General features: G+C 40.9%; 1 protein-coding gene and 1 pseudogene across 1 annotated transcript; one reads left to right on the forward strand and one right to left on the reverse strand.

Annotated features, from left to right (window-relative positions):
* Positions 1-1,612: 1,612 nt before the first annotated feature.
* Positions 1,613-104,289, reverse strand: CUL5 (cullin 5). The gene is made up of 19 exons (XM_003253093.4): positions 103,602-104,289; positions 78,375-78,484; positions 64,624-64,723; positions 60,165-60,341; positions 57,380-57,521; positions 55,367-55,512; positions 55,204-55,284; positions 40,201-40,294; positions 37,928-38,058; positions 36,894-37,001; positions 32,113-32,177; positions 21,585-21,717; positions 20,622-20,753; positions 15,539-15,662; positions 15,057-15,232; positions 14,351-14,512; positions 12,283-12,401; positions 11,510-11,633; positions 1,613-5,193 (listed from the first exon to the last, which is right to left on the reverse strand). Exons 1-19 carry the CDS (start codon positions 103,623-103,625, stop codon positions 4,999-5,001), a joined length of 2,343 nt encoding a protein of 780 aa, XP_003253141.1. The 5' UTR covers positions 103,626-104,289; the 3' UTR covers positions 1,613-4,998.
* Positions 60,048-60,214, forward strand: LOC115830586 (annotated as a pseudogene).
* Positions 104,290-140,070: the final 35,781 nt, after the last annotated feature.

The raw sequence follows: 140,070 nt of genomic DNA on the forward strand, positions 1-140,070 counted from the left end.
TTTAGAGTCGTTATGAAGTCAAATGTGTTCCTCCATCCAGCTGTCCAAAACATTTATTGACTACTACAGTAGGAACAAGAAATGATCCCTCAATGTAAAGGAGCTCTATTAACATTTATTTATTTATGAATCAATGAATGAATGAGAGTCTGGCCCTGTTGCCCAGGCTGGAGCGCAATGGTGTGATCTTGGCTCGCTGCAACCTCCACCTCCCAGGCTCAAGTGATTCTCATGCCTCAGCCTCCTGAGTAGCTGGGATTACAGGTATGTACTTTTAGTAGAGATGGGGTATTGCCATGTTGGCCAGGCTGTTCTTGAACTCCTGACGTCAAGTGATCTGCCCGCCTCAGCTTCTCAAAGTGCTGGGATTACAGGTGTGAGCCACCGCGCCCAGCCTGAAATTTCTTTTAAATTTAGTTCCTCTGTGTAATTAAGTCCCTGTATGCAATTCAAGTTTCTTATAGTCAGAGTTTTTTTGATTAAATTGTTCACTTGATCAGTAACTAATCGCTATTATCTGTCGTTTCACAACCTTATTGCTAAACTATTTCTAGCTTAAAAATAAGTATTTCAGGCCAGACGCGGGGGCTCACGCCTGTAATCCCAGCACTTTGGGAGGCCGAGGCAGGTAGATCGTGAGGTCAGGAGATCGAGACCATCCTGGCCAACATCGTGTAACCCTGTCTCCACTAAAACTGCAAAAAATTAGCCGGGTGTGGTGGCGGGCGCCTGCAGTCCCAGCTACTTGGGAGGCTGAGGCAGAAGAATGGCATGAACCCGGGAGACGGAGCTTACAGTGAGCCGAGATCGCGCCACTGCACTCCAGCCTGGGTGACAAAGTGAGACTCCGTCTCAAAAAAAAAATAAAAATAAAAATAAGTATTTCACAAATTTTCAAATATATCCAAAATGTGAAATGATATGTTTTACATTTTTTACTTTTTTTTTTTTTTTTTTTTTGTTTTGAGACAGAGTCTCATTCTGTCGTCCAGGCTGGAGTGCAGTGGCACAGTCTTGGCTCACTGCAACCTCCGCCTCCCGGGTTCAAGCGATTCTCCTGCCTTACCCTTCCGAGTAGCTGGGACTACAGGTGCGCGCTACTACACCCGGCTAATTTTTGTATTTTTAGTAGAGACGGGGTTTCACTATGTTTGCCAGGCTGGTCTCGAACTCCTGTCTTCAGGTGATCCACCCACCTTGGCCTCCCAAAGTACTGGGATTATAGGCGTGAGCCACTAAGCCCAGCCCATTTTTTACTTTTATCTGCTATAAAATTTGAATTTTGTTATGACATAGCCTATCTTAGTTGATGAATATGTTAATCACTTTCGGGTTGGAATTTTTTTTTTTTTTTTTTTTTTTTTTTTACCTCTTCCAGGCATATAGCCATATGCTATCATCAGTGGAAAAGCTACATTCCTGACTGCTCTCATTTTGAATTAGAATTTGAAGTCTAATATAAATAAGTGGGTTACTTTTCATATTTCTGATTCCTAAGGCTGGCTGAGAATTATTAATTTACCTCGAAATTTAAAAATATACCTACTATAAAAATTTTAATTAAACTCTTTGTAACTATTTTATAGTAGAACATCAACATTTTCTGGATAGGTAAAAGCTTTTATATTACATTTTTATTTTGCAAGAAAATAAATTATACAACTTAAAAAATAAAATCCAAAAATTAAGCAGTTCATCAAAATATTTCAGCCTACTGCATACAGAAACTGCTACCACTTAAAACTGTACAGCATTATCATCTCAGTATGTAGTGGCACACATTCAAAATCGTATAGACCATATGAGGATAGATTACAACTTAGGAACTAAAATAAATTTGTTCAACACTCCAGACAACATATAGTGTAGATGACAGGAAAGCTCTCATGTAATGTTTATTTCACAAACATGACCTTGGAAGAATTCATAAGACAGCATCCCAGTCACTTACATGAGAATAGAAAAACCAGCTTGAGTTTAAGATAGCAAATCTTTCTGTAAAACTAGCAAATCTTTCACCTAGACTGAAGTTTTAAAACTTGCCCTTTGAGCAGTGCTAGAGACATCTTACTGCAAATAATGCAAAATACTTTTTAACTACTCAGGTCATATTTTCTATTAAATTTAATAAAAAGTAAAAGAAAGAAAGCTAACATTTCATTTTTGGAAGGTTTAACATTTATGCACAAAATAAGAGCAAGAGAGTTAAACAAAAAAGTTGACAGAACTCAGGGACCCCTCCAATAACTGTAAAAATTGGAAGACTTCAGAATTTATTTCAAGATCCTCATTTAATCATTGGAATAGTAATATTCTAATATTTATCTCACTGTGACCATCAGCATTTTTCTGTATTTTTACTTCCTGAACTCTGTCTTATGTCTACTTACTCCGGCAACGAGATGGCAACACAAGTTAACATTTTCCAGATGGGATGTCTCCATCTTTAAACTAGAAGATGGGTATTCAGAGGTTAAGATAGCCTCTGAAGTGTCTTATTGCCATACCACTAATTTTTAAAAATTGATTTTTTTTTTTTTTTTGGACGGGGAGGCTGGATTTTCTTTTCCCTTAACTGCAGGTTTTATCCCTGCTCGGCACCAATTTTAAGTGCACATTGGAGAGAAGGGACCTGAATAAAGGATGCCAACTGTGATTCCAGACCTTTACAAACTGCTGGTAAGATATTTTTTTCATTTTTTTTAAAATTAGCAAATCTGTTGTTAAATTACTTAAAGAAAATTTAACAATGGCATAGGCACCTTGTCAACTAAATGGTTTTCATAAACACCAAAAAGTAGTTAAAACTTTTGTATACATAACCAAAAAAAAAAAAAAAAAACAAAAAACTGTACGTTTACAGTATTTGCTGCTGTTCATTCCCCAAAATACAATTAGGACATAATTGGCTATTAAAAATTTATAAAATTTAATAAAAAACTTTGCTATGAATGTAGTGTTACCCACTTTTGCATTAAATTCGCCTTCATAAATCAAAACATCATGACTCTCATTCTTAAATTGAATGACCCAAAATCAGAAGTTCCAAAAAAGTTCTAAGAGCAATTATGGTTTAAAACAACAAACTTAAATTTTTAAAATGGACGGCAATTTTTCCTGTTTCCTCCTTTGGCATTCTTGTACTGGGACAAGCAAATATGCCAATGCTGAATTATCTGTTAAACATAAGGGCCACAATTACTACAAAATTATTTCTTCTAAATCCCAGATATACCCATTATGAACAGTCACCTAATTAGAGAAAACTGTATGTACTAATTTTAGTTTAATTCTTCACAATATGCTCAGTCTAATAATTGACATTTGCTACCTTAAAGTGTAAAATTTTACACAAAATTCCAATTTCCTATGAGTTTCAGAACAGGCATTTGACTATACTCAGCAAAACTCTACATGTTTTAAATTTGCTTTCCTTCCATTCAGCAGGCAGTTCACAAAGCCTCTTCGGATGGGGTCAGATCCTATGAAATGCTCTTGAAAGCACTCCACTGTAACATAATACTGTATGCCTTTCTGTACTCCATTTCCTACTATCTTCAAAAACCATACTTTAAAAATATTACTTAACATCAAACAAGATATAAAATAATTTGCAAGAAAATTTGAAACGTGCACCACAATGAATAAAAACCCACGTTGAGCCATTCTTTCCCCAAGGGGAATAAATCTTCTCTTTTAAGTTGTTCACGTCCTCAAGTCCTAAAATTTCCACTACTCTGGGTATTCAGTTGCCAGCAACTAGTCAAGTTGCTACTTTGGATAGACTGAAAGGAACATGGTAAATGTTGCCTTCTGACGATTTAAAAAATGTTTATTTTTAAAATATATAAATATATATGTACATATATTTGGCAAGTTTACTGCTTGTATTAAGAGTGCAACAATTTTGCTTCTGTTTTTCAGGTCTTACGTTGTGGTTTTTCTCTTACCCCTAGGTGACAGATTCAAACCTGTGGCTACAAATCCCTAATCATGAGACCTTAAAATACCAAAATACTTCTATGCTACAGATTAAGAGATCAGTTACATAACTATATCAGAGCAGGAGATTTCTGTGTTGTTTTTAATAAATTCAGATATGGCATAATAAATATTAGGTATATAAATATTAAGTGTGTTGGTAAACACACAATATGTTTAGTAAACACACTTAATATGTTTGTTCTGCTATTTTGGCTCTGCAATCATAATGACCTACCTATCTCCATAAATTTTTTAAATGACTGAAGCAACAATTAATATAAGCTTCACTTTTCAAAACAAGCTCTCCAGCCATATTAAAAAAAAAAACAACTCCTTATCATTTAACAACAACTAAAATAGCAGTCTCCTGCTTAAAGAAAACCAACATTTGAAAGTTGAAAATATTTAATACCATTTTTAGGTAACCATTAAAATCCAGTTATTATACTGAGCAATGTTTGAACAATTTGATACTATTAAATACTTAACTTCTCACCTACATCTGCCGTTTCCCCATGTTGCATTGACCAGCTCACTCTTTTCATCAAAAGAAACCAAGAGTGCTATTTCTAGTTTTAATTGCATTTTTTAAAAACAAAAGATAACAGCATTTTTCAGTGCATGAATATCTGAAGATCCTTCCTTGTGCAAGTACATTTTTTAAGAGAGGAAAAAAGAGAAAAAAGCAACAAGAACCCCGCCCTCACCCTTCCCAACTGTATTTCTCCTGGTGGGTACAAATCAAATTCACTTTTAAAAGTTGATAATGGGCTCTTCATGAATGCAAGTTTCTCCACAAAACAGCATGCTGTTAAAGAGTGTGCAACATGAAGGGAATGCCATCATGCTAACTAATGTGATTGGCAAAATATAGTTGTTTTTGTAAGGTAAGGCAGAGATTTTAATATTTATGTAATCAAAGTCCAAATAAACCTTTCTCCAGCACAAACTTTACAACTTTCTGCCCAAGCACTCCAAAATTTGGGTTCTAAATATTGTCCATGATATTCAAAATTATGCCATATATATGAAAGTGTTGATATCAGATTCATCTCTTCTGATGTATTTGTGCTCTATTAGCCACTCTATTTGCTCTTTTATCATTTTCTTTTGTGGCAAGAACATGTTTTTCAAAATTTCTACTAATTCAGTCTGCAGCTGAGCATTACTAATTTTCTTTCTCATTTTCATTATTTGTATGATAGCTTCCTAAAAGAAAAAATAAAAATAAAAGTGCATTAATATATGAAATTATTTTAAGTACAACAAACTGAAAAATGACTTTTTATGCATATTCATCTTCTATCCAACATCTACCCAAATGAATAATAATCACTAGGGGATTAATGTTGAGACTAGTATCTTTTACTTAACAAATAAAAACATCTTTTGTTTTCTCATGCCCCATAAAAGAAAATCTGCTTATTGGGGTGGGGAGATAGGGAAGGGATAGCATTAGGAGAAATACCTCATGTAGATGACGGGTTGATGGGTGCAGCAAACGACCATGACACATGTATACCCATGTAACAAACCTGCACATTCTGCATATGTATCCCAGAACTTAAAGTATATATCTAAAAAATATCTGACTATAGAGATTTTGAAAAATACAGAAAAACGAAATTACCTCTGCGTCTCTGCTGAAAGAAAACTACACTTAATGTTTTAATATTATTTCCTTCAATTTCTTTTTTCCCATGCCATTCACATTCTTAAAAGTTATCTTACCTGTGAAAACAATGTGTATATAACCTGGTGTCATGTTAAACATTAATTAAAATATAACAAACCCCTTACACCGAATTTTTCCCTTGTATTCAGTTATTTCTTTGTATAGCAGTACAGGTCAGGTGGGGTCTGTTTTAAAAGTCATTAAGTAGTACTCTTTATATATTTACCAGATTGATTATTTATATTTGCTACAAATATTATCTTCAGTTTATATTGACTCAATTAAATGTTTTTTTTTTTTTTTTTTTTTTTTTTTTTTGAGACAGGGTCTCGCTCTGTCGCCCAGGCTGGAGTGCAGTGGCGCAATCTCGGCTCACTGCAAGCTCCGCCTCCCGGGTTCACGCCATTCTCCTGCCTCAGCCTCTCCGAGTAGCTGAGACTACAGGCGCCCGCCACCACGCCCGGCTAATTTTTTGTATTTTTTAGTAGAAATGGGGTTTCACCGTGGTCTCGATCTCCTGACCTCGTGATCCACCCGCCTTGGCCTCCCAAAGTGCTGGGATTACAAGCGTGAGCCACCACGCCCGGCCAATTAAATGTTTTTAAGGTGTTTTTTTTTTTCCTTCTTCTCTTTAAATACAGAGACAAGGTTTTGCTATGTTGGCCAGGTTGGTCTTGAACCCTCAGACTCAAATACTCCCCTGCCCCCATCTCCCAAAGTGCCAGGATTACAGGTGTAAGCCACGATGCCCAGTCGTTTTTAAGTTTCTAAAGAAATAAGTATTTTTCATCTAGGTCATTTTATCACAATTTTTCATGATGATTTCCTTAATTACTGTTAAGTTTACAGTAAAAGTTATTAGAAAATCATTAAATATTCTTTCCTCTTTTACCTCTTCCAGTACAAGCTCTCTCTTTACCCAACGAAAGGCATGTATATGCCGGGTGTGGTGGCTCATGTGTGTAATCTTAGCACTTTGGGAAGGTGATGTGGTGGATTGCTTGAGTCCAGGAGTTTCAGAACAGCCTGGGCAACATGGCGAAACCCCATCTCTATAAAAAATACAAAAATTAGCCGGGCATGGTGGTGTGTGTCTGTGGTCCCAGCTATTCAGGATGCTGAAGAAAGAGGATTGCTTGAGCCTGGGAGGTGGAGGTTGCAGTAAGCTGAGATCGCACCACTGCACCACAGCCTGAGACCCCGTCTCCAAAACGAAAGGCATATATCTATCTTAGCACAGATTAGAGTTTGTTGTAAAAGAAATGTCAAAATAGAAAAAGTAACAGTTGCTTTTAACATTTAAAAATATAATTTTGCTGCAAATAAATGGACTTGGGAGTCAGGCACTATTCAGTAAGAGAAAAACTCCTTCAACTTCCCCTGTATAGATATGATAACCAGCCGGGGAGGGTGGCTCATGCCTGTAATCACAGCAATTTGGGAGGTTGAGGTGGGCGGATCATTTGAGTTGTGGAGTTTGAGACCAGCCTAGGCAAAATGGCAAAACCCCATCTCTACAAAATATACAAAAACAAATTAGCTGGGTATAGTGGCATGCGCCTGTGGTCCCAGCTACTCAGGGGGCTGAGGCAGGAGGACCACTTGAGCCTGAAAGGCAGAGGTTGCAGTGAGCTGAGATTGCGCCACTGCACTCCAGCCTGGGTGACAGAGTGAGACCCTGTCTCAAAAGAATAGAAAAATAGGCCGGGCATGGTGGCTCATGCCTGTAATCCCAGCACTTTAGGAGGCCAAGGGGAGCGGATTACAAAGTCAGGAGTACGAGACCAGCCTGGCCAACATGGTGAAACCCATCTCTACTAAAAATACAAAAAAACACAAAAAATAGCTCGGCGTGGTGGAGAGCACCTCTAATCCCAGCTGCTCAGGAGTCTGAGGCAGGAGAATCATTTGAACCTGGGAGGCTGAGGTTGTAGTGAGCCAAGATCGTGCCATTGCACCCCAGCCTGGGCAACCGGGTGAGACCCCATCTCAAAAAACAAAACAAAACAAAAATAAATAAAAGATATGATGACACCAGAAGGTCAAGTGAATTCCTCTCACCCTTGATGGTATTCAGATACCAGGCTCCTGATCATCATAAATTGGGGTTTATGTCAGGGGTTCAGAGAGGAAGAAGGAAGAAGGAAAGTCTATTCCTTCAGGCACTTGAAGATTACAGGAACCCAGAGGAAAAGCAGAGGCATTTGTAAACATCCCAGTTTCTCCTCAGATGGAGGTAAAGGTGGTAGTTAGAGAACCTAAGAGGAAAAGAGAGCAGAGGGACACTGGCCCTGGTCCCTATTTGATATGCTGGAGGTCACTTAAAGAGTAGCATAGTATGATGGAAATAATCTGCACTTCTGACTCTCCCTCAGTTCCCAAGTGTGACAGCAAGAGTTTCGAGCTAATGGACCTGCCACAGGGCCTTTAATGACAGGGCAAGGTGATCCTGCCATTATTCTGCAAAGAACAATGACAGTGTGCCATGTAGGCCAAGGAGCCACACAGAAGATGTAGTGGAGTCTCAGAGGCTTCAAGAGCTCAGTAAGAGCAGGGGAAAGAGAGCAGGGAAGAGGCCATGGGGCCCTTTGCAACTAGAAAAAGAATGAACCACAAATTCATCTGCTAGAGATAACAGCAGCAGTTACCAACAGAAAGCCAAATTCCCAAAGATGATAAACTACTTCATAGCTGCCAAAAGCAAGAATCCAGGACACTGTCATAACTGCATAGATATGACACTCCCTTCACTGTCATTACCAGTCAAGCAAATCCCTCTCACCCTCAATATATCCAGATGCCACCTATGCAAATAGCAATCAATGGGGATGAGTGGAGTAGGATCGGGAGGAAATAAAGTCTGAGCATTACCTAAAGACAGCTTAGATTATTGGATTGTACATATTTATGGGTCACATTAAGACAAAACAAAAGGACTTCAATTTCTCTGCACATCTTATAGTACGACTACACCCGCTTATACATTTCAACTCTTTTTTTTTTTTTTTAGATGGAGTCTTGCTCTGTTGCCAGGCTGGAGTGCAGTGGCACAATCTCCGCTCACTGCAACCTCCGCCTCCCGGGTTCAAGCGATTCCCCTGCCTCAGCCTCCTGGGTAGCTGGGACTACAGGCATGCACCACCACACCTGGCTAGTTTTTTGTATTTTAGTAGAGATGGGGTTTCACCATGTTGGCCAGGATGGTCTCGATCTCCTGGGCTTGTGATCCACCCGCCTCGGCCTCCCGAAGTGTTGGGATTACAGGCATGAGCCACCGCGCCTGGCCACATTTCAACTCTTTACTCCAGGAGTTTATCCTGGCATAGCTATGAATATCTTCTTACTTTTCCTCCAAACAGAAAAATTTCCCAACACCACTTAGTGAATAATTCATTTTCTTTCCATAGGTCATAGAAATTATTTCCTTTATTGTATAAATTCTTCTATACTTACAGAGTAAGGTTTTTTGGTTGTTTTCGTTTGCTTTTTTTGAGATGGGAGTCTCACTCTATTGCCCAAGCTGGAGTGCAGTGGCGCAATCTAGGCTCACTGCAACCTCTGCCTCCCAGGTTCAGGCAATTCTCCTGCCTCAGCACCCCCAAGTAGCTGGGATTACAGGCGTGTGCCACCACAGCTGGCTAGTTTTTGTATTTTTAGTAGAGACAGGGCTTCAACATGTTGGCTAGGCTGGTCTTGAACTCCTGATCTCAGGCAATCTGCCCGCCTCGGCCTCCCAAAGTGCTGGGATTACAGGTGTGAGCCACCGCGCCGGGCCTAAAGTTATTTTCTTCAATTAATCTTCTTGCCATACTGTTTTATTACTACAGATTTTAAAAATATTTTAGTATTTGGCAGGGCAAGTTCCACCACTACCACCTTTTTCTTATTTTTTTAAGTTTCTCAATCATTCTTATCTATTTATTCTGATAAAAAACTGAGAATCAATTTGTAAAATTCCAAAAATATCCCTAGTTGAATTTTCATATGAAATTTTAAAATTCTGAACTTGATATTAATATCAGAAAAACCAATCTTTTATGTTATTCAGCCTAGCTGCCAGGTGCGGTGGCATGTGCCTGTAGTCCCAGCTACTGGGAAGGCTGAAGGAGGATCGCTTGAGTCCATTAAAAAAAAAAAAAAGATTTTTTTTTTTGGTTTAAGTTATTCAGCCTTATAATGAAAGAATATAGTTTTTCATGTTGAGCAAAAAAAGTCAGACATAAAAGTACACACTGTCTGGTTCCATTTATATGAAGACCTAGAACTGGCAGAACTAAGTGATGGTAATAAGAATCAGCTGGGGTAGGCGGAGAGCCTGCCTGGAAACATGGGGAGATGACTGGTGTGACACAAATGTTCTGTATCTTAATTGGGTTATGTTCACACAGGTATATATATTTATTACAACTCACTGAAAATTATACTTTGAAAGATACATTCCATTGTGTCTAAATTACAACTAAAAATTTTCGCAACAAAAAAAGAGCTCAACCTTTCTATTTTTCAACTCTCCTTCTGAATCTCCCAGTAAAGGGCCACTCTTTTCATACAGCTCCTACACAGTACTTTTTAAAAAATGTGTATGTATTTTTCTTATTTTATTTTCCTTTTATTTATTGCTACATAGAAATGCAATTGGTTTTTATTCATTCATCTTTTCTCTGCTACATTATCCTATTACATGATCTATAGGTAATATATATTTTTAATCTTTTCGTCTTGTTTCATATTTTAAAAAGTACAATGAGCTGGGCACGGTGGCTCACACTTGTAATCCCAGCACTTTGGGAGGCCGAGGAAGGCATATTGCTTGGGCCCAGGAGTTCGAGACCAGCCTGGGCAACATGGCAAAACCCTGCCTCCACTAAAAATACAAAAATTAGCTGAGTGTGGTGGTGCATGCCTGTGGTCCCAGCTAATCCGGAGGCAGAGGTGGGAGCATCCTTTGAGCCCAGGGAGTTGAGGCTGCAGTGAGTTAAGATGGTGCCACTGCACTCTAGCCTGGGCAACAGAGTGAGACCCTGTCTCAAAAAGAAAAAAAAAGTACACTAGCCAGAAGTTTCAAACAGTATTAAATGAAAATGGTAAAAGTTGAAAAATTTGGTTTTAAAAGGACTACTTCTAAAGTTAAAACAATCATGCCTAGGTGTTACCTATTATATTCAGAAGGTCTTAATCCTAGTTTTAAACTATTTTTAAAAGAAGAAATGAATATTAGAGAACTTTTTTGGTTCTAAATAAGTTTCCTAATTTCACATTACAATGGAATGTGAAACTGGAATTCATATTTCAACTGGAATGGACATTTAAAAAAAAAAAAAATATATATATATATATATATATATATTTTTTTTTTTTTTTTTTGAGACGGAGTCTTGCTCTGTCGCCCAGGCTAGAGTGCAGTGGCGCAATCTCGGCTCACTGCAAGGTCCGCCTCCCGGGTTCACGCCATTCTCCTGCCTTAGCCTCTCCGAGTAGCTGGGACTACAGGCGCCCGCCACCACACCCGGCTAATTTTTTTTGTATTTTTAGTCGAGACGGGGTTTCACCCTGGTCTCAATCTCCTGACCTCGTGATCCGCCCGCCTCGGCCTCCCAAAGTGCTGGGATTACAAGCGTGAGCCACCGCGCCTGGCCTTAATATATTTTTAAAAAATTGATTGAAACAAGATCTCACTTTGTTGCCCAAGCAATCCTCCTGCCTCAGCCTCCCAAAGTGTTGGGATTGTGTGTGAGCCACTGCACTCAGCCCCTACATGCTTTTAAATTCAAAAAAGATTTCAAAATTAAAAAAAAAAACAAAAAAACTAAGGTTTTTTTAAACTTCAGACATTCTGTCAACATTACAAACCTGGGTTCTTAGTATTCGTAGTTGAACTATTCCTTCATTCTCTTCTTCTCTCATCCTTTCTGTAGTGAGCTGCAAACGTCCAATCAAGTTGATTTTACCCCTTTTCTGAACCTTTGCATTTTTTCTACAAAAAGAATTGAATCAAATATGTTATGATGAAAAACACTTTAAAAATCCTATTATCATAACAATGTCTGAGAGAAAAGATTTAAAAATATGCTAAAATATCAGAACTGTTTAAAGGTTAAATGACAAATAACCTACATATTGCTTTAAAACAAACTCTATGTATTTTCCTTAAACATGATAACTAACCTGTTAATAAAATGAGTGATTACATTCTCTGTAAAAACAAAGTTAATATTTTATATTGCCATGAAAGTGACTAGCTAATTGAAGATATATGGGTTATGATTCAGTGTTATTGCCTAACTGGGTCTTAACAAAAAAAACAAAAACAAAAACAAAACAAAACAAAAAACGCAAAAAACACTTTCTCTGAATAAAGTTGCTTTAGAGCACAAAAGGATATCAACCTGAAAGATGAAATGCAATACAGTATAATGTCAGAGACCAAAAATGTATCAATGAAAAATATAGAAAAGAAGTAAACATCTGATTAATATTTTCCATAAACAACTAAATGATGTAAGTTTAGAGTAATGACAGTACATAATGTTTTAAATATAATGTAAGGAAAACAATTATTTTGCAAAAAACAGTGCTAAAATTCAAACAAGGTGTTTTTATTTTAGATCAACTAACGAGCTTACATTAAACTGAACTCCTGGTTCACTGAGAAGAGGGTACCTTCTGTAAAGTCTTTGGGTGAGTTGACTTGAGGTTCATACAATAAAACTTGCCGTTTGAGTTTTGGGAAAGCTACTAAAGACTATGAAGAATAAGGAGAAAACAATTAGCATCTATAAACAGTATGGAATACTAAGATCAATTCTCCCACATAATCAACATAGGCAAGAAAAAGATTACAAACACAAACTTAAAATGTTTGGTACTTCCATGAATATAACATTTGAATGCATAATGAGGAAAGAGAGGAGGTGAAAAGAGTTGGTTATGAGAAAGCAATAAATGCTCTCTTTACAATAAGACAAGAAACCGGGATTGGTCACACAGGACCATAGTAAACACCATCTGCCAGTTATATACCAGCTATTTCCTCCATAGGTAATAATTAATTTTAGAACTTCAGGCCAAGGGCAGTGGCTCACGCCTGTAATTCCAGCACTTTGGGAAGCTGAGGCAGGCAGATTACTTGAGCTCAGGAGTCTGAAACCAGCCTGGGCAACACGGCAAAACCCTGTCTCTACTGAAAATACAAAAATTAGCCAGCGTGGGGCGTGCACCTGTAGTCCCAGCTACTTGGGGGGCTCAGGTGGGAGGATCGCTTGAACCTGGGAGGTAGAGGTTGCAGTGAGCTGAGATTGTGCCACTGAACTCCAACATGGAGGACAGAGCAAGACTCTGTCTCAAAAAACAAACAAAAAAAACTGGAACTTTTAAGAAGTCTATGGAGTAGGAATAAAATGTAGTTGTGAGCAGGGGGCTAATGAGTACAATCTACAAGTCCTCAAACAGACCAAAGTTTTCTTTTAGATTTTTGGTTATCATAAAATCTTTGAACACATTCTCAGTATAAAAATTAAGTATGTATCTGAGGCACGGTGGCTCAGGCCTGTAATCCCAGCACTTTGGGAGGCCAAGGTGGGCAAATTACCTGAGGTCAGGAGTTTGAGATTAGCCTGACCAACATGGTGAAACCCCGTCTCCACAAAAATAAAAAATTAGCTGAGTGTGGTGGCACATGCCTGTAATTCCAGCTACTTGGGAGGCTGAGGTAGGAGAATCGCTTAAACCCTGGAGGCGGAGGTTGCAGTGAGCTGAGATTGCGCCATTGCACTCCAGCCTGAGTGACAAGAGAGTCTCAAAAAAAAAAAAAAAAGTACATAGCTGGTCACATTCCTCACAGGTAACACTTAAATACCAACTCAATCTTTCTCTTTTTAAAAAAAAATTTTTTTGAGATGGGTCTCACTATGTTGCCCAGGCTGGAGTGCAGCAGTGTGATTGTGGCTCACTGCATCCTCCTGGGCTCAAGCAATCTTCCCACCTCAGCCTTCCAAGTAGCTGGGGATACAGCCACCAAGCTGGCTAATTTGTCTTTTTTTTTTTTTTTTTCTTAAGAGATGGGATTGCACTATGTTGCCTAGCTAGTCTCAAACTCCTGAGTTCAAGCAATCCTCTCCTTCCACCTTGGCCTCTCAAAGTGCTGGGATTACAGCCATGAGCCACTGCTCCTGGCCTCTCCTTTTTTTTGAAGCACTTTTCTCTGCCTTGGTAACTTGCCTATTTGCAATTTACTTTTTCCATAAATATCTCGTGTGTGTGTGTGTGTGTATAAAATTTTTTTTTTTTTCAGACGGAGTCTCACTCTGTCACCTGGGCTGGAGTGTAGTGGCACAATCTTGGCTCACTGCAACCTCCACCTCCTGAATTCAAGTGATTCTCCTGCCTCAGCCTCCCAAGTAGCTGGGATTACAGGCACCCACCACCACGCCCAGCTAATTTTTGTATTTTTAGTAGAGACGGGATTTCACTATGTTGGCTAGGCTGGTCTCGAACTCCTGACCTCAAGTGATCTGCCCACCTCGGCCTCCCAAAGTGCTGGGATTACAGGCGTGATCCACTGTGCCCGGCCTCTATTTTTCTTGATAAGACATTTTGAAACTGTTATGAATTTACTAATATATTACAAGCCAATCATGTATTTCCTGCTACATGAGAAGATACAGTCTTAAAAACAAAAAAACATAAACCAACCCATAAAGTCCTTCTAAGTTCAGCATCAGGGAGTTCAGTTGCAAGCTTAAGATTTTCAAAGCTGATTTTCTCTCTGGGTCTTTGGTTCCATGCAAACAACACAGCAAGCTGAAACGTGGTTACCTCCAAATCATATTGACCGACTTCATTCTTAAATGTTATCTATAATAGATTTTTAATAAATAAGAATCTCATGATGATTATCTCTTAATATCTATGACATGAATTTATATATGAAAAAGGTTGCTGTCTTCCAATATCCACTCTTTCTTTCACAGTAATAAACATTTTAGAAGACGTTAATGACTGCCCAGAATACATGCTCATCTCCCAGCTTTCCATGTAACAAAATGTGGCCACGTGACTGAGTACTGGCCGATGTGATGCAAATGGAAATGACAGAGGTAACTTCTAGAAGTTGTCCCTAATGAAAGGTATAAGCTACCCTCACCTTTTGCTTTCTGTTGCCAGGAATACTGAGATAGTTGGGATCATGTTGAATTCTGTAGACAAGGGCAGTATCTTAAGCATGATGGTATAACCAGAAGCCTACGTCCCTAACAACTTCATGAAAAAAATTCACTATTTCTGCTCAAACTTTTACATGTGAGAGAAGCAAAAATCTATTTTGTTTAAGCAATTCTGTGGAGTCCTGCTACTTTCATCCAAACTGAAAGCTGAAATAACAAACACACTATCTACTTACAATTCCATTTGACATGAGATGATGCCAATGTAATTTTCTACCACTATGATTTTTTTTGTAGAATTCTTCTACTTCCGGTATCAAGTCCTCCAGTTCAGTAGGAAGTGAGACAAAGACTTTCTCAGAACTTCTTGACCAGGCGCCAGCATTCAAAATTTTTATATTAACTGAATCAGCTACAGAGAAGAATATCAGGAATATAAAGTAAATTATCTTAACAATGGATAAAATTCAAAATAAATACAGGGTAACTTTGGGTGAAAAATCAATAAGACTATAAAGATTTTGTTAAAAGTGTCCTTTTATTTTGAAATAAAGATCTGTAAATCTAATATACTGCTTTGATAGCTGTCTCCACGGAAATGGACTTCATAACATCTTTCGATCTATTACTGCTGAGGTTTATTTTTAATTTACTGGAAAACAAAGATATTCTTCTTTTTAAGTTTAAAAAATATATACGTGTAATTATAAAATAATACCTGGTAATGCCAATTTATTATTTTTGTGCATTTCCTTAAAAGCTTGGTTCAAATCTTCAGATACTTTTATGTCCTGAAACATTCTAGCAAGCTTGTTTACATAATCCGCTGGCATACCAACTTCCTATAAATATAAACCAAAGACGGAAGAGGTAATAAATACATAATCTGATATACTACTGGGAAAAATTTTAATGGAAAAACTAAGTCTTGGATGTTTTAATACAAAATTTTTCTCATTTATTAGAATTTTATTGTCTAATACCTATGAAATGTGCTACTTAGAAACAAAATACAGTATTACAAGGGGTCCCTGCTTTGCGCAATTTTAGTATGTATGAATTTCAGTTACCACAGTACAGTTAAATAATACCAATTCCCCAAGAACAAACCTCTACTTTCAGTTGACACTATATAATAAATGTAACTGCATGAAGTAAAAACTTTATTTCTAGCTCTTTGATCCGCAAATCATGACAAAAGTAACAATGAATAACCAGAATACTTCTTTCAAAATCTATTAGTTGCCATGGTGTGTAATCCTAGCACTTTGGGAGCCTGAGGCAGGAGGATCACTTGAAGCCAGGATTTTAAGACCAGCCTGGGCAACACAGTGACACCCCCATCACTACAAAAAAATTTTAAAAGTTAGTGGGATATGGCGGCATACTGCCGAAATAGTCCCAGCTACTCGGAAGGCTGAGGTGGGTGGATTGCTTGAGCCCAGGAGTTTGAGCTCTGATTGTGTCACTGCACTCCAGCCTGGGCAACAGAAGATCCCGTTTCTTAAAAAAAATAAATAAATTTTTAAAAAATGTAAACACAACCTATTAGTCATTTGTTTATTCAGTTAAACCACAGACAGCAAAGTATGCAGTTTCATTGCATCCTTGTCTTCCAGTAATAAACCCGCATGACTGCTTACGAAAAAGAATAATCAAACAAGATAATTGGCACACAAAGACAATAAAAGTAAACAGGAAATGAAAAGTGATAATGCTGGAAATGAAAATAAAATAGAACATAAATGGAGTTACAGAAGAAAGCTGACTGTGGTTGTCAGGCTGACAATGCCAGTGTTGAGGAACTTAGTGAAAGCAAATTATCAACATAAAAGATAAAAGTGGTGAGTGACAAAAAAGATAAGATACCCTAGAAGAAGTGATCCTGGCAAAAATGCTATAAAGGAATTCGTAGTATTTCATGACACTGAAAGCCCAAAAGATAAAATGCTAGAAGATGACCCAAATTACAGCGGGTGTGACAACTCTCCAAGGCAAAGAAAAGATGCTTACTCTGTCAAGTTACACAAGAAGGCAAAAGCTATTCAAACTACTCTTTATTAACAGCTTTACTGTGCCAGATAATTTATCTACCATAAAATTTACCATTTTAAAGTTTACAATTTGGCTGGGCTCACGCCTGTAATCCCAGCACTTCGGGAGTCCGAGGCGGGTGGATCACCTGAGGTCAGAAGTTTAAGACCAGCCTGGCTAACATGGTGAAACCCATCTCTGCTAAAAATACAAAAATTAGCTGGGCATGGTGGCATGCACCAGTAATCCCAGCTACTCAGGAGGCTGAGGCAGGAAAATCGCTTGAACCTGGGTGGCAGAAGTTGCAGTGAGCCAAGATCACACCACTGAACCCCAGCCTGGACAACGAAGTGAGACTGTCTCAAAAAAATATAAAAAATAAAAATAAAAATAAAATATACAATGTAATGAAGTTTAGCATATCTGCAGAGCTGTGCAACCATCACCACTATCTAATTTTAGAACATTTTCATCACCCCAAAAAGAAACCCCATACTATTTACAGTCACTCCTCATTTCCCCTCCTGGCCCCACTCCTGGAATTTGTGGATTTGCCTATTCTGGACACTTCACGTTAGTGGAAGCATATGATATGGTCTTTGGGATTGGCTTCTTCCACTTAGCATTATGTTTTCAAAGTTCATCTAATATTGCAGCATGTATTACTTCATTCCTTTTTGTCGCAAAAAAATATTCCATTGTATGGATAAATCACATTTTATTCATTAGCTCACTGACATTTTGGGTTGTTTCCACTTTTTGACTATTATTAGTAATCTTGCCATGAACATTTGTTTACAAGTTTTTACATGAAACATACGTTTTCATTTCTCTCCAAATGAATTACCTGAGAGTGAAATTGCTGGGTCAGCTCTATGTTTAACATTTTAAGGAACTGCCCAACAGTTTTCCAAAGTGTCTGCACCATCTTATGTCCCCACTAGCAACTTATGAAGGTTCCAATTTCTCCTCTTCCTTACTAGCATTTGTTATCATCTGTCTTTATTTTAGCTACCCTAGTGGGAATAAAGTAGTATCTCTTTGTGTTTTGTTTGTTTTTGAGAAAGGGTCTCACTCTGTTGCCCAGGCTGCAGTGCAGTGGCACAATCTCAGCTCATTCCAACTTTGAACTTCTGGGCTCAAGCAATCATCCCATCTCAGTCTCCTGAGTAGCTAGAACCACAGGCACACATCACCATGCCTAGCTGATTTCTGTATTTTTTGTAGAGATGGGGTATTGTTATGTTGCCCAGGGTGGTTTCTAACTCCTGGCTTCATGCGATCCGCCCACCCCAGCCTTTCAAAATATTTGGGATAAGCGGGAGCCAACATGTCGGATATTTCACTTGCATTTCACTAATGACTAATGATGCTGAGTATCTTTGCATGCACTTATTGGCCATCTGTCTATCTTCTGTGAAGAGATGTCAATTCGAATCCTTTGCCTGCTTTTAATTATTTGTCGTGTGTGTGTGTGTGTGTGTGTGTGTGTGTGTGTGTGTGTGTCAGTGAGAGAGACAGGATCTGACTCTGTTGCTCAGGCAGGAGTACAGTGGTAAGATCTCTGTTCACTGCAACCTCCACCTCACAGGCTCAGGCGATCCTCCCACCTCAGCCTCCCAAGCAGCTGGGACTAAGGTGCATGCCACCACACCCAGCTAATTTTTGTAATTTTTGTAGAGATGGGGTTTCACCACGTTGCCCAGGCTCGTCTCAAACTCTGAGTACAAGCCATCTGCCCTCCTCAGCCTCCCAAAGTGCTGGGATTACAGGTGTGAGCCACCATGCCTAGCCTTATTTGTCATTTTACTGTTGGGTCTTGATATTTTGTTTTAACAAAGAAATAACATAGGCCGGTTGTGGTGGCTCACGCCTGTAATCTCAGTACTTTGGGAGGCCGAGGCAGGCAGGGCACTTGAGACCAGGAGTTCAAGACCAGCCTGGCCAACATGCAAAACCATGTCTCTACTAAAAATACAAAAATTAGCCAGGTGTCATGGCACAAACCTGTAGTCCCAGCTACTTAGGAGGCTGAGACAGGAGAATTGCTTGAATCTGGGAGACAGAGGTTTCAGTGAGTCAAGATTGCACCACTGCAATCCAGCCTGGGCAACACAGCAAGACTCCATCTCCAAAAAAAAGAAAAAAAGAAAGAAAGAAAATTTAATTCTAAAGGTTTCTCATAGTAAATATGTATTAGTTTTGCTATTTTCCTCTTTTTCCTATATACTTATAAGTGACAGTAAGAGTTTTGAGTCTTTTGACAAGTTTTAAAAAGTCACAGAATAATCATTCTTTTTCCTACTAAGCAGTTTCAGTTAGCACAGCAATTTTTACTATCCTACAGTGCCATGCGAAGGGCTAGCCATAAGTTAAAATATCTGTAGGTTTCTCTCGTGTGTGCTTGCTCGCACTCTCTCTCTCTCCATATATATATGGAGAGAGTTATATACATACACAGAAATTAAGGACATTTACTTTAATAATTAAAACAAAAAAAGAACTCAAAATATTTTTTATGGGAATTTAGTTAAAATCAGCATTGATTACCCTAAATAGGCCGTCATTTAAAGGTTCTTTTTGCTATATAGAAGTATTTATTGTTATCATTTATAAACATCTCTAAAGTTAAGCATTTAGTACTGAAAATACCTTAAAGATATAATAATTTGTCCTGTAGTCTATTTATTATTATTTTTCAGATGGAGTCTCGCTCTGTCACCCAGGCTGGAGTTCAGTGGCTCAATTTCAGCTCACTGCAAGCTCTGCCCCCCAGGGTTCATGCCATTCTCCTGCCTCAGCCTCCCAAGCAGCTGGGACTACAGGCCCCCGCCACCACACCTGGTTAATTTTTTTTGTATTTGTAATAGAGACGGGGTTTCACTGTGTTAGCCAGGATGGTCTCGATCTCCTGACCTTGTGATCCACCTGCCTTGGCCTCCCAAAGTGCTGGGATTACAGGCGTGAGCCACCGTGCCCAGCCCCTGTAGTCTATTTATTAATAAGGTCAGTTTAAATGAGAGTTGAGGTACAAATGAGAGTGAAACAGTAGAAACAACTCAAGAAGATACTTTACTGAAAGTATTAAGAACATTTATTAGATATCACTTTATTTTATATAATTGATGGTATATATATATATATATTTTTTTTATTGTTCTGAAACTTAATTTTTTTTTTTTTATTATACTTTAGGTTTTAGGGTACATGTGCACAATGTGCAGGTTTGTTACATATGTATCCATGTGCCATGTTGATTTCCTGCACCCATTAACTCGTCATTTAGCGTTAGGTATATCTCCTAATGCTGTCCCTCCCCCCTACCCCCACCCCACATATATTTTTTTTTGAAATGGAGTCTCGCTCTGTTACCCAGGCTGGAGTGCAATGGCATGGTATCTCGGCTCACTGCAACCTCCACCTCCTGAGTTCAAGCGATTCTCCTGCCTCAGCCTCCCAAGCAGCTGGAATTACAGGAGTGCACCAGCACGTCCAGCTGATTTTTGTATTTTTAGTAGAGATGGGGTTTTGCCATGTTGGTCAGGCTAGTTTTGAACTCCTCACTTCAGGTGATCCATCTGCCTTGGCCTCCCAAAGTGCTGGGATTACAGGTATGAGCCAGTGCGTCCGGCCTAATTGACGCTATATTCTTATAAAATGTTTCCTACTTCTTTGACATTAACAATATCTCCAAAATGTATTACTTAAGCACACATATAAATGATGTAATATATTAGAAAATCAAATATTAAAAAAGATTTACTTACTCTTAGCCACTCTACCATGTTTTCTTCAATTTCACTATCGGCAGAGATGTCTAATATAAGACGTCGTGTCAAATGAGCTTTATGATACCTCATAAAAACATCTTTGTTCTGTACATACTTAAGTACCAAGAGCTGTATGAAAAATAAAGTTACTTTCAGTTCTTATATACTCTTACCATCTCTGGAATTTAGACCTTTCTATATCCACTAATTGTCACAAGTCAGAAACTTTTATAAGCATTTACAGATAGAGGCCTATTGAATTATCCATCTTTGAGAAATACCCAGTCCTGATACACTACTTTAAAAGTTAGCAAAGTTGAGACTATAACCAAATTTTTAGTGGCTCTAAATATCAGTTTTTTAGATTTTGTATAAAATGCAACGATACACTTCACATGAAAAAAATCAATGTCCCCCCCGCAAAGTGTCTCTTCTACTTATCTTTTTCACTGTTTTTTCTGACACTAATCATCTCTCTCGGCCTTTCTGTCTACATTTGCCCAATATCTCATTTTTTTTCTTGTTTGTATTCCTGGGCTTACATCATTACACTAACAACTGGGTGACAAAGATGAAAGCAACTACTTAATCTACTCTCATTCATCCCTTGCTATCTGTCTTGGACTCTCACAAAAAGGAAGGAGTAAGAAACTCCCAATCTGTCAACTATCATTCCAAATTTGTTGGAATGATATGTCCTGTATTAGTAACTAGAACTTAATTCCTAAAAATAACCAAGAAAGGAGAGGAATTAAATGGTATTCCTTTCAAGAAGCTGTAGAATAAAAATTTTCAGAAAGAAAAACAACCCCCGAGAGGTCTTGCACTGTAAAACTTCATAACATTAGTTCTTTACAGATAATACATTTTTAAATTGATACTATCACGAAAGTCCTGTAAGCAAAACACAAATTCAAAGTAAGGTAATTTTAAAAGTTGAAATACAAAAAATTCATGTACCACTTCTTTAAGCTTTGCTTCAATCTCTTCAGAGGTTAGTTTTTTGCTTAATGGTGTTTTTCTTAGCAACATGTCACAGTAATTGGCAAGCAGCTCAGGGCATTTTGATTCAGGCTGAGTTTTTAATCCCACCCTAAAAAACAAATTAAAAGCAGTTGATGGAAAAATGATTAATGTTTGCAATTGGTTTTTTTCTAAAGCCATTATTCACAAGCGGATTTCTTATGTTAAATAATCTAGTGATCAGGTTTGGAACTAGGATGAGCAAGCATCCCTAGGCTGCCAATTTAGGGAGGAACTCACTTTTTTGTTCCCCTAAGTGCTAATGCTGCACTTGCAGAACCCTGAGAGTAAGAACTTCCTTCAATTTTGCACTCTAGGTGCCTTCTTGCCTCACCCTAGTGCTGACCTTGGCAATGATAATTAAAATATTCTGTTCAGAAATCTGCTAAAATACTTTAGAAAAACTGTTAAATTCTTGGATATTTATGTTAACATTTAAAACTTTTTATGATTAATATATTAAAACTGTTATTTCACTCTTTAAAATGTATCCAATATAACCTGCATTCCATAATGATGATACATATACCATCATGCATTAAAAAAAAACTATAAATGAATTCTTCCTAAGCAATGAAGAATTTGTATCTCCATTTCACCTTCCTGATACAAATTTTTTTTTAGTTTTTTTGAGATGGAGTTTTGCTCTTGTCCCCTAGGCTGGAGTGCAATGAAGCCATCTTGGTTCACTGCAACCTCCGCCTCTCGGGTTCAAGCAATTCTCCTGCCTCAGCCTCCAGAGCAGCCGGGATTACAGGTGCCCGCCACCATGTCCGGCTAATTCTTGAATTTTTAGCAGAGATGGGGTTTGGCCATGTTGGCCAGGCTGGTCTCAAACTTCTGACCTCAGGTGATTCACCTGCCTCGGCCTCCCAAAAAAGTGCTAGGATTATACACGTGAGCCACCGCACCTGGCTCCTGATAACAATTTAAACACAGCATATTGTTGTTTTTTTAAAAAATAACAGACACAAACATACACAAATTTAAAAATTTTAAAAATTGAGACAAGGTCTCACTATCTATATTGTCCAGGCTGGACTCCTCCCGAGTAGCTGGGACTACAGGTGCATGCCACTGCACCCAGCAGTATATTGTATTTTTATGCTTGAAAGTCTTACATTTATTTTTTATCCTACTTCTCTAAAAATATACGTAAATAAATTTAAATTGAAGATTTTGAAATTTCTTGTGCTTACAGAATTCAAATATGGTTTTCCAAGGATTGAGCTATCCAAATTTTAAGTATACAAATAATCCAAACAACAATTATATCATGCATACACAAACAAAAAATATATGCGTATGTAAAATTTTACTGGATGTGTCAACTCTTAGTGGGGTGGATGAAACTTTTTTCCTCCCAATTATAAATCCAAGAATCAGCATAGATTAATTTCTTTTATTTGTATAAATTTATGTCTTTGTCCTGAGAAATCTTATTCACATAAATAAGTAGATGAGACTAGAATATGTTTTTCTTATTATATCATTCAATTATTTGAACACCTCCTGAGCCATTTGCAAAACAAAAAAATCCATACTGATCTAATATTAAAATTTATTTTTAATGATGCATCTTTAAAGAATGGCTAACATCTATCAGTGAGGTGAGGAATGAAAAAAATAAAATAAAAAAAGAACACGAAAATAATAGCTAACATCAATTGTGCTGAAAGCAAAGAAGTAGAAACTATCTGACTAGGATCTGATACCTAACTCATTAAAAATTAATTCTATGTACATCAATACCAGTATTTCAAAATATTCCTGTCTTAGGCCATCTGAAGGCTGCTACATTCTGAGGCAAAGCACCACAGTGAGAATCAAGAGAGGTATGCCTTTCTTTGCAAACCGGGAATGGGTAATTGTGAAAGAAACAGAAAGGAAAAACTGCTGTGATACTTCCATTACAGGGTGGAATTTTAGAAAAGAGTGAATGTGGAAGTTGAAAATTTAGAAATGGATTTCCTTGAAAGTATCCATACTGGCATGCTCTAGGGAAGTCTTTCTGTATTCCCTTAGGTAGCCATACTCCACTAACTTAATGAGAATCCATCCATCTCTCCTTGCAATGCCTGGCTCAGGTGTGAACTACTGTAACAATCAAAGTGATCTACCTCCCTCCTTCATTCAACCTATCAAGAGGACAGCTATCAGTTTTTATTTTTGTTTTGATATGGACATCTAGATACGTTGCTCAGGCTGGTCTTGAACTCCTGGGCTCAAGCAGTCTTCACTCCTCAACCTCCCAACTAGCTGGGATTACAAGCTAGCTATTAGTCTTATATTGTTACTTTGAAGGTAGTGTGTTATTTTTCCCCCTGTGGCTGTTTTAAAAGTTTTATTATTGTTTTCAGTTTTAAGCTGTTTTACTATGATGTACCTAGGAATGGTTTAATTTGTATTTATCCCACTTGGGATTCACAGCGCCCTTAAATCTTAAATCAATTTTGGAAAATTTCAGTCAATACCATTTCAAATATTGGTTAATACCCTCTTTTCTATGCTCTATCACTCCAATTATATATGGTTTTAGATACTTTCCTCAGATAACAATTTCCATCTATTTGTCCATTAATATGTATTACTTCTTCATTGCTATTATCTAAGCTTATTAATAATTACTGATATATAATTCACAAATCATACAATTCACTCACTTAAAATGTACAATTCAGTGCTTTTAGAGTATATTCAGAGGGTTGTGTAATCATCACCATAATAAAATTTTAGAACACTTTCATTACCCCAAAAAGAAACCCTACACCTGCTAGCAGTCAAATCCCATTCTCTAGCTATCCTCCTCTCACTTCCCAGGCCTGGGCAACAACTAGTCTACGCTATGGACGTGCTGATTCTGGGTATCTCAGATAAATGTTATCATACAGTAAGTGGTTATTTTGTGACCCACTTCTTTTGCTTAGCATCAAGTTTTCAAGATTTGTCAATGTGTCACAGCATGTACCAGTAGTTCATTCCCTTTTTTAACACTATCTTTTATTAAGAGTAAAAAAGATTTATCATTTTAATAATTTTTAAGTGTAAAATTCAGTGGCATTAAGTACATTCACAATGCTGTGCAAACATAACCGCTATCTATTTCTAGAACTACTTCATTAGCCCAAACATAAATCTTGTATACATGGAACAGTAACTTCCCATCCCCCTTTCCCCATCCCCTGGTAACTTTTATTCTACTTTTTGTCTCAATGGATTTGCCTGTTCTTGATACCTCATACAACCATATTCATGCAAAATTTGTCCTTACGTGTCTGGCTTACTTGAATCACCATGATGTTTTCAAGGTTCATCTACCTTGTAGCATATAGCAGAATAATAATTCATTTCTTAGGACTGAATAATATTCCACTGTATGGATACAGCATACTTTGCTTATCTATGCAACTAATGGACATTTGGGTTGTTTACACTTTTTGGCTATTAAGAGTAATGCCACTCTACTATGAACATTTATGAGCATGTTTCTGAATGAAAGCATGTTTTCATTTCTCTTTGGTATATACCTCAGAGTAGAACGGCTGGGCCATACAGCAACTCTGTTGAACTTCTTTTGTTTGTTTTAAAAGGCTAGTCAAGTGAAGCAGTGGGAGTGGAGAAGGAACAACTAAATCTGTAAATGGTTGTGATCAATTAGTTGTAAACACCACTACACTTGGACCAGCCTATGCTGAACTGCTTGAGGAACTACCAAACTGTCTTCACAGCAGCTGTGCCACCAACAATATGATTCCAATTTTTCCATATCCTTACCAACACTTGTTATAACTGTCCTTTTAATTTTAGTCATCCTACTGGGTATGAAGTGATAGCTCATTGTGATTAAGCTATTAATCTTAATTAATTAAAGTCCTTATGTGCTAACTCCAACATCAGGATCACCTGAGAATCTGCTTCTAAAATGATTTTTCTTTTAATTAAGTCATTAATTTATCTGTCTTCATAGGACTAGTAATCTTGTACTGAATACTGGACACTGTATATAAAAGAATCACACAAGAATAAGATGACGTCATCTTGCATTAAGAATGGGTTCACCCTTTGTTCTGCTATGAAAGGGAATCAGTCCATCTCCAGGGTTAGCCACTGACTCGAAGATATGTTCCTCCTGGACTTTCAATTCAGTGTCCAATGGGTTTTGTTACTCCAGTCCTGTGTGACTACCAAAACATCTACTGCCCCCCAGCAGTATTGCTTAGCCTAGACCAAAACTACATTCTCAGCTGCTGCTTCTCCTTAGGGACACACAGTTACAAATCCTCAAGTAACCTCTGAAAGGTTTATCTGGCATTTCTGTACATTTCAATCCTTTGTCATAGCTGTTTCTATAGCTCTTAAATAACATGAAATTGCTATTTTCTACATTTACCTGATTTTCTAGTTGTTCTCAGTTTTTTTCTAGTTGGTCTACCACAAACTACTCCACTCCTCCTCAGAAGCAAGTCTCCCAAATAACTTGGATGCTACTATCAGTTTATTCTTCTAAAGCAGGGGTGTCCAATCTTTTGGCTTCTCTGGGCCACACTAGAAGAAGGACTGTCTTGGGCCATACATAAAATACACTAAAACTAATGACAGATGATGAGCTAAAGAAAAAAAAATCGCCAAAAAATCTCATAATGTTTTACGGAAGTTTACAAATGTGTGTGTTGGGCCACATTCAAAGCCGTCCTGGGCCGCATGCGGCCCACGGGGTTGGACAAGCTTGTTCTAGAACATCACCTCCTCCACACCTCCAATAGCCACGCCACCTATTCTACTGCCTGGATCAGCTAATGATACTTACTCTACTCCACAGAAATTTTCTACTTTGAGACAGGGTATCACTCTGTTGCCCAGACTGGAGTACAGTGGTGCCATCACAGCTCACTGCAGCCTTGACCTCCTGGGTAAAACAATCCTCCTGAATAGCTAGGACTACAGGCATGTACCATCATGCTCATCTAATTTTTAAAACATTTTATAGAGATGAGTCTCACTACGTTGCCCTGACTGGTCTTAAACTCGTGGCCTCAAACAATCCTCCCACCTTGGCTTACCAAAGTGCTGAGATTACAGGCATGAGCCATGGCACCCAGCCTAGAAATGTTCTACTTTAATGTGGAGCTAAAAGCTTGGACATAGTCACCTTAGAATCAGAAAACTAAGAGAAACCCAGCAATCCTCACTTCTGAGACTCTATCTTGTAGATAAAGATTCACAAATATTCAATGTACAATATTATCCTCTGTAGCACAAACAGTAATAGCAACACATCGGAAACTACTTAATGCAGCAGTAAAGGACCAGTTAAATAAGCTATAGTACATCTACCAGACAGTGTGCCAAGCTGCTATTCAGCATAGTGAGGTTATGAAAAACCAACATAAAACAATATAATCGCAAAAGACTGAGAGTGAGCACCCTAAAATCAGGAATAAGACAAGGATGCCTGAATTCACCCCTGCCATTTGTTACTGTAGTAGACATTCCAGTCAGAGCAATTAGTCAGAGAAAAGAAAATAGAACCACACTGGAAAGGAAGAAGTAAAAGTATTTCTATTTGCAGATGTCATGACCTTATATACAGAAAAGCTGAAAGAATCTACAAAAAAGCTCTCTGAGCCAATAAATAAATTGAGGAAAGCTGCAAAGTACAAAATCAACACATAAAAATTATTTGTGGTTGGGCATGGTAGCTCATGCTTGTAATTCTGGCACTTTGAGAGGCAGAGGCAGGAAGCTCACTTGAACCCAGGAATTCAAGACCAGACTGGGCAATACAGCAAGACCCTGTCTCAAAAAAAAATTAGCTGGGCATGGTGGTATGGCCCTTAGTCCCAGGTACTCAGAAGGTGGAGGCTTGAGCCCAGGAGGCGAAGGCTGCAGTGAGCTGTGATCAGGCCATTGCATTCCAGCCTAGGTGACAGAGTGAAACCCTGTCTGAAAAAAAAGAAACAGAAAAAAAAAACCAGTTGTGTTTTTATACACCAGCAAGGAACAATCCAGAAGAAAATTAAGAAAACAATTCCAGGCTGGGCATGGTAGCTCCTGCCCGTAATCCTAGCACTTTGAGGGGCTAAGGTGGGAGAACCACTTGAGCCCAGGAGTTCAAGACCAGCCTGGTCAACACAGTGAGAGACTGTCTCTACAAGAAATAATTAGCCAGGGGTGGTGGCCTGAACCTGTGGTCCTAGCTACTCAGGAGGATCACTTGAGCCCAGGAGGGCAACACTGCAGTGAGCCGTGATTGCGCCACTGCAGTCCAGCCTCAGTGACACAGTGGACCTTGTCTTCAAAAAAAAGAAGGAAGGACGGACGGAAGGAAGGAAGGAAGGAAGGAAGGAAGGGAGGAAGGGAGGAAAGAAGGAAAGAAAGAAGGAAAGAAGGAAGGAAGGAAGGAAAGAAGGAAAGTAAGAAAAACAAAGAAAGAAAGAAAGAAGAAGGAAGGGGAAGGTGGGAAGGGGAAGAGGGGGGAAGGGAAAGGGAGAGAAGGGGAAGGGAAAGGGAAGGGAAGGTAAGGAAAGAAAAGGAAAGGAAAGGAAAGAGGGAGGAAGGAAGAGCAATTCAATTTACAATAGCATCCAAAGAAAATACCAAGGAATAAATTTAACCAAGAATGTGGAAGACTTGTACACTGAAAGCTATAAAACACTGCTGAAAGACAAAAAACAAATAAAAAGAAATCCCATTTTCATAATTGGGAGACATAACATTAATACAATTCAATGCATGTCCTACCAAAATTCCAAAGGTCTTTTTCACAAAAATGGAAAAGCTGATTCTCAAATTCATATGGCATTAGAAGGGAACCCAAACAGCCAAAATGATCTTGAAAAAGAACAAAGTTGAAACATGCACACATCTTGCTTTTAAAGCTTATGGCAAGGCTACAGTAAATCGCGATGATGCGGCACCAGCATAAGGACAAATATATAAACCAATGGAACTGAAATAAGCATCCAAAAATAAACACATACATCATAGCCAACTGATTTTTTTTTTTGAGATGGAGTCTCACACTCTCGCCCAGGCTGGAGTGCAGTGGCGCCATCTCAGCTCACTGCAAGCTCTGCCTCCCAAGTTCACACCATTCTCCTGCCTCAGCCTCCCGAGTAGCTGGGACCACAGGCGCCTGCCACCACGCCCGGCTAATTTTTTGTATTTTTAGTAGAGACAGGGTTTCACCGTGTTAGCCAGGATGGTCTTGATCTCCTGACCTTGTGATCTGCCCACCTCGGCCTCCCAAAATGCTGGGATTACAGGTGTGAGCCACCATGCCTGACGGCCAACTGATTTTTCATAATGGAGCAAAGACTGTTCAGTGAATGCTGGAACAATTGGATATCTACACGCAAAAATATGAAGTCGGACCTATATCTCACACCATATACAAAAGCTAACTCAAAATGGATCAATGATTTAAATGTAAAAGCCAAAACTATAAAACTCTTTCTTCTTGTTGTTGTTGAGACGAAGTCTCACTCTGTCACCCAGGCTGGAGTGTAATGGCACAATCTCAGCTCACTGCAACCTCCGCCTCCCAGATTCCGACGATGCTCCTGTCTCAGCCTCCCAAGTAGCTGGGATCACAGGCATGAGCCACCACGCCTGGCTAATTTTTTGCATTTTTAGTAGACACAGGGTTTCACCATCTTGGCCAGGCTGGTCTTGAACTCCTTCCTGACCTCAAGTGATCCACCTGCTTTGGCCTCCCAAAGCACTGGGATTACAGGTGTGAGCCACTGTGCCCAGCCCTATAAAACTCTCAAAAAAAAAATAAATAAATAACAACAAATCTTCATGATCTAAACATGAAACCAAACCAAAAGCAAAAGCAACAAAAGAAAAAAATGGGTAAACTGAACTTAATCAAAATTAAAAGCTTTTGTGCATCAAAGGATAGTATCAAGAAAATGAAAAGACAACTTATAGAATGGGAGAAAATATTAGCAAATCATCTATCTGATACAGATCCAGTATCAGAATATATAAAGAACTCTTACAACTCAACAACAAAGAGAAAGAATACAATTACAAATGGCCAAAAGGGCCAGGCATGGTGGCTCACACCTGGGATGCTGAGGCGGGCAAATCACGAGGTCAAGAGATCAAGACCATCCTGGCCAACATGGTGAAACTCCATCTCTACTAAAAATACAAAAATTAGCTGGGCGTGGTGCAGTCCCAGCTACTCGGGAGGCTGAGGCAAGAGAATCACTTGAACCCACGAGGTGGAGGTTTCAGTGAGACAAGATCACACCACTGCACTCCAGCCTGGCGACAGAGCAAGGCCCCATCTCAAATAACCAAAAAAAATGGGCAAAAGGCCTGGGCATGGTAGCTTATGCCTGTAAGCTCAACACTTTGGGAGGCTGAGGCAGGAGCATCTCTTGAGGCCAGGAGTTCGAGAACAGCCTGAGCAACGCAGCAAGACCTCATCTCTAAAAGAAATTAGTAAAGTATGGTGGTGTGTGCTTGTAGTACCAGCTACTCAGGAGGCTGAACCAGGATGACTGCTTAAGCCCAGGAGGTGGAGGCTGCAGTGAGCTATGATCACCCTTCATAAGGGAAAATATAGGAACACCAAAAAAAAAAAAAAGATGAAAAATTGCTCAACATCAAGAGTCATGAGGGAGACGGGAATTAAAACATTAAGATACTACTACACACATCCCAAATGACTAAAGTTAAAAGAACACTAAACATTGGTGAGAATGAGGATCAGCTGGTACTCTCATACTCTATTGGTGGAAGTGTAAAACAGAATAACCACTTTGGAAAACAAACTACTGTTACATGCCAAAACATAAAAGAATTTCAAAAACACAATGCAGAATGAAAGAAGATTTACACAAGGAGTACACAGTGTATGATCCTATTTATACAAAGTCCTAGATTAGGCAAAACTAATCTATATTGAGGGAATTAATCAGGACAGCAGATGCCTCTGGAAGGAGGTGGGGTGGGACCGACTGGGAATAGACATGAAGTAACTTTGTACGATGATAAAGACATCATACATGTTAATAGGGGTATAGGCATTTGTCAAATCTGACTCAAATGTACACTTAAGATTTATGCATGGGACTGTATATAAATTTTACCTAAAAACATTAACATTAAATTCAATAAATGACTGTATGCTTAAGTGTTTAGAGACTAAAGGTTACTGATGTCTGCAACCTCTTTAGAAATACACTTAAAAAGTTGACTGATGGATGTATATGGGGAGATACATATTTCATAAAGCAACCATAGTAACTCTATTGTAAGTTTGAACATTTTCATTAAAAAAATGCTTGGGACTGGGTACGGTGGCTCACGCCTGTAATCCCAGCACTTTGGGAGGCTGAGGTGGGCGGATCACTTGGGGTCAGGAGTTCAAGACCAGCCTGGCCAATATGGCGAAACCCTGTCTCCATTAAAAATACAAAAAAATTAGCCGGGCATGGTGGCGTGTGCCTGTAATCCCAGCTACTTGGGAGGCAGAGGCAGAAGAATTGCTTGAATCCGGGAGGTAAAGGTTGCAGTGAGCTGAGGTCGCACCACTGCACTCCAGCCTAGGTGACAGAGTGAGACTCTGTCTCAAATAAATAAATAAATAAGATAAAATTAATAAATAATACAAAAAATGCTTGGGTGAAAGACAATGAAGAAGATCTCTCTACTCATGTGAAGAGATGGCCAAGATGTAGTTCTGTATGTTTCACATATTTCACAGTTTATAAAAGAGAACGTATTCCCTTCTAAAATATATCAGTATTATAATGTGGTATGACTCAGATGTCTTCCACTGTAATATTACTCAAGCAACACACTGCTCAAAAAAGACAAAATGAAAATGCTAAATGAAAAACACCTGATTATTTTTCCTTCTTAAGAAATGCTATTTTTCCATATTTTTCAATTTTAGCATTATATATAAAATTTCTTTAAAATGGTAATTCTTAGCTAGAAGTACATCAAAAGACTTTTATCAATTAACCTTTATTGCTATTTAGTACTATTCTGAAAGTGCTATAACTAGCTCAGATTTCAGTTGTCAGATTTTCTATAAGCTATGCTTAGCACAGGCATATTCATCTTACCAATTATAGAACAATTTTTTAAAATGGTAACAGGAAAATTTACATTAAAACTGAGTTCTTTTTATAGCATTATGGTAAATTGAGTCATTTTCTATGCTTCTATGGGTAATAGAATACTTTTAGTGACTGAGGGAAAAACAAGTAGAGATCCTAAAAGATTAGGAATATTTTTTTCTACCTGAAAAAATAAAGTCAATTTTTGTATTGTAAAATAATAAAAAATTATAAATGAACTTTAACAGCCAAAAGCTGCAAAAGTCACAAAACTAACAATAACAAAAATAAACCTAACAGTGTACTTTGTATACCTAGTTAACCCCTATTACACTAAAGAAAATTTAAATATTTTTAAAGTATGGTTTTAAAAAACTTACCCCTTCTGCTTCAAAGGTAATTCAAGTTTAAATATGGTAGCATCATTAACAACTGCTTTATATGCCTGCAAAAAATAATTTGGAATAAAATATTTTTAATATTTAAAATATACAGATAAATTTTTATACATCCCCAAACACATAAAAAATGTTAGTTTTTATTTCTAATGGTATATCTGGCCAAACAGAATTTGCCTAGTCAAAGACTTTGGCAAGTTCTTTGTCATATTATAATTATCAATATTCTCAAGTGAGGTTTTTTTGTTTTGGTTTGGTTTTTTTTTTTTTGAGATGAAGTCTCACTCTGTCGACCAAGGCTGTAGTGCAGTGGCGTGATCTCCACTCACTGCAACCTCCGCCTCCTGGGTTCAAGCGATTCTCCTGTCTCGGCCTCCTGGGTAGCTGGGATTACAGGTGCCCGCCACTACGCCTAGCTAACTTTTGTATTTTTAGTAGAGACGGAGTTTCACCATGTTGGCCAGGCTGGTCTCAAACTCCTGACCTCAGGTGATTGGCCTGCCTTGGTCTCCCAAAGTGCTGGGATTACAGGGGTGAGCCACCATGCCTGGCCTCAAGTGAGATTTTTTTTTTTTTTTTTTTTGGAGACAGAGTTTCACTCTTGTTGCCCAGGCTGGAGTGCAGTGGTGCTGATCTCAGCTCACTGCAACCACTGCCTCCCAGGTTCAAGCGATTCTCCTGCCTCAGCCTCCTGAGTAGCTGGAATTACAGATGCGCACCACCATGCCCGGCTAATTTTTGTATTTTTAATAGAGACAGGGTTTCATCATGCTGGCTAGGCTGCTCTTGAACTCCTGACCTCAAGTGATCCACCCGTCTCAGCCTCTCAGAGTGCTGGATTACAGGCGTGAGCCACCACACCCAGCCTACACAACTGTTCTTCTTAAAGTCACTGGCAACCTCCATGTTGCTGAAGACAATGGTTTATCTCCATCTTATTATCAGCATTTAAAAACAGCGGATCACACCCTCCTCCTGAAAGTACTTTTTTCACTTGTCTTCTAGCATGTAACATTCTCTTGATCATTTCCCCCTTCTCATGAAAGATGACTCCTCATTTTTCTAACAATGAAATATCAGAATGCCCTAGGCCAATCCTTGGATCTGGCCTCTTTTCTATCTCCACTCATTACTTTGGTGATTAGAGCCTGTGTCAGTACTTTAAAAACCATTTATATGCTGAAGCTGCCAAACATATTTTTCCAGCTCCATTCTTTCTCTTAAGCTCCAGAATCAACATTACCATATGGATATTTAACAGATATTTCAAAGTTAATTTATTCAATAGAGTTTCTGATCTCTCTGCAACCATCTCTCCAAAAACTATTTCTCTTACAGTCTTCCCTGTCGCAGTGAACATATCCTTCTAATTGATCAGAACACGAATCTGAGTGTCATCCCTGACTAGTCTCTATCACATTCTACATCTGATTCAATAGCAAATCCTGAATAGTCTATCTTCATAATATAATCATAATCCCAGCAATCCCTCTTCTAGGCATATACCCAAAGGAAATGAAATCACCACTTCACAAAGATAACTGCACTCCCACATTCAATGCATTATTCACAATAGCCAAAATACGGACATAACCTCAGCATCCATCAATGGATAAAGAAACTGGTACATATATACTACGGAAGCCTGGAAGACCTTAAAAATAAGCCAGACACAGGAAGAAAAATATTGCATGATCTCACTTATATGTAGAACCTAAAAAAAATTGAAATATACAGAGAGAGAAATGAAAGAGTAGTACCAGTGGCAAAATGGGTGGGAAAGAAACAAGGAAATGCAGGTCACATGATACAAAGTAGCCGACATACAAGATGGAAAAAGTCTAGAGAGCTAAAGTACAGCAGGAGAACTATAGGTAGTAAAATTATACTGGGCTGGGCATGGTGGCTCATGCCTGTAATCCCAGCACTTTGGGAGGCTGTGGTGGATGGATCGCTTGAGCCCAAGAGTTCAAGAACAGCCTGGGCAACATACTGAGAACTCATCTCTATAAAAAAAATTACAAATTAGCCAAACATAGTGGTGCATGCCTGTAGTCCCAGCTACTTGGGAGGCTGAGGTGGGAAGACCACCTGAGCCCAGAGGGGTCAAAGCTCCAGTGAGCCATGTTGTGCTACTGCACTCTCTCCAGCCTGGGTGACAGAGCAAGACTCTGTCTCAAAATAAATAAATAAATAAAACAAAACAAATTAAAATTATACTGTATATTGGATTCATGCTAAGTAAGTAGACTTTGGGTGCTCTTGCCACAAAAACAAAACAAAACAAGAAAATGGGTAACTATGTCAGATGGTGGATATCTTTATTTCCTTCACCAGTGAGATGACAGGACTGAGACAGCATCAGTGCGGGTGAAGAGTTCTCAAAGAACATGATTTAAAGGGAAAGCAGGCCAGGGTGGTGGCTCACGTCTATAATCCCAGAACTTCGGAAGGCCAAGGCAGGAGTTCAAGACCAGCCCAAACAACATAGCTAGATGTTGTCTCTACAGAAAAACTTAAAAAATCTAGCCAGGTGTGGTTGTGTGTGCTCATAGTCCCAAAAACTCAGGTGGCAGAGGCGGGAGGATTGCTTGAGCCCAGGAGTTCAAGGCTGCAGTCAGCTATGATTGCACCACTGCACTCCAGACTGGGCGACACAGCGAACTTCCCTGACAAGTCACTTCTAGAGCTTGCTGTCATTTTTATTTTCCAATTCCAAGCCACATACCTGGTGTAACAAATGCTGTCAAACCTTCCCACATCCCTTAGACTTTTCCCACTATTAGTATCTGCACATGCACCCAAAAGTGTTTTTTTCCTAAAACTGCAGAAATATGTGTTGCCTATGCAAATGGCAGGCAGGAAATTTCAAGAACTCAACACTTGATAGGTGAGGTAATTTTGAGCAGTATTTTTAATAAGTTTCCTTGCAGAATTAAGTTCAAGCAGCTCACTGTAGATCTGACTTACTAATACGCCACGCTATCGTGCCTGCATTTCCCAAATAAGCTACTTGCATTAAAAAAAAAAAAGAGAGAGAGAGAGATTTATCAAACTACTTTTGACCACCTCTACCATCATTCTGGGACAAGCCTCCATCATCACTTAATTGAATTATTAAAGTAAGTTCTTAACTGGTATTCTTCCTTCTTTCTTCCCTTCAGTATATTTTTTGCAACAGCCAGAACGATCCTGTTAATACATAAATCACGCCCTACCATTCTGTTTAAAATTTTTAAATGACTTCCCATCCTACTCACAGTAAAAACTAACTCCTTACTATGGCTCAGAGTCTTACATGATCTGGCTTCCTATGAAGCCTTTGCAGGCTACTCAATTTAAGACTTCACACCACCCCCACCATGTCTATACTCCCTTAACTCCTTTCCTACTTTACCTACTTATTTGTTTTATTTATTTTTTGAGACGGAGTTTCGCTCTTGTTGCCCAGGCTGGAGTGCAATGGCACGATCTCAGCTCACCACAACCTCCACCTCCTGGGTTTAAGCAATTCTCCTGCCTCAGTCTCCTGAGTAGCTGGAATTACAGGCATGCGCCACCATGTCCAGCTAATTTTTCTTATTTTTAGTAGAGATGGGATTTCTCCATGTTGGTCAGGCTGATCTCGAACTCCCGACCTCAGGTGATCCGCCCGCCCAGGGCTCCCAAAGTGCTGGGATTACAGGCGTGAGCCACTGCACCCGGCCTATTTATTTATTTTAAAATAGACAAAAAGAGTCTGGGCACAGTAGCTCAGGCCTGTAATCCCAGCACTTTGGGAGGCCGAGGCGGGCCCATCACCTGAGGTCAGGAGTTTGAGACCAGCCTGGCAACACAGAGAAACCCCGTCTCTAGTAAAAACACAAAAATTAGCCAGGCATGGTGGTTGGTGCCTGTAATCCCAGCTACTCGAGAGGCTGAGGCAGGAGAATTGCTTGAACCTGGGAGGCAGAAGTTGCAGTGAGCCAAGATCACGCCATTGCACTCAAGCCTGGGCAACAAGAGCAAAACTCAGTCTCAAAAAAAAAAAAAAAAAAAAAAAAAAAAAAAAAAAAAAAAAAAAAAAAAAAAAAATTAAAATAGACAAAAAGAGTGAGAAAAAAATCCTACTGGAGAATGGAGAAAGTTATCTTTTTAGAATCATTCAAACTTGGGAAGTAATGAAAGGTAGTCAAAGAAGATAAAAAACAGCAATTTCTTGTTATAGGTTTATTACACTAAAAAAGATACAACGCTAAGGACAGTATGGTGTTTCATTATCATTATCCTATACTAGTGAGGATGGAAAAAGATGGTGTGCAATACAAATGCTTCCCTGGGAAACAAGGATAAGTATAACGTAACTCTCGAAGGAGTCCCATGAAAGGATGGAGGATGGAGGAATCAACTCTGCTTGTGATGAGCTGTGGAGGGAGGCAGGGTATCAAGGAAGCTCCAGGGGAAGTATTCTTTGAGCTGGGTCTTAATGGAAGGATGAATAGGAATTCAACAGATCAGTAATATTCAAAAACAGAAAAACATTCTTGGAAAAATGAGAAAAAAGCAACTATCTAACTCAATTCTAATTCACAAGGCTATCTAATGCTTAACGAATGCTTACAACCAAAACAAAATGAATATAGTTGTTCTCCACTGATGAAAAATAACAGTTGCTAGGTTTTTAAGTTTATAATTAACAGAAAAATAATGCAAATTGATTATTAGAAGTAAATTATGAGGATAAAACTTTTAAAAGTGTTTTATATATATAAAGGAATATATACCTTGTCTCTTGCAGTAAGAAATCGTGGATCATCTTGAAAAGCTTCTTTGACGAGTTTACTAAATCTATTAAATAGTGTAAGTAACTGCTCAACATATTTCTCAGAGTCCTAGAAACAAAAGGCTTTATATTAAGTTTTTAAAAAAAAAAACACAAAAAAATGAGAAAATAAACATAATTTTAATAAAACTCATTTAAAACTGGGGATATTTTTTCTTAAAAATAAAACTAAAAGGTATTCCAATATTAGTTTTGCCACTTCTTTTTTTTTCCTTCTTCCTTTTTTTTTTTTCAGACAGAGTCTCGATCTGTCGCCCAGGCTGGAGTGCAGTGGTGCCATCTCAGCTCACTGCAAGCTCCGCCTCCCGGGTTCAAGCCATTCTCCTGCCTCAGCCTCCCCAGTAGCCGGGACTACAGGTGCCCAACACCACGCCTGGCTATTTTTTTTGTATTTTTAGTAGAGACAGGGTTTCACCATGTTAGCCAGGATGGTCTCGATCTCCTGACCTTGTGATCTGCCCACCTCGGCCTCCCAAAGTGCTGGGATTACAGGCGTGTGCCACCGCGCCCGGCTCCCTGTTTTACTGAGAAAATAATAATTGAAATTACTATTTTCAATTTTCAATTCTGCATTTTAAAAAATTTAATGTTTTTATTTGTAATCAACACATAATGGTACATATTATGGGGTACAATGTTATATTTCAATGCATGTATATACAGTATAATGATCAAACTGGGGTAACTACTACATCCATCACTTCAAACATTTATAATTTCTTTGTGGTAACAACATAAAAAATCTCTTCTATCTTGAAATATACACTACATTGTTACTTGCTATAGCCGCCCTACTGGGTAATAGAACACCAAAACTTACTCTTCCTATTGAACTATAACTTTATACCCCACTAACTAACCTCTTCTGCTCCCCCTACCCCCAGCCTCTGGTAACCACTCACTATTTTCAATAATCCTACATTTAAAAAATAGCCTTGATATATATCTATCATTGTCATTGAAAAAAAAACTTACAGTAGTAATAGTTTCAGCAGCTGCTACCATATCTGCCAGGCCAGCACTAATGATATGTTCCTCCAAGTCTTTCAACATTGGCTCTATACCATTAGGAACTTTGTCCATCAATGAAAACATTAAATGTAATTCTGGAAGGAGAGAACACATTCATGTAATCATTTCATTTACTAGAATAAGAGTTTAAAGAAATATTAGTTAAAAGTTTGTAATGTTAATAGCATTCTGTGGATACAATGCCATTAGTAGTAGTTGTTTTTTTGTTTTTGAGACAGGGTCCCAGTCTGTCACCCAAGCTGGAGTACAGTGGCTCAATCACAGTTCACTGCAGCCTTGACCTCTTGGGCGCAAGCAATCCTCCCATCTCAGCCTCCTGAGTAGCTGGGACCACAGGCACATGTCACCATGCCCGGCTAATGTTTTTTGTAATTTTGTAGAGACAGGGTCTCCCATTGTTGCCCAAGCTGGTCTCAAACTTCGGGGCTCACACAATCCTCTTGCCTTGGTCTCTCAAAGTGCTGGGATCATAGGTATGAGCCACTGTACTTGATCTAAAAATTATGTTTTAAAAAAATCGAATTAAAAGTGATCAGGCTGGGTGTGGTGGTTCACGCTTGTAACTCCAGCACTTTGGGAGGCCAAGGTGGGAGGATCATTGGAGCCCAGGAGTTAAAAAGACCAGTCAGGGCAACATGGCAAAACCCATCGTTACACACACACACACAAACAAAAACAAACAAACAAAATTAGCTGGGTGTGGTGATGCATGTCTTTGGTCCCAGATACTTGGGAGGCTGAAGTGTGAGGATTGCCCGAGCCCAGGAGGCTGAGGCTGCAGTGAGCCGTGACTGCACCATTGTACTCAGCCTGTGTGACAGGGCAAGACAGTCTCAAAAAATAAAAATAAAAAAAGTGATCAAATACTGCAAAACCCAACTCCTTTCTTTAAAAGGTCAGTCATTTGGCCAGAAGCAGTGGAGATCAGCCTGGGCAACAAGGTGAGGCTCTGCCTCTACAAAAGATACAAAAGTTAGCCAGGCGTGGTGGTACACGGCTGTAGTCCCAGCTACTCAGGAGGCTGGGAGGTGGGAGGATCGCTTGAGCCCAGGAGGTCAAGGCTATAGTGAGTTGTGATCGTGCCACCGCATTCCAGCTTGGGCAACACAGCGAGACCCAGTCTCAAAAGAAAAGGTGAGTCATTTGATTTTCGATGCAAAGGAATATTTATTTACATACAAGATTAGTTTATTTCATAAAGTTAGTTGTAATATTAAATATACAGCCACATCATCAAAAGGTAAAAAATAACATGAGTAATAATTACGAAAGCAACTGTATTAGAGATTAGAATATAAAACTGTACTCATAAAGAATTTTTCAATTTACAAAGCACTTTTTCATGTTATGCCATTTTATTGACCTTCACAAAAACCCTACCTCACAGTACTGATTACCAGTAAATAAATCCTTTTGAAAAGAGTGCAACATAGATCAGACATAACTCTAATTAGACTGGCACACAGAATAGAAGTATTTTGTTTATGCCAATAAAGCAGCTTGCTTTTTACTACTGAATTACTCCCAAAAAGTGTATGAACTTAAGTGAGTTGAAATATGCAATTTAAATGCAACTAGAGATTAAACAGGACCTTGCACTTAGATATAATAAAATCTGGAAACTCAGCAGAAGTAAGTTATTTAAAAAACAAAAGCAAAAAAATGTTAAAAGCAGTTTTACTGGGGTACTAGGTATATGTACAATTTTTTTTTTAGTTTGTTATATACTTGCTACCTCTCAAAACATATCTTTTTAAGAAAACATTGAAGTAATAAAAAAAATCCTTTAGAAATCTTATAAAGTAGTTTTAGGGACAGAGATGAAGACTATTAACAGGGAGTGTTTTATTACGTTCTAAAAAGATTGATCACAAGGTTCCACACAAAAGTCAAACACCTGGTTCTAATCTGTAACATATGTTTCCAGTTTAAATTGGCCTTTAAAAGCAGTGTCTTGCTTTTGAGAAAAAAGTAGAAATTCACCATACACATACACAGATGTTGATAGCTAAGAGGGAAAATGCTTAAAATTTAAGTTTATATACTCTTTAGCAGTGCCTCTGTGTTAAATATTTTATCTATTTCCTTAAGTATAGTTTAACAGTTCCACATATACCTATGTGGAAAAGAATTATCTAAGAGCAACTTACTAAGTGATTTGTTTCAAAGATACCCTCTTAGAAGATTATGATAACTTTATGTGATGTTTTACCTACTTTCAGTTTCATTTCTCTTGATCATGCCTTGGCACTCAGCTAAGATAGTCTCTTTAAATGATGTCACCAGGGCATTTACACAGCATTCCATGAGCTGAAATATATCAAAAATTAGTCAAGGCTACTATAAGCAGTATAGCACAAATCTATTCCAACTCACAAAATAAAACAATACTGTTCAACAGAAAAAAAAATTATACTGAAAGTAGATTTCACTTACCTTAACTATAGGATTACTGAAGATGGATATGCTATACTAGTTTAGCAAAGTATATTTTCCCCTAAGGAAAAAAACTATAGAACTAGACTCTCTTTAGAAATATTAACAAAAGTCCTCAAGGAGGGGAGAGAAAAATATATAAAATAAAAATATACAAAACCAAACTTTGATTAACTCTTCCTGTCCAGAGAAAACGTGTTTTAAAATTAGGTTATAAAATTCTAGAAGTGTCAATACATTCATTCAACAAACAATTATTGGATGCCTACTTCGTGCAGGCACTAAAGTATTTAGGAGACAAGAATAAGATATAATTCCTGCTCTCGAAGAGATCACTGTCTAATTGAGAGTGAGGAGGGCAGTAAACCTACACTGCTAACTAAACATAACTCAGTTAAGTGGCATCACACACATACACAAACACACATAAAATAAAAACAAACTTAGAAACTACTTTTTTCTAGGGTAGTTAAAATGGCCTCATCCGCAAGTCGATACCTAAATGGGATCCTGTAAAATAAATACAAGCCCTAAAATAGGTTACGTATTCTAGGAATACCAGGAAGCTTAAAATGGTAGAGAAGAAACAGACAGTGGAAGAGAAGGCTAGAAAGATAGGCTGCAACCAGATTATGAATGAAAATCTATGATTTGGGGTTTTATTTTATAGGTAGGGAAGGAAGAACAAAGGAAGGTTTTTTTGTTTAAGAGACAGGGTCTTGCTCTGCTGCCCAAGCTGGCGTACAGCGGCATTACTACATAGCTACTATCATACCTCACTACAGCCTTGAACTCCTAGGCTCAAGTGATCCTCCTGCCTCAGCCTCTCGAGTAGCTAGGACTACAGGGATGTACTATCAAGTCTGGTTAATTTTTTAAACTTTTATGTAGAGATGATGTCTTACTATGTTCCCCAGGCTGGTCACAAACTCCTGGTCTCAAATGATCCCCCTGTCAGTCTCCTGAAGTATAGGATTACAGGTGTGAACCATCAGGCCTGGCCCCAAGGAAGTTTTAAACAGAGGATACACATAATGAGATTCTCGTCTCCTCAAGTCATTATTAAAGATCAGTGTAATGGTAGTAAGGCAGGTGGTAAGGAGTGGGTGGTTGGGATATGGTAACGAGGCTGTTGAACTATTTCAGGTAAGATAGCAAGGGTCTAGTGCTCTAGGAGGCCATCAGGAAAATCTAAATGAGGCAGAAGATATCATGTCATCTCTGCTCCCTCATGTCATGTAATTATTTACTTCTCTTCTGGGGATCAGATGAAATTAATAGGTTGTGAGGACTAAAGCTAAGTACAATAAGGCCGATATATCTCTTCTGAAAAACAGATCATCTATCTGTAAATTAAGGGAGGGAATTACGTGTCCCTTAAAAATTTTTTATTAAAAATTCCTTTGGAATTGACATAATGTTGATAACTACTAAAGTTGAATTTAGGTAACGGGATTCATTATACTGTTCTTCCTACATTGTAAAAATGCTTAAAATTTTCCGAATAAAGAATTTTCTGTGGTCCCTGTGAGTTGGGGGGCTGAGGTGGGAGGATCACTTAAGCTCAGGAGGCTGCAGTGAGCCTTGATCATGTCACTGCAGTGTAGTATGGGCGACAGAGCAAGACTGTCACAAAAAAAAAAAAGGTTTTTTCAGGCTCCTCTACGAGAATGATGCTGATGACTTTTAAATGCATATATCCATGTATATTTCTGTCCTAAGAAAATAATACACATGGCTGGGCGAGGTGGCTCATAGCCTATAATCCCAGCACTTTGGGAGGCTAAGGCGGGCGGATCACCTGAGGTCAGGAGTTCAAGACCAGCCTGACCAACACGGAGAAACCCCGTCTCTACTAAAAATTACCCGGGCATGGTGGGCGCCTGTAATCCCAGCTACTCGGGAGGCTGCGGCAGGAGAATTGCTTAAACCCAGGAGGCAGAGATTGCAGTGAGCCGAGATTGTGCCATTGCACTCCAGCCTGGGCAACAAGAGCAAAACTCCGTCTCAAAAAAGGAAAAAAAAAAAAAAGAAAGAAAAGAATACATACATAAAGTGGTTAAGAAACTCTTTCCTTGCAAGGTGGAAATCTCTGCCCCAATTGCTGAGTAATCTCATTCTATAACATCACTGGAATAGGCCCAAATAAACACTTGCACCTTCAGCAGTGAAACCAGATTGAGCATAGGTAAATCTAACAATATATAACTAATAGAGAACAAAGACAAAGTGGAATCTTAATAAACTCTAAGCTCTGTGTTTTCTATTTCATTGAAAACTTTCACTTGAGCATTATCCTGTTCAGTGGTAGTTGAAATTTTGCAGATTCTAAAAATCCAGACAAGTGTGTTTCAGACTGTATGTTGTGAAATCAGTTTTAATGGCCGTGACCAGGTTTTTTTAAAAAAAAAAATGTACATAGGACAGAACAAAAAATATCAGAGTGTATCACATATTGTAACAATGATATTATTTAATAAGACTTTTGTTTCAGATATGTACAAATAAACAGTATATTCTAAGCCACAATATAAAATGTATTTCTTATTGTGGATTACAACTAGGATTAAAAGGAGAAGCTAAATTGACAACATAATTAAAGTAAACTGAGAAGAATTTGGTAAATGCTTAAATGAAAGGGATTAGGGAAATGAAAGGTTGTTGAATCCATTTCTAGCTTGAGAGGTTAAACAAATTATTATAACAGGTATCTTTCAATGAGCACTTACTTTGTACCAGGCATTATGCTAAATGCTTTACATATAGATCTCATTTAACCCACATGGCAACCAAGTGAGGCAGATTTTACTTTATGAAGACATAGACTGAGAGTAGCTACATAACTTGCAAATGTTGTACAGTTGGTTCATAAGGTCTTGAGTTATAATTTGAGGCCAGGTATGTATCTCCAAAGCCTCCAACTTTTCTTACTACAGAAGTAGAGCATGTACATACTTAGTAATGGCTACATGCTCAGAACCAAGTTATGTGTTTTAAGGAATAGAGAAGTATAAACATGGTTCATGCCCTCAATGATCTTACAATCCAGTTGGTAACCCATAAACTATATACCTAAAAACGTATATGGTTCATATGTATAGATGTGTATGAAAAGAAGATCAGCTTCACTAACAAGCAAATAACTGGAAAACGCATCATTACTATACTATAAACTTAAGGACAAAGACTGTGCTCTGTCCACAGCTATACAGACTGTGCTGTGTCCCGGCACACAGCTGGTGCTTGATAAGAAATACAAGGCAGTCTATAATTTGCCCCTAAACCTAGTGGTAGAAACAATAGTTACCATGGGAATTCAAATAGGAAGAAACTGATGAAGGCTACATCATCTGAGCTACTTTATTACAACTTTATTACAAGATGAGTTAAAAGAATCCTTGTAAGATTTTGGGTAGGCAGAAGAAAACATTGCTAAAATGAATCCAAGAAAAAATAGTAACAGAGTGAGTTATATGAATAAGAAAATATTTCTTATTGGAGTAGAGTGACTCTTGCTGGACAATATTAAGTCAGAAAAACAGGTTAGGGTCAAATTATGAAGGGTCTTCAAAATCAGGGGTATGAAACGATGATGCTCTGGGTTTTTTTGAGACGGAGTCTCCCTCTGTCGCCCAGGCTGGAGTGCAGTGGTGGGATCTTGGCTCACTGCAAGCTCCGCCTCCTGGGTCCACACCATTCTCCCGCCTCAGCCTCCTGAGTAACTGGGACAACAGGCACCCGCCACCACGCCCAGCTAAATTTGTTTTTGTATTTTTAGTAGAAACGGGGTTTCACCATGTTAGCCAGGATGATCTTGATCTCCTGACCTTGTGATCTGCCTGCCTCAGCCTCCCAAAGTGCTGGGATTATAGGCGTGAGCCACCATGCCCAGCCAGTACTCTGGTTTTTGGATAGAAAACAATGAAAATGATGTTTATGAAAGATTATCCTGAATTCACAAAAGAATAAATACAAATGGTCAGGAATAAGAATAAATATGCAGGCCAGGCTGGACAACATAGTGAGACCCTGTTTCTAAAAAAAATAATAAAAAATAGAGGAGTGGAGCAAGATGGCCAAATAGAAGCCTCCACCGATCATTCCTCTTGCAGGAACACCAAATTTAACAACTATTTACACACAAAAAAACACCTTCATAAGAACCAAAAATCAGGTGAGCATTCATAGCACCCGGTTTTAACTTCATGTCACTGCAAGAGGCACGGAAGAGGGTAGGAAAGATAGTCTTGAATCGCCAGTGCTACCCCTCTCTCATCCCCCAGCAGCAGCTGTATGGCATGGAGAATCTGTGTGCTTGGGAGAGGGAGAGAGCAGCGACTGTGAGATATTGCACTGAACTCACTGCCACCCTTTCACAGCAGAAAGCAAAAGTAGGATAAACTCAGCTGACACATGCCCATGGAGGGAGCATTTAGACTAGTCCTAGACAGAGGTGAATCGCCCATTCCAGCAGTGAGGACTTGAGTTCTAGCAAGCCTCGCACTGTAGGCTAAAGTACTCTGGGGCTCCAAATAAACTTCAAAGGCAGTCTAGGCCACAAGGACTGTAACTTCTAGGCAAACAATAACAAATAATGAGATAGAAGCCATAATAAAATTTCTCCCAACAGGCCGGGTGCAGTGGCTCATGCCTGTAATCCCAGCACTTTGGGAGGCAGAGGCGGGCAGATCACGAGGTCAGGAGAGAGACCAACCTGGCTAACACGGTGAAACCACATCTCTACTAAAAATACAAAAATTAGCTGGGCGTGGTGGCAGGCTCCTGTAATCTCAGCTACTTGGGAGGCTGAGGCAGGAGAATGGTGTGAACCCAGGAGGCGGAGCTTGCAGTGAGCCGAGATCATGCCACTGCACTCCAGCCTGGGTAACAGAGCGAGACTCCGTCTCAAAATAAATAAATAAATAAAATAAATAAAAATTAAATTAAATTTCTCCCAACAAAGAAAAGCCTGACACCTGATGGCTTCACTGCTGAATCCTACCAAATATTTAAAGCAGAACTAATATCAATTCTACTCAAACTGTTCTGAAAAATAGAAGAGGAGGGAATACTTCCAAACTCATTCTATGAGGCCAGTATTGCCCTAATACCAAAAGCAGACAAAGACACATTTTAAAAAGAAAACTACAGGCCAATATCACTGATGAATATTGATGTAAAAATCCTCAACAAAATACTAGCAAACCAAATTTTTGTTTTGTTTTTGTTTTTTTGAGACAGAGTATCACTCTGTTGCTCAGGCTGCAATGCAGTGGCATGATCTTGGCTCACTGCAAGCTCCACCTCCCAAGTTCAAGCAACTCTCCTGCCTTAGCCTCCCGAGTAGCTGGGATTACAAGCACCCAACACCTTGCCCGCTAATTTTTGTATTTTTTTTTAGTAGAGATGGGGTTTCACCACGTTGGCCAGGCTGGTCTCGAACTTCTGACCTCAAGTATCCACCCGCCTTGGCCTCCCTAATGTGCTGGGATTACAGGCGTGAGCCACTGAGCCCAGCCTAGCAAACCAAATTTAGCAACACCTTAAAAAAATCATTCATCATGACCAAGTGGGATTTATCCCTGGATGCAAGGATGGTTCAACATACACAAATTGATCAATGTGATACATCATATCAACAGAATGGCAGACAAAAAACATATGTTCATTTTAATTGATGCTGAAAAAGCATCTGATAAAATCCAACATTCCTGCATGATACAAACCCTCAAAACACTGGGTACAGAACAAACATACCTCAACATAATAAAAGCCACATGAGACCCGTAGCTAGTATCATACTGAATGGAGAAAAACTAAAAATCTTTCCTCTAAGATCTGAAACATGACAAGGATGCCCACTGTCACCACTTTTATTCAAAATAATACTGGAAGTTGTAGTTAGAGGAATCAGACAAAAGAAAGAAAGAGCATCCAAATTGGAAAGGAAGATGTCAAACTACCCTTGTTTGCAGATGATATTACCTACAATGAGGCATCATCTCATCCCAGTTAAAGTAGCTTTTATCTATAAGACAGGCAATAACAAATATTGGTGAGGATGTGTAGAAAAAGGAACCCTCGTATAATGATGGTGGGAATGTAAATTAGTACCAGCACTATGGAGCAGTTTGGAGGTTCCTCAAAAACTAATACAGAGCTACCTTATGATCCAGCAATCCCACTGCTGGCTATATACCAAAAAGAAAGGAAATGAGCATATGGAAGAGATAGATGCACTCCCACGTTTATTGCAGCACTATTTATAATCAAGATTTGGAAGCAACCTTACTGTCCATCAACAAATGAATGGATAATGAAAATGTACATAAACACAATGGAGTACTATTCAGCCATAAAAAAAGAATGAGATCCTGTCATTTGTATTAACACGGATGAAACCGGAGAACACTGTGTTAGGTGAAATAAGCCAGGCACAGAAAGACGAACTTCGCACGATCTGACTCATTTGTGGAAGCTAAAAATTAAAACAATTGAACTCATGGAGATAGAGAGTAAAGGACAGTTGCCAGATGCTGGGTAGGGTAGTGAGGTGGTGGTGGGGAAATAGGAATGGTTAATGGGTACAAAAAAACCAGAATGAATAGTCGGGCGCAGTGGCTCACATCTGTAATCCCAGCACTTTGGGAGGCTGAGCCAGGTGGATTGCCTGAGGTCAGGAGTTCGAGACCAGCCTGACCAACACAGAGAAACCCTGTCTCTACTAAAAATACAGAATTAGTGGTGGTGCATGCCTGTAATCCCAGCTACTCGGGAGGCTGAGGCAGAAGAATCACTTGAACCCAGGAGGTGGAGGTTGCGGTGAGCCGAGATCTCGCCATAGCACTCCAGCCTGGGTGGGCAACAAGAACAAAACTCCGTCTCAAAACAAAACAAAACAAAACAAAAAACAAAAACAAAAACAGAATGAATAAAACATAGTATTTGATAACATAACAGGGTGACTATAGTAAAAAATAATTTAATTGTACGTTTAAAAATAATAAAAAAATATAATTGGATTGTCTGTAACAAAAAGGATAAATGCTTGAGGTGATTGACACCATTTGCCCTGATGTGATTATCATGCATTGCATGCCCGTATCAAAATGTCTCATGTAACCCATAAATATATACAACTACATACACCATGTATGTATGCACAAAATATTTTTATATTTATAAAATAAATATTATTTATAATTTTATATATTTATAATATTTAATATTTATAATTATTAATATTCATTAATTTTTAAATGCACACAAAAAATATTTTAAAATCTATGATACTGGTAGATTGGTAAAAATCAATAGACTGACAAAACTCAGATCAGCAACGAGATGGATAAACAAGTACACTGTTGATGGGACTACATTCCTGAAAGTCAGTTTGGTATTTATTGTGTAGCAATTTATAAAAGGTTCAGGGACTTTTACCTCAGCTATCTAATTTCCAGGAGATTCTATTCCAAGAGGAAGCCAAGTGTGAGAAAAGATGTATACACAAGGATGTTAAAAAGATAGCGGCATTTAAGGATATTCCAGAAAGCACTATTTATAAGAAATAAACTATAAACAATGAAAATGGTCATCATTAGAGAACTGGTTAGTAATACTACAGTGCATACAGGTTACATTATAATATAGACTGTGATATGATTTGGCTCTGTATCCCCAGCCAAATTTCATCTCGAATTGTAATCCCCACGTGTTGAGACAGGGACCTGGTGGGAGGTGACTGGATCAGCATGGTTTCCCCCATGCTGTTCTTATGATAGAGAGGGAATTCTCAAAATCTGATGGTTTTAAAAGTGGCAGTTTCTCCTGCACACTCTCTCTCTCTCTCCTGCCACCACATAAGATGTGCCTTGCCTCCCCTTTGCCTTCTGCCATGATTTTAAGTTTCCTGAGGACTCCCAGGCCATGTGGAACTGAGTCAACTAAACCTCTTTCCTTTATAAATTACTCAGTCTCAGGTAGTTATCTTTATAGCAGTGTGAAAATGGACTAATACAATGTGTGTGGAGTAAAAATGAGCAACATCATAAATTTATTTTTAAATGTAGGAATGCAGGAGGGAAGGGAGGCAAAACGGGGAGGAAAATAGAGAGGAAGGAATGGAAAAGAAGGAAAACAGAAAAAGAACGATCAACAAAACAAGCATGACAAAATAATGATAACTGTTGAATCTGGAAGACTGGGTATGGGGGTAGGGTTCATTATAGTATTTTCTCTACTTGTGTAAATATTTTAAAACTTTCATTACAAAGCTTTTTTAAAAAAATAAAAAGAACAACTATGGTATAGATTTCTATATATTAAAAAAATCCTTCAGAAAATTATTTTACCTAGGCAAAAAGAAGGGAGATTGCTAGACAGAATTCTCTCCTTATTTCAAATGAGTCTTGTCCTAACCAGAGAGTCAGTTTCTTGAGGACAGAGATCATGTTATTCCTCTTTTGTATTTCTTCCCATTTACCAAATTACTATATACATAGTTGATCCTAAATATATAACTTATTATTTGAAAATACATCTTGAATGGAAAGTATAGTGATAAGCCATCTCTCTCACCTTGTATTCCCTTTCTGTCTCCTTTTGCTAGATTCCGTGAAGAAAAAAACTTTTTGCCATATGCCATCAACTCCTGTATGTTTGCCTGAGATGAGCACAACTTCTAAATCCATAGCAATCTCTCCCCAGAGGTCTGCAAGGTGAAACACTTTAACCATCAATGTGCTTGATGTTTTAACCTCCTCTATAGCAAGACTATAAGCTCTTCAAAAATAATGCCTGCCATAAAACACAGCAGGCACTCCAATAAGTACCTGTTGAATGAATGAATTCATAGGTCTGGAAAATGAAAGGTGAGACAGGTAGGCTACGAGATATGGTAGATTCTTATTCTTTTTTCTTTTTTTTTGAGGCAGTTTTGCTCTTGTTGCCCAAGCTGAAGTGCAATGGCGCGATCTCACTGCAACCTCTGCCTCCCGGGTTCAACCAATTCTCCTGCCTCAGCCTCCCGAGTAGCTGGGATTACAGGCATGCACCACCATGCCCGGCTAATTTTTTGTATTTTTAGGAGAAACAGGGCTTCATCACGTTAGCCAGGCTGGTCTCGAACTTCTGACCTCAGGTGATTCACCCGCCTCGGCCTCCCAAAGTGCTGGGATTACAGGCGTGGGCCACGGCATCCAGCCAGATTCTTTTAGTGGTATTCAATTTGCATAATTATTTCTACCTCACTCAAATTTTGTTTAAAAAAAAGCATTTCTGATTTTCATTAGTTACATAGCTCTGTATAAGGAATAGTTTGCTTTGCCTCAGCTACAACGTAAGAGTTGAACTAAAAATTATCTTAAGTTCCCCCACTTTATGATTCTACTCTATCATTATCAGGCTCTTAACCATACAAGGATATCTGTAATGTATTCGATAATTAATTTCCTGGCCTTGCTAGTTTGACTAAGATTCTTTCTGTACTATTATGATTAGTGGCACTACAAAAGTCTGGATCACCTTGCCTTTTGAACACCAAGCTTAATTTTTTTTTTTTTAATTTTAGACCTCCTCTGTGGAGAGGATACCATGCCTGAAATACCAAAATACTGAAGGTTAATAAGTACTTATTTTAATGTTAATAATTTATAACTTGTGGCCTAGTTGCTTATTCAGCTTTTTAAATCAGTTTTGCACAGATGGTAAAATAGTTTTTACTTGTCTTAGAATTAGTAAGCAGTTTTCTCTGAACCAGTGCCTAACAGTAAAAGCTACCATGCCAGGCACAGTGCTCAAATGCTTAATATATCATATTTCATTTAATTCTGCTAATACAAAAGGGTATTATTTAATTTTTTTTTTTTTTTTTTAGACAGAGTCTCGCTCTGTCACCCAGGCAATGGTGTGATCTCTCCCTATTGCAACCTCCGCCTCCTGGGTTCAAGCTATTCTCCTGCCTCAGCCTCCTGAGTAGTTGAGATTACAGGTGCGTGCCACCACTTTCAACTAATTTTTTTGAATTTTTTCTAGTAGAGACAGGGTTTCACCATGTTGGCCAGGCTGGTCTTGAACTCCTGACCTCATGATCCACCCATCTCGGCCTCCCTAAGTGCTAGGATTGCAGGCGTGAGCCATCGCGCCCGGCCTATTCCATTTTATAGTTAGGAAAAGAGAGACTACAAAGGTTGAATAACCTCCCAAAATGCAGACAGCTGGTAAAATAACATCTGTGGGATTCAAATCCTCATCTAATTCCAACACGTATGACCCTAACCACTGTAATACACTCCCTCCCTATTGGTGCCCTGGTCATTCTGAAGTGATCAAGACTTACATTACCAATTCACTTTTCTATTCCTCTATTGCATAAACAATCCATTTTATTCTAGTGTCATCCTGAGGATAGAGACTAGGTCTATCTTATTATCCCCAACTAGCATAATGCCTGACACACTGTGGGTACGTAATAAATACTAATTGAACTTCCCTAGGAAATACTAAGGTATGCAGGACTATCACCTAAAAACTAAAAACCAAACACAAATTTTAAGTCATTTTGGCTTAAAGCTGGGTGTGGTTGCATGCGCCTACAGTCCTAGCAACTCAGGAGGCTGAGGTGGGAAGACTGCTGAAGGCAAGGAATTCGAGAATGCAGTGCCCTATGATCAAACCTGTGAATAGCCACTGCACTCCAGCCTGGGCAACATAGCGAGGCTCTGCCTCTTAAAACACAAAAGGCATTTTGGCTTAATTTTTTTTCTTGCTCTTTTCTTATGGTTGTGTTATTTTTTGCTGTCAACATGCCTGTTCAGCAGCACAGCTCGGAAGCCTCTTACCTTGTTTTACATTAAATACATTCCTGTTCATCTGCTATAGGCCCACCCAGTGATAATCAAGCTTATTGGAATTGTATGTAAAATCAGATCTAAGTAGGGTGTAAGTGGCTCTCCTATAAGTAAAAATAAAACTGTAAGAGTAGGGCTTCAGATATCTAATGCAACACTTGACTGTCTCAGATCTTCACAAGGCTAGTTCCCTATCATTCAGGTCTTAACTCCAATATCATTCCCTCAAAGAGACCTTTTCTGACCACATTCCATAATGTAAAAGCAGCAGCAGAAGCATTACCACCACCAATACACTCTACAGCATTACTCTTACTTTATTTAAAAAAAAAAAAATCACTTTTGGCTGGGTGCGGTGGCTCACGTCTGTAATCCCAGCACTTTGGGAGGCCGAGGCGGGCGTATCACGAAGTCAGGAGATCGAGACCATCCTGGCTAACATGGTGAAACCCTGTCTCTACTAAAAATACAAAACATTGGCCGGGCGTGCTGGTGGGCACCTGTAGTCCCAGCTACTCGGGAGGCTGAGGCATGAGAATCACATGAACCTGGGAAGCAGAGGTTGCAGTGAGCGGAGATTGCACCACTGCACTCTAGCCTGGGTGACACATGGGGACTATGTTTCAAAAAAAAAAAAAAAAAAAAAAAAAAAAGGAACTCTTCATAATATTCTTTTTTTTTTTTTTTTAGACGAAGTCTTGCTTTGTCGCCCAGGCTGGAGTGCGGTGGCGCAATCTCAGCTCACTGCAACCTCTGCCTTCCAGGTTCAAGAGATTCTCCTGCCTCAGCCTCCTGAGTAGCTGGGATTACAGGTGCACACCACCAAGCCCGGCTAATTTTTGTATTTTTAGTAGAGACAGGGTTTCACCATGTTGGTCAGGCTGGTCTCGACCTCCTAACCACGTGATCTGCCTGCCTCGGCCTCCCAAAGTGCTGGGATTACAGGCGTGAGCCACCGCGCCCAGCCAATATTCTTTATTTTTTCAACTTCTTTATTTTCATTAATGATAAAAGAATAGCACAAAAATAGCACCTCACTTCTCCCAACATTAACATCTTACATAACTATAGCACAACTATCAAAACCAGGAAAATAGTATTGGTACGATACTATCAATTTAACTCTAGGTCTTATTCATTTCACCAGTTTTTCCACTAATATCCTTCTCCTATTCCAGGATCCTATCCACAAGCCCATGTTGCATTTAGTTGTTATTTCTCCTACTCTCATACAATCTGTGGCAGTTCCTTTGTCCTTCAGTCTGTTATAGTCTTGACACCTTAAAGAATATTAGTCATTTTGTAGGCTATCACTTTGCGATTGTTTAATCTTCCCTCATTATTACAGTAAGATTATACATTTTTGGCAAGAATAAAACAGAAATAATATTGTATTCTTCTCAGTGCATTTTATCACGGGGTATGTCGGCATGTCCTACTACTGGTGATGTTCACCTTGATCACTTAATTAAGATGGTGTCTTCAGGCTTCTCCTTTAGTAAATGTCTTGGGGAAGATACTTTGAAACTATGCAAATATCATATTTCATTTCAAACTTTTGACCGTTACTGCCAAGTGCCGTGGCTCGTGCCTATAATCCCAGCCCTCTGGGTGGTCGAGGTGGGAGAAGTGCTCGAGCCCAGGAGTTTGAGACAAGCCTTACCAACATAGTGAGATGCGATCTCAAAAAATAAAAAATTAGCCAGGTGTAGTGGCATGCACCTGTAGTCCCAGCTACTCTGGACTTATTCTTTTAGTTGGCCTTTTACAGTTGAAAGTTCATAAGTTTAATGTGACTATGATATGACTAACATATAAATTGCAGTAGGAGATCAGAACAATTTCACCTTATAAAACTGTAACATCCCAATCCAGGTGCTGCAGGTACGTCAATCTACAACAAATACCCAAATCCTCCAAAATGAACTCATCCTTTCTCCCTCACTAAGACTTACTTTTATACTAATCTCTCAGTAGCAGCACAGTTCTCCCTGGCTGAAACCTCAGAAACATTATTGGCTTGATTCTCTGTGATATCTAGCCCCATTCACATGATACAATGTTCCACCTCTAAGAAGTTTCTCTCTTCCCTTGTCTTTTCCATTCCCACTTCTGTAACTCTACTTGGTCTGCCTAATACCTTGCCTGAATTACTGCAAATGCTTTCTACTTCTTATTCCCAGCTCCTCCCCATTCCAGTCTTCCATCTTTCCTGTCACCAGATTAATCTTCCTAAGGGACAACTCTGTGGCCCACCTGTTTAAAAAAAAAGTCAATAGCCTTCCCGGCCTTCTGAATGTAGCCCAAACCTGAATTTATATCACTATAAAGAACTTCGATAAAATAACCACTAAATTATCCTTCCTTTTGCCAATATCAAAACTATTTCAACCACTCAAAGAGGATACATACTGCAAATCAAGGACAAGCAAAACAAAAACTAAAAGAACCAAAGGGAAAAGACATCCAACTTGGCGTGATTTCTGAACAAAGAATAAAATAAACACGACTACCACTTAAGATAGACAAAGCCAAAGAAAAGTCAAAAGTAAAAAAAAAATTTTTAATCCCATTCATAGTTGAAAAATATTTGATTATGGGCAAGCTAGAATGTTATTCCTGAGAATGCAAATCTAAATCAAGGCTCCAAAGACTGAAAGGAACCAGAGGAAATACTATTGTTGTGTTTCAACAATTCCAAGACTGTCCCAACTAGATTCTAACTTTCCTTATACTAAAGCACCCTAAGGTCAGTCCTCCATGTAAAAGAAAACACCTACCATGGCACTATCACTGACCAGTTTTTTGTTTTTTAATATTTTGAGGCCAGGTATGGTGGCTCATGCCCATAATCCCAGCATTTTGGGAGGCTGAGCAGGAAGGATTGCTTGAGGCCAGGAGTTCAAAACCAGCCTGGGCTACATAGCAAGATCTGCTCTCTATGAAAAATAAAATTAAAAAATTAGCCAGGTGGCCGGGCGCAGTGGCAACACTCTGGGAGGCCAAGGTGGGTGGATCACCTAAGCTTAGGAGTTCAAGACCAGGCTGGGCAGCATGGTGAAACCCCATCTCTAATAAAAATAAAAAAATTAGCCAGGCATGCTGGCATGCGGTTGTAGTCCCAGCTACTTGGGAAGCTGAGGCAGGAGAACTTCTTGAGCCTGAGAGGCAGAGATTGCAGTGAGCCGAGATTGCACCACTGCATTCCACCCTGGGCAACAGAGAGAGAGCCCTTGTCTCAAAAAAAAAGATAAAGTATATATATATATATATATTTATTTATTAGTCAGGCATAGTGACGTGTGCCTGTAGTCCCAGCTACTTAGGATGCTGAGGCAGGAGGGGCCCTTATGCCCAGGAGTTACAGTGAGGTATAACTGCACCACTGCACTCCAGCCTGGGCAACAGAGCAAGACTTTGTTTCTAAAAATAGTAATAATTAATATTTTACCTCATGACAAATGAAGTTTGAAACACCTTCCCAGAAGGAGAAGAAATATCCCCTAGGAATAAATGATTCATTATTCACTAATTTGGTGTTTGCAGCCACTTCACAGAACATAACTGGCACAAAAAAAGAGACTCAATTGTATCTCTAAGGGAGCATATATTACTTGCAACATGAAAATCACAAAATGGTTAATTTTAGATATGCATAAAACATAATAAAAGAAAACTTACCAAAAATTAATTATATTAAATAAAGTCTAGAACAGGTATGGCAAATAGATTTGATCTTCCATACCAGCTCCAAAGGACAATGTGTTGTGAATAGATACCTCCTATGAAGTTGTGCTATGGCTCACAGGCAAAAAGAACTAAAATCAATTAACAATGTTGGTTGTTAAATAATGTTATTTGTGTTGTTTATTTGCCATTCCTATGCTTCTGTATTTCAAATAATCCCATAAAATGTTCAATTACAAAATTACTTACTGCTTCAACGGAGTTACATTCTCGTCTTGTTTCTAAATAACGTAGTGCTCGTTTTTCTTCTTCTTTTAATTTAGCATCTGCCTGTCCAGAAGCAAAATAGCAATCATTTTAAGAATATCAAGGGAATTGCTCAAATTATCACATATATTAAGTTCTAACTTACATATTTCATATAATTCTGTACACCATTTTGTTGTAAATACGAGGGTGCTTGTGTTCTATAAAATCTCTCTGTTGAATCCAAGTATGCCTTCTCAAAATTGTCCCTATAAATTTGAAGTTTATCCTCAGGATTAGAACAAAGGTTAACTGAAAAACAGAAAATACAGTATTACTCCAATTATGATCAAAATCAATATTTTGAGTATAATAAATGAAATAAATACTGAGGAGTCATTATGTGCAAGGTAACAATGCTCAAGAGAACATATAATTATATAAGACAAAATCCTTCTCCATAAGAAACTTATAAAGATAACAGCACAAAGCAGTAAAGTAAAAAATAAACAACACAGATAATATAGACTATTTTTGAATAGGTAAGAAACTGACTTCTAACTGAATAATCAAGAAAACATTCACAGAAGCAATGGGATTTAAACTGAATCTTAAAGAATAAAATAGAATTTGCATAAATGGAAATCAGTAAGGTAAGTAAATATTCAGAAGCAGAAATGCACAAGAAAATATGACTAGGTTGTCTAAGTGGATTGCAAGGTTAATAGAAGGTAAGGTAGAATGGTAAATTACAAATGGTTGTGAAGATGCCCTGGGCAACATAGTAAAATCATGTGTCTACAGAAAAATTAAGACCACACACAATGGCTCACACTTGTAATCCCAGCACTGTGGGAGGCCAAGGTGGGCAGATTACTTGAGGTCAGGAGTTCAAGACCAGCCTGGCCACTATTGCAAAACCCCGTCTCTACTAAAAATACAAACATTAGCTGGGCGTGATGGCACACACCTGTAATCTCAGCTATTCTGGAGGCTGAGGTATGAAAATTGCTTGAACTTGGGAAGTGGAGGTTGCAGTGAGCTGAGAGCATGCCACTGCACTTCAGCCTGGGTGACAGAGTGAGACTCTGTCTCAAAAAAAGGAAAAAAAAGAAAAAAATTAGCTAGATGTGGTGGTGCATGCCTGCAGTCCCAGCTACTCAGGAGACTGAGATAGGAGGACTGCTTGAGCCTGAGAGGTGGAGGCTCAATGAGCCATGATCACGCCACTGCACTCCAGCTTGGGCAACAGAGCAAAACCCCATCTTTTTTTTTAAAAAAAAAAAAAGCATGGTATACCACTTAAGGGGTAAGTAGAAAAAATACCAATAAAATAGTGCTTAAACATTAATCTTATGAACAGCATATGGGTTAAACAACAGCAATAAGATCATTATAAGAGGACTGTTTCAAAACTCTGCATGTAAAGTTTAATGTCTGGTGGCAGTTCAATTAAAAACAAATAAATTTCAGGAGCACTGCTAATGAAAATCTAAAGGCTTGACAACTAAAAGAATATGGGGGCCATGAAGAAAAGCCAGTCAAAAGTAACTCTATAGGTTCATTAACTCAATAAATACCTATCTAGAGTTATTTTGTGCCATGCATTCTATATTCAGTAAAGACACAGTGCTAACAACACAATTAAACAAAAGTACTATGCCAAGGAGGCACAGGTACCATGAAGCACTAAATGAGAGAACTTAACCTACTCTGGGAATTAAGAAACGCTTCCAGGAGGAGGATGAAGCGCAGGGAAGAAGCATACTCTAAGTCACAGGAAACAAATTAGAAGTAAGAGAGAATGTACTCCTACATGCTCTCCTTTTCATTACTTTTCATGGAAGTAACTTACTTCCTGAAAACATAAATACCTAATCTTTTAATGAACTAGTTACCTTTTACGAGCTACACATTCAAATTTATGTATCTAATTTAGTTCACTAAAAAGACTCGCCAAGAAATTAATGGCATGAAGAAAATATTAACCACATTAATATGAATTTTTATACATTCTTTTAAGCAGAATTATCAATTGCGTGCTCTCAAAAAAGGTATCTAGTACAAAAAGTAGATGTAACTTTGTATGCTAATAAACATAACTTTGATTGTGCTATTCCATAATTGTTCTACAATTTCCACGAAACAGAAATTATGATCATAAAAGTTCAGAACATACCATAGGATTCTCTTACTCCAATAACCAGCTGAGAATCAAAAGCTTCTCCCAATCTCTCAGCATGTACCAGCTTCATTGCACTATCTTGGAGTCTGTTTTTTATATTTGAAAAGATTGACTCATTCCATGTATCAAGCATAAGCTAGGAAAACAAGAAAAAATTGTAACATAATTTTCAATTATTAATATACAAAGTATCATGTACAAACACCAAAAAACAAATTAAATTTGTAGGCCTGGGCCAGGTGCAGTGGCTCACGCCTGTAGTCCCAACAATTTGGGAGGCCAATCCACCTGCCGGTGGATTGCTGGAGTCCATGAGTTCAAGACCAGCCTGGGTAGCAGGGCGAAATCCTGTCTCTACAAAAAAAAATAGCCAGGTGTGGTGGTGCACGCCTGTACTCCCAGTAAGCCGAGACCACGCCACTGCCCTCCAGCCCGAGTGACAGAGTAAGACCCTGTCTCAAAATAACTTAGGTTGCATTCACTTGAATACTTCGGGGAAGCAGTATATTTAGCATAATGGTAAAGAAGGGTCGACTGGGCATGGTCTAATCCCAAAACCTTGGGAGGCCAAGGTGGGAGGATCACTTGAGGCCAGGAGTTTGAGACCAGCCTCGGCAACACAGTAAGACCCATCTCAACAACAACAAAAAATACAAAAATTTGCTAGGCATGCTGGCATGCACCTGTAGTCCCAGCTACTTGGGAGGCTGAGGTGGGAGGATCACTTAAGTCCAGGAGGGCAAGGCTGCAGCAAGCCAAGATCACACCATTCCACTCTAGCCTGGGCAACACAGCAAGACCCCATTTCAAACAAAACAAAAGTAAATAAAGAACAAATGTTTCAGAATCCAACTGGATTTGAATCCCAGCTGTTACTTACCTGCTTTCTTATGTGTAAAATGGTCAAAATAATAGTGCAAATTTCAGTGGTTGTAAAAATTAACTATGATAATACATGGAAAATGTTTATTCTCCTGTAGTTCCATGGTTGAATTTCAGATATATTGGTGTGTTTGAAATAGACATATGCATATGTTTGTAAAGACACATAAAATATGCAAAAAGGACCAACTGAAAATCTGATACTGGACCTTATAAAAGAGTATGCAAATCTACTGTTTAGATGTTCCATTAAAATGATAAAAATGGTATATAAACATTGGTGATTATATCAGTACTCCAAGAAACTTGGTCAGATGTAGGAGATACATTAATGACAGCAACAATAACAACAAGAGTTAACAGTTTTATAACACTCATTCTGTACCTGGGACTGCTCTATGTATTGTACGCATATAACTCATTTAATCCTCATAATCTTGATATAGGTACTATGATTATCCCCCCTTTAGATATGTGAAACCTGGGGTACAGATAGCAAAGCTAACTTTCCACATTTATGCACCTCATCAGTGGCAACACTGAGATTTGAATCCAAAGACTGTGGTCCCAGAATTGATACACTTGATCACTAAGTGGATGCTGCTTCCCACAACCAATAGAGAATGGCCAAGAAAAGAGAACAAGATTATGAGACTACAAATTAAACAGCAGCCAGAAGTGTTTTTCACTTTTTTTTTTCTTGGCAAAAATTTCCCATATTGTAGTGATTTCTATCACTGAAGAACCACTGGGTATCTAAATTTACAGTATCCCTGTCAACATCAGAGCAAATTTTAAGGCTGGGATGGGGCAACAATGCCCAGGTTACACTATTGTAATGCCTGAGTGTTTTACTATAACCATAACAGTAAACAGTAAATTGACTAAAGTTCAAATGGCATTTTTTACTTTTCAAATCTACAGTTCCATTTGATTCTTAGAAGTGGAAAGATATATGGAAAATGAGGACAGAGTTTGAAGAGTTGAAAGGGAAACCTAGGAGACCCTTCATATTCAGCACTGAGTTCTTTCCATTAAATCATGACTGGTTACTTGACACAATTTTTAAATAGAAAATAAACACAGTATATACTGAATTTATAATAGAAGAATTAAGTAAAAGGGAAATCATAAAGATAGCAGTTTAGCCACAATTAAACATAAAGATATCACAAGGTAACCTAATAAAAGGAAATTTTTGAGAGAGGGAAAAAAGTAATTTAATTTCTAGTAAGGGTATAGGTTGGGTGCGGGGGCTCATGCCTGTAATTCCAACAGTTTCGGAGGCTGAGGCAGGTGGACCACCTGAGGTCAGGAGTTCGAGACGAGCCTGGCCAACATGGTGAAACCTGGTCTCTACTAAAAATACAAAAAAATAGCTGGGTGTGGTGGCACGTGCATGTAGTCCCAACTACTCAGGAGGCTGAGGCAGGAGAATTGCTTGAACCCAGGAGGCGGAGGTTGCAGTGAGCAGACGGAGCCACTGCACACTCCCGCCTAGGCAGCAGAGTGACACTCCAGTTCTTAAAAAAAAAAAAAGTACAAAGAAAGAATAGAGAAATAAAATACTGAAGATAATATCAGGAAAAGGAGAAAGTAAAAAGGAAAAGTAAAGGAGATAATGGTTGAAGATGCAGATCTATAGCTTAAGACCACATAAAAAGATGAAAGAAGATTGAAGCTAAAGACACAAAAAAGAATATTATTCAATAAAATCTAGTAAGAGCTGAAAAGCAATTGAATGTGAAGTAGAAAAACCCACTTAAAAGTTCAAATTACTATCGCTTCTCGGCCTTTTGGCTAAGATCAAGTGTAGAAGTTCAAATTACTTTCAAATGCTTCCAAATTACCCTCTTTCTGAAGAATATTAGGAAAACAATGAGAAAAATGGTCTTACCTTTCGAACAATACTGTCTTCCACATTTGATTTTTTATTGCTGCCCTGTTTACCCATTAAAGTAATCTCTAGTTGACAAAAAGGTTTTGGTAAAATATCACATTGTGTAAAGAACTTTCGCCATTCAACAATATATGCTTTTAGCAAAGCCGTATCATCTTGATGGCTCAGTACTCGCTGAAAAAAAGAGGTGTACCAATTTGAAATAAATGCAGTTGCTATGAAAAATTAAGAACAAAACATATTCATGCCAAAGTCTAAATTGTACATAACTTTTAAATTATTATACGAGCTCTTATATCTAAAAGAAATTAAAACATGTTCACAAAAAAACTTGTATATGAATGTTCATAGCAGCATTATTCAAAATAGATAAAAAGTAGAAACAGCCCAAATATCCATTAGCTGAAATATGGATAAACAATATATGGGCCAGGCGTGGTGGCTCATACGGTAGTCCCAGCACTTTGGGAGGCTGAGGCAGGAGGATTGCTTGAGCTCAGGAATTTGAGACCAACCTGGGCAACATAGCAAGACCTCATCTCCACAAATAATACAAAAAATTAGCTGGGTGTGGTGGTGTGTGCCTGTGGTCCCAGCTACTTAGGAGGTTGAGGTGGGAGGATTGCTTAAGCCCCAGCAGTTGAGGCTACAGTGAGCTGTGATTGCACCACTGCACTCTGGCCTGGGAGACAGAGCAATACCCTGTCTCAAAAAGAAAAAAAAACTAAACAAATGAAAAAAGAAACCAAAAAACCCCACAATATATGGTATATCCAAACAATAGATATTATTCGGCCATAAAGAGAAACAAATATTGTGAAAGAAACTAGTCACAAAAGGCCACATATTATGATTCCAATTACAGAAAATGTCAAATATAGACATATCCACATGGACAACAGATTAGCGATTTAGTGGGTTGGGAGAAGGGAGTGACTGTTCATAGGTATAGGATTTCTTTTTAGGGTGATGCAAATATTCTGAGATTATTGGGTGATGGTTGCACAATTGTATGAAATATACTACAACCCACTGAATCATAACCTTTAAGAGAGTAAAGTTTATGGTATATTAATTATATCTCAAGTTTTGAAAAGGTCGTAGAGTCACGCCAGGCGCGGTGGCTCATGCCTGTAACCCCAGCACTTTGGGAGGCTGAGGCGGGCAGATCACGAGGTCATGAATTTGAGACCAGTGTGACCAACATGGTGAAACCCCATCTCTACTAAAAATACAAAAATTAGCCAGGCATGGTGGCATGCGCCTGTAATCTCAGCTACTCGGAAAGCTGAGGCAGGAGAATCGCTTGAATTCGTGAGGCAGAGGTTGTAGTGAGCCGAGATCGCGCTACTGCACTGCAGCCTGGGCGACAGAGTGAGAATCCATCTCCAAAAAAAAAAAAAAAAAAAAAAAAAAAAAAAGGTGGTGGAGTGTATTTCCCCCACTATTAGAGTTTGGGCTGGTCCTGTGATTTACTTTGACCAACAGAATGCCACCGATGTAACACTGTAAGATTTCTCAGCCTATCCATGAATAGGTATTGCAGATTCCACTTTCATCTCAAAGGCTGGTTTCCTTGAGAATGACAAACCATACAGGGAAGAGAAAGCCACATCAAAAACCATATATGTGTTTTAATGCTCTCTTAGACCACCATGTCCAACAGCTCACTGCTGCTGCATTAATAAGCTCAGGCAAAATCAGCTGAGACAAGCCCAAATTGCTAAGCCACAGAATTGTGAACAAATAAAACAGTTGTGTTAATCTAGGTTAAACAAAAAAGACTCCACCTATGTTTATTTTTACTTCTTTTTTTTTGTTCTTTAAAAAATGTTATAAACATTTCAGCGCATATTGCCCTTCAACCATCTGGGAGATTTGGTTCTTCCTAACAAGGTATGTTCAATTGAAGATTGCCTAAGTAAAATGACTCACAAAAAAAAAAAAAAAAAAAAAAAGTTTCTTAAGCATTTAAAAATCTTTTAAAGATGGGTCTTTTTAAGACCCATGTCTGGCATTGCTATTCCTATTAACTGCTCAGAATTAGTGGTGCTAAATCCCATTCTTGGGTTCTTGCTGAGGTCTACATTTCCAGACTTTATTCAGTCATGTTACAGTGAAACCCTCCCCTACTTTTTTTGCCAGTGTTCAGCATATTTTTTAACATCTGTTAATAACATCTAAGGTAATTCTTTATAAGTTTATTTCCAGAAACTGAAGAATAAAGCTCTATCAATCTGAAATAAACATAATTTATCTTTATCAAGTCATAAAAAAACGTGGTACATTTCCCAATGCAAGTAGAAACTATCTCTAAATTAGTTTCTAAGAAAATAGTTTTAAATTGTGATATTGAAACATTTAATTTTTTTTTATTATTACTATACTTTAAGTTTTAGGGTACATGTGCACAATGTGCAGGTTTGTTTTTTTTTTTTTTTTTTTTTTTGAGACGGAGTCTCGCTCTGTCGCCCAGGCTGGAGTGCAGTGGCGCGATCTCGGCTCACTGCAAGCTCCGCCTCCTGGGTTCACGCCATTCTCCTGCCTCAGCCTCTCCGAGTAGCTGGGACTACAGGCGCCCGCCACCACGCCCGGCTAATTTTTTTTGTATTTTTAGTAGAGACGGGGTTTCACCGTGGTCTCGATCTCCTGACCTCGTGATCCGCCCGCCTCGGCCTCCCAAAGTGCTGGGATTACAAGCGTGAGCCACCGCACCCGGCCTAGGTTTGTTACATATGTATATCCATGTGCCATATTGGTGTGCTGCACCCATTAACTCGTCATTTAGCATTAGGTATATCTCCTAATGCTATCCCTCCCCCGTCCCCCCATCCCACAACAGTCCCCGGAGTGTGATGTTCCCCTTCCTGTGTCCATGTGTTCTCATTGTTCCAATTCCCACCTATGAGTGAGAACATGTGGTGTTTGGTTTTTTGTCCTTGCGATAGTTTACTGAGAATGACGGTTTCCAGTTTCATCCGTGTCTCTACAAAGGACATGAACTCATCATTTTTTATGGCTGCATAGTATTCCATGGTGTATATGTGCCACATTTTCTTAATCCAGAAACGTTTAATTTTCTAAGTGCTTGAAAACAGATTTTCATTAAAAGATAACTTCCTACAAAACTACAATTTAAAAAATTTGTCAAGAAACTATCAATAAAACACTTAATCTCTTAAGTAATATCCAATAGATTAGTCTTACTCCATCATGGTAGTGGCTACTAGCAAAATTAAAATATACGCCAATCATATATTTGATTTCAATATCTTAAGTCATATATAGAAAAAACTCAGTTTTAATTTTCAACTGCTAAGCACCTTTTAGTATTTAATAACACGATTTAACAAACAACTTTTACTAATGTTGTACAAGACATTAATGGAATGATCCAACTAAAGAATAAGAAATTCTAGCCTAGCCTTCTAGCCATCAGACCAGACCTTTCTGTTTTTTTGCTTTTTTTTGAGACAGGGTCTCACTCTGCTGCCCAAGCTGAGTGCAATGGCATGATCACGGCTCACGGCAGCCTCAACCTTCCGGGCTCACACAATTCTCCTGCCTCAGCCTCCTGAGTGGCTGCAACCACAGGGGTGCACCATCACGCTTGGGTAATTTTTTATTTTGTATAGAGATAAGGTCTCACTATGTTTCCCAGGCTGGTCTCAAACTCTTTGACTCAAGTGATTTGCCTGCCTCAGCCTCCCAAAGTGCTGGGATTACAGGCCTGAGATACTGTGCCCTGCCCCAGAGCTCATGTTATAGAAAGGAAAATAATCTCATGTCCTTAGGGTCCTCCTCAAAATGGTAAGGGATTTATTCATAAGAGAGGCCATGGCTGATTTGAAACAACATTACAAGGTGTCAAAGAAAAAAAAAAACAACTAACTCTTGCACAACAAATCTAATGCCTAAATGAGCTTTTGATTTTTGATCAAAATTTTTGATTTTGATCAAAAATGAGATTTTGATTTTTGATATTATTAGCCATTTATACGTAACAGCAATACAACAGTGCTGAATTTCAGCTCAGCAACAGCAATACAAAGGACAGTCTAAAGAAATTACAATTGGAGAAGGATCTGGAATTGAAGAAATTACTGTCAACTTGAGAAGAGGTATTAGTCATGAGAGAAAAAAAAAGATTTGTGTGGACTGATGTGTAGCCAAAAAATAATGGTGGTGGGGACTCCTAAAAAATATAAAAAACTGAATTTGCTATAGCATCTTTTAATTAAATATAATATGTACCCTCTTGACAGAAGTATCACTGGGGGGAAAAAAATAATCCAACTAATGACGATCATTTCATTAATAAATTTATTTAACAAATGTGTCAAAAGTCAATGCAATATTTTGAAATTACTTCAAGAAGTTCTACTTTCAAAATTATAAAATATGATATTATCTGAGTAGTTTTAAAACAAGTCTAAAATAAGCATGTAGAACTTACTGCCTGTGCTTGCTTAATAAACTCAAGAATATCTTCTTTTAAAGCCTGATGAATTTTTGCTGGGCCTTTATCATCCCAAAGACAGACTGCATGCACATCCCTGTGAATATAAAGTAGGTAAACAAACACTAATAATGAAACAAGAACTGAACGAAACATGTTAAATTCTATTTCAGTACAGTTTCCATGGACCATATTAGAACCAAGCTAATGGTGTCTGAATTCACTCATATAAACCAAGTACGCTTGTAAATTGCCTCACATATACATTTGTTTCTATTTTTATTTTATTTAGCCATTGTTTTCCTCTTTAATTCTCTGCTACTTACCACATAAAATTTAGTTATGAAAGCATGTCTCCATCTCCCAATGTCACTGCCCAAAGTTAACTGCTATTAATATTTTCCTGTGCAAAAACAACTACAAATCCTTTTAATTCTTTAACACAATAGATGTATACTATTTTGTCCTTTTTATTTTAATTATTTTTTTTTAATTTTAATTTTTATTTTTTAGAGACAGGGTCTCACTCTGTTGCAAAGGCTAGTGTGCACTGGCACAATCACGGCTCACTGCAGCCTTGACCTCCTGGGTTGAGGCGATCCTCCCTCCTCAGTCTCCCAAGAGCTGGGACTACAGGAGCATGCCACCACGCCAAATTTTTTTTTTAAATTTTTTTGTAGAAACAGTCTTGCTATGTTGTCCAGGCTGGTCTTCAACTCCCTGTTTCAAGGGATCCTCCTGCCTCAGTCTCCAAAGTGCTGGAATTAAAAGTGTGAGCCACCATGCCCAGCTTTGTTATATACTCTGTCACCCAGGCTGGAGTACAGTGCCACAACCATAGCTCACTATAGTCTCAAACTCCTGTGCTCAAGGGATCCCCCCGCCTCAGCCTCCTGAGTGCTGGGAGTACAAGCATGCACCTGTCTAGTTTTTTAAATTTTTGGTAGAGATGGGGTTTTGCTATGTTGCCCAGTCTGGGCTTGAACTCATATCCTCAAGCAATTCTCCTGCCTCAGCCCCCCAAAATGGTGGGATTGTGGGCCAGCCTATTTTGTCTTTTTAAAAAAATTACTCACTTAAATCACAATAAAGCAAATCTCCTAGCTTCCCCATATATTACCCACTTACACATCAATTACTGTTTCTCCTTTAAACAAAAAAACAAAAACAAAAGCTATCATAAATTGATAAACAAAAACTCAGAACTTATAAAGCTGACATAGTTAACAAAAAAGTCCTTCATTATAGAAATATATTTAATACCAGTACAGCATATTCAGAAAATTAATTTCTTAATTACCTAGTTGTAGGCCAGGGGCAGTGGCTCAAGCCTGTAATCAAAGCACTTGGGAAGGCTGAGGTGGGCAGATCACTTGAGGTCAGGAGTTCAAGACCAGCCTGGCCAACATGGTGAAACCCCTATCTCTACTAATAATACAAAAATTAGCCAGGCGTGGTGGTGCACACCTGTAATCCCAGCTACTTGGGAGGCTGAAGCATGAGAATCACTTGAACCCAGGAGGCAGAGGTTGCAGTGAGCCAAGATGGCGCCACTGAACTCCAGCCTGGGCAACAGAGTGAAACTGTGTCTCAAAAAAAAAAAAAATAATAGATTAAAATTTAAAAAAAAGTAAAAAAATTACCAAGTTGTAAATCAAATTACCAAGCTGTAAATCGGAGAAACTTACAACGAAAGGAAAGGGTCATACTGAAGAATCATTCATTCAAAAAATGTTCCCCAATGATTCATTCAATTCATAATGGAGCCTCTAGTATAAAAAAAAAGTCAAAGAAATCCAAATAAAACAACTCCAGAATTACAACATGTCAATAATCAAATTGTTTTATATTCTAATTTTTTTTTTTTTTTTGAGACACTGTCTCACTCTGTTGCCCAGTCTGAGGTGTAGTGGCATGAACACAGCTCCTGCAGCCTCAACCTCCTGTGCTCAACCTTGCCTCAGCCTCCTGACTAGCTGGGACCACAGGTATGTGCCACCATGTCTGGCTAATTTTTTGTTTTTTGTAGAGACACGGTCTCCCTATGTTGTCTGGACTGATCATGAACTCCTGAACTCAAGTGATCCTCCCGCCTCAGCCTCGCAAAGGGCCAGGATATAGGCATGAGCCACTGGGGTTGGCCTGTATTCCAATTTTTAGAGACATTATTAGAGCCCAAAGTTTTGTCTCCATATTAATTTCAATGCTTTTTTCACTTGTTCAATTCAGCTTGATAATGGTATCTGGTCCAGTGCCTAGTATGCTATAAGCACACAAATATTTGTTAAATAACAATATAAAAGGTAACACCTGACTGCTTATTATGTGCCAGATACTATTTATTTATTTATTTATTTAGAGATGGAGTTTCGCTCTTGTTGCCCAGGCTGAAGTGCAATGGTGCAATCTTGGCTCACTGCAACCTCCACCTCCTGGGTTCAAACGATTCTCCTGCCTCAGCCTCCCAAGTAGCTGGGATTACAGGCATGTACCACTGGCTAATTTTTGTATTTTTAGTAGAAATGGCATTTTGCCATGTTGGTCAGGCTGGTCTCAAACTCCTGACCTCCGGTGATCCACCTGCCTTGGCCTCCCAAAGTGCTGGATTACAGGCGTGAGGCACCAGCCAGATACTATTCTAAGTTCTTTTAACTTATTTTATCTTCATAGCAATTCTAAAGTACTACTATTTTATCCTTATTTTACAGATGGGGAAATTGAACGAAAAACAATCCAAGATTATACAGTTAGTTTATGGTGGAGCCAGGAAATCAGGCTCCAGAACTCACACTAAACCAAATCTACTCTTGAAACCCTCCAATCTATTAAACAAGAAGCTAAAGTGATCTTTACAAAACTCAAGTCGCATCATATTACCCCATACTTAAATCCTCTAATGGTTTCCCAATACTCTTAGAATAAATTACAAAACAATTAAATGACTCCTGCATACCTATACAGTCTCATCTAATGACTAAAGGAATCTAGAGTCTAAAAGAAGAGACTGGGCAGGGCATATTGGCTCATGCCTGTAATCCTAGCACTCCTGGAGGCCAAGACAGGAGGATCATTTGAGGCCAGAAGTTCGAGATTAGCCTAGGCCGCATGGCAAGATCACATCTATACAAAAATAAAATAAAATAATTAGTTGGGCATGGTGGCACATGCCTGTAGTCCTAGCTTTTCAGGAGGCTGAGGGAAGATCACTTGAACTCAGAAGTTCAAGGTTACAGTGAGCTACTATTGTGCCACTGCACTCCAGCCTGAGTGAAAGAGTAATGCCCTGCCTCTAAAAACAATTTTTTTAAAAAGAAACAGGCCGGGCATGGAGGCTCATGCCTTTAATCCTAGCACTTTGGGAGGCCGAGGTGGACAGATCACTTGAGGCCAGGAGTTCACAACCAACCTGGCCAACATAGCGAAACCCCATCTCCACTAAAAATACAAAAATTCGCCAGGCATGGTGGTGCTCGCCTGTAGTCCCAGCTACTCAGGAGGCTAAGGCAAGGGAATTGCTTGAACCCAGGAAGTGGAGGTTGCAGTGAGCCAAGATTCCACCTCTGCACTCCAGCCTGGGCAACAGGGCAAGACTCTGTCTCAAAAAAGAAAAAAAAGAAACTGATAGAAAAATTGATAGATTATAATATGTTTACAACTATTTTATGCATATAAACAAAAGATGGTTTAGGAACTCAAGGACAGGGTAAGGGTGAGTGAGAGGTAGAGAGGAAAAGGAAAGGCTTCCTGGAATAGTTGGTTCCTGAGCTTAATCTCCAAAAATAGGAGTTTGCCAGGCAAAGGTGTATAAAAATAGGAGAGAGGATATTTTATGAAAAAAAATTGACAGTATATAGAACTGTGGGCCAGGTGCAGTGGCTCAAGCTTGTAATCCCAGCTTTTAGGGAAGCCAAAGTTGGTGGATCACTGGAGGCCAGGTGTTCAGGACCAGCCTAGACAACATGGTGAAACCCCATCTCTACTAAAAAAATACAAAAATTAGCCTGGTGTGGTGAGGCACGCCTATTGTCCCAGAAATTTGGGAGGCTGAGGCATGAGAATTGCTTGAACCCAGGGGTGGAGGTTGCAGTGAGCCAAGACTGCGCCACTGTGCTGCAGCCTGGACGACAGAGCAAGACTCTGTCTCAAAAAAAAAGAAGAATTGTGGATGACTAAGGTAACTGCAGTGGACTATAAGCACATCAATGTGGTTATAGTGCTTATAACCCTACCTGTAAAGTGAAATGTGAAGTGATAAGAAAAAAATTGGGCAACCCAACCCCCTTTTATCCCTTATATTCAATCACAGTCCTATTACATTCATCATGCAAATGTCTCTCTAATGTGGACGTTTCCCTCCCATTACCTCCCATTACCATAATGATAGTCACCATCATCTTTTATTTCATTTACTATAACAAAACTAACATGTATTAACTGCTTACTATGTGCCAGACATTCCACATTGACTCGTGTTAGTTTAAGAAGCCTTTTAAGAAGCTGATGGGGCCTGGTGAGGTGGTTCACGCCTATAATCCCAGCACCTTGGGAAGCCGAGGCGGGTGGATTGCCTGAGGTCAGGAGTTTGAGACCAGCCTGGCCAACATGATGAAACCCCATCTCCACTAAAAATACAAAAAATTAGCCAGGCTTGATGGCAGGTGCCTGTAATCCCAGCTACTTGGGAGGCTGCGGCAGGAGAATCGCTTGAACCCAGGAGGCAGAGGTTGCAGTGAGCCGAGATCACGCCACTGCACTCCAGCCTAGGCAACAAGAACAAAACTTTGTCTAAAAAAGAAAAAAAAAAAACAGGCCGGGTGTGGGCGTGGTGGCTCATACCTGTAATCCCAGCACTTTGGGAGGCTGAGGTGGGTGGATCACCTGAGCTCAGGAGTTCGAGACCAGCCTGGCCAACATATTGAAACCCCGTCTCTACCAAAAATACAAAAATTAGCCAGCGCAGTGGCAGACGCCTATAATCCCAGCTACTTGGGAGGCTGAGGCAGGAGAATCACTTGAGCCTGGGAGGCAGAGGTTGCAATGAGCCAAGATCGTGCCACTGCACTCCAGCCTGGGTGACAAGAGACTCCGTCTCAAAAAAAAAAAAAAAAAAAAAAAACAAAACAAAAACAAAAGAAGCTAATGAGATTATTAATGTAAGAGATTTACTAAGGGAACACCTGTGAAGGAAAATGGAAAATGGGCTAGAGAAAGCTGGGTGTAGGTGTGATCCCTGTAGAGGAGACAAGAAAGGAAGTTTGAGCAGTAAGAATCAGCACAGTTCTAAGAAAGGTTGGTAAGGCTGTTGAAAAATTCTGGAGCCAAAGTCACCCATCAGAGGAGATCTGTGCGTCCGAAAAACAAACCTACCTTTGTAACCCTGCCGTACTCAAATCACTTCTGCATGTATGTCAGAAAGGTTCAAACAGGACTTGAGTCTCATAGGATAACAGGGAATGGTGTGGTAAAGGGGGTGGAGTTAGATAATTCCCTAGAAATCTTATCAAAAGAAGAGTCAAATTTAGAAGGGATTTGGTACATCTTCTCCAGCTCTCTTTTCTCAATCACCAGTTACTTCTCTGCATTGCTATATCAGGGAAGAACGTTCTCAATGTACTTTTTTTTTGTTGAGACAGGGTCTCTCCCTGTCACCCTGCCTGGAGTGCAGTGGCATGATGAGCTCATAACTTAAAACTCCTGTGCTCAAGGATCCTTCTGCCTCAGCCTCCTGAGTAGTTGGGACTACAGGCATGTGCAACCATGACTGGCTAATTTTTTTTTTTTTTTTTTGAGACGGAATCTCACTCTGTCAGCCAGGCTGGAGTGCAGTGGCACAATCGCGGCTCACTGCAACCTCCGCTTCCCGAGTTCAAGCAATTCTCGTGCCTCAGCCAGCCAAGTAGCTGGGATTACAGGTGTACAACACCACACCCAGCCGATTTTTGTATTTTTAGTAAAGACAGGGTTTCACCATGTTGACCAGGGTGGTATCGAACTCCTGACCTCAGGTGATCCACCTGCCTTCGCCTCCCAAAGTGCTGGGATTACAGGCATGAGCCACCACACCCAGCCTTGGCTAATTTTTTGTAGAGATGGAATCTCACTGTGTTTCCCAGGCTGGTCTCAAACTCGGGCCTCAAGCAATCCTCCAGCCTCGGCCTCTCAAAGTTTTGGGATTACAGGCATGAGCATTCACACCCAGCCCCAAAGCGCTTTTAAAAGGCAACATGCTATAAGGTAAATATTTTTAAAAACTTAACTATATTAGAAAAATCTCGGAGTTGGGAAATAGGAAAGGGAGGAAATAGAAGCTTCTCAAAAGTCTTAAGGAGGCAGACAGAAGCGACAGGAAAAGCAGCAAGAAGTAAAAACTATTCCAAAGGTTTTGATTTCCTTGTGTAGAAGAGAAGAATAGTGTGACCTTGGTGTGATAAAATGATATGTATTTTTTTTTCCAAGTAGTAGGACTATCACATGCTTCTAACTAAGAGCAAGAAACACGAAGGCAACCACTAATGGAAATAAACTTTAAAATTAATAAAAACAAAGAAAGGGAAAATGAAGAAACAATAACATCAGATCCATGATAAAGTTATAGAAGCAACAAAAGCAAGAATATCAGTCATAACATTAAACCTGAACTGAATAACCAAGCCCACTAAAAAACAGTATGTCTTTCAAAACAACAAATACTATACGATTCCATTTATATGAGTTATCTAGATAAGCAAATTCATAGATGGAAACTAAAATGGAGCTGAGGAGAGGAAGAATGAAGAATTATTGTTTAATGGGTACAGAGCTTCTGTTTCAGATGATGAAGAGGTTTGGGGAATGGACTGTGTTGATGTTTGCAAAACACTGTGAATATAATTAATGCCACTGAATTGTACACTTAAAAATGGCTAAAATTGTAAATGGATCTACAGTAGCAGTTCTCAACTGAGGAAGGTATTGTTCCCCTAGAAGGGTATCTGGAAACATGGGAGAATCTTTGTTTTTATAATGCAAGGTGGGGAGAAAGACACAGAAGGGTGAGGGGAAAGACGCAGAAGGAGTGTTCATGACTGGAGTTGATAAGCATGGACAGGCCGGGCACAGTGGCTCACACCTGTAATCCCAGCATTTTGGGGGGCCAAGGTGAGTGGATCACCTGAGGTCAGCAGTTCAAGACCAGTCTGACCAACATGATGAAACCCCATCTCTACTAAATACAAAAAATTAGCCAGGTGTGGTGGTGCATGCCTGTAATCCCAGCTACTTGGGAGGCTGAAGCAAGAGAATTGCTTGAACCCGGGAGGCAGAGGTTGCAGTGAGCCAGGATTGTGCCATTGCACTCCAGCCTGGGCAACAAGAATGAAACTCTATCTCAATTAAAAAAAAAAAAAAAAAAAAGAGTGAAGGGCAGAAGTGATAAATATTGCACAATATGCAGAACAATCTCTTATACCACCCAAAATACCAAGAATACTTCAACTGAGAAAGAATATAGATTAGGAGAAAAGGGGGGAAAATCTCAGATAGTCAATGTACCTTAACATTAATACATTACTTAGTAACTAAGATTTAGAAAGATATAAGTAACCTAAATGTTAATGATTAACATGGCCAAAATATGGCTAAAATTTACAAGGGTTTTAATTATTGTCGGTCTTGCAATTTTGGTGATATATAGGAATCCCTTTACCTAAAAGGACGATACATTGAACTGCTTTAGGTACTCCACGGAGATGAAGGATCTTTTTTTTTTTTTTTTTTTGGAGATGGAGTTTTGCTCATTTCCCAGGCTGGAGTAGAATGGTGCAATCTTGGCTCACTGCAACCTCTGCCTGCCGGATTCAAGTGATTATCCTGCCTCAGCCTCCCAAGTAGCTGGAATTACTGAGGCCCACCACCGCACTCAGGTAATTTTTGTATTTTTAGTAGACATGTTGGCCAGGCTGGTCTCGAACTCCTGACCTCAGGTTATCCACCCACCTCGGCCTCCCAAAGTGCTGGGATTACAGGTGTGAGCCACCACACCCGGCCAAAAGATCTTTAAAAACATCATGTTGAGGCCACTAACTGTAGCAAGTACAAGGTTATTGACGATTTCTACTTTGAAGTCCCCTTTTAGTAGGGAACACCATCACTCTATGCTCCTTTTCTAAGTCAGGAGTACTCAGAGAACAAGCACTATTCTCGATAATAAGTCTTATCAACACAGACTGGCAAAAACAACATAACAACAAAACACCCCACCACACCCAACGTATCATTCATAAAATAGTTTAATTGAATAATTTACAAAAAACATATGTACACATGAATGTAATAAAGCTTTAAAAGGCCTCAGCTTTTTCTTACTGAACTTTAATTTCCCAAAGGCCAGAAGTATAAGTTAATTGATAGTATGCAACAAGGTCCTACATCATTTCGGAAATTAGAATATTTTAAGTGATAAAGACAGAAAACGATTACAATAGCCCAATGTGTACAGCTTATGCAATTATACATCTATAATTCATTGATACAGCATTTTAATAGTGTGTCTGAGACTGCTATCCTAAGACAGACCTGTGTGCAAGACTGGCCTTTGGCTAGGATGTGGCAATTTGGATTTTTGGGAGGATTCCCATCATTCCTTAACGAGAATGTTTTACGTTTCTAAACTGTTTACACAAACAGCATGACTTACGTTGGACACTTCCTTTTCTTCTGCCAGTCTCGAATTTTGGTATGTGCCAGGCAGAAGCTGCTTACATGACCAGCCCCCAGCAGAAAGTTTGGGTGCTGAGTCCCTAATCAGCTTCCCTGGTAGACAATATTTTATGTGTGTGGTCACTGTCAGTTGCTGGAGGATTAAACTTAATGTGTGACTCCTCTGCAAGACATTTGGAAGTTTGGATTTCGTTTCCCCTGGACTTTGCCACATGCACTTTTTCCCTTTGTTGATTTTGCTTTGCTTCTTTCGCTGTAATAATTCATAGCCATGAATACAACTACATGGTGAGTCCCATGAATACTCCCAGCAATCACTGAGCCTAGGGGTGACCTTGGGATTGCTGACACAGCTGGTATTAGAAGTTGGACTCATGAAGAGGGAAGAAGCAGTAGGATGACAAACATTTGCTGCTTGGGTGGCTATAAAATCATTCATAGTATGAAACAGCAGCTGAGCTTCTATCTGTTGTGACAGGTAAAAATTACCTATGAAATTTGAAAATGATAGCTCTAAACCAGGAGAATTGGCTACCTCATTCCCCTGGCAGTTTCTGGCCATGCTGACTAAAGTGAAGGGAGAAAAAACAGAGCCTGGATGATGTCTCTGGTTGTTTTTTTTGTTGTTGTTTTTTTTCTTGCCTCCAGGTGGGAAGAGACCCATAAGTTCCCAAAGGTGAGTTTTGGGTGGACCAAAAATGTTAAAAGTTTGTATGCTCTCTCCTCTAAATAGGAAAAAATAATAGCAAGATCAGAGCCCAGGGCTGGAGCAAAGCTTTAGATAAACTAGGGCAGAAACAGGAATGGGGAGAGTGAACCACTCCAGCTGTTTCTTCAGCCTAGCTGCTGCTGCTGCAGTTCCTTCCTACACCTTGCATTCCAGTCAGGATCTCCCAGCAGCTGTAATGTGTTACTCTTAAAAACACTGAATTTACTGCTGGGGGTTGATTAAATTTAAAATAAGGAATAAGGATGGCTGGGCACGGTGGCTCATGCCTGTAATCCCAACACTCTGGGAGGCCAAGGTGGGCAGATAACTTTGAGGTCAAGAGTTCAAGATCACCCTGGCCAACATGTGAAAACCTGTCTCTACTGAAAATACAAAAATTAGCCTGGCACAGTGGTGGGTACCTGTAGTCCCAACTACTCAAGAGGCAAGGCAGGAATATCGCTTGAACCTGGGAGGTAGAGGCTGCAGTGAGCTGAGGTTGTGCCACTGCACTCCAGCCTGGGCAACAGAGCAAGACTCTGTCTCAATAATAAATAAATAAATTTAAAATAAAGTGGGGGGACTGAGAGATGAGTTTGTACTTTGCAGCTATTGCATCTAGATGTATAATCAAAACTGATATAATATGTAATATGCTGCTAGTCATTTCATAAATGCTAGAGGGATTGTCCCAATCAGGAAGAGTTAGTGAGACAAAATTTCTTGCTTTCTTCTGCTGAAGGGACTGGAATTTAAACTCTCTGAGTATTGGGAACAGAATAAATCTCCACAATGGATGATATTTACTATGACTTTTTTAACTACTGATGACCCTGGAAAAAGAGAGACAACATGAAAACAAACGAAATCTCCAGATGGAAGAAATACACTTTTGGAATTTTAAATGCAGTTTTTCACTGCTATTGAATTCTTGTGAAATTAGATGTCTGACCCTTAGAAGCTGATGATTTTCCAGCCTGATGTGCATATTTTCGAGCAGATCAAGTTGGATCCTAAGACAAGGTAAAAAGGACTTAGGACAGTTTCGCTGATCACTCGGACTTGAAATATGACTGCGAGCCTGCAGTATCTTGGCTTTGCTGCTGCCAAAGACAAGACACTAACTGTTTTGGAATCCTGAAATCACAGATCTCAATTACCTGGATCTGACGCTAGGCTGAAACCTGACACTCTGCTACTGGGCTATTTCAACCTCAACACAAACTGTGCTGAACCAAAAGCAGGCATATACTCAATAAACAGGAATTTGCCTCAATTTTTTTTTTTTTTTTTTTTTGAGACAAGGTCTTGCTCTGTCACCCAGCCTGGAGTGTAGTGGCACAGTCACAGCTTGCTGCAGCCTCAATGCAGCAAGCAATCGGCTTGAGGGCTCAAGCAATCCTCCCACCTCAGCTCCCAATTACATGGGACTACAGGCATGTGCCACCACACCCAGATAATTTTTTTTTTTTTTCAGAGACAGGGTCTCACTATGTTGCCCAGGCTGGTCTTGAACTCCTGGGCTCAAGTGATCACCCTGTCTTGGCCTCCCAAAGTTCTGGGATTACAGGTGTAAGCCACTTTGGCCGTCAAAGACTACTGAATATTTAAAAGATATCCTCCTGTGGAGCCAGAAACTATGAAAACATCACGGATTCTGGCTGGACCACCTCAACCACTCACAGACACCCAGAGAAAAAGTCTTATTCTCTGATGGGACTATCCAAAATCAAGCTGCTGATTGGTCTTATATATCTGATATGGAGACTAACAGTATTCCCCACTGGTGGTTCCTACCAAAAGTTGTAGTTGAGGGCTGGGCGCAGTGGCTCAAGCCTGTAATCCTGGCACTTTGGGAGGCCGAGGTGGGCGGATCACGAGGTCAGGAGTTCGAGACCATCCTGGCCAACACAGTGAAACCCTGTCTCTACCAAAAATACAAAAAAATTAGCAGGGCGCAGTGGTGGGCGCCTGTAGTCCCAGCTACTAGGGAGGCTGAGGCAGGAGAATGGCGTGAACCCGGGAGGCGGAGCTTGCACTGAGCCAAGATGGTGCCACTGCACTCCAGCCTGGGGGACAGAGCCAGACTCTGTCTCAAAAAAAAAAAAAAAAAGGTGTAGTTGGGAGGGGGCACATCACAAAGAGTGGGGCCCCTTCGCCCACTTCTTACAGATTAGATTTTGACCCCTTCTTGAGATGTCTCACTGCTACTGACTTGTGTTTGCCTTTCTGGATTGGTTACAGTTTGCAACAACAGATTTAATACCCTGACTCTAGTTCTCTCTTTCCTGTCACTCCTCCTGGTACACACAGACCTTAGTAGGTCAGTCTGGTTATTAAACGCAGCTGTCCCCAGAAAGGAACTGATGTTTTCTAGGCTACCCACTAGATAAATGATCAGGACAAAAGGGGTGACAGATAACATAAGCCCATTTTGAAAAGTCTTAAAAATTCAGGATTTCATCCTGATCAATTCCTAAATATAGTATGTCTTTCTAATTCAGTTGTAGAAAAATGTTTTTTAGTAAAAAAAACTTTTGTCACTCATACAGGTCTGAATGATTAAGAAGACATGAAATTTTCATTACTGAAAGGGATATACTGATTTTATAAGGAAGAAAAAACAAAACCTAGCAGCCAGGAAGGGACAGTGGAGGAGGAGGACATTAATGATTTTTGCTTTTCACAACTATTCCTAAAAGCTTTCCCCCTTTTCCTAAAGGAAATCTCTCAGGGTTCCCTTTCCAAGCTGCCATGAGTCCTTTTAATTCAAACTGACTGCTGAACTTACAATCACACCTAACAGCACCAACTATGAGATGGCAAGGAACAGCCTCAGCTTCTGCATTTTCCATGTAGAACACCTCCTGTTTGGAACTAACTGCCTTCAAGCAGTCCATCTGAAACCAAGGCCTGAACTGAATTATAAATCAACCACACTAAACAGGGAACCCCAGAATGTCAGGCCCCACGGTGGGAGGCCACAGCGGGGGCCTTGTTAACCTGTACTACCTAATATCTTGCTTGGAGTATCTTGTTTCTAGAAGTACTACATGTGTCCTCTGGGATTATATTTGTTAGTGTATGCACCCTAGCAAGTCACTGTCTCAATCCTGGAAGGCTTTCAGGTCTGCTTCAACTTACCACCCTGAGTTATACTGTGCCCGAGTTGACCATGTTAAAAAAAGGCCTATACAGAAACTGAAAGAGAAAGCCACATGGTTTTCTAAGATAAACCTTATGATTAATGGAGTTTAACTGGCTAAATCCAGGACCCCTAAAAAGGGATAACTGGCCAGGTGTAGTGGCTCATGCCTGTAATCCCAGCACTTTGGGAGGCCAACGCAGGCGGATCACCTGAGGTCAGGAGTTTAAGACCAGCCAGGACAATATGGAGAAACCCCGTCTCTACTAAAAATACAAAAATTGGCCGGGCATGGTGGCGCACGCTTGTAATCCCAGCTACTCAGGAGGCGGAGGCATGACAATCACTTGAACTCGTGAGACAGAAGTTGCACTGAGCCAAGATGGCACCCCTGCAATCCAGCCTGGGCAACAGAGCAAGACTCCATCTCAAAAAAAAAAGGGGGGGGGGGTTGGGGGCAACTGAGATCAATACTACAGGTTGGTCTTGTCCTGCTACATGGGGGCATGCTGACATAATTTTGCTATAAAGACAATTTGGCCAATGGCAAAAAGTTAAACCAGCACCCCTGAGACTGCATCCCCTAGAAATGCCTGCTTGTAAGATTAGCCCTTGGCTGGCATCTGAGAACTTGAATGGTCAACAGTTTCCTATACTTAAATAAAACTTTCCTGAAATAACAGTGGCTCACTGTACCTAAACTGTTTATATGAACAATATGGTTTACACTGATTTTGGTACATGTTGAGAGAGACTGCCTATGTGACCAGCCCCCATAAAAACCCTGAGTACTGAGTCTCCAATAAGCTTCTCTGGTAGACAACTTATCACACGCTGTCAATCATTGCTGGAAAAATTATGTGTGTTCTGTGTGACTCCCCTGGGAAAGGACTCTTCTTGGAAGCTTGTGCTTGTTTTTTCCTGCACTTCACCCCATGTACCTTTTCCCTTTGCTGATTTTGCTTTGGATCCTTTCACTGTAATGACTCATAGCTGTGAGTATGACTGTATGTTCAGTCCTGTGAGCCCCCTAGCAAATCATCATACCTGGGAGAGGTCTTGGAGACCCTCAATATAACTAGTAATACTTTTTAATAGGTAAACAGACCAGCTTAGAGTTACACATTCCATTTAGGTATAGAAAGACATCACCAAAATTTCCTTTATGCTAGCAAACAGAATTAGTGGGGTACTTACGAAAACAGATCAAACCACTGCTGTTTTGTAACAGATTCCTGGCGTAAAAGCTTCAAAACAATCGGGCGCATAAAATCCCATTTGTCTTCAAATTGAAGAGAACCTTTATTCTTGGAAAAAAAAAAGATAAAAGGGAGTTTAATTTAAATGCAGTTAAATAAAAAGCATCCTGTAATTTTTATCAGACAGCTAGAGAAACGAAGGGCTCAAATGTAAATGAACCAGTTTTCCATAATGGAATCCCTACAGGCTTAATCTGTTATTGAGGAATCACAGGAAGACAATCATAAAAGAGAAAAATTAATTGTACAAATATGTTTAGTGAAGAATTTGGCCTTGTCCAAGGAGACAGTCTGGTCTTTCCTCTTGGCTTCTAGTAGATAACCTCTGGACACTTAGAAAGTTACATCTAAAAACTATGTCTTTGTCTGGGAGGCCTTGGGTCATACTGGATAGGCTAATAATGCAATTCAGGGAGGGGACTGTCCACACCTATATAATCCTAGGTAGAGGCTGACCAACTGGGAAGATGAACAATATAACTTGAGATACGGGTTTGGGGTCACAGGGGGTCAGTCAACATGGAGACTGAAATCCCTGTGAGCAAGTAATCAGTCACACCTATGTGAATAAGCTCCATCAAAACTCAACAGTAAAGGTTGGGTGAGCTTCCCTATTTGGTGGTACTCGTGCATACTGTCACACATTGATGCCAGGAGAGAAATGTGTCCTGACCATATGCGGAGAGGGCAAGATAAGCTCGTATTTGGAACTCTCCTAAACTTAGCCCTATGAGTCTCTTCCTTTGGCTGATCTTATCCTAATCCTTTCCCTATAACAAATCATAACTATGGGTACAACAGCTTTCACTAAATGCTATGAGCCTTTCTAATGAATTATCAAACCTGACAGTGGTTTTGCGAATCCCCCAAACTTACAGTTGGTGTCAGAAGTGAGAATGGTTGGCCAGGCGTGGTGGCTCACGCTTGTAATCCCAGCACTTTGGGAGGCCGAGGCGGGCGGATCACGAGGTCAGGAGATCGAGACCACGGTGAAACCCCGTCTCTTCTAAAAATACAAAAAATTAGCCGGGCGTGGTGGCAGGCGCCTGTAGTCCCAGCTACTCGGAGAGGCTGAGGCAGAAGAATGGCGTGAACCCAGGAGGCGGAGCTTGCAGTGAGCCGAGATTGCGCCATTGCACTCCAGCCTGGGCGACAGAGCGAGACTCCAAAAAAAAAAAAAAAAAAGAAGTGAAAATGGTCTTACATGGAGACTGTATCATCTAATTTTGTAGTTGTCCTAAATTCCTCACAAAAAGTATATTGGAAATCTACATAAACTCTGAAAACTGAGGAGAAAAAAAACAGAAAAATACTCATCTCCTTTTATAATGCTAACAAAAAACCCTGACACTGAACTGTTGAGAAAAGCATAAGAAATGGAAACTCTAGGCCAATCTTACCAGAGAACAAAGATGCAAAAATCTAAATAAATATTATCAAATCAAACAAGTGGCATATCAAAACAATCAGACCTCATAATCATACAGTTTATCCCTGGAATGTAAAAGTAGTGCAATATTAGGAAAAATAATAATCAGTTACATTACCAAAAACAGAGAGAGAGAAACCCCATATGTGTTAGTCATTAGTACTCCTTTTCAAGTTAAATGTGACCATGTGATTTGTTTTTTGATTGTTTTTGAGACAGGGTCTCGCTCTGTCACCCAGGCTGGAGTACAGTGGAGTGATCATAGCTAACTGTAGCCTTGACCCCCTGGGCTCAAGCAATTCTCCTGCCTGAGCCTCCCAAGTAGCTGGGACAGCACGTGCACACCACCATGCCCAGCTAATTTTTGTATTTTTTTTGTAGAGACGGGGTCTTGTTATATTTCCCAGGTTGGTCTTGAACTCCTGGGCTCAACTGATGCACTCACCTCAGTCTCCCAAAATGCTGAGGTTATAGGAGTAAGCCACTGAACTAGGACCATCTGATTTGTTTTGGCCAATAAATTTCAACAAAAGTCATAAATTTTCTTTAACTTTTAAGTTTAGGGATACATGTGTAGGATGTGCAGGTTTGTTACAAAGGTAAATTTGTGTCATGGGGATTTGTTGTACAGATTATTTCATTATCCAGGATTAAGCGATTAGTTATTTTTCCTGATCCTCTCCCTCCTCCCACCCTTCACCCTCTGGTAGGCCCCAGTGTGTGTTGTTCCCCTTTATGTGCTCATGTGTTCTCATCATTTAGCTCCCACTTATAAGTGAGAACATGCAGTGTTTGGTTTTCTGTTCCTGCATTAGTTTGCTAAGGAAAATGGCCTTCAGCTCCATCCATGTCCCTGCAAAGGACATGATCTTGTTCTTTCTTATGGCTGCATAGTATTCCATGGTGTTTATGTACCACATTTTCTTTATCCAGTCTATCATTGATGGGCACTGGGGGTGATTTCATGTCTTTGTTAGAGTGAATAGTGCTGTGATGAACATATGTGTGCATGTGTCTTTATACGACAGCACTGTAGTAACCAAAAAACATTATGGTACTGATATAAGAACATATACACAGACCAATGGAACAGAATAGAGCCCAGAAATAAGACCACACATCTACAACTATCTGATCTTCAGCAAACCTGACAAAAGCAACAGAGAAAGGACTCCCTATTCAATAAATGGTGCTGGGATAACTGGCTAGCCATATGCAGAAAAGTAAAACCAGACCCCTTTCTTATACCACATGCAAAAACTAACTCAAGATGGATTAAAGACTTAAATGTAAAACCTAACTTTCTAGTACACCAGCACCAAACACCCTATGAAACTCATGATTTTTTTTTTTTTTTTTTTTTTTTTTGAGACAGAGTCTCGTTCTGTTGCCCAGGCTGGAGTGCAGTGGCATAATCTTGGCTCACTATAGCCTCTACCTCGCAGGGTCAGGTGATTTTCATGCCTCAGCCTCCGAGTAGCTGAGATTAGACATGCACCACCACACCTGGCTAATTTTTGTATTTTTAGTAGAGACGGGGTTTCGTCATGTTGGCCAGGCTGGTCTCGAACTCCTGGATTCATGTGATCCACCCTCCTCAGCCTTCCAAAGTGCTAGAATTACAGGCATGAGCCACCAGGCCCAGACTCATGATTATTTTTCAGTTATACAAATCTGTTGATGATATTGCTCAGGTTAAGAACCTGAGATGCATATAGTGATTGTATGGAATATGCAAACTCCCTGAAATTACAACACTGAAACAGTTTCTCAACATATGATCTGACAATAACCTACATAAAAATCATCTGAGGTGGTGATTACACATACAGATTCCTAAAACCTACCTCAGGCCTATTGGATCAGAATCTCTTGAAGTTAGTCCACAATCTGCATGTTTCTCAAATTCATGATAAAATTACATAAAAATAATGTTAGATGGTCTATGACCCAAACTAGGTTAAGAACTACAAATTAACATCATACTCTTATAAATGCTGCTTATATTCACGAACATAGTTCATCCTAAAAGTTAATATACTGTCTTGCTCCAGATGCCTGCTTCTATCACACTGTATTCTTTTTTCTTTTTTTTTTTTTTTGAGACAGAGTTTCGCTCTTGTTGCCCAAGCTGGAGTGCAGTGGCACGATCTCAGCTCACCACAACCTCCACCTCCCAGGTTCAAGCGATTCTCCTGCCTCAGCCTCCCGAGTAACTGGGATTAAAGGCATGCGCCACCAAGCCTGGCTAATTTTGTATTTTTTGTAGAGACAGGGTTTCTCCATGTTCATCAGGCTGGTCTCAAACTCCCAACCTTAGGTGATCCGCCCACGTCGGCCTCCCAAAGTGCTAGGATTACAGGCGTGAGCCACCGCGCCCAGCTGCTGTATTCTTATCATAAGGACCCATGGGAGATATCCACTAAAAAGTCAGTACTGGGATTAGCTATGCTTCTCTCCTGAACTAGTTTCTTTTTACCTTATGGACTTAAATGAATCATGTAAGTAACTTCGCACTCCTCTTAGTGTTGGCTACTGGGAAATTCAGAGTCAGAATTGTGATGCTGTGGCATATACTTTGTATAATAACTTTATGCCTGGCCTCACATTACTTTTTCTACTTTTTATTATTTTCCTATAACCCTCATTTTCTTCTTTTATTCTTCCCTATGAGGAAGAGGTGTGCAAATAAACAAATATGAAAGAACCATGGAAAGAACATACTTTTCTTGACTGACATGGTAAAAAAGAACACCCTCTTAATAAGAGGATACTTTCTAATTTCAATTAAGTCTATTTCCACAAGCACTTTTGGTAATTTATAAAATTAAATATAGTGTAAGTCCTGCAATTAAAAATAAAAGGTGCAGAGTACCAGAGTAGAGAGGTACTAGAGATAAATTAAACACTGGTTAGGCTCTGAAATCTCCCAATAGACATTGTTAAGTACCAGGAAACATATTTTTGCTCTCCTTTTTGATGGAACACATAATAAACACTTTCCCCTAATACTCAATTTTAAAAGGAATTTAATAATTAAATGTTTTCTATTAAACTTTTATAATAGATTCCAAAAATGATGCTCAAGTAGTTCTTTGACCTATTCTCTATTAAACTGAAGAGCATATCATTAAATCATAACTAAGTGGCAGGACACCAAATCCACTATCTACAAAAGAGAATGCCTTATTAATAAGAAAAAAAATCTTCAGACTATGAACCTTGATTTATGTACGTTTTCACTGACTGACTGAAGGCTGCCTCATCTCTATTAACTTGCTACAAAGTCTCTTGAATTCTTTCATTATTATTCAGAATAGCAAACAGGCTGGACTCAACAGTTGCTAGTAGGTCTACAATTCTCTCATTCACTGGCTCTTTAGAGAACTTCAACATTTGCCATACTCCTGCCCCTCTATCCTTCACTCCTTACAGCACAACTAATCCCTTCACAGGCACTCTTCTTCTCACACAAATGGGCCATGGGGAAGCCAACAGGGAGTTGACGATGGGGGAATATCTGGAAAAAGAGTATTCTAGGCAGAGAAAGCAGCCAATGCAAAGAACATAAGGTAGAAACATGCTTAATGTATTCAAGGTAGAGCAAAGTAAAGAAAGTGGAGAGAGCAGATAAGGTCATAGAAGTAACTTAGCTTACTGGATCTTACTGAGCTGGATCTTGTAGGACCCTGAAGGCCATTATAAAGACTTTGGTTTCTACTATAAGTGAGATGAAGAGCCACTAAAAGATTCTGAGCAAGAAGTGTCATAATCTTTTTTTTTGAGTTGGAGTCTCACTCTACTGCCGAGGCTGGAGTGCAATGGGGTGGTCTCGGCTCACTGCAATCTCTGCCTCCTGGGTTCAAGCAATTCTCCTGCCTCAGCCTCCTGAGTAACTGGGATTACAGGTGCAAACCACCACGCTCAGCTAATTTTTGTATTTTAGTAGAGAGGGGCTTTCACCATGTTGGCCAGGCTGGTCTCTAACTCGTGACCTTGGGATCTGCCCGCCTCGGCCTCCCAAAGTGCTGGGATTACAGGCGTGATCCACCGCACCTGGCCTGAAGTGTCATAATCTTATTTACATTTTAAAATCTCCCTCATTACTATGTTGAGAATACATTATAAGGGGCAAGGGTTAAAACCGGGTGTAGGATTAGAAAGCACTGATGGTGACTTGGACTGAGGTGATAGCAATGGAGGTAGGAGGTATGAGAAGTGGTTCAATTTCAGATGCCCAAAAGGTGGTACTAACAGGACTTCCTAACAGTAAGCACCTGAGATATGAGAAAATGGAGTAAAGCATGACTTTAAGGCTTTTGTCCAGTTAAGTGTGGCAGTACCATCAACTAGAATAAAAGAAGATTTGACAGGCTTATTAAGGAAAGCTTCTGAGACTGGTTTTAGATGTATTACATTTAACATATCTATTAGACATTCATATGAAAATGTTGAATAGGCAGTTCAATATGGAAATCTAGAATTTAAAAGGCCTATCAGAAAATAAAAACTTGAAGTCATCATAATACAGATGGGTTTTAAAACCTGTTATTGGATGAGATCACTGTGAGAGAAGTGATAAATAAAGATGGAGACCCAAGCCTGAGGTCTTAGATATCCAGCATTAAGAGGCGGAGAGAGGAGTAAGAACTAGCAAAGGAGACAAAAAGAGCAACCAGAGCACGGGTGGCAAGAAAAACAAGAGTATGGTATTCTGGACAAAAAGTGAATAAAGTGTGTCAGGAAGACAGAATAATCAATTTTAAGAATTTCTCCTGACAGATCAGGTAAGATAACCACTGAAACAGCCATATGGAAGTTACTGAAACTTTGTCCACAGAAGTTTTTGCAGAGTAGTAAGGACAAAAACCAGATTAGAGTGGAATAAAGAGTGGAATTAAGAGAAACCAGAAGCCAGGCACAATAGTTCATGCCTGTAATCCCAACACTGGGAGGCTGAGGCGGGTGGGTCACTTGAGCCCAGGAGTTCGAGACCAGCCTGGGCAACATGGAAAAACCCTGTCTCTACTAAAAATACAAAAAATTTGGGCCAGGCGTGGTGGCTCACGCCTGTAATCCCAGCACTTTGGGAGGCCGAGGCGGGCGGATCACGAGGTCAGGAGATCGAGACCATCCTGGCTAACATGGTAAAACCCCGTCACTACTAAAAATAAAAAAACAATTAGCCGGGCGTGGTGGCAGGCACCTGTAGTCCCAGCTACTCGGGAGGCTGAAGCAGGAGAATGGCGTGAACCCGGGAGGCGGAGCTTGCAGTGAGCCGAGATCACACCACTATACTCCAGCCTGGGCGGCAGGGCCATACTCTGTCTCAAAAAAAAATAAATAATAAATAAATAATTAAAAAATCTGGCTGGGCACGGTGGCTCGCACCTGTAATCCCAGCACTTTGGGAGGCCAGGGTGGGTGGATGATGAGGTCAGGAGTTTGAGACCAGCCTGACCTACAATGGTGAAACCTTGTCTCTACTGAAAATACAAAAATCAGCCGGGTGTGGTGGTGGGCCCTGGTAATCCCAGCTACTCAGGAGGCTGAGGCAGGAGAATTGCTTGAACCTGGGAAGCGGAGTTTGCAGTGAGCAAGACTGTGCCACTACGCTCCAGCCTGGGCAGCAGGGGGAGACTCTGTCTCAAAGAAAAAAAAAAATTAGCTGGGCATGGTGGCGCCTATAATCCCAGCTACCAAGGCCTGGAGGCGGAGGTTGCAGTGAGCCATGATGGCACCACTGCACTCCAGCCTAGGCGACAGTGAGACCCTATCTCAAAAAATAAATAAGTAAATAAAAACAAAAATAAATAAATAGAGAAGAAAACTAGAAAGAGTACAGACAATCCTTCACAATTTTTCCTGTATAAGAGAGTAAAGAAATGGCATGGTAATTGATAGGGTGAGAGGAAGTGAAAAAATAATATATATATATTTTTTTGAGACGGAGTCTCACTCTGTCTTTCAGGCTGGAGTGCAATGGCATGATCTCTGCTCACTGCAACCTCCGCCTCTTGAGTTCAAGTGATTTTCCTGCCTCAGCCTCTCGAGTACCTGGGAACACAGACGCCCGCCACCACGCACAGCCAATTTTTCTATTTTTAGTAGAGATGGGGTTTCGCCACATTGGCCAGGGTGGTCTCGAACTCCTGACCTCGTGATCTGCCCATCTCAGCCTCCCAAAGTGCTGGGATTACAAACATGAGCCACCGCGCCTGGCCAAAATAATAATTTTTTAAAGTTAGGATACAGTATGATTGTATGCTGACAGGAACATTCCAGGATGTAATGAAATGTTGATGATGTGGGGAAAGGGAGAGAAACTGCTAGTGAATTTAAATTGCACTGGATAGGCAAGAGGGAATGGGATCTAGTGCATATGTGGAGAAGTGACTACAGGCTAAGAGGAGAAGGCAAAAGAATGTACATGTAGGTGCTGGTACAAGGATAGATGTTGTACGACTCTTGAGAAGTTCATATTTTATTGCTTTAATTTCCCAGTGATGTGGAAATAAGGACAATGCCTGAGAAGACGGGGGAGGGAAATGCTAGAATGTTGACAGAGAAGATGTGAAAAATACATCTAGGAAAGTGGAAGAATAAGTGACTCCGGAAATGCAGTATGCCTGGCCTCATTGTGGTCATGAATTTAAGGTGCAAACAGCACGGTTGTGTCTTTTTCTCGAGCGACATTCAGCTGCACAGGTACTGGCACTGAAAAGTGGAGAGACAGATTTAACCAGGGCTGTACACTTTTCCCAAGCAAAACAAGACAGGGGCAAGGATGCGAAAAGTGTATTGAAGGGAACAACTATAATGATTGAGAAGAGAATTTATGTTGGGTAAGGGGGAGAAAATGGACTTCAAGATGAAAAGAGAAAGAGACTTCTGCTTCCCATCATGACAGAATAACAGGAACCAGATTTTCCCTCCTGCCTAAACAAACTAGAAAACCAAAAGCAGTGCAGGATAGCGCTTCCTGAGAAAAGAAAAACAAATGAGGTGAGCGCTACAAATGTCCAAACATATTGCCTAGAGAGTGTCTCCAGCCCTCATCACAAGGACGGGAAACCCAAACAGCAGCTAGGGGTTTCACTACGTTTAAGAGGCAGAGTTCAGAGTTTGAAAAGGCTGAGGTGACTAGAATTTGTGGCACCAAGGGAGCTCTGGATATCTATAGAGAAGGTCCCTGAGGCCTGTGGCTGAGTACTAACCTGTACCTGGGTGTGAGAAAACTATATGAGACCGGGGAAAGAACCATTAGTAAGGAATGGGAATGGGCAGAACAATCAGCAGAGCGCACACAGGGCCAGAAACAGTTAGTATTGCTACCAGCCAGAGTGGAAACACCCTTTAAAGTGCCAGGCATTGGGTAGAGTCCACAGAAAGTTATTGAGTCTATAGTGGAGCCAAAGTAGCCCCCGAGTGATATTCTGGACACACTCTAACAAAACTTAAAGGTAAGCTTCAAAAGGATCAAACTGATTCCAAGTTACCTAACTGCATCACAGCCAAATACAAAACTATTTAGAGAAAATTTTTAAAATCAAGCCCCTAAAACATATACTCACAATGTCTGACATCCAGTTTAAAACTACCAAGCATGCAAAGAAACAGGAAAATATAACCTATCACCAAGAGAAAAAAAATCATCAAAAGAAGCTGACCCAGAAATGGCACAGGTGTTACATTCAGTAAACAAGGACATTAAGTCAGCTATTATACATATTCTATATGACCAAAAAGGTATGGGACGGCATGAACATCATAGAAATATTTTTTAAATGAGTATCAGTAAGCTTTGGAACATCAAATGACCTAATCTACACATAATTGGAATCTTGATGTAAGCGTGTAGAGAGTATTTGAAGAAAAATGCAAAAATGTTTTCTAATTTGATAAAAACTATAAACCACAGATATAAGACATTAAACAATAAGGTGGTAGAGTCAGTGAACTGAAGGCTTTAGTACTGGAGGTGGACTGTTGGAATAAAAGCACTAGAGAGAGTCAGAAAGACAGGGTGCTATCAGGTAATCAAGTAGGATGCTTGAAATTGAGATTATGGAAGGATGGAATTTAGCAAAAATTTCTCATTTCTATTGTCTTTGTTTAATCATTCCACTGCAAGATTTTCTACTATTTTTTTTTCATTGCAAATATATGGCATTTCACTAACTGGGGATTATAAAGGCCAACAAATTTTGTACATGTGTTATCTGTTGTACAAAAGACTTCTTTTGATTTTCCTTACATTTCCACGAATGGTTTGAATATCTGACATCTGTAAATAAATTTTAGTTCAGCATTTGCATCTTCTATTAACTTCACTATAATCTTCAGTGTAGATGTGTGAATCACTGCATCACTGTGATTATTTTACTTTGTAATATCTGACTGCCAGTTATGTGTTAGGTGTTGTACTGTTCCAAACAGTTTACAAGTATGAATTAATCTTTACAACTATCCTGTGTGTTCAGTGATATTATTCCTTTATTATTATTATTTTTTTGAGACAGGATTTTGCTCTGTTGCCTAGGCAAGAGTGCAGTGGCATAATCATAGCTCACTGCATGTTCAAACTCTTGGCCTCAAGTGATCAAGTGGCCCTCCTGCATCAGCCTCCCAAACTGCTAGGATTACAGGCATGATCACTGTGCCTGGCCTATTTCCATTTTATGCACACTGTACAACCTGAGGTTAAGTGAGATTATTTGTCAAAAATTACAGGCAATAAGTGGCAGGGCAGGAAATCAAATCCAAGCAGTTTGGCTCTGTTAAAGCTACATTCTTAATTAACTATTCTCTGGTCCTTTCCTGGATAAGGAATGAATGGGCTTCTAATCCACGGGCCAGATCCAGCCCTTGGCTTAATTTCATCAGGCTTATAGAGTAAACTGCAAAGATCTATGATTATAAAAATTTAGTGACAATTATCTAGAAACCATATGGTGGAAACATCACTACATAAAAGACATTTCTTTTCAAACATGGTGGAGGAGGAGGAAGACGACACTGTTTTCCAAGAAGTTAAATATCTCTTTCCACTGAAATAAAAAATTTCATACCACACTCCCTTTAAACTTTTAGGTTCCTTTTATAAAGGAAAAAAATTTCCAACAAATTCTAGCAATACTTGTATTTTTTGAAACCCAAACAAATAATTTTAAGGAAAAAGCAAGAATAATAAAACTGATAAAAGAGTTTAAACTTATTTTGGGGAGCTTGTCATTTATTCATTGAACAAACATCTGAGACTCTACTGTGCATTGGGGCACATAAATGAAAAGTCCTCAAGCAACTCACATTACAGTATAGTGCTCCTTAAACTGTAATACATGGACTCCTGAAGGGTCCTAGGGTATATTCTTTGTTTTTTTCCTTTTTTCAAACACCAACTTGAACCAGACACCCAGGATACATTCTTAAGACTCAATCTATAAAAAGAATTTTAAAATTTTGTTTTCGTTTTTAAAAATCTAACAACATATTAATACAAGTAGAAATTTGAACTGCTCATATGATCTTAAAACCAAGCATTAACCATAAAGGGAAAAAAATTTATAAATTGCACTATATTAAAATTAATTTTAGCCATTAAAAGACACCATTCAGGGAGTGAAAAGGCAACCCACAGAGTGGAGAAGATACTGCGTTTTCTTTTTTTTTTTTTTTTTTGATACAGAGTTTTGTTTGTTGCCCAGGCTGGAGTGCAATGGCAAGATCTTGGCTCACTACAACCTCTGCCTCCCTGGTTCAAGTGATTCTCATTCTCCTGCCTCAGCCTCCCAGGTAGCTGGGATTACAGGCATGTGCCACCATGTCCAGCTAATTTTTTATTTTTAGTAGAGGTGGGGTTTCACCATGCTGGTTAGGCTGTTCTCGAACTCCTGACCTCAGGTGATCCACCTGCCTTGGCCTCCCAAAGTGCTAGGATTACAGGCGTGAGCCACCACGCTGGGCCAGGAAAGGATATTTCTAATATGTACATCCAAGAAAGGCTCTCATCCAGAATATGTAAAGAACTAAAAAACCCGTAAGAAAAGCAAAAAAACTCAATTTTATAATTAATTTTTTTTTTAGAGATGGGGTCTTGCTGTCACCTAGGCTGCAGTGCAGTGGCACCATCACTGCTCACTGTAGTCTTGAACCACTGGCTCAGGGAAAGTTAGAAAATTTATATCTCAAAAGCACACAGCTAAGGCTTCAGGCCCAAATATTATACCATCATTTGCCCAAATCCACCCAGGGAGGGTGGATTACAGAATAAGTTAATTTTTAAAAATGTCTTTAGGTCCGGCCGGGCGCGGTGGCTCATGCTTGTAATCCCAGCACTTTGGGAGGCCGAGGCGGGCGGATCACGAGGTCAGGAGATCGAGACCACGGTGAAACCCCGTCTCTACTAAAAATACAAAAAAAATTAGCCAGGCGTAGTGGCGGGCGCCTGTAGTCCCAGCTACTCGGAGAGGCTGAGGTAGGAGAATGGCGTGAACCCGGGAGGTGGAGCTTGCAGTGAGCTGAGATTGCGCCACTGCACTCCAGCCTGGGCAACAGAGCGAGACACCGTCTCAAAAAAAAAAAAAAAAAAAAAAAAAAAAAAATGTGTTTAGGTCCTTTGTTAATTGGCTTAGGAAGAAGAAAATGTGTTTGGGCTGGGGGTAAGTGTTATCAGCCAGAAATATAAGATGCTATATAGATCTTTGTAGAACATATTACTGCTTAAAAAAAATGCACATCCCCCATTGAAATTTAGGAGTGCATTTTCAAGCAACTAGCATATCTGTAACAATCTCACTTTACTAGGTCATGAGTAAAAGAGCAGATATATAATGGTGTAGAAATACAATATTTGGTATCATGTTAAAAAATAAAAACGTTTAAACACAAGAATGTAAACAAAAATAGAAAAATCCACTGGCTTGCAAAATGATTCAAATAGAACCATTTTTAAATAATTCACTTACTTTACAACAAAATAATACAAATGTTGACCTATTGGTTTGCCCCGAAAACATCCAGAAATCCCTACATAACGCATGGGACAAAACATACCACATCAAATTATAGAAACAATATTATGGCAATATTTTAATGATGTCAAATGTTGCATTTAAAAGAAAACAGAGAGGGCTCATGCCTATAATCCCAGCACTTTGGGAGACCAAGGTGGGACGATCACTTGAGGCTAGGATTTCAAGACCAGCCTGGGCATCAAAGCAAGACCCCATCTCTAAGAATGGATGGATGGATAGATAGATAGGTAGATAGATACAGATAGATAGATGGGCATGGTGGGGCATACTTGCAGTCCTAGCTACTCCAGAGGCTGAGGCAGTACAACTGCTTGGGCCCAGGAGTTTGAGGCTGCAGTGAGCTATGATCATGCCACTGCATTCTAGCCTGAGTAACAAAGTGAGACCCTGTCTCTGAAAAATAAATAAATAAATAACTCGGCGGTGTGGCTCATGCCTATAATCCCATTACTGTGGGAGGTCAAGGCAGGAGAATCACTTGAGGCCACGAGTTTGAAACCAGCCTGGGCAACATGGTGAGACCCCACCTCTACAAAAATAAAATAAAATAAAAAAATAAAAAATAAAAAATAAAATAAAATATTAGCTGGGTGTGGTGGCGCACACCAGTAGTCCCAACAGCTACTCCAGAGGCTGAGGCAAGAGCACTGCTTAAGCTCAGGCATTGAAGGCTGCAGTGAGCTATGATCATGCCACTGCACTCCAGTCTGAGTGACAGAGTAAGACCCTGTCTCTAAAAAATGAATAAAATTTAAAAATAAAGCAAGGAAACAGAATTTGTTATTATTGCTGTATATCTTGCTATATCTTGCTTATGACAAAGGTGTAAGAAAAGCTAAGGTGAAAAGACAAGCTGCAAGAAAAGCAAGAAACAATGGCATCCATAGAATTAATGGCAATTTTTTTATCACCTTACTTTTACACACCCATAATATTTTGAACACCACACAACCACAGTTTAGTTGTTTTAAAATTGGTGAAGTTCCCACCATACTGATTGTGGATTACAGCCATGCGTCACTGAATGATGTTCTGAGAAATGCATCGTTAAGCAATTTCATCGTTGTGTGAAAATAACAGCATGTACTTACACAAATCTAATGGTAGAGACTACTACACACTTAGACTAAATGGTACAGTCTATTATCCTAGGCTACCAACCTATATAGCATGTAACTGTACTAAAGCTGGAGGCAATTAGGACAAACTGGTAAGAATTTGTGTATCTAAACATAGAAAAGGTACAGTAAAAATACAGTATGAAAGATAAAAAATGGCAGACCTAAACTGGGCACTCACCATGAATGGAGCCTGCAGGACTGGAAGATGCTCTAGGTGAGTCACTGAGTGAGTAGTGAGTGAATGTGAAGGTCTAGGACATTACTGTACACTTTATAAACACTTAGACTATGCTAAATTATACAAAAATATTTTTCTTCAATAATAATTTAAGCTTATTGTAACTTTTTTACTTTAAAAACCTTTCCTCTTTTTGGAAAACTTTTTGACTTTTTTGTAAATAACACTTATCTTGAAACACAAACACACGGCTGGGCACAGTGGCTCACGCCTCTAATCCTAGCCCTCTGAGAGGCTGAGGTGCAATGATCACTTGAGCTCAGGAGTTTGAGACCAGCCTGGGCAACATGGTGAGACTCCGTCTCTATTTTAAACAAAAAAATCACAAACACATTCAGCTGCACAAACATATTTACTTTCTTTACATCCTTATTCTATAAACTTTTCTATTAAAAAAAGGTTTTTTATTTTTAAACTTTTTCATTAAAAACTAAGACACATACACACTAGCCTAGGCCTCCACAGGGTCAGGATCATCAACATCACTGTCTTCAACCTTCACATCTTGTCCCACTGGAAAGTCTTCAGGAACACTAACCTGAATGGGGCTGTCATCTCCTATGATAACAACAACTTCTTCTGGAATGCCTCCTAAAGGACCTGACAGAGGCTATTTTACAGTTAACTTTTAAATTTATAGAGGGTACACACACTAAAAAAAAGTAACAAGTATATAGCAGTAAATGTACTGCTACAGTTTGGATATTTGTCCACCAAGCCTCATGTTGAAATTTGATCCCCAGTGTTGTAAGTGGGCCTAATGAAAAGTGTTGGGTCATGGTGGTGGAACCCTCATGTACAGATGAATGCCAGTGGGGGTGGGGGCAGGGTGGTGAGCAGTGAGTGAGTTCTCTGTTAGTTCCCTGAGAGCTCGTTGTTAAAAAGAGTCTGGTACCTCTCCCCACTCTCTTGCTTCCTTTCTTGCCGTGTGATCTCTACACACACAGGATCCCTTTCACTTTCTGCCATGAGTAGAAGCAGGCTGAGGACCTCACCAGCCTACAGAACTGTGGGCCAAATAAACCTTTTCTTTATAAATTACCCAGTCTCAGGTATTCCTTTATAGCAACACAAATGGACTAAGATATACATAAACCAGCAACACAGTCATTTATTATTATTAGGATAATAATTTTATTATCCTATTATCCAAGGATTATGTACTGTATACAATTATATGTGCTAGACTTTTATATGAGTGGCAGCACAATAGTTTTATGTACACCAGCATCGCCACAGACACGAGTGATGTCTTATTGCACTACTACAAGGGCTACAATAAACATTGCCAGACAATACGAATTTTTTAGCTCCCATTACAATCCTATAAGACCACCACTATATATGTGGTCCATTGTTGACCAAAACATCAATATGCAGTAAATGACTGTATATCCAATTAATGGCACTCTAATAACTTTACCAAAGGAACCCAGTTGGCTTATTTTAGATAATTCATGTAAATTATGAGGTTAGCTATTTGAATGTGTGGGTTCCCTTACTATTTATGAAGCCATTATTGCTCCCAGTTATGTGATTTTAAAACCCCATTTGCCAATCTCCACTAACCAAAGAATCAAACTACTGTACAGGTGTCCCTTGTTATCTGTGGGGAAATGATTCCTGGACCCACCCCACCCCACCCCCACCCCTCAGGATACCAAAACCCATACATGTTCAAGTCCCTGATAGAAAATGGCATAGCATTTGCTTATTACATGCACATCCTCCCATATACTTTAAACCATCTCTAAATTACTTATAATACCTACTATAATGTAAATGCTAATAGCTGCTATACTGTATTGTTTAGGGAATTATAAGAAAAAAAGGTCTGTACATATTCAATACAGATGCAATTTTTTTCTGAGGTTTTTTTTGAGATTGCTGCTATTTATAGATATAAAAACTGAGGCACAGAGATGTTAAGTAACTTGCCCAATATCACACAGCTAGCAAATGGCAAAACCTGGAGACCAACCCAAGCAGCATGGCTCCAGAGGCTGAGCTCATAACCACTGTTACATTGCAAGTACACTACTTGCATCTATAAGGGATTCATAAAACCTTTCCTATCTCAACAAAAGTGAGGTGACTTAATAAAAGCAAATGTGTGCGGGTGCCATACTAAGTGCATATATATGATGTTTCTTTTTTTTTTTTTTTGAGACACAGTCTCACTCTGTCACCCACACTAGAGTGCAATGGCGTGATCTCGGCTCACTGCAACCTCTGCCTCCTGGGTTCAAATGATTCTCCTGCCTCAGCCTCCCGAGTAGCTGGGATTACAGGCATGTGCCACCACACTCAGCTAATTTTTGTATTTTTTTAGTAGAGATGGGGTTTCACCATGTTGGCCAGGATGGTCTTGAACTCCAGACCTCAGGTGATCTGCCTGCCTCAGCCTCCCAAAGTGCTGGGATTATAGGCATGAGCCATTGCGCCCAGCCTTTTCTGAGTATTTTTAATCTTTGGTTGGTTGAATCCACAGACATGGAACTCATGAATACTGAGGGCTGATTGTATATATTTGAATACGAGTAATTCTTACTACTGCAATTCTCACTATGTTCCAGCCACAGCAACCTTTTAAAGGTGTTCCTCAAACAGCCCAAGCTCATCACTGCACCTCAAGACCTTTGCCTTAGAATGCAGATCATTCAGGTCTCAGCTCCAATGGCACCTCAGAGAGGCCTCCCAAATCAACCTAAGAAAAATGCCCTTCCTCCATTCCTCTCTGCACATCCAGAGACAAAGTCTTGAGATGGTACAAGAGACACTCTGATTGGCTATGAGATTGAAATTTTAATTTGGAATGACCAGACTTTTAAGAAAAGCCCAGGAAAGCTATAGATCTGGCTGAAATGTCAACATGTGGCAGAGAAAGAACATTAAACAAAAAATAGTCAAAAGCAGTTTGTTGGGGAAAAATTATTTTCTGTTGTAAATAAGTGAGTAAAATAGTGGCTCCACCTTCCGAACACTTTTTATTTTTTTTTTTTTTTGAGACAGGGTCTCACTCTGTCATGCAGGCTAGAGTGCAGCAGCATGAACATTGCTCACTGCAGCCTTGATCTGTGCTCAAGCAATTCTCTTGCCTCAGCCTCCCATGTAGCTGAGATTACAGGCATGCACCAACATGCCTGGATAATTCTTAAATTTTCTGTAGAGACGAGGTCTCACTATGTTGCCCAGACTGGTCTTGAACTCCTGGGCTCAAGCGATCTTCCCACCTGGACTTCTCAAAGTGCTGCAATTACAGGTGTGAGCCTCCGCATCCGGCCTTGAACATTCTTATCATGTTGTTTTCGCTACCGCCCTAATTACCAGTAAGAACTATGCAAGTGTATTCTTTACGTCTTTTAGTGTCAGCATTCATCCATCAGGATATAAGCCCCAAAGTCTAAGAACGTTGTCATATTCACTATTGTATCACTGACACTTTTTTTTTTTTTTTTGAGACAGAGTCTTGCTTTGTCGCCCAGTCTGGAGTGCAGTGGTGCAATCTCAATTCACTGCAGCCTCAACCTCCTGGGCTCAAGCAAGCCTCCCAACTCAGCCTCCTGAGTAGCCAGAGCTAAAACTGTACACCACCACCCCCAGGTATTTTTTTTTTATGTTTTATTTTTGTAAAGACGAGTTTCACCACGTTGTTCAGGGTGGGCTAAAATTCCTGGGCTCAGGTAATCCACCCACCTCAATCTCCTAAAGTGCTTGGATTACAGGTGTGAGTCACTGTGCCCAGCCTGACATTTAAAATGGTATCCAGTACAGCATAAATGCTCAGATTTTTATGGAATGAACAAACTGCAGTTACACAAAGGTAATAATATCAATTACCTTTGATATTATTTGTATGTACTCCATGGATATGACCAATGTTTTCTAATTTTTATTTTTGTAGAGGTGGTAGGTCTTGCTGTGCTGCCCAGTCTAGTCTCCAACTCCTGGCCTCAAATGATCCTCCTGCCTCCGCTTTCCAAAGTGTTGGGCATGAGCCACTGCATCCAGCCTCTGACCAATGTTTTAACCTGAGCTGTATCCTGCTTTGTTTTTGTTTGTTCGTTTGTTTTTGTACAAATGGGGTTGCCCAGGCTGGTATCAAACTCCTGGCTTCAAGCAATACTCTCACCTTGGCCTCCCAAATCACCGGGATTACAGGTGCGAGTTACTGCACCCAGCCCTGCTTTCCTTACAGAGCGTATCAGGCATCTATTTCCTCCACCTACTAACCAAGGCAGGAGGCAAATGGCTTTTAATGACAACTGGGTGCACCAGGACACTAGGCAAAATATTTATTAAGAGAAACCTCAAGTAGGGGTGGTAGCTCACACCAGTAATCCTAGCACTTTGGGAGGACAGGACAGATTGCTTGAGTCCAGGAATTCCAGACTAGCCTGGACAACATGGCAAAACCCTGTCTCTAAACATTTTTTTAAATGAGCTGGGCATGGTGGTGTTGCACCTGTGGGAGGATGAGGTGGGAGGATCACCTGAGCCTGAGGAGGTCAAGGCTGCAGGGAGCTGTGACTGCGCCACTGTACTCCAGACTGGGGGACAGAGTGAGACCCTGTCTCAACAGAAAAGAAACGAAAAACCTCTCTCTAGCTGACTAGCTCTTTTGCTCATGCCTGTAATCCCAGCACTTTGGGAGGCCTACGCAGGAAGATCACTGGAGCTCAGGAGTGGAGACCAGTCTGGGCAATATGGTGAGATCCTATCTCTATAAAAAATTAGCCAGACCTAGGGTGGTATGTGCCTGTAGTCTCAGCCACTCAGGAGGCTGAAGTGGGAGGATCGCTTGATCCTGGGAGATCAAGACTGAAGTGAGCCATGATCATGCCACTGCACTCCAGCTTGTGTGAGAGTGAGACCTCCTCTCAAAACAAACAAAAACGAAAACAAAACCTCTCTTTTTACTAGAAAGATGCCTAGTATCCTCTTTCTACCTTCCAGAAGTCTAAAATTCCCCTCCTCTAATCTACTGAAAAATGACTGATCAATATTTATCCTGAGCTGCCACTTCCTTTTAGAAGTTTTAATTAACATACATCACCTCCAGATTATGGTAATTGTTCAATCATTTATTTTCATAGAACATGAAAGATTCTACCATTTACATGTATCACAAAGTTTTACAGTTACTGATTAGTCCACTATTCCCTCTCCCATTCCTATCCATGACCAACACAGACACCCTTGAAATTTGTTTCCTCCCTAGGCTGTGTCAAATGCAACCATCTCTCTAGGACAGTACACTGAAGTAGGGGAAGGCTGCTCTAAGGCCCATGTCCCTCTTAGATGTACGTTTCAAGAGGGCAATTTCTATCAATCCAATGAAAAACTGACAAGTTCTTAATAAGGTTCTCATTTATGTTTAACTAGATATATTAAAAAGAATTCTCTGGTTATGTACCTTAACCACATTCACCAACAATATTCAAATCTTTGTATCACATCCATATTCCTTGCCAAGCATGATCCTGACTCTGTGCTTTCACACTGGCTGTTCCCTCTACAAGAGCTCTTCTAAATATGTACATGACTTGCTCCCTTGCTTCATTCTGGTTTTACCTCAAATATTATCTCCTCAGAGGCATTCCCTCACTATCTTATCAAAAACAAGCCAGCAGCGGCGGCTCATGCCTGTAATCCCAGCACTTTGGGAGGCTGAGGTGGGCAGATCACTTGAGGTCAGGAGTTCGAGACTAGCCTGGCCAATATGGTGAAATCCCGTCTCTACTAAAAATGCAAAAATTAGCCGAGCATGGTGGTGGTCGCCTGTAATCCCAGCTACTAAGGAGGCTGAGGAAGGAGAATTACTTGAACCCAGGAGGTGGAGGTTGCAGTGAGCTGAGATCGTGCCACTGCACTCCAGCCTGGGCAAGAGAGCGAGGCCCCATCTCAAAAATAATAATAATAATAATAATAATAATAATAATAATAGCACCGAGCACTCTCTCCTTTACCCTGGTTGTTTTCATTCATAGTACCTATCACAACTTGACTGACAGTACGTATTTAACTGTTCATGCTTATTGTCTCTCTTCCCAACAAAAACGTAAATTATACAAGGGCAGGAGTTGTCTGCCTAGTTCATCATTATCTAGTTAGAATTAGGAAATACTAGATTCTTGTTCAATGAATAAATGTATTTCCCATAGACTTAATTATTCCTGCTATGGTTACGGTTTCAATGAACAAGATGTCACTGGCACAAATGCCCCTCATCCATGGCCAATCTCACAAGCAGATTATAAATATACACAAAATAGAATGATTTTTATGTGTAAAAGCCAAAAATAGATTGAGGGCCTGAGAGTATCTCTGCTCACATATTTTTCAAATACTCCTCAGTAACTATAGAACTTTATTTCAAACCCCTTGCCTAGCACTGAAGGCCCTTTGTAATCTGACCCGACTTCCCTTTCACTCCAATCCCTCTTGTTGTTTCCCTGTATTCTGGGTTTCTATGCTGCAACAATTCCAAGGAACACTATTCATATAGAATATCTAACACAGCATGCAGCCTTGCTTACACTGCAGCCAAACTGATCTAGCCTAGATTCCTACCAAATTTTCTCCTAATTACCACTACAAAAATTTTACCCATTATTCAAAATCCAGCTCCAACACTTTCTCCATAAAATTTTCACTGATCATCCCACCAGAAATTATTTCCTCAATCTGTGAGGGAGTATAGAGCAGTTGGTAACACATCTGAAACTTTTGCCTTATAGTAAAACATGAGTACCTTTAATCTCCTTTAGCATATGGTAAATTCCCAAAGAGCAAGGACATTGTTCTACATATCTTTGCATTCTCCATGGTGCCTTGCATACGGGTGTCAATAAAGTTATTTTAATAATGAATAACTTTTACAGGCACTTTTTTATTGTTGTTGTTTTATAGAGACAGGGTCTTGCTACATTGCCCAGGTTGGCCTCAGGTAATCCTCTCACCTCATCCTCCCAAAGTGCTGGGATTACAGGCATGACCACCATGCCCGGCCTCTACAGACACTCTGAATCACTGCTTTACATTTCCATTTTCTTTCCTCTTAAAGGATAAAAAAAAGTCCACTGAGAAAAGTAGTATGAATCATATTTCAGTTTAAAGTTTGATTTCTCTTGTGGTTCGGTTATATACTACTGCCTTCTTGTGCCTCCATCTCAAAGAGAATGAGAGTTAAGAGTTAGTTATTAGGGAGAAGATGACCTCCGGCATGCTAGTGAGCCAACAAGTAACCAGCAAGGTAGGGGTGTGTAGGCACACATGTATGAGAGAGAGAGACAAGAGACAGAGAGAGAGAATACTAGCTAGTTATCAGGAGAAGACCCAGCTGGAAAGATCTCAAATAATTTGAATCATCAAAGGTATCTGAACAGCAAAGTGATATGGTGAGAACTGCATTTTGATCTAGAGCTCAGATCAGAGCTAAGAGATAAAAATAGTGAAATCATGGGAGTTAAGACTGTCCCAGAAAAAAAACATACAAAGATAGAAAAGGGCTGAAGATGAAATCCTGAGAAATAATTCTATTGGGGACAGGGGAGGGAAGTCAGTGAAAAACAAACGTGATTTGAGAGAGAGCAGACCAAGGAGGGAATGTCATAAAAACCAAAAGAGAAGCAGAGGAAATGAGCAATAATACCAGAAAAGAGGATAAATATTATCAGAGAAGAATCTCATTTGATAATCAGGAGGTTGCTAGTACTTTTAGGACTGACAGGTTCTATACAATTGGGTGGGAGAGAAGAGTAAGCCATATCAGTAAGTTAAAGGGCAAAGAATTATAAAGGCGGCAAATGGGGGCTGCTTTTCCAAGAACTGTGACAGTGAGAAATAGAAGTTTGAGGCAGAGGCAGAGTACAAGTTTGTATGAGGAGGCAGAGTGCAGTGGCTCACGCCTGTAATCCCAACACTTTGGGTGGCCGAGGCAGGCAGATTACTTGAGGCCAGCAGTTTGGGACCATCCTGGCCAATATGGTAAAATCCCATATCTACTAAAAATACAAAAATAAGCTGGGTGTGGTGGCGTGTGCCTGTAATCCCAGCTACTCAGGAGGTCGAGGCAGGAGAATTGCTTGAATCCGGGAGGTGGAGGTTGCAGTGAGTGGAGATCCACGCCACTGCACTCCAGCCTGGGCAACAAGAGCGAAACTCCGTCTCCAAAAAAAAGAAGTTTGTATGAGGCAACAAATGAACTTTCTTATAGGCATAGGAGAAAATAGGGAAACTAAAAAAAAAAAAAAAAAAAAAAGTAAGAGGGGACATACCACCAAGTCCTGGGGGGAAGATGAGGACTGAACAAGAACAAGCAGAAGGAGACAATTTGGGAGGTAGCATAGGACAGAGAAGAATATAGGAGAAACAAGAAAAATGTGTGGTATCGACCAAGGAAGTTAAGGGCACTTCAAATAGTTGGGTAAAGTAATGTACTAAGAATTAAGAGGGGTAAGGCTCAGCAAGAAAAGGTTTAAACAATTGCTGTTTGGAGTGGAACAATAAACTGGAAATGAAAAAAATGACCACTAAGGGCCCAGATGATAATTGCAAAAGAAAAGGAAAAATCACAATTACATGTTCAAAGTAATCTAAAACAGAAGATAAAATTGTAATATCAGATTCCTACAAATATTCTACAGACTCACTCTGTAAGGAAAAACAACAAAGATAAAGTAGTTATATGGAAAGGTTTTCAGAGGTATAAAACCCCTAAGCAGTTAACTGTGTATGTCAAAATGTGCTACACAAATCTTTACATAGCTGAAAGACTCCTAAGATCCAGCAATAGTCCACTTGCTTTAAACAGACAATAAAATTATTAGAGTCAAATTCCAATATTAAAAAGAAACGCAGCTGGACATGGTGGCTCACGCCTATAATCCCAGCACTTTGAGAGGTCGAGGTGGGTGGATCATGAGGTCAAGAGATGGAGACCATCCTAGCCAACATGGTGAAACCCTGTCTCTACTAAAAATACAAAAATTAGCTGGGCCTGGTGGCATGCGCCTGTAGTTCCAGCTACTCGGGAGGCTGAGGCAGAAGAATCGCTTGAACCCGGGAGGCAGAGGTTGCAGTGAACCAAGATCGCACCACTGAACTCCAGCCTGGCAACAGAGCGAGACTCCGTCCCCCCAAAAAAAAAAAATTAAAAAGAAAGAAAAGCTGGTGGTTTTTTTTTTTATGACATTGGCTTCTAACTTCTAAATTACACATCAAGAAAGTTCACTAGAGTGACTGAGTCACTTACTAATTTTTTTTTTCAAAATATTATCACCTTCCCTTTACTTGTAAATGTTCAAGTTAAAACACTTTTTAAATTCTTGTGAGCTTTTAAACCTAAACCCTAAGTACCCCGTTTTCTGTATATTCAGGCAGTTTTCCCATTCACAGGTCTGTGCTGTGGATGCAGATTCAGAATTTCCACAAGTACTGAAATATGAACCAAAGTAGCTTCTCCTCCAAACAATCCCTTGTTAGGTTTTGTAAGTAGAACAGTGACTTACTCTTTTCTGAGAGTTATTTTTGGGGAGAAAAAGACCTTGCTTTATATCCAGGTAATCAACAAGTCAAAATTTCCCAGAATCACGGATAAAATTACTTCTTAAACACATTTCAATTAAGAGCATACTGTTTATGTAAACACACAGATGCATTAATAGGAGTCTTCAGAAATAAAACAAATTTTCTTTCCTTTTCTTTTTTCATTTAGAGTCTCACAGAGCAGTGGCGTGATCATAGTTAACCTCTAACTCAGAATTATCAATAGCACCTATATTGTAGGAACACTGTGAAGATTAAATTAACGTATCTAAAACAATCCTCCCACCTTGGCCTCTCAAAGAGCTGAGATTACAGGAGTGAGCCACTGTGCTCAGCCCACAAATTTTCTTTCTGAAGTAAAGCATGGGAATTTTGCTATACCATTATAAAAGAGAAAAGCAGAGTGGGATGGGTTACTCAATTCCCCGAATTAGTTTTCTTAAAGAGGGGGAGTAGTTATAGTAATTTATTGTATTATACTAATTAAGTGCCAGGCACAGTTTTAAGCATTATAGATACATTAACTAATTTAATCTTCACAATGTTCCTATGATACAGGTGCTACTAATAATGCTGTCCTACTCATAAGGAAACTGCCCAAAGTCATACAGCTTTTAAGTGGTGGCTATTCAGGGAGTCTAATTCTAGAGCCCCTCTCCCTTTTAAAAGGTGATATACAGTATTGCCTCTTAGTAAAATTTGTTCTTCATTTTATGAGACAGTCCCATCTATTAGACAATCAAATATCAGTGGTCTAAAGAAGACATGATGGTTAGGTTCCCGTATATTTTCTTCTTTATTATTTTCTAGTATTTATCCACATTGCCTGAAGGCATGAGAGGCCTCAGGAAGAGGTGGTTCATCCTTTGTATTAGGCTGGTGCAAAAGTAACTGCGGTTTTTGCCATTAATATTATGTTCCCTGAGCAAATCACTACCCCCATTTCTGTCAATACTTTTAAGGCAAATGATTAACTACTACAGACACATACACAGAACAGACTAGTTCTAAGTCTTCCTCATTCTTCTCCAAACTTTTTAACTGGTGGAGAATCTGCCCCTGTGGGCCTAGCTCTCCCTTGCTATATAAAACTAACTTTAAATACTATCTTTGACAAGGTAACTTTCCTGCGCCCTAAAACGACGGTATCGCTTCATCAGTTGTCATCTGGTTGTGTCCTGTAACTGGGGTGGGGGTTAGGAAACAGTCCCCTAAGGAAAAAAAGGAAAAAGATGAACTCAAGAATGGGAGAATTAGGAGGGAAGGTGTAACACGCAGAAAAGGGAGGAAGGGGGGTGGAGTGGGAAGCACTGCTGGTCTGACTTGGAATTTCGTGCAGACAGAACGAGAACAGAAATGGAAGAAGGTGGGGGGTCGAGTCACTGAAACCTGTTAGGCAGCATTTTCTTGGTTTTTCCTTTGATGCGTTTTAGACATTGCTTTACAAGAAACTGAGACCTAACAGTACTAACGGCCCAGCTGGTCAGGACACCGCACGACCCTTCATCTCCCGCTCCCGGCCAGAGCTGGTCCCTTGAAAGCATCGCTCCTCGCCAGCGCTCAGCCAGGCTTTTCTCCCAGCGGCCAGTCGGCGGGAGCGACCACCAGAGCCTGTCGAACCCAAGGCCACAGACCCGCGTTCCAGTCCTCGCCGGCTGCCACCGCGGCTTCCCTGCCAGTGGACAACCCCTGAACACTCCCACATCTCGCAGCTGAACCTGAACCGTGCCTTTCCCAAAGAGCCGAACCCGGCGGCCACACAGTAAAACCCAAGCTGGAGTGAGGGTCTTACCTTTAATAGATTAGACGTCGCCATGTTCCTTCAACTTGGACTCTCGCGAGACGACGCGAGAATTCGTGGCGTCCCGGCCAGGCCTTGACCGGAGGTCGGAGTTCCCACCAGGGCCCAGGGCCCGCCGGCCCGCACCGGGGTGTGGTGGGCGCTGGAGCGGCGCGCCGACAGCGCTGACCTCGTCCCAAGCACCAGGAGCTTCCTCACTCTTGTGCCCTACATGGTCACCGGAGCTTCCCCACGCGAAAGACCTCATGCACGCGCTCAGGAAGACGGGAACGGCGAATGCTGAGAAGGTAACAGGAGCCAACCTGACTTGGAAGAGGAAGCATCGACTCCACGAGCCTCCCCGACTCCTTCGGATTAGCCTTTGTGGTTGCACCCGCCGCGGCCACCTGCAACGAATTTAGCTCGGCTTAGGCCCTGCAGCTCAGGTTCCGCGGCCACGTCACGTGACGCGAGGGCGGGGACGCGCTCGGGAGCGAGCGTGGGAGCCTGGAAGCCTCGGTGCGTCCCGAGGCCGCAACGAGGCCGGGACCGCGCCCTCTGCTGGCGGGACCTGGCGTTTTCCCGCACCCTGCCCCAAATCCCGGACTCGGTGTTAGGGAGGTGCATTGTCCTGAAATGCTTACAACAGCTGTCTTCAATAACTCGTGCATCTAATGCGCCCAGTAAATATGTGTTGAGTGCACAAGCGTGTTGACTCTTAATATTTCTATTCAGATATGCTTGGCACTTAGATAAAATATTGTTCAGCGCTTTGGGAGGCCGAAGGGGGAGGAACACTTGAGGCCAGTTCAACACCCTCATCATTACAAAAAAGTTTGAAAAAAAAAACAAAAAGATTGTTTAGGGAATTAATATTAATCTTCGATGTTCTGAAGGAACATTATCCTAGAAGATCCTAAACCATAAGCCCCCAGGTTTTACCCCTTCAGACCACACACCAACTGGCCAATGAGAGAATATAATTTACATGTAGAACCTGCAGGTTACCTGGTATTGTATTATGCATGTTTACAACATGCCTTCATACGGCCATAATGCGTAGAAATAAGTAAGAGCTGTGGACTAAGAGAAGAGGGATGGGCCTACTTAAAGAATCCACTCAAGTAGTTAATACTTGTTTGAGCACTTATATGTACTAGGCACAGGAAGTACAGGATTAAGTAAAAGAAGACCCCTGCCCGTTTGGAGTTTATGGCCTAATAAGGTAGCCAAATGTTAAGCATGGTTACACAAGTCAAACATTACTTTGTGGGAGATGTGATAAATACTGCAAAGAGGCTGGGCACAGTGACTCACGCCTATAATCCCAGCACTTTGAGAAGCCGAGACACCTGGGGTCAGGAGTTCGAGACCAGCCTGGCCAACATGGTGAAACCCTGTCTCTACTAAAAATACACAAATTAGCTGGGCGTGGTGGCGGGCACCTGTAATCCCAGCACTTTGTGAGGCCGAGACACCTGGGGTCAGGAGTTCGAGACCAGCCTGGCCAACATGGTGAAACCTTGTCTCTACTAAAAATACACAAATTAGCTGGGCGTGGTGGCGGGCACCTGTAATCCCAGCTACTCGGGAGGCTGAGGCAGGAGAATCACTTGAACACTGAGGGTGGAGATTGCAGTGAGCCAAGATCGCGCTATTGCACTCCAGCCTGGGCGACAGAGCGAGACTCTGTCTCAGAAAAAAAAAAAAAACTACAAGCAAAATAATACAGTGTGCACTTGACAGCGTAGGAGGGGAAAGGAAACTAGTATCCTAATCTTCATCTACCCAAGCCACCCTTTGTTTATGAAAGGAACTTTGTAACTGAACCTTAAGACAACTTTTGAGAGCCTGATTTCAGCGTCCCACTGTCAACCGAAGCATTCCAATTTTCCTAACTCACTTGTTCTGGAAACAACACTGCTACATAACTCTGACTTCAATAAGTTCTCCATTCTATTGACCCCACCACTTGTTATCTGCCATCTCCTTCTGTTTTCACTCTTTTTCATCCAATTTAGAAGCGGCCCACTGTTATAAAAATGTTTAAATATTTAAAATGCTTAAATATTTATTTCTTAAAGATAGCACAGGCACATAATACAAAATTCAGAAAGTGCTAAAAATAATACAATCAAAAGTAGGCTTCCTTCGACTTTCTGGAGTGATGTAATGTTCTATATTGTGGTAGGGACTTCAGTTATTCAGGTGTATGCACTTGTCAAAACTCAGCCAGTATACCGTTAAGATTTATGCATTTCAGCCAGGCGCAGTGGCCCAGGCCTGTAATCCCAGCACTTTGGGAGGCGAAGGCAGGCAGATCACTTGAGCCCAGGGGTTCAAGACCAGCCTGTGCAACGTAGCTATCTCTATAAAAAATAATAAAAATTTTAAAAAATTATGTATTTAATTCAAAAGAGAAAATAGTAAACAAAATTTGAAGTTTAGTGCTATCCATACTGAAGAATTTAGGAGTAAGTGAATCTATATTTATAATTTACTTGGAAATGTATCAAAAAATAAGATGAACTGATGGTTGAGTAGAAACATTGATAAAGCGGGCCTGGCACAGTGGCTTGCACCTGTAATCCCAGCACTTTGGGAGGCCGAGGCAGGTAGATCACCTGAGATCAAGGGTTCAAGACCAGCCTGGCCAACATAGTGACACCTCGTCTGTAATAAAAATACAAAAAATTAGCTGGGCGTGGTGGTGGGCACCTATAATCCCAGCTACTCAGGAGGCTAAGGCAGGAGAATAGCTTCAACCCAGGAGGCGGAGGTTGCAGTGAGCCAAGATCGTGCCACGGCACTTCAGCCTGGGCAACAAGAGCGAAACTCTGTCTCAAAACAAACAAACAAACAAACAAAATATATATATATATATATAGCAAGTATAGTAAAATGTTAATGATGGAGTCTAGGTGGTGGCTATGCTAGTGTTCCCTGTGTAAAACCAGCTCATCTATATGTTTAAAATTTTTCATAATTAAATATTTGGGGAAAATTTTTTTAAAATAGGCCTGTCTTCCTCCACAGTCCCCCAGGCATCCATTCTTTCTTCTCATAGACAATGGTTATGTTTCTTGTGAATGCCTAGGACATTCTGTGCATGTATAAGCATTCATGTATGTATTATTTTTTCTCTCCCCACAAATGATGGTATACTACATATATTCTTTAACATATTTGTTTTCACTCAGCAGTGTGATATAAATTACTGAAAAAAAATTTTGTGCCTATTTTTTTTCACACTTTCTTTTCTTCTTCTTTTTGAGACAGAGTCTTGCTCTGTCTCCCAGGCTAGAGTGAGGTGGCATGATCTCCACTCACTGCAACTCCCACCTCCCAGGTTCAAGTGATTCTCACACCTCAGCGGCCTGAATAGCTGGAATTACAGACCTGAGCCACCACACCCGGCTAATTTTTGTATAGAAACGGGGTTTTACCATATTGGCCAGGCTGGTCTCAAATTCCTGGACTCAAGCAATCCTCCCACCTCAGCCTCCTAAAGTGCTGAGATTACAGTTGTGAGCCATCATACCTCACCCTTGACCTTAAAAGTCAAAGCTTTTAAGTTGTAAGAGGGGTTTTGTGAAATTACATTGGCAAGTAGAAATGAGCATATGTTTCTTCTTATACTTATATAAGACATATATAAAAGGCAACCGTTCCTTCTTATATTTCATAGCCTCTTATGTGATTAATTACATGGGAAAATGCTCAGAATATAATAGGTAAAAATATAGGATGCACAATTCCACATATGTGCCACAATTCCAATGTATAGAAAGAAAGCTCATGCTTGTAATCCCAGCACTTTGGGAGGCTGAGGCCGGTGGATCACGAGGTCAGGAGATCGAGACTACGGTGAAACCCCGTCTCTACTAAAAAATACAAAAAATTAGCTGGGCGTGGTGGCGGGCACCTGTAGTCCCAGCTACTCGGGGAGGCTGAGGCAGGAGAATGGCGTGAACCTGGGAGGCGGAGCTTGCAGTGAGCCGAGATTGCACCACCACTACTGCACTCCAGCCTGGGCGACAGAGCGAGACTCTGTCTCAAAAAAAAAAAAAAAAAAGAAAGAAAGAAAGCTACAGTTTTATTTCCTACACTGAATAGTGGATAAACTGGAAAAAATATTCAAAATGTTACCAGTGTTTGTGAGTAGTAGAAAAAGGGATAATTTTACTTTTATTTATTTAAAATCTTTTTAAAAATCACCTGCTGGCTGGGCACAGTGGCTCATATCTATAATCCCAGCACTTTGGGAGGCTGAGGTGGGCAGATCATCTGAGGTCGGGAGTTCGAGACCAGCCTGACCAAGATGGAGAAACCCTGTCTCCACTAAAAATACAAAATTATCCAGGCTTGGTGGCGCATGCCTGTAATCCCAGCTACTTGCGGGGCTGAGGCAGGCGAATCACTTGAACCCAGGAGTGGGAGGTTGCGGTGAGCCGAGATCACGCCATTGTACTCCAGCCTGGGCAACAGAGCGAAACTCCGTCTCAAAAAAAAAAAAAAAAAAAAAAAAAAAAAATTCACCTGCTAATTTAAGAAAATTTAGCCATCATGTTAAACCATAATACCTTACAGAATGAAAGTTCTCTATAATCTTTTCTCTCCCACCTCCTAAAATATCCACTGTTAGCCATTTGTTTTATTCTTCTCATTTGTTTTCTGTGTATGCAGTAAAACATATATAAAGGAGTTTGTCAAATGTGGCTGATCATTTACATCAAAATAACCTGGGGTGCTTATTTTAAAAGCAGATTTCTAGGCTCTATGCTCTGAAGATTCTGATTCGACAGGTCAGGAGTGAGGCCCCAAATCTACCTTTTCCCTAAGCATCCCAGGTGACTTTTCTTGTGCACCAATGGCCAAGAATTCTTGTGCATCAATGGCCCAGAATTTCTCATAGAATGCTTAAGAATGTGTGCTTTAGAACCAAACAGATCCTGCCATTTATGAGCTACGAGACATTGGGTACATTACTTAACCCTGCTGAGTCATAGTTTCCTTGTCTGTATCTGTAATATAATGTATTACAGTGGCTCACACCTGTAATCCCAGCACTTTGGGAGGCCAAGGCGGGCAGATCACCTGAGGTCAGGAGGTTGAGACTAGCCTGGCCAACATGACGGAACCCCGTCTCTACTAAAAATACAAAAATTAGCTGGACATGGTGGTGGGTGCCTGTAATCTCAGCTACTGGGGAGGCTGAGGCAGGAGAATCAATTGAACCCGGGAGTTGAAGGTTGCAGTGGGCCGAGTTTGCAACACTGCACTCCAGCCTGGGTGAGAGGGTGGGACTCTGTCTCAAAAAAAAAAGAAAGAAAAAGAAAAAAAATGTATTGCACGTGTAAACACTCAGTAAATGTAGTAATAATAAGACCTAATACATATAATGCTTACCATATGTCAGGCACAGTTCTATGCACTTTACATAGATGAATACATTTGATGTAGGAATTTAATTCCTCCTTGTGGAGACCTTAAGTATCTTTTTTTGTTTGTTTCTTTTGAGACAGAGTTTCACTCTTGTTGCCCAGGCTGGAGTGCAATGGTGCGATCTTGGCTCACTGCAACCTCTGCCTCCCGGATTACAGGCATGTGCCACCACACCTGGCTAATGTATTTTTAGTAGAGACGGGCTTTCTCCATGTTGGTCAGACTGGTCTTGAACTTCTGACCTCAGGTGATCCACCCACCCCGGCATCCCTAAGTGCTGGGATTACAGGCGTGAGCCACTGCACCCGGCCTTAAGTATCTTTTAAACTTCACACCTGAGAAGAGGAAGAGTCAGGTAGCTGATGTGAATGATCATCATTTAGAAGGGGAAAAATGATGATGGAAAGGATAGAAAGGAGAAAACGTGCTAGAACCATGTTCTTGATAAGGAAAGAGGATGGCACTTAGGGCACACGTGGGGAGAGGCGCACCTTGGCTAGCACCATGGACAGTCACACCTACTAGTAGGATAGACACGAGAGAGTAGATAGGCTTTTTGAAGTGAAGATTCTCTTCCGATTGCTTCTCTTCTCTAATTGAAGTTGGAAGCCAGGTCATGAGCTGATAGTGAGGATGCTGTGAGGTTTAAGAAGGAAGGAGAAAAGGAGAAGATGGGAAATTGTTATCTACGATGGTGGGAGAGGAAAGAGAAATATTTAATGATCCCTGGGCATCCCTAAGTGCCAACTTGAGACTAGTTATCCCAAATTTTAATTGAGATCTCTCAGCATAGCTAAGGAAACTAACATTCACCAGGGTTAAGTAATGTGCCTAAGGTCTCACAGCTCCTACGTGGCAGGACCTGTTTGATTCAAAAGACATATTCAGCCACTTGGGTGCAGGCATAGAATTGGATGTAACCAAAGTTGGGGTTTTGCTGAGAGAGAATAATGGAGGGCATTGAGCATATATACAAGGGAGTGAGTATGATGATCGACCCTTGGATTTAAGCTGAATTAGGAGGCAAAGAACAGTGAAAAGACAGTAGGGTCAAAGTACGGTCCATTCACATTGGAGTCTAAGGATTGTCGGAGTCAAGATGCAGGAGGTACTAGGCTGAAAAGATAGGAGGTGATAGTTGGAGAATGAAATTGAGCTTAGGTTGTTATTGGGAGCATTATGGGTAGTGACAAAGGCTACACTCTGATCAAGATTGAGAATAGTTGGCTGGGCGTGTTGGCTCACGCCTGTAATCCCAGCAATTTGGGAGGCCAAGGAGGGTGGATCATTTGAGGCCAGGAGTTGGAGACCAGCCTGTCCATCATGGTGAAATCCTGCCTCTACTAAAAATACAAAAATTAGCTGGGCATGGTGGCACACACCTGTAAACCCAGCTACTCAGGGGGCTGAGGCATGAGAATCACTTGAAACCAGGAGGTGGAGGTTGCAGCGAGCTGAGATCACACCATTGCCCACTAACTGGGAAATAGAGTGAGACTCTGTCTGAAAGAAAAAGAGAGAGACAGAGTAGTTGAGTTGGAGAACAGGAGAACAGAATCATTAGAAAAGTGGAGGTTAAGGAATGGAGAAGCCAGGCATACCAGACGCTTTCGGTGTTCAGTCACATCCTCTTGACCTATTTCTGATTTCATTAGCAGCTATGAACGTTCTATGTGAGCTCAGATATCCCCGATACCTTCCCACATGAAAAGAGCACCTCTCCTTTCTGCTTTCACCTCAAGGTCTTCTCTGAAGGTCCAAGAGCCTGCTAGGTCCACAGACAAATGCAGCAAAGCACAAGGTAGACAATGCTATCGGGGACAACCACCAACCAGGAGAGTCAGCAGCCACTGGGTATGTGTCCCAACCTCTGTTCCATTGGTGGACAATTTTATGGGGCACTCAGGATGCTTCCCAGAGATCTCAGTGGACTTGAGTCCCTTTTGTTCATGGTGGTGACCTTGATGGCACGCTTTTCCTCCTTATCTTACTCTCCCTACTTTCTCATTCCTGCTTCTTGGGTTATCTCCCAAAGAAATCACTTGTATCCCAGGTCCTTGTTTCAGACTTGCTTTCAGGAGAAACCTTACTAAAACACCAGGGTACTAATAATCTTTTTTTTTTTTTTTCTTGAGACAGAGTCTTGCTCTGTCGCCCAGAGCGGGATGCAGAGGCGCAATCTCGGCTCACTGCAGCCTCCGCCTCCCAGGTTCAAGCAATTATCTTGCCTCACCCTCCCGAGTAACTAATAATCTTTTATATAGATGTTGAAATCACTAAGAATGACCACAGGAATAATGCTGGAGAGAATGATATTGGAGTAAAGACCTAAATTCATTAAGGAATGAGGGCATATGACCTGGGAAGTCATTACATGACTGAAAAGGAGTGTTAATGCATGAGTAGCTGACTGACACAAGACTCAGAGCTGAGTGTTTTTAGGGAATGGGGAGGATGATCTGGAAGTGGCAGTGGGAGCAAAGAGGACCCATGCACGAACTGTAGGCCCAGTGGTACATCAGCCATCTTGTGAGAGAGATGCAGAAAAAGCAGTGACTTCAGGAGGGAACCAAGTTTCACTTAGAATAAAAAAGTAAATGGACTTCTTTGCTGTCGTTGTCAGTGCAGAAGCTGGGGAGGGACAGTTTTACCCCAAGTCCACAGGATTTTTGAGAATGCTCCTAATCCTTGCTGTAACAGGCAGGGAACCCAGGGAGAGCATGGGTTTATCTGGGGTACTGAGAATTCTGGGGAACAAATTTTAATGACTAATTTGGAGCTATTCTTCTCTAACTCTTATATAGTCACTTGTCCTTTCAATATTCTTCATTTGTTAACCAATCGTTAACCAGTGCCTAAAGCTTATGTCTCAATTATATTTGCTATAAATATTTTCTACAAATAATGATATATTATTTAATTCAAGAATGAATTAAATAATATGGGGCTTGGCTGGGCCGGGTGGTTCATGCCTGTAATTCCAACACATTAGAAGGCCAAGAAAGGAGGATCGCTTGAGTTCAGGAATTCGAGACCAGCCTGGGCAACTTGGTGAAACCCCATCTCTACGGAAAACACAAAAATTAGCCAGGCATGCTGGTGCATGCCGTAGTCTCAGCTACTGAGGAGGCTGAGGTGGGAGGATCACTTAAGCCCAGGAGGTCGAGGATGCAGTAAGCCGAGATTGTGCCACTGCACTCCAGCCTGGGTGACATAGCGAAAACCTGTCTCAAAATGAAAATAAAAATAAAATAATATGGGGCTTATACTATTCTATTTATATAACAACCCTAAATACTGAAAAATAGCAAAAGTGTCTAAAAATTTTAAATATTGCAAAACCACATCCTTATGCACCACCAGAGTTACCAATTCTTGACAAAAACAGTGCTTAGGTATACGGTTTTGGGAACGAATGGATTTTTTTTTTTTTTTTTTGAGACAGAGTTTTGCTCTTGTTGCCCAGGCTGGAGTGCAATGGCGCGATCTCCACTCACCGCAACCTCCGCCTCCTGGGTTCAAGTGATTCTCCAGCCTCAGCCTCCCAAGTAACTGGGATTACAGGCATGTGCCACCACACCCAGCTAATTTTATGTCTTTAGTATAGATGGGGTTTCGCCACATTGGCCAGGCTGGTTTCAAATCCCTGACCTCGGGTGGTCTGCCCACCACAGCCTCCCAAAGTGCTGGGATTATAGGCAGGAGCCACCACAGCCAGCCACAAACGGATATTTTAACCAACCTGATGGGATGACCAACTTGCACCCTGCGGATTTGCTTAGGGCCGGGTTATCTTCCACTGTATTAGCTAGTGTTGTTGATGGATGCAACTGGGACCAGATGCAGGTCTTCCAAATGGTGATCCAAGGCTCTTCCTGCCTGAAGGATGGTTTCAGAGAATAAAACCAAAGAAAACAGAGACCAAAATGCTCAGGGCATGCTTCTCTTGTCCTGTGAGGTGGAACCTTCACTTCTGAACCTTCACTTCACCTTTCCTGAGGCTGCCTCCGACCCTGGTTCCTCTGTGCCCGTGTCTACAACTGTGGACTCGCTCCCACAATGTACCCTGACTCTTCACGTGGGGCAGATGGTTAACCTGAGATGGTTCTAGGTTTTCTGATGTTTTTACTGGACGCGTTTGCTTATCCTCTAGACCTGTTTGCTCCAGTGACCAAGTCAAGCTCACCCCTCTCCTTTCCTCTGCCAGTAAATAGATTTTCCAGCTGCTGGAAACTCTCCTTGGAAAGAATGCAAGTCTGAGGTTTTCAACTCCAGGCTCCTTAACCTCCCACTTTGGTGCCCCCTCAGTGGCCACTGTTGGGTTTGCAGCAGCTGGGATGGGGAGTGTTCAAAACTCTATTTCAACAGCTACCCCCAGTGGAATATTCAGTTAACTACAGTGGCAAGAGCTACCTGAGATCAGGTTGACTTGGCTTAAGGAGAATTTCAGACAGACCCTCAAAGAAACACATGTACACAACACACACACACCAACACTTCTGATACTTGTTTCATTATCCATAACTGTTCACTTTTTAAATACCAGAAAAGACAAACTATCTTGTCTAAGTGGCACTAAGTAGAAGAAAGTAGCAGCCGTTGGAGAATTATGACACTTTTTATTAATGCTGTCATTTGGGAGACTTCATCTAACTAGAATTTTATTTTTAAATTTTATAATAATACATTTTATTTACACTACTATTACTTAAAAGCCTTATCTAAGTTTATTTTTATTTTATTTATTTATTTATTTTGAGATGGAGTCTCACTCTGTCGCCCAGGCTGGATTGCAATGGCGCAATCTCGGCCCACTGCAACCTCTGCCTCCTGGGTTCAAGCGATTCTCCTGCCTCAGCCTCCTGAGTAGCTGGGATTACAGGCGCACCACTACGCCCAGCTAATTTTTGTATTTTTAGTAGAGATGGGGTTTCACCATGTTGGTCAGGCTGGTCTCGAACTCCTGACCTTGTGATCCACCTACCTCAGACTCCCAAAGTGCTGGGATCACAGGCATGAGCCACCGGGCCTGGCACAACTTATTTTTAAATATGCTCAGTTCAGACAATTAACAAGATAAAAATGAACCATTTGAGAATAATATTTTAGTAATATAATTTACAGATTTACTTTTTACATGAAATTCAATTTCTTAATTGATTCATATCTGAAGTAAATTGTCAGAGTATTTTTGCTGTGCCAAAGCAATCTAATAGTTACAGTATAAAGGATGCATTGTGCTATACTTTTGCTTAGTAAACTACTTATTACTCATAAAATTAAAATACTGCAAGACTTCACAAGTCTAGGCAATGAGGTCACATCAAATTTTTTTTCTTTTTTTGAGATAGAGTCTTGGTCTGTTGCCCAGGCTGGAATGCAGCGGCACGATCTTGGCTAACCGCAACCTCTGCCTCCAGGGTTCAAGCGATTCTCCTGCCTCAGCCTCCCTAGTAGCTGGGATTACAGGCGTGCGCCACCACGCCAAGCTAATTTTTGTATTTTTAGTAGAGACAGCGCTCCACCATGTTGGCCTGGCTGGTCTCGAGCTCCCGACCTCAAGTGATCCACCTACCTCGGCCTCCTAAACTGCTGGGATTATAGGCGTGAGCCACTGCTCCTGGCCCACATCAACATTAATACCTAAATTTTGCTGCTCCTTTTACTAGCCTCCACTTCCCCCATCACTTTTAAATTTTGTTTTATTTTGTTAGTCTCCAAGGCATGCTTCAAAATGCTCAGGATCAATTCCGCTTATGTTCTTCTGCTCCATTGATCTCCATAATTTAGTCAGCTATCTAAAATATATTGGTGATTTCAGAAAATATAATTAGAAATGCTAATTATGAGCCAATTGAGAATATGCATAAGGGAACAAACAGGGCTTAAAATATTTACGTTGTGGTAGTAAAGCTGTATTGTAGATTGCATCTTGAAAGGTCAAGTGGTTTTTTTTTTTGTTGTTGTTGTTGTTGTTGTTGTTGTTTTGAGAGAGGGTCTAGCTTTGTTGCCCAGGCCAGAGTGCAGTTGGGGGGAATCACAGCTCACCACAACCTCAGCTTCCTGGGCTCAATCGTTCCTCCCACCTCAGCCTTTCTGAGCAGCCTGGCTAATTTTTTGCTTTTTTTGTAGAGATGGGGTTTCACTGTGTGGCCCAGGCTGGTCTCAAACTCCTGGACTCAAGTTACCCACCATCTTGGCTTCCCAAAGTGCTGAGATTACAGGAGTGAGCCACCACGCCAGGCCCCAGCTGGTCATTTTTCCCTCTCTTCTGTTCGAATAGAACTTGTGCATTCTGTCATAGGTGGGGTGGCTGGCGAACCACAGACCTCCCTTCAATTCCTGAAACTTAGAAGGGATGATAGCCTGAATCTTCCCACTAGGTATACACAATCAGCTCAGACTAGCAGGAACAGCCTGTTACATTCACCTCTAATATGAAATTAATTCTGCCAAATTAATCTGCATATTCAATAAAATTTCAATAAAATACTTCAATCTTTTTTTAACAGAAACTTGACAAGACAATTGAAAATGTATTAGAGAGATAAAATGTGGAAGAACATACAAAGATATGGGCTTAAAAAAATGTTGAAGAAGGCCGGGCTTGATGGCTCGTGCCTGTAATCCCAGCACTTTGGGAGGCCGAGGCAGGAGGATCACTTGAGACCAGCCTGGGCAATGTGGTGAAACCCCATGTAAACAAAAAATACAAAAAAATTAGCCAAGCATTTTGGCGGGTGCCTGTGGTCCCAGCTACTTGGGGGGCTGAGGCCAGAGGATCGCTGTAGCCCAGGAGGCGGAGGTTGCTGTGAGCAGAGATCACGCCTCTGCACTCCAGCCTGAATGACAGAGCGAGACCCTGTTTCCAAAATAAATAAATAAATAATAAATTTAGTGACTTAAAACAGTACAAACTTATTCTAATATAGTTCTGGAGGTCAGAAGGCTAAAATCAAGGTGTCAGCAGGACAGCACTCCTTCTAAAGGTTTCAGGAAAAATGTGTTCCTTGCCTTGTCAAGCCCCTAGAAGCTGCCCAAATTCCTTGGCTGGTGGCTCCTTTCTCCATCTTCAAAGCCAGCCGTGTAGCATCTCCTGTCTTTGACTCTGCTGCCCTCTACTTCCATTTACACATGGTCTTTTTATTTATTTTTTATTTTTTTAACTTTAACCTTCGTGCCTTCTTCTTATAAGGACCCTTGTGATTATATTGTGGCCATCTGGAAAAGGTTAAACTCCCCATCCCAAGATCCTTAACTTGAGCACAACATCTGCAAAGTCTCTTTTGCTATGTAAGGTAACATGTTCATAAATTCTGGAAATTAGGATGTGGTCATATTTAGGGGGCCATTGTTTGTCTTCTACACATACCAGCAACTCATAGTCACTCTTATTTCATGTATACTCCAACCCACTTGTAATCTATCGCATATCATTTCATTCATAAACATTTTAATATGTATTTCTAAAGGATAAGAGCTCTTTAGAAAAATAATACCATTATCACACCGAAAAACTAACAATAATGTCTTAATATCATTGTTTAGTATTCCAATTTCCCTGACTGTCACATCATTCCTTTTTTTTTTTTTGGAGACATGGTCTTGCTCAGTTGCCCAGGCTGGAGTGCAGTGGTGTGATCATAGCTCACTGCAGCCCCAACTTCCTAGGCTCAAGTGATCCACTTGCCTCAGCCTCCCAAGTAGCTAGGACTACAGGCACATTCCACCACTCCCAGCTAATTTTTGTATTTTTTGTGGAGATGGGGTCTCACTATGTTGCCCAGGCTCAACTCCTGGACTCAAGCAATGTTCCCACCTTGGCCTCCCAAAGTGCTGGGATTACAGGCGTGAACCACCATGCCCAGCCACATAAATTTTTCTATGGTTGAATCAGGAACATATGATCAACACAGTATAGGTGGTTCATAATCTTCTAAGATGGACACTGAGATACCCCACTCTGATCATCCCTCTGTGAAAGACGTATTGCCCCAGATTCTGGCAGTGCTGTTGACAGGCAACATTCAGCTAGCAGTTTCCTCAGGGATTGCCTCAGTGGCAGAGAGCCACGTTACCCAAGGCCACACCCTTTCTGTGTGATAAGAAAGCCAAACAGCCTTATTGCTGATGTGGAGGAAGTTTTAGAGGTCTGGATACAAGATCCAAGCAACCACAACGTTCCCTTAAGCCAAAGCCTAATCCAGAGCAAGGCCCTAACACTCTTCGATTTTATGAAGGCTGAGAGGAAGCTGCAAAAAAAAAAAAGTTTGAAGCTAGCATAGTTGAGATCATGAGGTATAAGGAAAGAAGCTGTCTCCGTAACATAAAAGTGCAGGGTGAAGTAGCAAGTGCTTATGTAGAAGCTGCAGCAAGTTATCTAGAAGATCTAGCTAAGATGACTGATGAAGATGACTGTGATAAACAATTTTCAATGTAGACAAAACAGCCTTCTTTTGGAAGAAGTTGCCATTTAGAACTTTCATAGCTAGAGAGAAGTGAATGCCTGGCTTCAAAGCTTCAAAGGACAGGCTGACTTTCCTGTTAGAAGCTAATGCTGCTGGTGATTTTAAGTTGAAGTCAGTACTTATTTACCATTCAGAAAATCCAAGGGCCCTTAAGAATTACGTTAAATTGGCTGGGCGCAATGACTTACGCCTATAATCCCAGCACTTTGGCGAGGTTGCAGTGAGCCGAGATTGCATCACTGCACTCCAGCCTGGGTGACAGAGCGAGACTCCATCTCAAAAAAAAAAAAAAGGATTATGATAAATCTACTCTGCCTGTGCTCCAGAAATGGAACAATAAAGCCTAGACAAAGCACATATGTTTGCGGCATTGTTTACTATTTTAAGCCCATTGTTGAGACCCACTGCTCAGAAAAAAAGATTTCTTTCAAAATGCTACAGTTCATCAAGAATGCTTCAAGAGCTCTGACAGAGATGAACAGAGATGAATGTTGTTTTCATGCCTGCTAGCTCACATCCATTCTGCAGTCCATGGATCAAGGAGTCATTTTGACTTTCAAGTCTTATTATTTAAGGAATACATTTCCTAAAGCTATAACTGCCATAGATGGCAATTCCTCTGACAGATCTTGGCAGAATAAATCAAAAACCTTCTGGAAAGGATTCACCAGTCTAGTTGCCATTAAGGACATTTGTGATTCATGGCAGGAGGTCAAAATAGCAACATTAACAGGAGTTTGAAGGAAGTTGATTGCAGCCCTCATGGATGACTTTGAGGTGTTCAAGCATTCAGTGGAGGAAGTAACTGCAGATGGGATGGAAAAAACAAGAGAACTACAATTAGAAGTGGAGCCTGAAGATGGGACTGAATTGCTGCAATCTCATGATCAAACTTGAATGCATGAGGAGTTGCTTCTTATGGATGAGCAGAGAAAAGTGATTTCTTCAGATGGAATATACTCCTGGTGAAGATGCTGAATCCTTCCTTGTTGAAATGACAATGAAAGATTTAGAATATCATATAAACTTAGTTAATAAAGCAACAGCAGGGTTTGAGAGGATTGGCTCTGATTTTGAAAGAAGTTCTACGGTGGATAAAATGCTATCAAACAACATGGCATGCCTCAGAGAAATCTTTCACGAAAGGAAGAGTCAATTGATGCAGCAAACTTCACCACTGTCTTATTTTAAGAAATTGCCACAGCCACCCCAACGTTCAACGATCACCACCATGATCAGTCAGCAGCCATCAACTTCCAGGCAAGACCCTCCACCAGCAAAAAGACTATGATTTGCTGAAGGGTTAAGTTCATCAGCACTTTTTTTACAATAAAGTATTTTAGATTAGCGTATGTACATTATTTTTTCAAACATAGTCCTATTGCACACTTAATAGACTACACTATAGTAAAAACGTAACTTTTATATATACAGTGGGAAACAATAAAAAAATTCTGTTACAGAAGGCGCAGGATTGGAAAACAAAAAACAAAAAAAGGCTGGATTCAGTGGCTCATGCTATAATCCTAGCACTTTGGGAGGCCAAGGTGGGCAGATCACTTGAGCCAGGAGTTCGAGACTAGCCTGGGTAATTTGACGAAACTTTACCTCTACAAAAAATACAAAAATTAGCCAGGCTTCGTGGCTCATGCCTGTAGTCCCAGCTACTTGGTAGGCTGAGGTGGGAGGATCGCTTGAGCCTGAAAGGTTGAGGCTGCAGTGAGTCAAGACTAGCACCACTGCACTCAAGCCTGGGTAACAGCTCAAGACCCTGCCTCAAACACAAAAACAAAAAACAAAAAAAGAAAAAAAGGCCAGGTGCGGTGGCTCATGCCTATAATCCCAGCACTTTGGGAGGCCAAGGCAGATGGATCACTTGAGGTCAGGAGTTCCAGACCAGCCTGGCCAACACGGTGAAACTTCATCTCTACTAAAAGTACAAAAATTAGCCAGTAGTCCCAACTACTCTGGAGGCTGAGACAGGAGAATTGCTTGAACACGGGAAGCAGAGGTTGCAGTGAGCTGAGACTGTGCCATTGCATTCCAGCCTGGGCAACAGAGCGAGACTTCGTCTCAAAAAAACAAAACAAAACAAATTTTGTGACCCACTTTATTGCAACAATCTGCAACTGAACCTGCAATACCTCTGAGGTGGACCTGTATAACCCAGTTAAGAATGTGCTGGGCTTGATAAGGGAGGAAAGAGACTGTATTCCAAAAAGAGCTATAAGACTGCCAATATGTGCTGGGGTATTGTGCATGCTATTGGTCTCTGAAGGTGCTTGATCAGCAGGCCAGAATATAAGGTTCAGTGAGGAAAATTTTATTGATTTTGGAGCTCTCTCACAGGATGTTGGATTTAATATTTTGGCTAGAACCCGAGGAGGTAGTACCAACTTTCTCTGTTGATGCCTTCTAGAAACATAGAAAAGATGATATCCACACTAACTGAAGTTAGATGCCAGATGCCAGAATTGTTGTGACAGGTGGGTTTTTCTTTTTTTTTTTTTTTTTAGATGGAGTTTTGCTCTTGTTGCCCAGGCTGGAGTGCAGTGGCACGATGTCGGCTCACTGCAACCTCTGCTTCCTGGGTTCAAGTGATTCTCCTGCCTCAGCCTCCTGAGTAGCTGGGATTACAGTTGTGTGTCACCACACCTGGCTAATTTTATTTGTATTTTTAGTAGAGACATGGTTTCACCATGTAGGTCCAGCTGGTCTAAACTCCTGACCTCAAGTGATCCCCCGACCTTGGCCTCACAAAGTGCTGAGATGACAGGCATGTGCTACTGTGCCTGGCCTTTTTTTTTTTTAAAAACAAAACAAAACAAAACACTTGCTATGGACTAAGGCAACGGCCCCCAGCCTTTTTGGCACCAGGGACGAGTTTTGTGGAAGGCAATTTTTCCGTGGATGGTGGGGAGGGAAGATGGTTTTGGGATGAAACTGTTCAACCTCAGATCATCAAGCATTAGTTAGATTCTTATAGGAAGCACACAACCTAGATCCCTGGCATGCACAGTTCACAATAGGGTTCATGCTTTTATGAGAATCTAATGCCACTGCTGATCTGACAGAAGGCAGAGCTCAGGCAGTAATGCTCACTCGCCCACTCGCCTCCTGCTGTGCAGCCCGGTTCCTAACAGGCCATGGACCAGTACCAGTCCACGGCCCAGGGGTTGGGCACCCCTGGACTAAGTGACATGACAGGTAGTAGAAGAAAGGTTTAAACGGCTCTGAGAAGTGGGCATGCTGAAATAGATATTCTAGAAAAGTAGAAAAATCCCCCAGATGATTCTGTACCACAGAAGGGCCCAGAGATACATCATTTACCGAGGCAATAAGGAATGTCCTGGTAACAGGGGCATCTGTGTCACTCACCAGGAAGGTCAACTGTGGCTCTCCTCTGGAGGACAGGGCTGATGGTAGGAGAGGTCCTTACAGAACTAGGCTTCCTGATAGGATTGGCAATGATACGACTCTAAAACAGAGTCTAGATGGCGACACTTCATCCTTAGAAACCGTACGGTCACAATGATCACAAAGTATGTCAAGGTCAAAGGGGCAGTCGGGGGGGTCTTATTTGCAGAGACTTATGGAGATAGTTACAGAACATGGTGTCTGTGATGGCTAATTTTATGTGTCAACTTGGCTAAGCCAAGGAGTACCCACAAATATTATTCCCAGTGTTTCTGTGAGGGTGTTTTTAGATGAGATTAACATTTAAATCAATGGAATTTGAGTAAAGCGGCTTACTCACAACAATGTGGGTGGTCCTCATCCAACCAATTCAAAACCTGAATAGGAGAGAGAAACCAGCCTCTCCTGAGACAGAGGGAATTCTCCAGCAGACAGCCTCTGGACTTAATTTGCAACAACAGCCCTTCCTGGCTCTACAGCAGGTAGGCTTTAGGCTTGAACTGCAGCATAAGCTCATCTGGGTCTCCAGCTTGCCAGGCCACCCTGCAGATTTTCGACTTGCTAGTCTGTAATTGTGTGAGCCAATTCCTTACGATAAATCTCTTTCTTTGTATGTAAACATCCCATTGGTTCTGTTTCTCTAGAGAACCCTAACTAATACATGTCCCTATTATAAAAATAGATGAGCCACCAAGGCTGGGTGTGGTGGCTCATGCCTATAATCCCAGCACTTTGGGAGGCTGAGGTGGGTGGATCACCTGATGTCAGGAGTTTGAGATCAGCCTGGCTAAAATGGCGAAACCCTGTCTCTACTAAAAAGACAGCAATTAGCCAGGCGTGGTGGCCTGCACCTGTAATCCCAGGTACTCGGGAGGCTGAGGAAGGAGTTTTGCTTGAAACTGACAGGTGGAAGTTGCAGTGAACCGAGATCACGCCAGTGCACTCCAGCCTGGGCAACGGAGTGGGGCTCTGTCTCAAAAATAAATAAATAAATAAAATTTTAAAAATGAAATAGATGGGCCACCAAACTGGTATACTCAATCTATATGATCAAAAGAAATCAAGGATGTATGATCAGGAGGTTGAGAACAGTCACCCCAATAAAAAGTCACAATCCCTTGCCTAGTTTTCGGACTTGAGCCAGTTTTCAGATCCAGAGTCTACTGACTTTAGAAGAGGCTGGGTCTCCAAGGTCAGATGCAGTGGCTCACACCTGTAATCCCAGCACTTTGGGAGGCTGAGGCAGGCGGATCACGAGGTCAGGAGATCGAGACCATGCTGGCTAACACGGTGAAACCCCATCTCTACTAAAAATACAAAAAAATTAGCCGGGCGTGGTGGCGGGCTCCTGTAGTCTCAGCTACTCGGGAGGCTGAGGCAGGAGAATGATGTGAACCCAGGAGATGGAGCTTGCAGTGAGCCAAGATGGCGCCACTGCACTCCAGCCTGGGCGACAGAGTGAGACTCCGTTTCAAAAAAAAAAAAAGAAGAAGAAGAGGTTGGGTCTCCAGAAGCAAAGACCCTGCAACACCTCAGCAAGTGTACGTATTATAGTAATGTTTGCCTCCAACTTTTTCCAAAGAGAACTGTAGCCATTTACTTGGTTAACTATGCACAAGGACCATTGGACACTAGGTCCAAGTTGACTCTGATGACATTCAGAGACCTGAAGTGTCATCATGGGTCCACTGTTAGAATAGGGGCATACAGGGATCAGGTAATAAATTATCCCCTGCTTAGGGAAAGCTTACAGCTCACAGTGGGTTCAATGCATCCAGAGACTCATCCAGTGGTCATTTACTCAGTCGTCAAATGTATAATCGAAAGAGACGTACAGTTATATGCCACATAACAACGCTTATATAACAGTGGTCCCATAAAATTATGATGGAGGTAAAAAATTCCTATTGCCTGTGACGGCACAGTTGTCATAATGTCGTAGCATAACAGTATTCATGTGTTTGTGGTGTTGCTGGTATAAACAAAACTACTTCACTGCCAGTTATATAAAAGTATAGCACATACAATTATGTACAGTAAGTAACACTTGATAATGGTAATACTGGCTTATGTATTTAGTGGCTTATGTATTTACTATACTATATTTTAAGTGGTTATTTTAAAGTGTACTCAGGTCCGGCATGGTGGCTCATGTCTGTAATCCTGGAACTTTGGGAGGCCAAGGCAAGTGAATCACTTGAGGTCAGGAGTTCAAGACCAGCCTGGCCAACATGGTGAAACTCATCTTTACTAAAAATACAAAAATTAGTCAGGCATGGTGGCACCTGCCTGTAATCCCAGCTACTCAGGAGGCTGAGACAGGAGAATCACTTGAACCTGGGAGGCAGATGTTGCAGTGAGCCGAGATTGCACTGCTGCACTCTGCCCTGGGTGACAGAGCAAAACTCTATCTCAACAACAACAAAAAATAATAAAATAAAGTGTACTTCTTATATTTATATAAAAAGAAGTTAACTGTAAAGTAGCCTCAGGTAGGTTCTGTCCATCATGATTTATTCTAGAAGAAGGCATTGTCATCCTAAGAGATGATAGCTCCATATGTGTTATTGTCCCTGAAGACCTTCCTGTGGGACCAGATGTGGACGTGGAAGACAGTGATATTGATGAACCTCATCCTGTGTAGGCTTTGGCTCGTGTGTGTTTGTGTCTTTGTTTTTTTATTTTTGTTTTTGTTTTTTTTTTTTTGAGACGGGGTCTTGCACTGTCGCCTGGGCTGGAGTGCAGTGGCACGATCTCGGTTCACTGCAACCTCTGCCTTCCAGGTTTATGCCATTCTCCTGCCTCAGCCTCCTGAGTAGCTGGGACTGCAGGCACACACCACAACGCCTGGCTAATTTTTTGTATTTTTAGTAGAGATGGTGTTTCACCGTGTTGGCCAGACTGGTCTTGAACGCCTGACCTCGTGATCTGCCCGCCTCGGCCTCCCAAAGTGCTGGGATTACAGGCGTGAGCCACCGCGCCCAGCCGTGTCTTCTTTTTTCACAAAACGTTTAAAACGTTTAAAAAATAAAAATAAAGGCCAGTACTACTCAGGAGGCTGAGGCAGGAGAATAGTTTGAAGCCGGGAGGCAGAGATTGCAGTGAGCCGAGATCACGCCACTGCACACCAGCCTGGGTGACAGAGAAGACTCCATCTCAAAATAAATAAATAAATAAAATAAAATAAAATAAAATAAAATAAAATAAATAAAATAAAAAATTTTAAAAACAGAAAAAAGCTTATAGAATAAGGATATAAAGAAAGAAAATATTTTTGTACAGCTGTACAATGTATTTTATGTTTTAAGTTAAGTGTTATCACAAGAGTCAAAAAGTTCTTAAAAAATGAAAAAGTTGGCCGGGCGTGGTGGCTCACGCCTATAATCCCAGCACTTTGGGAGGCCAAGGAGGGCGGATCACAAGGTCAGGAGATTGAGACCAGCCTGGCCAACATGGTGAAACCCCGTCTCTACTAAAAATACAAAAATTAGCTGGACGTGGTGGCGCACACCTGTAGTCCCAGCTATTCAGGAAGCTGAGGCAGGAGATTCGCCTGAACCCAGGAGGTGGAGCTTGCAGTGAGCGGAGAGCGCGCCACTGCACTCCAGCCTGGTGACAGAGTGAGACTCCATCTCAAAAGAAAAAGAGATTAAAAAATAATGAAAAAGTTTATAAAGTAAAAAAATTATAGTAAGCTAATGCTAATTTAGTATTGAAGAAAAAGTTTTTAAAGTAAGTGTAGTATAGCGTAAGCATATAGGGTTTATAAAGTCTACAGTAGGTACAGTAATGCCCTGGGCTGACACATTCACTCACCACTCACTCACTGACTCACCCAGAGCGACTTCCAGTCCACAAACTCCATTCATGGTAAGTACCCTTTACAGGTATATCATTATTTCTCTTTTATATCATATTTTTATAGTACCTTTTTTGTTTAGATATACAAATACTTACCATTGTGTTCCAATTGCCTACAGTATTCAGTAGGGATATGCTGTACAGGTTTGTAGCCTAGGAGCAATAGGCTGTACCACACAGCCTGGGTGTGTAGTAGGCTATACCATCTAGGTTTAAGTACATTCTATGATGGTCACACAATGACAAAATTGCTTAATAACACATTTCCTGGAACATATCCCATTGTTAAGCAACATGACTGTGCCTGGTAATTGGCACATACTAGATCATTAGCCTGTTTCTCCTCCCACCCTTCACACTCTGAAAGGCCCCAGTATGTGTTGTTCCCCTTTTCACTGTGGAGCAAAAACTAGCGTAGTGGGGAAGGCGAAGTAGTAGGTTCCGAAAGTGCACATGTTTCCTGGCCAAGATAATAAATATATACTGGAGGAGATATTAGGACTGTTGTTAGACATTTTAGGATTCAGGGCTGATAATCCTCATATATCTTCATTTAATTTACCAGTCCTCCCCCTGAAAACACTAAACAGATATTGTAGAATGGCAGTAGACTCTCAAACTCAACCAACTGTGGCACCAATAGCATCAATCGTAGCACTGTCCCAGATGAGGTATCTTTGCTAGGGTAGATTAACATGGTCCTAGGCACATGGATTATGGCTTTTGATTTGGTGAATACAATCTTTCCTATCCCCATAAGAAAATAGGATCAGAAACAGTTTGCATTCATGTGTAATAGACCACAGCAGAAATGTACAGTTTTGCCCTAGGGCTATGTTAACTCTCCTGTCCTCTGTCATCCTATAGTCCAAAGAGATCTGGACTATGTCAACATTTTGTTCAACATCATTTTGATAAATGACAGCATGCTATCATGTGGAATGAGCAAGACGTGGCTATAATGCTGGAAGTCTTTATGATGCTGGAAGCTACATTCACTTCCGAGATGTGAAATAAACCCTAAAGACTCAGGAACTTGACACAAGAGTGAAAAGTGATCAGGTGCATGCTGGGATATTTCACCTGGAGTAAAGAATAAATTGCTGCTGGGCGAAGTGGCCCACACTTGTAATCCCCAGCACTTTGGGAGGCTGAGGGGGGTGGATCACTTGAGGTCAGGAGTTCCAGACCAGCCTGGCCAACATGGTGAAACCCCGTCTCTACTAAAAGTACAAAAATTAGCCGGATTTGGTGGCGGGCACCTGTAATCCCAGCTACTCAGGAGGCTGAGACAGGAGAATCACTTGATCCCGGGAGATGGAGGTTGCAGTGAGCCGAGATTGCGCCACTGTACTCCAGCCTGGGTGACAGAGCAAAACTCTGTCTCAAAAAAAAAAAAAAAAAAAAAAAAAAGAATAAATTGCTGCATCTTACATCTCCTGTCATGAAGAAGGAAGAACAAATCTTAGGTCTCTTCAGATTCTGAAGGCCAGTTCGTCCAATCAGGCAATGCTGCTTTACCCATGTACCAGGATTCTAGAAAAGGAAAAGGCTCTGAAGCAGATCTGTATTGTTGTGCAAGTGGCCTTGCTGCTTGAACCAAACAACCAGCAGATCCTATAGCATTAAATGTGTCAATGGTAGGGAAAGACACCCAGTGGAGTTTATGGTAAGACTCAATGGGAGAATCACAAGCAGCCCTAGGTTTCTGGATCATAGTTGTTCCATCCATAGTAGAGAATTATATGCCTTAAGAAAAGCTACTAGCATGATACTGGGCACTGATGGAGGTGAAAAGCCTGACCATGAAGCACCAAGCGACCATAGGGCTACACTTGCCCTTCGTCAGTTGGTTTCCTTCAGAGCCACCAAGTACAGCAACTCTATTTTAGGAGATGGAAGTGGTGCATCCAGGATCAAGCACAAGCCAGACTGCAGGCACAAGCAAGCTGTGTAGGCAAGAAGCTTGGAAAGCTGTGTCATCCAACACTTTTTTTTTTTTAACTTTTAAGTTCAGGGTTACATGTGCAGGTTTGTTACTTAGGTAAACTTGTATCATGAGGGTTTGTCATACAGATTATTTCATCACCCAGGTATTAAGTCAGTACTCATTAGTTATTTTTCCTGATCTTCTCCCTCCTCCCACCCTCCACCTTCTGAAAGGCCCCAGTGTGTGTTATTCCCCTCTATGTGTCCATGTGTTCTCATTATTTAGCTCCCACTTACAAGTAAGAACATCTGGGATTTGGTTTTCTGTTCCTGCATTAGTTTGCTAAGGATTATGGCCTCCAGCCATCCATGTCCCTGCAAGGGACATAATCTTGTTCTTGTTTTTTTTTTTTTTTTTTGAGACGGAGTCTCGCTGTCGCCCAGGCTAGAGTGCAGTGGCGCGATCTCAGCTCACTGCAGGCTCCGCCCCCCGGGGTTCATGCCATTCTCCTGCCTCAGCCTCCTGCATAGCTGGGACTACAGGCGCCCGCCACCTCGCCCGGCTAATTTTTTGTATTTGTAGTAGAGATGGGGTTTCACCATGTTAGCCAGGATGGTCTCGATCTCCTGACCTCGTGATCTGCCCACCTCGGCCTCCCAAAGTGCTGGGATTACAGGCATGAGCCACCATGCCCGGCCAATCTTGTTCTTGTTTATGGCTGCATAGTATTCCATGGTGTACATGGACTATATTTTTTAAATCCAGTCTGTCATTGTTGAGCATTTAGGTTGATTGCATGTTTTTGCTATTGTAAATAGTGCTGCAATGAACATATGCATGCATGCCAACATTTTTTTTTTAAGAGACTAGGTTTCGCATGGGCTGGAGTATAGTGATGCAATCATAGCTCACCACAGTCTTGAATTTCTAGACTCAAGCAATCCCACCTCAGCATCCCAAGTAGCTAAGACTACAGGCATGCACCACCATGCACTTTGCATCCTTCAATCCAATCAAGTCGACACTCAGTATTAACCATCGCAAGTCCACCCCTTGTCGAGTTGGACCTGTACACATCTCCTGAGATCATACATAATCTTCAAATAAAGACAATAAGTTCATAATTATGCCCAACATAATACCACTATCCTTCGTACAACTGGAAATGCAACAATCCCCAACTCAAATACTATTACACAAAGTTAACAATACTTAAACTCTCATGTGAAGTCAATAAATCTTGTCACATGATAAAGGAAAAGGAAATAAAATAAGATATTTTCTTAGTACAAGTGCATACATGCACAAACATGTTTTTAGCAAAAGAAGGAGGAAATGGCCGGGCATGATGCCTCAAGCCTGTAATCCCAGCACTTTGGGAGGCTGAGGTGGGCAGATCACCTGAGGTCAGGAGTTCGAGACCAGCCTGACCAACATGGTGAAACCCCGTCTCCACTAAAAGTACAAAATTAGCCAGGCGTGATGGCACATGCCTGTAATCCAACTACTTGGGAGGCTGAGGCAGGAGAATCACTTGAACCCAGGAGGCGGAGGTTGCAGTGAGCTGAGATCACGCCATTGCACTCCAGCCTGGGCGACAGAGCAAAAAAAAAAAAGAAGGAAATACTCATGACAATTACAGTCCCTGTTTCTGCAGTTGGTCACGTGGTCATATCTGGTATTGATAACTACCTTCTTCTACTACTCATTCTGTATTCCCTTTGCCTTCAGCAAGCACCTCAGCAGGTAGTGTTTTTTCCCTGGTGGAGTGACCCAAACCTTCATTCCTGAGGAGTCTGGGCCATTTGTAGTCCTGCCTGGATTGGGCTGTTGTAGTTTCTCATTGACCTTAATCACAGGGCATGGTAATACTAAGAGATGCCCTAATGGATTTCCCGTATTCCATGCATACTCTTCCTCACCACCATTGTGAGTAGTAGACTGATTTCATCTTGAAGAAAAATGTTAGCCAGGTCAATCACCCCAGCCAACACTGTAACTCCCTTCGTAGCCTGTTGACTTAAAGGTAGGAGAAGCCCAAAGTGTCCAGGTGGCAATCTTAACTTCCAGTTTAATGGAATCCTTGTTGGGTCTCCTGGTGGCAGCATTCATCCCTCCGGAACTAGGACCTATAGGCCAGCAGAACGTAATGTCACAGGAACAGGAAGCAAACGTTTTGCTAGTGGATCACTAGGGGTGATGGTGAATGGTGCCATTTCCACTTTCACCCCTTGATTCCTGGACCCATGAATCCTGGCTATGGGAGAAACAGTACCATATATTGGACACTGAATCAGAGCATACATGGCCTTCTGGGGAACTTTGCCCCAGCCCTGCAAAGTAATATCACCTAGTTGGCATTGTAATTGTGACTTCAAAAGGCCATTCCACCATTCTGTCAATCCAGCTGCTTCAGGATGATAGGGAACATGGTGAAACCAGTGAATTACATGAGCATAAGCCCACTGTCACACTTCTTTAGCCATAAAGTGAGTGCCTTGGTCAGAGGCAATGATGTGTGGAATACCATGATGGTGGATAAGGCATTCCATGAGTCCACGGATGGTAGTCTTGGCAGAAGCATTGCGTGCAAGATAGGCAAACCCATATCTGGAGTAAGTGTCTATTCCAGTGAGGACAAACCTCTGCCCTTTCCATGATGCAAGAGGTCCAGTATAATCAACCTGCCACCAGGTAGCTGGCTGATCACCCCGAGGAATGCTGCCATATCGAGGGCTCAGGGTTGGTCTCTGCTGCTGGCAAATAGGGCACTCAGCAGTGGCCATAGCCAGGGCAGCCTTGGTCAGTGGAAGTCCATGTTGCTGAGTCCATGCATAACCACCATCCCTGCCACCATGGCCACTTTGTTCATGGGCCCATTAGGCAGTGACAGAAGTGGCTGGGGAAAGAGACTGAGTGGTGTCCACAGAACGGGTCATCCTATTCACTTGATTATTAAAATACCTCCTCTGTTGAGGTCACCTGTTGGTGAGCACTCACATGGGATACAAATATCTTCATGGTTTTTGACCACTCAGAGAGGTCCTTTCACATACCCCCTTCCCCAAGTGTCTTTGTCACCAATTTTCCAATCACGCTTTTTCCAAGTCCCTGACCATCCAGCCAAACCATTGGCCACAGCCCGTGAGTTAGTGTGTAATCACACATCTGGCCACTTCTCCTTCCATGCAAAGTGCACAACCAGGTGCACTGCTCAAAGTTCTGCCCACTGGGAAGATTTCCCTTCACCGCTGTCCTTCAGGGATGTCCTAAAAAGGGCCTGTAGTGCTGCAGCTGTCCACTTTTGGGCGGTGCCTGCATATCATGCAGAACCACCTGTAAAGCAGGCCCTAGTCTTCTCTTCCGCTGTCAACTAATCATAGGGAACTCCGCATAAGGCCATTGGTGCAGGCTGGAGAAGCGAAGGCAGGGTGGCATGAGCATTTGAGCCACTTCCGCATGTAACTTACTTGTGCCTTCAGGACCTGCTCAAACCTGATCATGTATGTACCACTTCCATCTGATGATGGAATGCTGCTGTGCATAACCCACTTTACGGCTAGATGGGTCAGAAAGTGCCCAGTTTATGATAGGCAGTTCAGGTCACATAGTGACTTGATGACCCATAGTCAAATGTTCAGCTTCCACCAAAGCTCAGCAACAGGCCAAAAGGAGAGTAGTTATCTGCAGAAGACAGCAGAGCCTTGCCCTAAAACCCTAGAGGCCTCCACTGTGATTCATCTATGGTGGCCTGCCAAAGGCTCCAAACAGCATCCCTCTCTGCCACTAACATCTCAAGCACCATTGGATTTGCTGAGTCATATGGCCCAAGCGGCAGAGCAGCTTGCACAGCATCCTGGACCTGTTGCAAACCCTTCTCCTGACCCCACTCAAAACCGGCAGCCTTTTGGGTCACCCGATAAATGGGCCAGAGTAACACACCCATATGAGGAATGTGTTGCCATCAAAATCCAGATAGGCCCACTAGGCATTGTGCCCCTTTCTTGGTTGTAGGAGGGGCCAAATGCAGCAACTTATCCTTCACCTTAGAAGGAATATTTCAACAGGCCCCACACCAGTGGACCCCTAGAAATTTTACTGAGGTAGAAGGTTCCTGAATTTTAGTCAGATTTATTTCCCATCCTCTGGCATGCGAATGTCTCACCAATAAGTCCAGTGAAATTAAGGAAACTCAGAAAGCCAATACCCATTTAGTAAGATGGACACCTGAAGCAGAAGAGGCTTTCCAGGCCCTAAAGAAGCCTTAACCCAAGTCCCAGCGTTAAGCTTACCAACGGGGCAAGACTTTTCTTTATATGTCACAGAAAAAAAACAGGAATAACTCTAGGAGTCCTTACACAGGTCCGAGGGACAAGCTTGCAACCCGTGGCATAACTGAGTAAGGAAACTGATGTAGTGGCAAAGGGTTCACCTCATTGTTTACAGGTAGTGGCAGCAGTAGCAGTCTTAGTATCTGAAGCATTAAAATGATACAGGGAAGAGATCTTACTGTGTGGACATCTCATGATGTCAACAGCATACTCACTGCTAAAGGAGACTTGTGGCTGTCAGGCAAGCTTTTACGTAAATATCAGGCTCTATAATTACTTGAAGGGCCAGTGATGTGGCTGCGCACTTGTGCAACTCTTAACCCAGCCACATTTCTTCCAGACAATGAAAAAAAGATAGAACATAACAGTCAACAGGTGATTGCTCAAACCTATGCCACTAGAGGGGACCTTCTAGAGGTTCCCTTGACTGATCCCAACCTCAACTTGTATACTGACGAAAATTCCTTTGTAGAAAAAGGAATTTGAAAAGCAGGGTATGCAGTGGTCAGTAATAATAAAATACTTGAAAGTAATGTCCTCACTCCAGGAACTATCGCTCAGCTGGCAAAACTAATATAAACTATCGCTCAGCTGGCAAAACTAAAATAGCCCTCACTCAGGCACTAAAATTAGAAAAAGATAAAAGGGTAAATATAAATACAGACTCTAATTATGCTTACCTAGTCCTCCATGCCCATGCAGCAATATGGAGAGAAAGGGAATTCCTAACTTCCGAGAGAACACCAATCAAACATCAGGAAGCCATCAGGAGATTATTATTGGCTGTACAGAAACCTAAAGAGGTGGCAGTCTTACACTACTGGGGCCATCAGAAAGGAAAGGAAAAAAACAAAAGGGACTAGCCAAGCGAATATTGAAGCCAAAAGAGCCACAAAGCAGGACCCTCCATTAAAAACGCTTATAGAAAGACCCCTAATATGGGGTAATCCCCTCCAGGAAACCAAGCCCCAGTACTCAACAGGAGAAATAGAATAGGGAACCTCCCCTCAGGATGGCTAGCCAATGAAGGAAAAATAGTTTTTCCTGCAGCTAACCAATGAAAATTACTTAAAACCCTTCACCAAACCTTACACTTAGGCATTGATAGCACCCAGCAGATGGCCAAATTATTATTTACTGGACCAGGCATTTTAAAAACTATCAAGCAGATAGTCAGCGCCTGTAAAGTGTGCCAAAGAAATAATCCCCTACACTGCAGGCCATACATTTCAATTCCTGTATATTTAACCTCCTTGTTAAGTTTGTCTCTTCCAGAGTCAAAGCTGTAAATCTACAAATTGTTCTTCAAATGGAGCCCCAGATGCAGTCCATGACTAAGATCTACTGCGGACCCCTGGACCTGCCTGCTAGCCCACGCTCCGACATTGATGACGTTGAAGGCACCCCTCCAGAGGAAATCTCAACTGCACGACCCCTACTATGCCCCAATTCAGCAGGAAGCAGTTAGAGCAGTCATCAGCCAACGTCTGCAACAGCACTTGGGTTTTCCTGTTGAGAGCAGGGACTGAGAGACAGAACTAGCTGGATTTCCTAGGCTCACTGAGAATCCCTAAGCCTAGCTGGGAAGGTGACCACATCCACCTTTAAACACGGGGCTTGCAACTTATTTCACACCCGACCAATCAGGTAGTAAAGAGAGCTCACTAAAATGCTAATTAGGCAAAAACAGTAGGTAAAGAAATAGCCAATCATCTATCGCCTGACAGCACAGCGGGAGGGACAGTGATCGAGATATAAACCCAGGCATTCGAGCCAGCAACGGCTACCCTCTTTGGGTCCCCTCCCTTTGTATGGGAGCTCTGTTTTCACTCTATTAAATCTTGCAACTGCAAAAAATAAATAAATAAGTCCAGTGGGCTTGCTACTTCTTGTTCACTGGATCCAATCAGCATAATGTCATCAATGTAATGGACCGGTGTAATATCTTGCTGAAGTGAAAAGTGATCAAGGTCTCTCCGAATAAGATTATGACACAAAGCTGGAGAGTTGATATACCCCTGAGGTAGGACGGTAAGGGTATATTGACGGCCTTGCCAGCTGAAGGCAAATTGCTTCTGGTGGGCCTTATGGACAAGAATGAAGAAAAAGGGATTTGCCAAGTCAATGGCTGCATACCAGGTATCATGAATTAATTTTCTTAAGCAATGAAACCACATCTGGTACAGCAGCTGCAATTAGAGTCACCACTTGGTTAAGCTTATGAAAATCCACTGTCATTCTCCAAAATCCATCTGTCTTCTATAGAGGCCAAAAGGGAGAGTTGAATGGGGATGTGGTGGGAATCACCACTCCTGCGTCTTTCAAGTTCTTGATGGTGGCGCTAATCTCCACAATCCCTCCAGGGATGCGATATTGTTTTTGATTTACTGTTTTTCTAGGTAGAGGTGGCTCTAATGGCTTCCATTCAGCCTTTCCCACTGTAATAGCCCTCACCCTACCAGTCAGGGAGCCAATGTGGGGGTTCTGCCAGCTGCTAAGTATGTCTATGCCAATTATGCATTCTGGCACTGGGGAAATGGCAACAGGATGAGTCCAGGGACTCACTGAGCCCAATGTAAGTTGGACCTGAGCTAAAACTCTATTAATTAGCTGACCTCCATAAGCCTCTACTTTAACTGGAGGACCACAATGACATTTTGGGCCCCCTGGAATCAATGTCAGCTCAGAGCCAGTGTCCAGTAGTCCCTGAAATGTCTGATCATTTCCCTTTCCCCAGTGCACAGTTACCCTGGTAAAAGGCTGGAGGTCTTCTTGGGGAAGGATGGGAGAACAATTCACTGCATAAATTGTTGGTAATGTAGTGAGGTCCTTCCTCAAGGGGACCTGGCATCCCCTTCGTTCAAGGGGTTCTGGGTCTGTAAACTGGCTCAAGTCTGGGAATTGATTGAGGGGCCGTGATTCTCTGTTTTTATAATTCAACCTAGTCTTTCATCTATTCGACCTAGAAGTTTTCTGCTTGTATAAATTAAGTAGGAATGTAGTAGGCTTCCTATCAATTTCACTTCTAGAAACAACATGATTAATTAGCCAATGCCAGAGCTCTACATGAGTCAGACTATTCTGATTGCCACTTTGCCTCTGCTGTCCATTATGGTAGCCATGCCCACCTTGCCTTTGATGGTTGAATGGTGCCACTTGGTCCCTGCCCCCTTGGGATCCAATTATTCCCATTGTATTTAAATTTTGTAGTTGAGTGACTGCAGTTCTCACCATTAGATCTGACATATAGAGAAGAGCAATTACAGGGCTCTTCAAAGATGCGGGTGCTGCCCTCACAAATATATTTTGCAAGGCACTGGTCAAGGGTATATCTTCTGGACCCTCCCAGCTGAGATGATTAGGTTTAAAGTGACTAATCCATTCCCCCATCCCAATCTCCCTAAGCCTTTGGATCCCTTCCTCTACATTAAACCAAGGGAGATCAGGCATTTCCAGATTGCTCAGAGTGGGCCATCTTTTAATCTATATTTCAGCTAGCCAAGCAAATAAATTATTAGAACTTTTTTCAACTCCCCGAGCTGCAACATTAAAAGCAGAGTCCCTACTTAGTGGACCCAAAATAATAAATTCAGCCTGATCCAACTCTATGTTTCTTCCATCATAATCCCACATCCTTAATATCCATTCCTATGCCTGTTCTCCACATTTCTGTTTATATAAGTTAGAGAACTCAAAAATTCTTTTTGAATGTAGCACACCTCCTCATGGGTCACACTCTCAACCTCACCTCTAGGGGCCCACCGGCACTTTAGTCTATTTATAGGTCTAGAAACAAGCAGGGGTGTTGGGGGTGACTCCTGAGGAGAATCAACATTATTTTGCCTGGCAACTGCCACAGGGGAAGGCATCACAGTTGCCTCAGGCAGCACAGGGTTTATCTTCTCAGACAAGGGTGGAAAGGCTGATGGCAGCATGGGTTGGGGTGGGGATGTTGCCACTGCTGGGGATGGGGAAGCTGTTCCTTCTGGCAAAAAAGTTTCATCAGAGTTTACAAACTCAGTGTCCCCAGCTTCACCATGGTCCTCCCACACATCCTCATTCCAAGTTTCAAGGTTCCATTATCTTCCAATCAATGCCCTCACTTTAACAGTAGATACCTGGTCGGGCTGTGCATGCATCTTTCATTGCAGGTCAGCCACTTGCATGATAAGAGCTTGTGTCTGTTTTTCCACAATTTCAGCTCTTTCTCTACAGGAGATAAGACTCTCATTCAGGGCAATCTTAGTAGACTTGAGGCTTAGTGTCTGCTTCAGAAGCCAGGCGACAGGATCCCTGAGTTCATCATTTTCTTTCATCACTTTGTCCACTGAACTTAGGAGCAACAAATCAGCTTCATTATGTTCCTTGGTTCTCCACGTATGGTCAAAGGTATTAACTCCTTATCTCTCGTGAGCAGTGAATCTAGAGTGTCAAATGCATTTATTTGGCATAGCTCTCTAAACAGTTCACACCAAGGGCTATCAGTGTTCTTCATACTATTAGAAGTAGAGTCCTTAGCATTTTTGGGTCTAGTCATATTAAGCAGCCAACTCCAGAAATCCCTCCAAAACAACGAATGAACTTCATCCTTAATATTCTGTTCCTCTAAAACCACTTCAGGTACCAAAATCTGTATTAGTCAGGGTTCTCTAGAGGGACAGAACTAATATGATATACAGATATTGCCTAATATATATATAGAGAGAAGAGAGTTTATTAAGTATTAACTTACATGATTATAAGGTCCCACAATAGGCTGTCTGCAAGCTGCGGAGCAGGGAGAGCCAATCCAAGTCCTAAAACTGAAGAACTTGGAGTCAAACTTTCGAGGGCAGGAAGCATCCAACACTGGAGAAAGATGTAGGCTGGGAGGCTAGGGCAATCTCTCCTTTTCACATTTATCTGCCTGCTTTATATTTGCTCGAAGCTGATTAGACTGTGCTCACCACATTAAGGGTGGATCTGCCTTCCCCAGCCCACTGACTCAAATGTTAATCTCTTTTGGCAGCACGCTCATGGACACACCCAGGATCAATACTTTCTATCCTTCAATCCAATCAAGTTGACACTCAGTATTAAACATCACAGTTGCCCAGTCTGGTCTCAAACTCCTGAGCTCAAGAGATCCCCCCACTTTGGCCTCCCAAAGTGCTAGGAATACAGGCATGAGTCACTGAGCCTGGCCAAATTGAGTCCAGTTCTATCCCGAAGTCCCTTTCTCCCTATTGTAATAGTTACTGAGTAAAGTCTGTTTTTACCACTTTAACTAATATCCGGATCTTTTTTTTTCTTTGATACCCTGGTCACTCAGTTTGTGTGGAAAGAGAAATGACTTGAAGTAGAATAGACAGACTCCTGGGCAGTGGGAAAGGCATGGCTCTCTGATCAGGGCATAAGAGGATGATGACTGACGGCAAAGAAGTCAAGGATAGAGGCAGACAGTGAATATACAGAAACAGGTACTGAGTATGAAGGTCTTCATATCACATGTTAACACTGATGAGAGCATCTGCCTCAGAAGAGGCACTAAACAACCAAGAAGACAAAATTACTCTCCCAGTTGGCATCAGCCAGCCTTTGTCATTGCCCATTCAGCTCTTGCATAAAGGGCATGTGAGCAAAGTAGTCATGATGGCAGAGAGGAAGGCTGTACATAGACCCAACAATATGGGCCCTCACTTATCCAGGTTGAATGTCCACCACTGTATGTCCAATCTGCCTGCAGCAGAGACCAACACGGAGTCATTGATAAAGTACCATCCCTCAAAGTGACTAACTGGCAACTTTGTGGCAAGTAGACTACATTGAAAAGTCAGTTGTTAATTCTGGCAAGAATAGACACATATACTAGGTATGATTCTGCCTTTCTTGCTTGCATTGACTCAGCAAAGCATGCAGTATATCATCACACCAGACCAGGGACCCACTTTATAACAAAGGATGTGCAGGGGTGGGCCATGACCATGAGATCCCTGATTATATCGTATACTGCACCACCCAGAAGCTGCTGACTTGATGGAGCATTAGAATGGCCTGTTAAAGGCAGAGCTGATGTGCCTGCTCGGTGAAGATACTTTACAAGGATGGGCACTATCCTCCATGATGCAAAGTTTACCTTGAATAGAAGACCTATGTATAGCACTGTGTCCCCCACAGGAAGAATACATGGATCCAGGAACTAAGGGGTGAAAGCAGAAGTGGCCTCGCCATCACTCATAGTGAGCTACTTGAGACTTCAGAATTGTGTTTCTCTATCTCTGCAATCCTGGACTCTGCAGGTTAAGAGGTCCCGATCTCCAAAGGGGAACAGTTTTGCCAGAGGCCACAGTAAGAGTCCTGTTAATTATAAGCTATGCCTGCACTTGGCACTTTGTATTGTATGGCAAGGAACCAGCAGGCAAGAAAGGGAGTCTTCGTTCTGGTAACGGTAATTGAATTTTATCAGGAGAGGGTAAGGATGCTGTTATGCAATGGGGCAGGGAAAAATATGTGCATCACTTGGGTGCCTTGTGGTACTCCCTTGTCCAGTTTGATTGTAAATGGAGAAGTGCAGTAACCTCAGGCTGAGAAGGGCATATTCTATTAGTTTCCCACTGCTGATGTAAAAATTTGCCACAAACTCAGTGGCTTAAAACAACACAAATTTGTTATCTTGCAGGTCTCGAGGCCAGAAGTCCAAAAATGGGTCTTATGGGCTTAAATCAAGATGTCAGGAGGTGGAAGGATTGCTTGAAGTTACAGTGAGCTATGATTGTGCCACTTCACTCCAGCCTGGGTGAGAGAGCTAGATCCAGTCTCTCTCTCTCTCCCTCTCTCTTTTCTTTTCTTTTTTAAGACAGGGTCTCACTCTGTCATCCAGGCTGGAGGGCAATGGTGTGATGATGGCTCACTGCAACCACCTTGACCTCCCAGGCTCAAGCGATCCTCTCACCTCAGCCTCCTGAGTAGCTGAGACCACAGATGCATGCTACCATGCCCAGCTAATTTTTTATATTTTTTGTAGAGATGGGGTTTCACCATGTTGCCCAAGCTGGTCTTGAACCCCTGGGCTCAAGTAACCTGTCTGACTGGGCCTTCCAAAATGCCGGGATTACAGGCGTAAGCAACTGCACCTGGCCTAAGACCCTGTTTCATTCCAAAAAAAAAAAAAAAAAAAAGGGAGCAGGTTGCATTATTCTGGAAGCTCTAAAGGAGAATTTGTTTCTTGCCTTTTCCAGCTCCTAGAGGGCACTTGCATCCCTTGGCACATAGCCCTGCTCCAACAATGGCATCACTCCTCTTCTTCTATCATCATAGCTTCTCTGACTCTGACTCTCCTGCCTCCCTCTTTCCCTTGTAATTCCCTTGGACCTACCTGGATATTCCAGAATAATCTTCCTGTCTTGAAATCCTTAACTCAATCACATATTTGCCTGGGGACTCTGCAAATTCTCTCTCTCTCTCTCTCTCTATTTTTTTTGAGATGGAGTCTCGCTCTGTCACCAGGCTGGAGTGCAGTGGTGTGATCTAGGCTCACTGCAAACTCTGCCTCCCAGGCTCAAGTTCTCCTACCTCAGCCTCCCAAGTAGCTGGGAATACAAGCATGAGTCACCACACCTGGCTAATTTTTTGTATTTTTAGTAGAGATGGGGTTTCACCATGTTGCCCAGGCTTTCTTGAACTCCTGAGCTCAAGCGACCCACCCTACTGGGCCTTCCAAAGTGCTAGGATTATAGGCCTGAGCCACCACACCGGCACAAAGTCTTTGTGCCGTGTAAGGTAACACAGTCACTGGTCCTGGGGATTAAGGTGCTCGCAACATCAGATATGAGGGTCTGTATCACATGACCAGGTAAATCGTTGTAACCAGCAGAGATGCTAGATGAGGGTGAGGGGATCCAGAATGGATTGTAGAGGAGAAGATGATAAGTGTCAGTTGTGGCCTTGAGACTAGTTGCTGAAGAAGCTCCTTGTATTTTGTTCCACTAACCTTCCTCTTCTTCTAAAGTTTCCCTGTAAGGAGAGGTCCACTGGAATCCTGGAGGGTTGCTCCCAAACATAAATGAAGAAGTAGATTGCAGCAGCTTTGAGAGTTGTCATCTGATGGCTTCTGGCACCAAATTTAACTTCCTTTGCCTTGCTTTGTGCTTGAACTCAACAGCATGGGCCCCAACTTGTGTGTGACCAAGTGTGACCTAGCTATTGCCCCCACTGAATGTCCAACAAAAGAGACCAACATGAGGCCCCTGATTTGTTATTATTCCCCAGGGGTACCAGGCAGAAAAGAGTTAACATAGCAGTCCTGACTGCTATATTTTGAAAAGTCTGCTTACAAGCTTGGCCCTTGGCTAGCATCTAGGAACTTGGATTTCAGGAGGTTTCCCACCATTCCCAGAATGGATAAAAATGGTATATCATGTCTAAACTGTCCGTATAAACCATATAGTTTATGCTGAATTCCTACTTTCCTTCAGGGAGTCTGGAATTTTGGCATGTTCCCGGAAGAAGCTGCCTCTGTGACCAGCCCTCAATAAAAACCCTGGGCACTGAGTCTCTTAACAAACCTCTCTGGTAGACAACATTTCACACATATTGTCACAACAGCTGATGGGAAGATTGAACACATCCTGTGTGACTCTACCCAGAGAAGATCATTGGAAGTGTGTGCCTTTTCCCCAGACTTCACCCCATGCACCTTTTCCCTTGGGGGATTTGCTTTGTATCCTTGGCGGTAACAAGTCACAACTGTGAGTGCAACTATATGCTGCATCCTGTGAATCCTCCTGGTGAATCACTGAACCTCGGCATGGCCTTAGGAATCCTCCACACAGGAGTCAACCAGCCATCCATTGCAGATTAATTACACTGGACCTTTTCCATCATGGGAGGGGCAGAGATCTGTTCTTAGTGAAATAGATACATATTCTGGATGTGGTTTTACCTGTGCTCTCCGCAATTGTTTTGGCAGCAGTAACATCCTTGAACTTGCAGAATGCCTCATCGAGGTAATGCCATCATCCCTAACATTGTGTCTGATCAAGGAACTCATT

Source organism: Nomascus leucogenys, chromosome 15 (genome assembly GCF_006542625.1).
Source record: "Nomascus leucogenys isolate Asia chromosome 15, Asia_NLE_v1, whole genome shotgun sequence".
NCBI lineage: Eukaryota > Metazoa > Chordata > Mammalia > Primates > Hylobatidae > Nomascus > Nomascus leucogenys.

Excerpts from the sequence above, each read along its gene's own strand:
- CUL5 (XM_003253093.4), bottom strand. The coding sequence starts at position 103,625 with ATGGCGACGTCTAATCTATTAAAG. Across the intron at positions 78,485-103,601 it reads CGACGTCTAATCTATTAAAG|AATAAAGGTTCTCTTCAATT; the intron begins GTAAGACCCTCA and ends TTTTTTTCCAAG. Across the intron at positions 12,402-14,350 it reads AACTTAGAAGGACTTTATGG|TCTTTAGTAGCTTTCCCAAA; the intron begins GTTGGTTTATGT and ends TATTCTTCATAG.